This window comes from Citrus clementina, unplaced genomic scaffold (assembly GCF_000493195.1).
Source record: "Citrus clementina cultivar Clemenules unplaced genomic scaffold, Citrus_clementina_v1.0 scaffold_5, whole genome shotgun sequence".
NCBI classification, from domain to species: Eukaryota; Viridiplantae; Streptophyta; class Magnoliopsida; order Sapindales; family Rutaceae; genus Citrus; species Citrus x clementina.
The window spans coordinates 26,102,377-26,246,555 of record NW_006262201.1 but is presented as its reverse complement, the minus strand read 5'-3'; the positions used below and the strand labels follow the sequence as shown (position 1 = coordinate 26,246,555).

Below are 144,179 nucleotides of genomic sequence, written 5' to 3'. Positions count from 1 at the left end.
TAAATTAAATACAAGTTAAAAGTAACTTACTAAATAAGATTTTGATATAAGTAGAAAATTTGGATTATAATAAGAAATTCAATTCTATCTAAACTCATATGAAAATAGGGACTATTAGTCCTACGAATTTTGGACAAAGATTTGGACAAATTTATCAGTCTTGACAGCCAAACCGAACTTTGGATTTTTTTTTTTAATTTTTCAAATTAGTCTAATCTCACCTTTTACCCAACATCCAAGCAAAACGTTAAAGACAAAGGTTGACACGACAGTAACTTATGTTTTATTCTAAATCATATAATTATACTTCTTAACTGTTCTTCCTCTTTTTTTTTAATATTTTAATGCACGAGTTAGACTAAGTATTAGAAATTATAAAAGACCTAAGTGGTAAAAAAAAAATGATTCTGAAAGACAATAGTATCATTCTTCTTTAATTAATCAAACTACTCATATAATGTCGTTTAGTTTGTGTAATTGTATCTTAAATTGATGTAATATATAACATTCCAATTACTAATAGATAAATTTTAATTTCATATTAGTGATGTACTAATAGATATTTCTATTTAACTATTATACACATATAGACAAATGTTGAGTGTTCAATGTGCATTGCTCATCTATAGTAAGTTCTTAACATGTTTGTCATGTAACCCATTTATGAAAATGTCATACGCATATATTAAATGCAACTCCGTATCATTATGTGGAAGCAGTCCAAAGTCCCTCGTATGCATTTAATTTCCTAATCCTTCCGTAGTCAACTAGGCGTACCAAATTTTGATTTCGTCGGTGAATTCTTTAATACAGAATATTTTTCCATGAATTAATTTAGAAGAAGTTTGTAATGACACTTAAAATAAAAGGCAATTATCATCTAAATACTAAGGTTTTGGTTTAATTATAACCGGTTATATCAAAATCAAAAGGTCTCAGATAACTGCAGCAATTTTCCAAATGTGCATTTTAAGTTTGTTTTCTTTAACCTCGGCGTCTATGTAGTCAGAGAGATTTTGGTATCAAATGGGTGTACTTACAAAATTAAATAACATAGATAATAATCTAAAAGTGCAGGATGTACACAAAAAGTGAGATGAAGATATCCCACGGAACCCTTAAAGCTAAAATCTGAGTAGCTACAAAATGATGCCCTAATTGCAAGAGAATTGTTTTGCCGAATCAAAGCAATAATCAAGGTCTAACGAAAGTTTGCTTTATCTTTCATTTTACATATTACAATTTCAATCCCGTGATTAAGTTCAAACTATGTCCAACTGATTGTTAATAATTTATTATCACGCTTTATTTCTATATATATCTTTTCCAGTTTGTTGATATACTTTTGTATGGAAAGATATTCAGGATATTAATATGCACTCCATCCAGAATTTTCTGATCATTACATGCATGTTAAGTTAATTAACTTTTTCATCTTAAGAATGAGTATACGAGGTTTTTTTTTTCTTTTTAAACTCAAAGACTTATTTGACTTAATTTTTTATTAAGTCGAGTCATTAATTAAGTCTGTTTATTTTTTCAACTTAATCAAAGTTTTTAGTAGCTAAGCCATTAAAGTCAATTCTTTTAGTTGTTTACTTAATCTAAAAAGCCTAAATGATATTATTAAAAGACATTTTCTAAAATATTCATATCTAATTAACTTATTCCATCCGAACCTAAATAAAATTTATTAATTAGCATTATTAATTATCTCTAACTTGTGATAATATAGTAATAGATTATCATTACTTTTATCTTTTTATTTTCTTCAAACAAGCATTATTTATCTTTACAATTTTTTATGAATATTTTTCATATGTTCCATTATAAACTGCAATAAAATTGATTAAGATGTTCTAATTTAGAATAATAAAGGATTGAATTCACTTTAGCATGATTCGCGTTATGATCAAATACTCTCTTACTTATATTTGTTGAGATGTTTAACTATCTTATTTATGTTCATTGAGATATTTATGATTTATTTAATATTTAAAATTTGCAAGGGCACAAAATATGAGAGTACTGATTTTCAGACTTCTTAAATTGGGAAAAAAAAACTTAATACTTACTATCAAAGATTTAGACAAAAAAATAAATAGGTCATTCTCATTTAGACACTCAATTCTATTAAGAATTCAAACTAATTTAAGTTTATTTAGATTTCAGACAAAAAACAAAGGCCACAAAGACCACTTAAGTGAGGGAAGTTGTAGCACATTTCTCGTGCGTGTAATGTAAATAGAGTATTTGAAAACTATTCTAAGAGAAGTCCTACATATTTTTTGTCAATTTTTTTAAGCAACAGCGTTATAAAACATATATGCCACCTAGACTAGTAGCCGGCTGGTAACAACCCTCTCCCTCCTGTTTGAAGGGAGAGTTTTGAATCACACAGACGACTATTTTTTTCCAAATTATTTTTAAAGGTCTAAATATCTCTCAAATACTAGAGGAATGGATTTGGCCTCTTATGGGTCTAAATAATATATGCATATATATAGAAAAATTTAAATGAAAATTTTAGAAATTAGAGAACTTAGACGAAAAAATCCATACTAGGTTTTGTCTGGATTCGGTACAGGAAATTGAACTAACGAAGTTAATACATGCATATATGACAAACACAATACAAGTCAACGAGGAGAGAAGAATGGGAATAATATTAATAAAAACCAACAATTTCTTCTTATAAAATCACAGCAATTTCGGCATCGATCCTCTAGGTTGAAAAGAAAGAATGGGAAATCGAATCTGTTGTCTTGGAGGCAATCCACCACAAGCTGCGGCGTCCAGCGACGCCGGCGAATCATCACCGGAAGGTGGCAATGTAAGACATGTTAGAGGTCCTGTGAATCCTCCCACCACTATGGGTGTCATGGGACGTCAACATGCACAAAGAAATTAACGCTGCTAGGATTTCCACCAAAGAAGTCATGATGTTGAGGAGAACATTTCCAATATATTTGGGAATGATTCATTACTTTAATTTATTTAGCAAAAATTAAGAAATAATTCTTCGGGGGCTAGTCCAGTTGCTCCCAAACCTCCTCAAGGGTCACTTGATGATCGTTTCGTTTTGCTCGAGTCTCCACAAAAGACAAGACTTTACTCTGGTATGCTTAATTTCACTGGTAATTATAGACTTTCTTAATTTTTTTAATATTTTCCTAATTGTGCATATGTATAATCAACATTTTGATTGTGAATAATTCAAATGTAAATATTTCGATCCATATATATGTATTATGAACCAAATTCTATTATCTGTGAACAAAAAGCACATTTTTAAAAGAAAAAAAAATTGAATGTCATACCTCCTATTTTAATACAGGAGATACTATCTCAGGGATTATTTATTAATTCTTAACTTTAACTAGACGTACATATCTCCATATTTTTCTCTTGTAATCTGATAGCCGGATCTTGGGAAGTTCAATAATATCAATTAATTATATGATTTTTTTTTGGCTGTAATTAATTAGATGGTATTGATAACATTTAACAGTTTCAAGCAGTTCCAATAAGAAGAAATAAATGGGCTTGATGTCTAATTAGATGAAATTTCTTCCCAACATTTTCCTTTTCCGGTATCATGAATTGAAAGGGGTGACGAAAATGGCAGAAATTTACTTGTGGTGCAACCTACTACCGTGAAGGAATTTATATAATTTGGGATAGATTCCTTTTCACTGTTAGGGTTTGATACAAATGCTTGTTTGGTCCTCGGTACTCTTAAAAATTATTAAAGGATCATGCTGTTACTTGTGACAATGTTAGAAATTTTTTTTTTAATGTTTTTCTCATTTCTTTATACTATATAGGCTGGCGCTAAGTTACGTGAACGTAACTTGCGCCCCTCTCACAACTACAGTATCCGGCTCCACCAAGAGTACTGTAACTGTGAGAGGGCCATAAGTTACGTTCACGTAACTTAGACCCTCCCTACTATATAATGACTCTAGAAATATTGAATAAATTAACGCGGCATGTGGGTCCGAGTAGCATTAAGTTATGCATCTTGGGAAGAGTACAAATAAATAATAACCATAAATAAAATATTATGACAATTTACTCAGCACCAATTATCAATTTGTATATATTAACCGACCATTTTGTAGGTTACCTCATTTCAATCTGTTAAAGAATCTATTAAAAGGTTATCACACTCTTAGAACAGGCTAAATACATAAAAACATGATTTTACCCCTTGAAATGTAAAAACAGAAAAATAAAAACAATTATATATTTACCAAGTCAAACCTGTTTTGTAAGTGACAAGTTTTGGTTTGCAGAAATCGAAGTGCTCTTCCAAGTTACGTGCTGAAAATTTTCTTCCATATGAATTCTAAAATTAATGTTCAACTAGTGCTTAAAAAATAGATTAGTGCTTAGCATGTGATCAAGAATTAACATATATCATGGAAAATGGTAACCAAATCTAAAATTTAGAATATGAAAACTGCTCCAAGCCTTGTGTTAAACCAATATTTACCATCACGGGGTAAAAATTTAAATTAAAACAATAGAAGATGCCGTATTAGTACTTCAAAAATTAGTTGATGCAGTCTAGTTCGCGTGTAAGGAACAACTTCACTAGTTAAGACTCAGGTGCTGAGTTCAAGTCTTACTAATATACACATATTTTTTTTAATAACAATTCACCTTAAGTTTACAATGTTTATCATTGTTCCGCTTTTTTCTTAACATCATGAGAGAATTTAACAAAATATTTACGAGATAATTATTTTACTTTTAATTTAAAAAAATGAGACACTTTGGTTTTGTTTGCAATTTATATGTTAAATAATCAAAATTACAATAAATAAAACAAAATAATCAAAATTAAAACGAAAATGTTAAAAGAATTGAAACCCAAATCTTAACCCAAGCTCAACCCAATAACCAAATTAAAACTAAACAATAAACCAAAAAAAAAATTAAAAGAATTCAATCAAAGCAGCAGCAGAACTTCTAAAAATAAAAAAATAAAAAAAGCAACATCAGCAGCAAGACGCAAGCGCTAATTGTCAATCCTTGCCTCCAATTTTATTTTTTTTTTTGGTGATCGTCGGCCTCTTCTCTTTCTCCAACAAAAATTACAGTCTTATCTCTTCTCTCTAAAATAAAAATTGCAGCCTCTTATCTTACCTCTCATTCATTGCTGACTTCAGTCACGATCAGCCACTGTGGCAGCGCGCCACATCACTGGACGCTGCGGTCGATCAAATCCAACAGTCCCCTTCCTCACTCAAACGTGCCTGACCACACCACACCGGGATAACAAGCTGCCATTGGCCAACCATGCATTTTTTGTTATTATTTGATTATAAATTAAATAAAATTTAATTTTGATTTTGGCAGCTTGTGGCTGTTGAGTTAGGGCTAGGGCTGATCTTTTTTCTTTCAATTGAAACAAGGGATCTTGATTTTGATAATTTGTGGCATTGAATTTTGCATCACCGTCGTTTTTATCTGTTAAAATTAATTTTACTATTGTGAAGTCGGTGAATTTCTAACAGAGTTTAGACAGTAATGGGAGAAAAAAAAAACAATTTCTCACATTAGTCTTCCCTCTTTGATCAAAGTGTTGGAGTCTTCCCTCTTTGATCAAAGTGTTGGAGAAAAGCTTTTTAAATTTTTATAAAACATTTTAAAATCGCTCTCATATAATATATAAAAATTTGTAATCTATAAATCGTACCTTGAAAATTCGATTTGGTTTTTTTCTCTGAAGTGATTTAGGCTCTCAGATCACGATCCGTCACCACCACTCCTGTTAGATCACGATCCGTCACCACCACACTTGTTAGATCACGAACTGTCACCAATGATCTTTCAGGTTATGACTCAGGTTTGATCGGTACTTGATGTGTGGGCACCTTTATCACCACTAAAGCAACTAGCACGAGAAAATTTTTCTCTCAACAATGGAGATAAAATTTTTTTTCTCTGATCTGTATAAAGTGGCTGCTCTTTTTTTCTTTTTAGAAAATAAGCTTTTTTATATCTTCCTTTAGTGAAAACCCTACGCTCCAAATAATGAATAAAAGTCACGTTACTTGCTTTTTCCATAGGGGGCCCATATTGTAAAATAACATAAAGCCCCTTACACATTAGCATATTAAATGGAGCCTCCCACTAAATAATATATTTAGGCTTTTGACCCAAATAACTAGTTATCTTGCTTATTAATCCAGTAGTGGTGCAGTCAATTAAATGAACTAACCCGGGGATCATTTGGGAACATACAATAGTGGCTACAATAATTAGGCATGTAATTAAACTAGCCTAATTATTTAATTCCAAATCTACTCCACTAAAAGATTGGAACTGACTTCCATAATTATATGCTCGAATAATAATTCGTCTCAAGCCACATTGATTTCTTTACTGCACAATCCTTTGTACCACATCGTTAATTAAATTGATATCTCAATTGTCCAATCAATTTAATAGCATCTTGTTCCTTGATACTTACTGGTTTTCTCTAATGATCAATTTCAACATACTAAATATGTTGACACACTCTGGCTAGAGAATTCTATGATCAAGTGCCGAAAACCCATCAAGAGATGTGTTGTACAAATTCAATATTGTTAATCTATAACTCCAATACTCATAATTGCTCCCACCAAGATACCGGATAATCTTGCCATAATTATGTGTCGTGCCCATTGGTGACTCAAATGGAATAACAATTACAATCATGAAATCATAACTAACTCAAGATTAAGATTACAGTAAAATCAATGCCTATGAGATTTAATAAGTCTGACAGTCATTTCAAGGTTAATTAAATCTCATATGTGATCATGTTCAATGTAGTCGTACTACATCAATAAATTCATACATGATTAAGACAAATCATTCAATGAATTCATTACAGTCTATACCTAAATAAAGTGCCCAACTTTATTTATCAACTGCGAACTAAATTTATTTAATCATAAGATAACTTATATTTATGTCTTCTGTGAATCCACATGGTGATCACATAAATACATATAATATGATTAAATGGACTTTAATCAAAATATTAATGCAATTCAGATATTTGAATAAAATACCTCATTAATTTTATTAATCAGAAAAATGTTTATTACAATTAAATAAACACATGCTTTTAAAGAGCATATTTTCCCAACAATCTCCCACTAGCTCTCAAAGCATATTTGGCATCTCACGCATGCCCATGGATTCTAAGTGCAAGTTAAAAGGTTTCCCAGGTATGGCCTTAGTAAAAGGATCTGCCAAGTTTTGCTGAGACGCAATATGAGAAACCTCCACATCACTTCTTTGCACTATATCCCTTATAAGATGATACTTCCTCTCAATATGTTTTTGTTTCTTATGGTTCCTTAGTTCCTTAGATTGAGCTACCGCACCACTATTATCGCAAAATAGTTTAAGGGGTGCAGTTACAGCAGGTACCACCTCAAGATCTTGTAGGAACTTGCGGAGCCATACGGCTTCTTTTGCAGCTTCGGATGCAGCCACATATTCAGCTTCAGTTGTGGAGTCTGCGATACAAGATTGTTTCACACTCCTCCAACTAATAGCTCCACTTCCCAATGTAAACACATAGCCGGAAGTTGATTTTCTAGAATCCTTATCTGACATAAAGTCAGAATCAGTATAACCCACTGGAATGAGTTCATCACCAGAATACACAAGCATATAATTTTTAGTTCTTTTCAGATACTTCATTATATGCTTGACCGCAGTCTAGTGTTCAGGTCCCGGATTAGATTGATATCTGCTAACCATCCCTACCGCAAAACAGATGTCTGGTCTAGTGCAAAGTATGGCATACATGAGACTTCCCACAGCTTCTGCATAGGGAACTCGTCTCATTCTCTCTATCTCTTCAGATGTTTTAGGTAATTGATCCTTAGAGAATGCAATTCCATGTCTGAATGGTAATAAACCAGTCTTGGAATTTTTCATGCTAAATCTAGCCAATATCTTATCGATATAGATCGCTTGAGATAAGCCTAAAGTTTTATTCTTCCAGTCTTGTAGTAACTTGATACCAAGAATATAACTTGCCTCTCCCAAGTCTTTCATATCAAATTATTTTGCTAACCATCCCTTTATTGTAGTCAATACTCCTATATCGTTTCCAATTAGGAGAATATCGTCTACATAAAGAACTAGGAAGGCTACAGATTTTCCTTGAATTTTCTTGTACACACATGGTTCATCAATGTTTTGAATGAATCCAAACGATTTAATCGCTTGATCAAATCTGATGTTCCATGATCGGGATGCTTGCTTCAATCCATAAATGGATCTCTGCAACTTACATACCATGTGTTCTTGGCCTTTTTGTATGAATCCATCTGGTTGCTGCATGTAGATGTCTTCTTCAAGATACCCGTTAAGAAAGGCAATCTTGACATCCATTTGCCAAATTTCATAATCTAGCACTGCAGCAATGGAGAGCAGAATCTTGATGGATTTAAGCATAGCAACCAGAGAAAATGTTTCCTCATAATCAATTCCCTCTTTCTGAGTAAACCCTTTGGCTACTAATCTTGCTTTAAATGTTTCCACCCTTTCGTCTACTCCTCTTTTTCTCTTGTAGATCCACTTACACCCTATAGATTTTACCCAATTTGGTGTTGAAATATATGTGTGCAACCTAAGAGGGGGGTGAATTGGTATTTTAAAAAATATCCTAACAAAGCCACACAACAATCCAATCTAACGCCTTAATAAATTCGAAAGCAATAAGTTCAATAAAAGCACAATAACAAATGAGTAAGGGAGAAGAGAAACAAACACACGAATTTTTTACGTGGTTCGGTAATCCCCGCCTCCAAGCAATCCAAGCTTGAGGATTTCACTATCCGAGCATTTCCAAGGCTTCAAACGTTTACAATTGACTTCAAGGTGTCAATGAACCTTTACAACAAATAGATTATCTCCCAATCTCTTCACTCAAGTGTCTCACACACTCAAACACTTACAATTAAGATGAAGAAATGGAAATTACAACAAAACTCACTCAAAGAGTAGATATTCAAAATGAAGAACAAGTGATGATTCAATGTTTTATTATTTGCGAATTGAGAGCTCAAGATATCTCGTGTGCTTTTTGTTTATGCTTGCTAGAGAGCTTGAAAATGAATTGGATTTGAATTTATATAGTTTGAGCTTAAAAACTAGCCGTTATGCACATTTTGGTCATAATCGGCTTACCGTTTATGAAATCCGGTTAGCCGCTTTTATGTTACTGTTAAGGCAAAAATTTGAATTTCATAATATCTGGCATGCCGCTTTTCATATCCGGTTAGCCGCTTTTGAAATCCGGATAACGGCTTGGGAAATCCGGATAGTCGTTTATGCTCCAGAACCTTACTGCCCAAAATCCGGATTGCCGCTTACCATATCTAGTTAGCCGCTTGCTACAGTAACTACTACAGTGAAATATTTTCTAAATTTACCATTTGACCCCAAAACTTTATAAAACTGTATTATGGCCCAAAACATTATGAAAGCTTTCAAATATGTCCAATTTCAGAATTTCTAAATAATACTTTTTCAATCCCAAAACTTTCTGAAATTATGATTTCACCCAAACTATGTGAAATTATAAAATGACCTAAAATATTTAAATAGTTTCAAATAGGTCCAACTCCGAAATTTTAAAACAATATCAAGGGTTTTAAAATTCTTTCATTTTAGTCTAAAACACTTTAATTTCATAACATCATTTTCTTATTATAAAAGCATAATTCATAAATCTTTGTTTAATCAATACATGTGGTTTGTTATCATCAAAATCAATATCTATAGTCATATAGGCTAACAGTCTCCCCCTTTTTTATGATGACAAAACACATTATAAAAAATTAATCTAGCTATGAAAAGCTCCCCCTTAATCAAAGCAAGGTTAAAAAATTGATTTGAAAATTATTTAAAAAGACTCCCCCTGTATACATGTATACTCCCCCTGGATACATGCATATTTTTATAACACATTAAATTATTCTCCCCCTTCATCATCAAAAAGAATAAAAACTCCCCCTTTCAATCATCAAAGTCGCAATACAAGCACATTAGTTAAAAAAAAAAATATCCATGAGCATAAGGAAATCCATATAATCCATAACAAGCAATCAAAACAAATCTATATCATCCAAAACAAATACATAATCCAAAAGCATAATAACCATCCATATAGTCGAAAATAAAAGGACATAAAGCAGTAAATGATATGTAGGTGTGTCCAAATACAAGTATAAGAGACTACTGAGGTGGTGAGGATGGTGGTGATGGAGTAGGATACGGATATGGAATGCCAAAGTGCTAAAAAAGAAGGTGTTGTCCATGAATGAGTGATGCTGAAACTCAATCTGCCGCACAGAGAGTGTCCGCACCTCATCCATAAGCTGCTGAAGAGTAACCTCTTCAGAGGTAGGAGGCTGTGGAGGTGATGAAGCGGATGCAGAGGCACCAGGAGCTGAAGCAATCACATGAGGATCTCGGCGTCTACGCTGTCCCCGAAATGAGAGTGAGAAAACGGGTAGCTGATCGGCTGGAACCACAGCATTAAGTGGTTGATCATCACTTGGAGCAAGAAAGGTAAACTTGTTTTCAGTGAATTTGACCCAAGTGCCATTTTTCCACTCAAAGCCTAAACCAAATATAGCATCATCCCCGATACCCTTAGACGGTCTACACGGCGGTTCTTGAATCGGTACATCAAAATATTTAAGGATTCGGGTAATGAAGTGACTATATGGAAGGGAGCGGGTAATCAAGGCAGGTATGGTCAACATGGTTCGGATAATGGTATAGCCCAAGTTAACCGGACGACGTCTAAGAATACAATCAATCAAAGCAACGTCCATGTGAGAAACCTCATCCAAATGCCCTGATCTAGGAAGAACAATGGATTGAATAAAACGAAGTTAAATGCGAGTTTGAAGACAAAAACACTGAGTACGAAAATGAATGGTACAATCTTCATCAGAAAGATCATCACGCCGACAAATATTACGAACGGCGTCAATATGAACACAACTCTCAAGGTTAGGAGACTTCCTAGGCGAATAAATTTCTAGACCAAAATCGGATGATCCTAGGATAGAGTTTAACAGGGAAAAATCAAAATCAATCATAACTCCTCCAACATTGGTGATTACTCGAGTCTTGTTCTCTGCGGAAACGTCCATATTCGAGTAAAATACTTTCAACAAGTCGGGATAAAGATTCTCCTCAATCATGAGTGCATCAATCCAACCAACATCTCCCAACAATTGAAATAAGTTTCTATGACTAATATTGAGAGTATTAAGCCAATCCGGTAAAACATAAAACGTATTGAGTACCTCACGAGTCCTGAAGCTTTGTTGAAACCGTTTGACTAAATGTTTCTTGTTCTGAAAGTGAGTGGACTCAAAATTGGATTGATTGGACGTGCCCCCTGCTTGCCGTGACCGGTTGGTTTGTTGAACCGATTCTTTGCCTTTTCTTCGAACCAGCCGTGAGCTTGACATGTTGATTTGGAGTGATTTGAAGTGAAATGAGGCTATGAGAAGGGAGATAATGAGGATTGAAAGAGATTTTGAGAAGCAATTTGGATAAAAAAATGAGTTGAGAGAAAGACTTTTAGAGAGAGAAAAATTCGATTAAACCCTAGATTTGAATTCGGATCTAGTGGTTTTGAGGTTGAAAATGGATTTGAATGATGATTTTAGGCATAGGAACGGATGGGGATTAGGTTTTATGGATTGATTTGCATAAAAAATGAGTAGAAATGATGGATTTTGGAGTGAAAACGAGAGAGAAAGGAACCGGTTTTAGAGAGAACGAGATCTGAATTGCCAAAAGAGAGGAAGAAGATGAACAGTTAATAAAGCCACGAATCCGGCTTGCCGGTTGTGTGATTCGATTTTCGGGATAATTTCCAGAATGTGTCCCGAATTGATTCGGCTTACCGGTTTGAATAACCGGCTGGCCGGTTTTGAGGCAGAACATGGCTTCACGAATTCGGCTTTCTGGATTTGAAGAACCGGTTAACCGGTTGTGAGGCAGAACTATTCAAACCGTAACCGATTTTCCGGATTTGAAGAACTGGCTGTCCGGTTTTGAGGCAGAGAGGAAGCTTAGCAAATCCGGTTTTTCGGATTGAATAACAGGATGATCGATTTGCGTCCAGTGAGTTCCAGAATACATCCGGCTTACCGGTTTGATAAATCTGGTTATCCGAAATTTGTCCAGAAAGGAATCAATAAGAAAGTTGTTTTCCGGTTGAGAGGAAGTGGTATACCGGTTTAGACTAGGAAATCTTTTTGTCTCTAATTGAATTTTGGCAAGCTCTTATACTTGTATTATATACACCAATATATTTTTGGCTTAAAATTTGATTAATTTTAAATCATTTTGAGATTTAAAACTTTTCAATAAGCCACTCAATGCATGAACCATAAATGCATACAATAACAAACATATTAACTTAATCAACAAATCATAATTCAAAATGCAACATTTATCATTCCAAGCTCATGTCTTATCTTTATAAAATGCTCTTCACTAAGAGGTTTTGTAAAGATATCCGCAAGTTGATTTTCAGTAGAAACAAATTTAATCACAACATCTCTTTTTTTAACATGATCTCTAAGGAAGTGATGCCTAATTTCTATATACTTAGTCCTAGAATGTTGAATGGAATTCTTGGATAGATTTATAGCACTAGTATTGTCACACAAGATAGGTATTTGATCAAGTTTAATATCATAGTCTCTAAGGGTTTGTTTCATCCAAAGAATTTGTGCACAACAACTACCTGTGGCAATATATTCTGCCTCGGTGGTTGAAAGCGCAACCGAGTTTTGTTTCTTACTAAACCAAGAGACATGTGAATGGCCTAGGAAGTGACATGTTCCACTAGTACTTTTTCTATCAACCTTGTATCCGGCAAAATCGGCATCCGAATAGCAAGTTAAGTCAATATGAGTTCCCCTAGGATACCAAAGGCTAAGATTAATGGTGCCAATCAAATATCGAAAATTTTGTTTGACAACAAGCATGTGTGACTCTTTAGGACAAGATTGAAATCTAGCACACAAGTATACACTAAACATAATATCAGGCCTATTAGCAGTCAAATAGAGTAAGGATCCAATCATACCTCGATATGTCTTGATATCAACTTCCTTACCTTTCTCATCTTCGTCCAGCTTGATTGTAGTACTCATTGGAGTGCTTTTTGCAGTTCCATTATCATAGCCAAATCTTTTGAGTAGATCTTTACATACTTGGCTTGATTTATAAAAATTCCTTCCTCGTTTTGTTTGATTTGGAGTCCAAGGAAGTACTTCAACTCTCCCATCATACTCATCTCAAATTCTTTGCTCATACATGATGAAAATTCTTTACACAACAAATCATTAGTAGAACAAAAAATAATATCATCAACATAAATTTGAACAATAAGCATATCTTAGTTCTTATTCTTAACAAATAAAGTTGTGTCCGCTTTTCCCATCGAAAAATTGTTATCTAATAAGAAGTTTTTAAGCCTATCATACCAAGCTCTAGGTGCTTGTTTTAGTCCATACAAAGCCTTAGATAACTTATACACATGATCTGAAAATTTTTCATTTTCAAAATTAGGAGGTTGTTTCACATAAACTTCCTCCATAATATAACCATTTAAGAAAGCACTCTTGACATCCATTTGATATAAAATAAAATCCTTATAACATGCATATACTAACAACATCCTAATGGATTCTAACCTAGCTACAGGTGCAAATGTTTCATCAAAATCAATTCCTTCTTCTTGGTTGTAACCTTGAGCCACTAATCTAGCTTTATTTCTTACAACCACACCAGATTCATCCATTTTGTTTCTAAATACCCATTTAGTGCCTATAATGGATTGATGTTCTGGATTAGGAACTAATTCCCACGCATTATTTCTCTCAAATTAATTCAACTCCTCTTGCATTGTCATAATCCAAGATTCATCATTTTCCGCATCCGCAAAGGATTTTGGTTGTGTTCCTAAGAGATGATCTAGTTGTAACATCTCGTGAGAGATCTCCTAAAATTACATCCTTAGGGTAAGAAGAAACATACCTCCACTTCTTGGGGAGTGTTTGAGAAGTACCTTCATTTTGCTCTGCATTTGTTTCTTCATGATGTTCCTCTTGAATTCCATGTAATGCACCTTTTTGGTTGTCATTTGATGCTTCTTCTTGTTGTTCTTCTTCTGTGTTATCATCAACAACGACTTTCTCCGTAGATGAGAGGTTAGACTCATCAAATGTAACATGCATAGATTCTTCCAAAACCAGAGTTCTTTTATTATAAACTCTATAAACTTTGCTTGAGTTTGAATAACCAAGAAATATACCAACATCAGATTTTGGATCAAATTTACCAAGATTATCTTTTGTGTTCAAAACAAAACATTTGTATCCAAAGACTTTAAAATAGTCGATGTTGGGTTTTCTATCTTTCCAAAGCTCATATGGAGTTTTATTAAGATTAGGTCTAATCAACACACGATTCAAAACATAACAAGCGGTGTTGACGGCTTCGGCCCAAAAATACTTTGACAAAGAATTTTCATTCAACATGGTCCTAGCCATTTTTTGAATATGCCTATTCTTTCTCTCTACAACTCCATTTAGTTGTGGAGTCCTAGGTGATGAAAATTGATGCTCAATGCCAAAGTCATTACAAAAACTTTCAAATGCATGATTTTCAAATTCTCCACCATGATCACTTCTAATACAAGTAATAGAATAACCTTTTTTTTTCATTTTGAACCTTTTACCGAAAATTCGAAATGCATCAATGGCATCATCCTTATTAGCTAAGAACAATACCCATATGTATCTAGTATAATCATCTATAATTACAAATGTATAAAATTTGCCACTTAAACTAGCATATCTAGAAAGTCCAAACAAATCTATGTGAAGTAATTGAAGTGGTTTTAAAGTAGAGACATGATTCTTGCTTTTAAAGGAAGTTTTGATTTGTTTTCCAAATTGGCAAGCTTCACAAATTCTATCTTTTTGAAAATTGATTTTTGGAAGACCTTTAACCAAATCATTTTTCACGATTTTTGAAATCAAATCCATGCTTGCATGACCTAATCTTCTATGCCACAACCAACCATCATCATGCAATGCGGAGAAACATTTATCATTTGTCGGTGCACAATCTATATTAATGGTATAGACATTGACACATCTATTTCCTACAAACAAAATTTTTCCATCACATGAATTCTCAATAACACATTTTGATTCATCAAAGATAACTCTATATCCTTTATCATATAATTGACTAATAATAAGCAAGTTGTGTTTTAAGTTTTCAACTAAACACACATTTTCAATGAGGGTAGAGGATACATTACTAACATTTCCAATGCTAATGATTTTTCCTTTTGAATTATCTCCAAACGATACATCTCCACCATTTTCGATCTTAGTAAAACTTGAAAACCAAGAATAATTCCATGTCATGTGTCTTGAACAACCACTGTCCAAGTACCACTTATTCTTCTTCTTCTTCAAGCCCTATAGAGAAAATCTCAAGTTTTAGGTACCCAAACCTTTTTGGGTCCTTGAGAGTTAGCAATGGTTCCTTTCGGAACCCAAACACATTTCACACCATAATATGCATTTCTCTTCACTGCACATCTATTTTTCATATAATCATCTTGATTACAATAATGACATACAATTTGATTGTTAATAGATGTATTCTTCACAAAATAACTCTTGTAATATTTTTGTTTCAAATTTGGCTTATAACCAATGCCTCCTTTGTCAAATACACATTTTTGTGAGTTTAGCAAGTTATCCAACATCTTTTACCCATTTGTGAATTTTAGCACAATCTCATTTAGTTCATTGCTCTTCTTTCTAAGCATTTCATTTTCATTTTTCAAGTCATTCACGTGTAACTCTAAGTACTCATGTGGAGTGCTAGAATTATCAAATAATGCAACTCTATCATGCAATGTTTTATTCTCTAATTCTAGGCATGTAATCTTTGCACTAAATGATTCATTTTCATTTTTAAGCTCTATCATCTTCTTTTTAAGACATATATTCTTTTTACCAATCTTCATCAACTTATCATGCAAATCCTTAAAGGCATCATGTAATTCATCATATGTAGGAAGAACACTTACCTCTTCAAGTTCATCACATGATTATTCCTCAAAGGCCATGAGAGCTAAATTTGTCATTTCTTGTTGCTCTTCATCATCACTTGTTTCCTCATCGCTATCATCCCATGTGGCCACCATAGCTTTCTTCTTAAGTTTGTTGAGGAGAGGACATTCCAGTCGTATGTGTCCGGGCTTCTTGTATTCATAGCAAGTGATTGGCTCTTTTTTCTCCTTTTTATTCTTGTAGCCTCTGAACTTTCTCTGCTTATTATTCTTCTTGTAAAATTTTCTGAATCTTCTAGCCAACATTGCCAACTCCTCATCATCCATCTCGCTTTCCTCATCACTCTCACGTTTTGAAGCCTTGAGAGCAATATTTTTCTTCTTTTCCTCATGCCTTTTTTCTGCTGCCAAATCTTCTTCATATGAAATGAGAGAACTAATTAAATCATCAATGGGTAATACATTTAAATCTTTGGCTTCCTCAATGACAGTTCTTTTTTGTCTTCATTCCTTAGATAGTGACCTAATGATTTTCTTAACTTTCTCGCTATTTGAAAAGGTCTTTCCTAGGGCTCCTAGAGTGTTCACTATGTCCATCAATCTAGTATACATAGAGTACACACTCTCATTTTGCTCTATTTGGAACAATTCATATTGTCGAGTGTACCTACATAATTTAGATTCTTTCACTTGATTCGTGCCTTCATAAACAACTTCAAGTTTGTGTCAAATTTCATTAGCACTTTCGCAACTAGACACTCTATAAAACTCTTTCTTATCTAGTGCACAAAACAAAGCATTCATAGCCTTGGAATTTAGAGAAGCTTTTCTCTTTTCGAATTCATTCCATTCCCGTGAAGGTTTTGGAATATCTTCCCCGACTTCATTTTTAGTCAAAGGCATGAAAGGACCATCATTAATGATTTTCAAAATTTCGTAATCTAAAGCTTGCAAGTAAATTCTCATCCTAGTTTTCCAATAAGGGTAATCGTTTCCATCAAAATATGGTGGTCTAGTGGTGGACTGTCCTTTCTTAAATGTGGAATCATTTTGAGTTGCCATTGATCTTTAGCTCTAGACGGTTAAGTCTAAACAAGAGCACCTCGCTCTGATACCAAATGAAATATAAGTGTGCAACCCAAGAGGGGGGTGAATTGGTATTTAAAAAAAAATCCTAACAAAGCCACACAACAATCCAATCTAACGCCTTAATAAATTCGAAAGCAATAAGTTCAATTAAAGCACAATAACAAATGAGTAAGGGAGAAGAGAAATAAACACACGAATTTTTTACGTGGTTCGGTAATCCCCGCCTACGTCCACGCCTCCAAGCGATCCAAGCTTGAGGATTTCACTATCCGAGCATTTCCAAGGCTTCAAACGTTTACAATTGACTTCAAGGTGTCAATGAACCTTTACAACAAAGAGATTATCTCCCAATCTCTTCACTCAAGTGTCTCACACACTCAAACACTTACAATTAAGATGAAGAAATGGAAATTACAACAAAACTCACTCAAAGAGTAGATATTCAAAATGAAGAACAAGTGATGATTCAATGTTTTATGATTTGCGAATTGAGAGCTCAAGATATCTCGTGTGCTTTTTTTTTATGCTTGCTAGAGAGCTTGAAAATGAATTGGATTTGAGTTTATATAGTTTGAGCTTAAAAACTAGCCGTTATGCACATTTTGGTCATAACCGGCTTACCGTTTATAGAATCCGGTTAGTCGCTTTTATGTTACCGTTAAGGCAAAAATTCGAATTTCAGAATATCCAGCATGCCGCATTTCATATCCGGTTAGTCGCTTTTGAAATCCGGATAGCCGCTTGCGAAATCCGGATATCCGTTTATGCTCCAGAAGCTTACTGCCCAAAATCTGGATTGCTGCTTACCATATCCGGTTAGCCACTTGCTACAGTAACTGCTATAGTGAAATATTTTTCAAATTTACAGTTTGACCCCAAAACTTTATAAAACTATATTATGACCTAAAATGTTATTAAAGCTTTCAAATAGGTCTAATTTCAGAATTACTAAATAATACTTTGTCAATCCCAAAACTTTCTGAAATTATGATTTTACCCAAACTATGTGAAATTATAGAATAACCCAAAATATTCAAATAGTTTCAAATATGTCCAAATCTGAAATTTTAAAACAATATCAAAGGTTTTAAAATACTTTCATTTTAGTCCAAAACACTTTAATTCCATAACATCATTTTCTTATTATAAAAGCACAATTCATAAATCTTTGTTTAATCAACACATGTGGTTTGTTATCATCAAAATCAATATCTATAGCCATATAGGCTAACAAGTGCCTCTACAAGTTCTCAGACTTTATTGGAATACATAGATTTCATTTCTTGATTCATGGCTTTTTTTTAAAATTCAACATCTCTATCTATTAGAGCTTCGTTGTAGCTAGTGGGATCTTATACATGTTCATCTGAGATAGTCGTATAGGTTTCTCCCAATAACATGTATCTCGCAGGTAACCTAGTTACCCTCCCACTACGAGGTTCTAAAAGTGATGGCTGTTCAGGGATAATCCTGTGTTGATCAGTTAGTTGTTGTTGTTCTTCCTGTTCTGTAACAGGCGTTGAAAGCTGAGCATCAACCTGATCACCTGACAGTTCTTCAAGTATTACCGAGTTTTTTTTGTAAAGGTTTTAATGAGTCATATTCTTGCTAATGAACATCTAAGGGAGAGTATTATGAATTTATTAAAATAAATGTGGATGTTCATAACATATATCTCTTAGTCTCTCCACTATCTCCCACTATCAACTTTGGGCTTCTCTATAACTCTCATTATCTCACAAGGAATCATGATCCATAATGTTTCCATTAATTTCATGGAGTGATTATATAACTATAAAAAGAGAGATCATCTCTTTGTTTTGTGCACAGTTGGAATGAATAAAATCACTCTATAATATATTCCTCTCATTTTATTCTTTAACTTGTGTTGCTTCTTTATTTTTGTATTGCTGCCTAATAGTTTTTCTAACAAAATTTTTTAAAATGAATACAAATACAATGCTAGTATTAAAATAAAAATAAAATAATCTAAAAATAAATATAAATATAATTAACCAAATAATAAATATTTTATTCAAATTATTTTTAATATTAAGTTGTTATTAGTGTGACATACTTTATTAAGCCTAAAATCCATTAATCTAAAAATTAATTTTAAAATTATGCTAATGTAGACGTAATATAAAAAAATATACGAAATATTATAAAAAATATATTATAAATATTGTAAATTATTTTAAATTATTTTAAATTTTAAATACATTTAAATATTTTTTTATATTATTTAATCTGTGAAAGAAATGAAAATATACTTGGATGTTTACTAATACTAAAATAAATGTATTTAAAATTGAAAATAAATAAACAATTGTATTATATATTTTATTTATAATATTAAACAATCTAATAGATTAATATTAAAATATTTTTTAATAATATGTTTTCATATTATATATTTATTTTAGAATTTTATTTAAAGTCAATTTTTGGTTTATTATAATTGAAGGGTATATTTGCGAAACATAGGGTTTGCGTGAACAATTATAAAATTAAGAAAATTTATGTGACTATTTAAGAAAACTTTGGGGATGTTAGTGACTTTTTTCATTAGTTAAACAACTAATATCTTGCACTATTTTGAGTTGATAATTCTAGAGGTGGATACCATGCCCGAACCAATTGGTTCTATTGTGTATTATATAATTCAACAATTGGATTTGGAACTTTTGATGTTGTATGTTTTTTTTTATAGTATTAATAATGAGGTTGTTCTAGATCCTTAAATTTAAATATTTTAATTTCTACCATTAGTTTAATGAAATGAATAAATAATTAGTTAATTAATAAGCATAAGGTAATTTTTAAAATTAAGTTGATGAACTTAAATTAAATAGAAATAGTTACGAATTCGATGCAAAAAGAGAGAGGTTGTTATCTAGTACAATATCTCTAAGGAATTTATATCTTTTTGCTTATGCAAATATTTTACACTATTGTTCAAAATTTAAAGGTTTACATTTATTACATTATTGATTTCATAGAAAAAATAATAGTATCATAGAGAGACACTTGGATTTTGTTGAGTTGATAATCGCAGCGCTCGTGACTTCCAACCAAGATTGGAAAATGAAAAGAGATCTTGTTTACCTTTTGTATGATCTTTACTAAATACTAAAATAAATTTGATAATATAAAATTTAAAATAATTTTGATATGTAAAAAATATTTTAATACATTTTAAAGTAAATTTTATAATGAATAGAAACATGATAGTATAGTAGATATATAAAGATCTATATTATTTTGAATATTATATAAAGATCTATATTATTTTGAATATTATATAAAATAATTTTAATATTATTAATACGGGAGGTATGTTTTATTAATTATATATAAAAATTGTTTAATCCAAAAATTCATTTAAAATATTTATAATAAATACAAATATATTATTTACTTTATCTATATAAACATAATGATTTTCATTTTAAATATTATTTTAATTTTAATTAGTCTACTAGATAAATTAAATTATTTATATTATATTTGTATTTATTAAAAAATTAAAATCAATTTTTTTAACTATTATATTTAAAGGGTATTATAATAAAAAAAGAGACAACAAGTATTCCTTTCTTAAATTTGAGGATCTGCATAACTATTTTTCTAAATTTTGAAATGTAGCTCACATTTTTTAAATAAAATTTAATCTTTACATACATAATAAATTACTTAAAATAAAACTGTTATCCACACAAGATGAGTACAAAGAGTTAATATTTGAATTTGACAATCTCAATTACGTTACTCTCAACTATTCGGATAGATATTGACATGTTCATAATTTTCTTCGCATGGGTCCAAATGTCTCAATAATTATTCCCTAACATTTGTCGTGATGGGTTTCTTGGATTTACTAGTCAAAGTATGTGCGTATGAACCAGTCAAAAGGATACTGACATGTTCATAATTTTCTTCGAATCAGGTATATTAGTGCTGCCTATTTTCCATGTTGAAATAAGACGTCTTAGCCGTCAGTTTTGACAATCCAGTATGTGAGAAAATTATGATCCTGTCAAAGTTATATTATCGTATATTATCACTCGGTTGAGTACATTAGCGCTGCCTATTTTCCAAGTCAAAATATGAAGTTTTAGCGTCAATGATAATTTAGTATGTGAAAAAATTATTATATAGTAAATGTTACGTTACTCATTTTTTTTAATTTAAAATTTAAATAAATTTAAATTTAGTTGAAGTCTTGAATGATATATTTGTTTTTTTTTATTTTTCAACATCTGAAGAGAAAAATTTAAAAGCTGATAGTTTGACATAAATATCTTTTTATGTGATACATATATTTATTCCTCACAATTTATAATTTTCATTGGTAGCATTAAGAAAAAAAATATTATCATTGTTGATTTTAATTTAATTTTGTAATAAAAGATGTAATTATAACATTAACTTTTATTATAAAGTCAACATTGTTGTTTTATTTTTTATTCATCACAATGTATATAATTTGATTTGTTCAGTATTTCAGTGTAGTTAATGTTATCATGTCAACATATATTATCATATATTATCATTAGGTTAGGTACATTACTGCTGCCTATTTTCCAAGTCGAAATATGACATTTTATCCGTTAGGTTTGACAATTTAGAATGTGAAAAAATTATTATATAGTAAATGTTAGTTTAGTCTCTATATTTTAATTCAAATATTTATTTAGTTTTTATATTTTCAAAAATAGCTTAAGGTATTTTTACTTTTGAAAAAAATTACACTCTTATCCTTATTTTTCTTTGCTTTTACAATAATACTCTTATAATAATATTTTTTACATTAATTGTTAATCTATTAAAAATGTTTATTAACATATTAAACAATAATTATTTACTAGAAAATTAAGAAATAAATATAAATATGAAATAACCTGTACTTTTCATACCCTTACAACAATCTTGCAATTATTATTTATAAATAAATTAATAACTATCAATTATAAAGTAATATTTAATATTCTTGTAACAATCTTACTAATAATTTTTTGTAAAAGGTTATTTGAAATTAATCTTAAAAGTATAATAATAACAACTAATTTTTAATTTACTTTTAAGGCTAATTTGATAAAAAAAAAATTAATATCTCCAAGAGCATTGTTGCATTGATATTATTACATAAAAAAAGAAAAAATAAGGGTATAAATATAAGGACTAAATGAGAACTAAAATCAAAATATATGAATTAAACAAACATTCCCATGTGAGTTTGCAACTCTATTTTGCAACTCTAAGGCTAATTTGATAAAAAAAAAAAAATTAATATCTCCAAGAGCATTGTTGCATTGATATTATTACATAAGAAAAGAAAAAATAAGGGTATAAATATAATGACTAAATGAGAACTAAAATCAAAATATATGAATTAAACAAACATTCCCATGTGAGTTTGCAACTCTATTTTGTCCTTGTATACTTTCTAATTATAATAGGTAATTTGTTTAGCAACTGTCCGTTTAGTTCCTATATTTTAAAAAATACCTCCAGACACCCTTGATGCTGATAATTATATTATAATCCTATCCTTACTTTTTATTTTCTTGTATAATAATAACCTTACAATAATATTCTTAGAGATATAAATGGAAATAAAAAAACTATTAATTTATCAAATTATCCTTAAAAGTAAAATAAATTAGTTGTTATTATTTTTCTTTTAAATTAATTTGATAAATTAGTTTTTTAGCAAAAGAATTTTTAGTAAGGTTATTGCAAGGATATTAAACATTGTTTTAAATTAGCTTGTTTTAGTTTATAAGTAATAATTAGTAAGATTGTTGCAAGGTATAAAAGTACTAGTTGATTTATACTGATATTTATTTCTTAATTTACTAATTAGGTTTTATTACAGATTAAAAAATGAATGTCAAAAATATTGCTGCAGGGCTAATAATGTAAAAGCAATATATATATATCAAGGATAAGAGTGTAACGTATTCTTGAAATAAATTTTTAAAATACAAAGACCAGATAGATACTTAAGTTAAAATATAGAGATTAAACGAATATTTACCCATTCTAATAATATCACTTGTAAATGTAGTCAGCTTAGAATTTATCTATTGCCCCATTTTCTTCCACCTTAAGGCTTCATTTACTAGCCAGATTTAGTAATAGGAATCTGGAATCCAGAATTGGAATGAAATTCGTGTTTACTTGGCAAAATAAAAGAAGGAATGATATTTATTTTGGTGGGCCCCACAGTAGTTTGGGAATTAGAAATGGGAATATGATTCCCAAGGGGAGGCTTGGGAATCAGACTCCCAGTCTTAGAATTTCCCATTCTACCCCCATTAATTATTCATTATTTTGAAAATGCCCTCACTTCAAATAAAAAATATAAATAGCAAAAAATGATGAAAACTAAAAATCCTAAAACCTAAACTCTCTTGCACCCGACTCCCAGTCGAACGCCATTACAGGTGCTTCTATCACCATCACAGCCATAATCATCCACCATCTTTGTCGTCGCTGGTCTGTCGACTGTGGACCGCAACTGGTTGCCGGTTTCATATCTGTTAGGCTGTCTTGATTTTGTCTCCGTCTCAGTTTCATCCCCATCTCATTTCGTCTCTGTTTCGCCGTGATTTCATCTTCAATGCCCATGGTTCTGGTCCGATGATAATTTGTTGTTGCCGTTGTAGTTGGTGACGATGATGATTCTGATTTGAATATTATTGTTATTTTTTTTAATGGATTATTTTGTTGATGATGATGAATCCAATTATTATTATTTTTAAATGGATTATTATTTTGTTGATGATTTTATTATTATTATTATTATTATTATTATTATTATTAATGATAAATTATAATTAAGTAAACAGTAGCAATATATGAATATGATTAATTAATATAGTAACAATAATAATTATTATTATAAATTATTAACTGCATCATCATAGGAAGGACTTTTTTAGTAATTTGTTACCATCTAATTCATTTTGATTTTGATTCGAAGACAAAGTAAATGCATTAATGGAATCCAGCTCATTCCGATTCCGATTCCTACAGTTCAATTTACTTATTCAGATTCCTATTCTCCATTCTGATTCCAGTCCATTTCCATTCTTATCCATTCCGATTTCAGTCCATTCCGATTCCCGTTTAGTAAACGCAGCATAAGTTAAATACATTGGTTGTATGGTGCACGTGGAGTATTATTCTTTGTTAGGAGGCATGAGATCTGATCAATCGTTTGGATTTAATTCAATTTGTCAACTGAAAATTATTGACTCGCAAATTCTTCCAGGATTTGAGAACTTTATTGTTAAATCATGAATTTCTGAATAGTTTTTCAAGAATAAAAAATTGTTCGAAGATCAGAATGTGTAAAGGAAATATATAACGGGGATTTAACTCCATTTGTTCTACGTTAAACTTAGTTAGTTAGGAGCCAACGCGATGTGTTCTTCTGTTTAAATAAGGAACGCTAAGAGTAAATTTGATCTTGGCCATACATTTAATTATTGGGAAAATATGCTCTTTAAAAGCATATGTGTTTATTTAATTGTAATAAACTATTTTTCTGATTAATAAAATAAATGAGGTATTTTATTCAAATATCTTAATTGCATTAATACTTGTATTAAAGTCCATTTAATCATATTATATTATTTATGTGATCACCATGTGGATTCACAGAAGACATAAATACAAGTTATCTTATGATTAAATAAATTTAGTTCGCAGTTGATAAATAAAATTGGGCACTTTATTTAGGTATAGACTGTAATAAATTCATTGAATGATTTGTCTTAATCATGTATAAATTTATTGATGTAGTACGACTACATTGAACAGGATCACATATGAGATTTAATTAACTTTGTAATAACTGTCAGACTTATTAAATCTCATAGGCGTTGATTTTACTGTAATCTTAATCTTGAGTTAATTATGATTTCATGATTGTAATTGTTATTCCATTTGAGTTACCAATGGGCACGACACATCCTTGTGGTCAAGATTACCCGGTATCTTGGTGGGAGCAATTATGAGTATTGAAGTTATGGATTAACAATATAGAATTTGTACAACACATCTCTTGATGGGTTTTCGGCACTTGATCATAGAATTCTCTGGCCAGAGTGTGTCAACATATTTAGTATGTTGAAAATGATCATTAGAAAAAACCAGTAAAGATCAAGGAATAAGATGTTATTAAATTGATTGGACAGTTGAGATATCAATTTAATTAACGATGTGGTACAAAGGATTGTGCAGTAAAGAAATCAATGTGGCTTGGGACGAATTATTATTCGAGCATACAATTATGGAAGTCAGTTCCAATCGTTTAGTGGAGTAGATTTGGAATTAAATAATTGGGCTAGTTTAATTACAGGCCTAATTATTGTAGCCACTATTGTATGTTCCCAAATGATCCCCGGGTTAGCTCATTTAATTGACTGCACCACTACTGGACTAATAAGTAAGATAACTAGCTATTTGGGTCAAAAGCCTAAATATATCATTTAATGGGAGGCTCCATTTAATTAGCTTTTGTATAAGGGGCCTTATGTTATTTTACAAGGTGGGTCCCCTATTGAAAAAGAAAATAACGTGAGTTTTATTTAGGGCATTATTTGGAGCCTAGGGTTTTCACTAAAGGGTGATATAAAAGGCTTATTTTCTCTAAAGAAAAAAGCGAAGCCACTTTATACAGATCAGAGAATAAGATTTTTCTCTCTATTGTTGAGAGAAAAATTTTCTCGTGCTAGTTGCTTTGGTAGTGATAAAGGCGCTCACACGTCAAGTGCAGATCGAACCTGAGTCATAACCTGGAAGATCATTGGTGACAGTTCGTGATCTAACAAGCGTGGTGGTGACGGATCGTGATCTAACAGGAGTGGTGGTGGCGGATCGTGATCTAGGAGCCTAAATCACTTCAGCGGAAAAAGCCAACTCGAATTTTCAAGGTACGATTTCTAGAATACAAATTCTTATATATTATATGAGAGCGATCTTCAAAAGGTTTTATAAAAATTTAAAAACCTAATTTTTCCCCAACATTAATTACATGACATGTGTCAAGATCTTTTATAAACTTTAGGAAAATTTAGATTGGAAGAGGGTCAAATCCAATGAGGAGATAAATATGTGATTAGGAGAAAAAAGATTTTCACCCATTACATTTTTGTCAAATATCATATTTTATGTTTAGAATTAAATATTCAGTAACTTCAATTTCTTTAGCATTTTAGTTCTTAATATATGGTATGGACATGAACAAGTTGATATTGTAAATCACCCGAGAAATTTTAGCAGGTAGCAGCCATGGACTTTCTTGTTTCACGTCAAACTAGTGCTATAGCTGCAATTTTAATCACTCTCTTAATCATTCTATACACGTCGTTGTTAGTTTCAAGAAATTTGCTTAGCAAATACACAAGCAAGAAGAAGAGGGAAGCACCGGAGGCTGGGGGATCATGGCCTGTGATTGGCCATCTACGCCTCTTAGGAGGGCCAGAACCTCCTCACTGGGTATTAGGCAAATTGGCTGACGAGTATGGACCAATCTTCACAATCAAGATGGGCATAAATCGAGCTTTGGTTGTGAGTAATTGGGAGATGGCTAAAGAGTGTCTTACTACACACGATAAAGTCTTCGCTAGCCGTCCAAAAACTCTAGCCATGGAGATTTTAGGCTACAACTTTTCCATGTTTGGCTTCAGCCCATACGGCTCCTACTGGCGTGAGACACGCAAGATAGCCACACTTGAGCTTCTCTCGAACCATCGTCTTGGGAAGCTCAGGCATGTACGAGAGTATGAGCTGAAGACATCTTTGAAGGACTTATACGAGTTATGGGACAAGAACAAAAGCACTAATAAGATGTTGTTGGTAGAGATGAAGAGATGGTTCACTGACACAATCCGTAATGTCGTTTTAAGAATGATTGTCGGAAAGGGATGCGACTCAGTGGATGGTGAAGAATGGATAGAACTACTGACGAGATTTTCTGAAATGAGTGGTAAGTTTGTGGTGTCAGATGCTCTGCCGTTTCTTAGATGGTTGGATATAGGGGGTGATGAGAGGTCAATGAAGAAGATCGCCAAAGAATTAGACATTGTTGTTCAAGGATGGTTAGAAGAGCACAAGAGGAAGAGAGATTCTCAGGAGATTAAAGAAGAAGAATTAGATTTTATGAGTGTGATGCTCTCGATCCTGAGTGATACAAAGCAATATTCGGGTCGTGATGTTGATACAATCAATAAAGCTACTTGCCTGGTATGCCTCTCTTAAACGATTTTTTTCTTTTTTTTTTTTTTGGTTTTGATTTTGATTTTGTTTCATTTTAGTTACATTCTAAGTGCGACGCAATCCATCTCTGCGGAGTTCAAAATCTTATCCCGCCCCACCCCTTTTTTGTGTTTTATTAATTGTTTTTTTATTTTTATCAACGTACATACACTAATGAGGCTCGAATTCAGGTCTTTAAGTCTTAGGATAATTGCTCCTCACCAGTGAAACTAGACCTATTTCTTTTAACTCAAAAAGTTTTACTTGGCACTTATGTCTTAAAAGAATATTATATGCTTTTAAAACATATTACGCATATAATCATTCATAAAGTTGTTACATCACTCTTCAGGATGAGACTTGCAGACAAGAGCAATTAAATTTGTAGCGTGTGAATTGAGAGTATTTAATTATGGGTCTTGCTAAGTTACATCATATTTAACTCATAGCAAACGCAAAAGTAGTCACCCATGACCTCTCACTTATTTCACATACTACAATTTTTTGCGTTGGGTAACTTGTTTTGGGTTGCTGTATACATTTAATTATATTCTACTTTCTCCTAATCGGTTGATAGGGCAAAATGATTAATTAAAAAGTCGATGAAATCATCTTCCACTTATCATCACATTTGTTATTTGGGACCTACATTTTCAAACAAGTTTTTGATAATATATTTGTGGATTTAGGAAAAGTCTTGGGTGATTTAGGGATATTGCTCATTTTCCATTCATTTCTTACTATGTGTATGCTTCAAATAATCATGACAATATTGATACACACATAGAAGGCAATGAATGACTAAAGAACAATGCTCCAAGGGCACTAAAGACCTTCTCGTGAATTTGATATGATGCATTAAATCCAAATTCATCTTAATAGTCAAAAGATGAAAATGAAAATCTTTAAGTTGAATTTAATTAAGTTGGATTGTGAATGAGTGTAACATATGAAAGTACCAAAATAATACTTTTAGCCCTACCAATTTTGCAGGGTCTCGTCTTAGCAGCAACAGACACCACAACGATAACATTGACATGGGTTATCTCTTTGCTTCTCAACTACCGTGATATTTTAAATAAAGCTCAAAACGAACTAGATATTCTGGTGGGTGCGAAAAGGCAAGTGAATGAGTCAGATATAAAGAATTTAGTTTACTTGCAAGCCATTCTCAAAGAAGCAATGCGTTTGTATCCTGCTGCGCCACTCTTAATTCCACACGAGTCTATAGAAGAGTGCACAATTAGTGGTTATAATGTCCCTACCAGCACACAACTTATTATCAATGTTTGGAAGCTTCAACGTGATCCACATGTCTGGGAAGAGCCTTGTAAGTTTCAGCCAGAAAGATTTTTGACAAGGCACAAGGATATTGATGTCAGAGGACAAAATTTTGAATTGTTACCTTTTGGTAGTGGTAGAAGAATTTGTCCTGGAGTTTCATTTGCCCTCCAAGTTATGGAATTTACACTTGCTTCTTTACTTCATGGCTTTGATTTTGCAACCCCATCAAATGAACCGCCGGACATGGGAGAGGGAATAGGGTTGACTATCGAGAAAGCTAGACCACTTGAAGTACTCATTGCTCCACGTCTTTCTGCTTCTTTGTACGGCTAGATTGGTTCTCAATGCAATCAATCCAATAAACTTTTATAACAAGTATTCACGTATTTGTTTGCTTGTATACTCTTGCTTATTATGCCTTCTTTGTATTCATTATTAGACATGAATATCTATTGTTAAATAAAGTTTTATCATGGCTAAATTGTCAGGTGATGACTATCGGGGCATCCTATGGTGTTCAATCTGATGTGTTTGTCTAAAATCAATATATTAGGTAAGCAATCTTATCGGGACTCATTTTAATTAACAAAGAGCCCAAAACTAGTTATGTCAATTAGAGTGCTAAAAACTGCTGATCTAGTGTGCAACATCATTCACTGGATCAAAATCAATTAAATAAAATTGACTAGCCGCCACTTATGTTATGTAATAGCCTAGTGGTACCTTTCCTATTAACAAAAGTTAACGGATGTGTGTCAAGACGCTAGTTCGCTTTCCATAATTGGTAGGAGTGAATTTTCTCTCCTAGTAGTAATGGAGGTATACATCTGTATTATGTTATAATACAGTAGACGTACATTAAGCCCACTAGATGGTATATATTTCCTTGAAGTGGAGATAAAAAACTGAATTGTATTATGTAGAACTGACTTAGGTTAGTTGCTATTAGATTTTAGATTGTATAGTCCCAATAAAATATATATATTTCCTCGAAGTGGAGATAAAAAATCTATATTATTGTGTCATATATAACTGATTTAGGTTAGTTACTATTAAATTTCAGATTGCATAGTCCCGATTTGATCCAAGATCTTGAACTTTATTAAAGTTCAAGAAAACTATTAAGCCATGTGATTTAATAGAATTATGCCATTATACTATTAAACCTCACTGCTTCATAGCTTCCTCGTACTTTAACAAATTCAAGATTCTGAACTGAAATATTTCCATCATATTGTGTGTGTATGTTGTATAAAGTAAACTTCTAATTGTAAAGACATAGACGTTAAAAACATAAAACTAGCTGAATACATATAATTGGTGTCCTTAATGATCGTGATAGATAAAATTCTCTATACTATTATTTAAAAAAAAAAAAAAGGAAAAATCCACCCGTAGTCTCAAAATTTGCTTAAATAGTTACATAGACCTTCTTAGTTTTATAATTGGTCATACATCCCTTTGAACTATTATGTCTTTTGATTATAGCAACCAAAAATTAACTTTAAATAAATTTCTATAATAAATAAAAATAAGAAATTAAAAAACATAACACATAAAAACTAAAAAATTTATGAATTATTTTGAATATTAAAAAGTTATTTTAATATCATTACTCTATCATTTTTTTAATAATAATAAAATCTCTTTGATAGATTAATAATTTTAAGTTAATGATATTTAACATTCAAAAAATTGGAAAATATTTATTACGTTATTTACAATATTTTTTAACTATGTTTATATTACTATAAATCTTAATGTTAATTTTTGAATTAATAGATTTTGGAATTAGTAAAATCAATCGGGATAGACTGATAGTAGTTTAATATCAAAATAATTTTTATTATATATATATTTCGTTTTATTAATTATACTTATTATAATATTTTATTTGTATTATATGATATTTTACTTATTATTTTTATCTCATTATTATATATATTTGTATTTATTTTTATTATAATCAAAGGATATAATAATAAAAAGGGGTTATGTGGCCATTTATAAAACTATTGGAGTTTACAAAATTATTTAAACAAACCTTGAGAGTATAGACAGCTTTTTCTCTTTAAAATACCCCATTATTATAATATAAAAAAAAGACATGCACAATATCCTCGATTTGTCTTGAATGTGATTGCATATTAACCTCACCACTGCTGTACTTGGCAGAAGATTGCAACTTTCTTAAAAACATTATTTCGTGCATCAAATATATCATCTTTTTTTTCTTTTCGATACATAAGGACTTAGGTAAAACTAGCCAACAACTGAACGCGAGTACGCAGTCCCGGAGACATCAGGTAATAGCCACCCTTTAGTTCTAGTTAGAGGAATTGGAAAAAACAAATGGATCCCAAGAGGCAAAAAGAGAGTTTAGCTGGTGAGGTAATCAGCTACAAAATTGATTTCATGATAGCCAGCAACAGAGATACCTACTAATCCCTGTTGAGGAGTCCGTTAAGTCCCTCATTGGGATGACTTTTCTTCGTGGCCAAGATCTCAGTGATGCACTGAATATTAACTTCAACTTATAGTTGTCAAATCCCAATATTCCAAGCAAGTTGCAAACCTTGAAATAAACCCCAAGGCTCTGCTCCAGTAATAGTGCAATGGCCAATATTCATACCAAAACCATGAACCCATTCCCCACAGTAATTTCCAGTGACACTACAACAAATAGCTATGTTACCGACCATACATTTTCCAGGGTATCATTTACTCTTGGTAATAAGTAATTTTTACAAAGGTATTACCCAACCGTCAGATAAACATAGAAACTAGTAACTATTTTTCCGAGGGTAATTTACCCCTCGATGATAATGGATGTTTTGTCGGAAATGCATGTCGAGATAAGTCGAAATTACACTGATTTTTTTTAATGGACTGTTTTTTGTTTTGAAATAATAATCAATAAGAAACCCAAAAAAATTACTTTAGCAGACGAACGAAAGACAGTGACTACTATTTGAAACCATTGCCTATTTCAAATAATAATAATTAAGAAAAAAGTCGGTTACAAATAAAATCACAAATCAATGAAGTTTATTAAATTTACCGGTAAAAAAAAACCCTAGAAATTCTATCACAATTCCCGCCGTCAACGACGACCTCTCATTCACACCGGCACCAACCTCTCATTCATGGGGGAACCGATCTCTCATTCTGATATCAGTCTGTCAAAATTCCTTTTATTCGATTTGCAGATACGGTCTGAATCTTCTTATTGATTTTCAATTTCGGCTTAAAATTAGTCTGGTCATTTTCAGTTTGCCGGCAATTTCAGTCACGACGATGATGATTAAACCACAACTGTGGGCTACGGCGACTAAGACGTCGAGCTCAAGGCTCAACAATCGATTAAAGAACCAAATCATCGGTAGCCAGACGAAGAAGCTCTCGTTCCTCAAGGTTGATGTCGTTCTCGCCGTTTGCAGAAGCTGTATCGGCTGATATTACCGCCTAGCAGGTTCACTTGTGGCTTCGAAGCCATCCAAGCCATGCTAGACGCCGGCCTATTTCCTGATTTGTCTCTGATCTTTTCTCGTAGAGATGAACAGGTGAAATTTCAAATCTATAATCTTTCTCTTTTGGTTTTATTGTTGCATATTTTTTAAATTTTTAATCTTTTTATTACTGATTTGGGGAGCTTAGTGTTCAATTTGTACTATCACAGAAAAGGATCCTGTGATATTTATTTATCTAACATTTACATTTTAATGTTCATTACTGAGTAATGATCTATGTTTGAGTTTTGGATCATCATCTGCTAACTGATTGTTTCTTTTAATTTCATGAACCATAGATATAAAATTTCATAGCTCTTTAGTTAATGGCTAAGAGCAGAGCACATCTTATTTTGAGCCATATGTGATGCCACTTGTTATTTATTAATTAATAGCAAAGTTAATAAAATTTAAAAAAATAAAAAAAAATAATTGAAAGATAAGAAGTAACATTTGTTGTAGTACATTAGCTCTTGTTTAATGATTATATTTAGTTAATGGATTCATTCATTAGTTTGTTCAGAAATTGGAGTTGCTATATTTTGATCCAAATGAAAAATAAAAACTTATATTGAAGGATGGATGGGTGTCATTTTCCCTTATAGTTTTTATATTGCTTCATAGATGATTGTATTTATTTTTTATGCGATCAAGCCTCAATTCTTGTATCTTTTATGGCACCATTTTAATAGAACTTTTTCGGCCAAAAAACTTATAGGGCGGCATACAAATTTTGCAGAGGTTACTTCGTAGAGCCTAATTCAAGTTTTCTGTTTTCTTTGACTTTTGACATGCAATTCTTATTTTGACCATTAAATGGAAATTAATCATGCATTTTCTCTGTAGTGTGATGCTTAATGCTTTTGGGATTCATTTCACTCGTACTCACAATCAGGCATAGGTATACTTCTAAAATATTTCTACCTGCAAAGGTTGCAGACACTATGTTGCTGTGCAAGGCTGAGGCTGGTGGTATGCACATGAGACAGAGTAGTAAGTACTTTGTAGAAGATTTTAGCTCGTCTTAAGAATTATATATGGATTATTTTTGCTAAATGACATATTCTAACTAGTTTTATGTTTAATTGACAAAGTGTGGAGGTTCCAAATGGCAGTGATCATGATTATGATAGTGTGGTTCCTTTGGATCCTTCTAAAAATAGTCTGAACAATGAATGTGGTATAATCTATCTCTCACTGATCCTTGCTGAAATATTTTATGATCGTGTAGCCTGTGAAGTTTAATTTTATGGTTTGAAGAATATTTTTTAGTTTATTTATTATGATTGAGCTGCTATTGAACTATTTCTCATTATAAATAATGACAACCAATATCTACGGCTATTGTTACACTACAAATCCTTGGATTGAGATGCATATTTGTGTAAATGGTTAGGCATTGTAATCACTTCACTTCTCAATCAACATCAGTTATTGAACACAATGAAAGGTTTGTTAATCATTCATGCGTTTCAACATTTTGGATTAAAAGGTTTGGGTACTGTTGATATAAATGTTTCTGCTTTTGTATCGTATGGGTGTGGTTGCTTCATGTTTTCTGTAAGGTTGCCAAGAAAGGGAAAGATATGAAACAAGTTTCTAGTTTTGCTTTGTTTTCATTTTGCTTTCTAATTAACAAAGGGGAGTGAATTCTGTGGGCTAGTGCAAACTAAACCGCTAGAAACTCAAGTCAGTTTCTCTCACTTTTTCTTGCTTTGTACAGGATATTGTTTTACTAGATGAGATGAGGAAGAGGATAGAGAAATTGACTGTGAGGAAAATGTTTCAAAGAATGAAGATGGCTTTTCAGAGGATGATTGACATTTGATTGCAAGTGTACTAACATCTAGGATGCTTTTGTGCAAAAGAATATTATCAGAAGAGATTTGGTTGTATTTCCAATGATTCCAAGGATATGATTTCTTTAAAATATTCAATGAAACTGCAGAAATTGTATTTTGTAGTATAGTATATTGTTGGTTATGTTGAGCTTTTATTTTACTATTTTATGTTATATATTCTCAATAAATCCGATTCAAGTTATATTAATTTAAAAGAAACCAAGTAAATAAAATAAAACAATTACTGCAAATGAAAGATTAAATAAGAATAAATAAAGGAAATATTTGAAAAAAAACAATGAACATTTTCGACAGCTTTTTTGGTATTTCCAAGGGCAAGATGTAATGGAAAATATGTAATTTTTCAGTTTCATGGAAGTTATTTTTTAGGGCAACTGATGCCATTTCCAATGGTGTTGCCATTGAAAATATAATTTTTTCTCCGACAGCTCATCAGAGATTGTGTTTTTCGGATGCAACTTAATACGACGATGATCGACGGCGAAACTTTCTCGAAAATAATTTTTTCCGAGGACACTTGTGTATTTCCATGGGTATTTGCCCTCGAAAATAACCCTTTTTCTTGTAGTGTGAGGCCACCTGCACTTGCAAGGCCTGAAATCTTTCAGCACCATATGTATTTAATTTATAGAAAGGCCAACGTTGGGGCATCCATTTGAACCATTTGCTGATCCTTTTGTGGCCTGGTCTAACGAGATTCTCCATGGAAGATTAAATTTTAGCCGCACGATGCGTGATGTCAAGCATAATATTTGCAACACTAATGTTAGCAGAATTGTGAAGGACTTGTTTCTCCAATACCAAATCTTCCACAGAGCAACACCCAAAGATACAGGGTCATTTTTCATCTCTCTCAATCATCCCCATGTTCTTAAGATCGTATTAGATCCAGTTCTTTAACTCAAATTCAAAAAAATTATTCCATAAATTGTTAGGGACCAATTTAAGCGACACCTATCAAGCGACATCACAATCCCTCAACACATGAATGGTACGTTCAAGGTGGTGGCCACGTTGGTAGAAAATAGCATTTGAGGTAATGTATCTTCAATAGAGCTCAGACTTAGTTTTTAGCCTATTACTTATAACAAGCCACATCAAAGGTTTTGATACTTTGAGGTCCATTGCATTTCTAACCAAATTCTATAAAGAGTTGTTGGCCATATACTCGTGAATTGCTCTGTATTGGAGTAAGCCTAGTCACATTGATCCTCACCTCTATTAGTACAAGGAGCTTTAGCAAAGTTTAGTTCATGATTTGCGATAAAACAGTAACAAAAATTGATATAATCATTAAATATATTCCCATAAATAAATAAAAACAAGAAAATAAGATGAGAAATTGAGTTCTACTTAGTTTTTGTAATCTCTCTTTTTTCTCCTTGCATCCTCTGTTGCAACCTTCAAATCTCTCTTATTCTCTCTGTTTTCCTTTTTGTTTTCCTCTGTTATTTTTTTTTTGAATGACGGCCACCTCTTTTTTTTTCCCATTTGTGATATTTTTATATCTTGGAATTAGGGCAACCAAAAGCATGTGGTTGCTTGTCTCCCAATTTTGGAAATCTTGGATCTCAATTTTTCAATTAACACGCGCAAAATCTCATCTACAATTACTACATGATTGCGGTAACAACGACAACAATATCTTCTTTGTTCTAGACTTGTTAGCCAAGTTTTTTTGTCATCTCTGCAAGTTTGCTATAGCAACATTCCATCCATAAAAATTTAGCTTTTTTGATCCCCTGCAATCATGCACATAATTTGAGCACAAAGTGATCTAAAACAAAATTAATTTATCAAAATTAAATTTAAATAGATGGTCATGCAAAATGTAATTAAAAATGTAATAAAAACGTATCATTTACTCTCTAAGTAATATTAGTTTAAGTCTAAAAATGTCATGATAACTCTCATTTCATAGAGTTATCAATGACCAAGCCTTTTATGAAGCAAATCCACATTGACTGAATGAGAAGACACTATCATAGTACTTGAAGTATAAAACTCATTTTATTTAAAGAACTGAAATGTCCAAAATTAGAACAAGTTGACCCATAAACCAGACAAATAAGTAAGAAAATGCATTAGATTATAAAAATTTGAGTAAAACATAATAGTTGTGGATGAATGTTAAGTTGAGACAAATGTTTCAACAAACACATTATTATCAGTGCGTAACTTGGAAACACTTAATAGGTTTTTGGCTATATGAGGAACAAAAAGAATATTTGGCAGCATAATTGGATCATGAGTAAGTAGTAAGCATAATATATTTAGTATATGTAATTTGTAATCCACTATCATTAGCAACAAGCAATTGATCAGCACCAATGTAAGGTTATAAATGAAGTAAAATACTTGTCTTATTAGTAACATATGTAGAAGCTCCACTGTTAATATACTAAGAAAGATCTTCTATAGTCTAAGGTGGGGAAAGTGTAAGAGGAGAAGGTATGGCCTGCTTGGCTGCACTATCGAATGCACTATTGTAGTAATTGAAAGCAGCTAGATTGATAGTTAAAGAAGTAGCTCCAGGATTATAAAGACCACGAGTTAAGACATGATTTGAATTTGGATAAACCGTGTTGCTTTGATAGCCATACCTCTGTGATTATACTATTTATTAAAGCCTCCGATGAGATCAGTGAAAGGACTAGGAACAAATCCCCTGCCATGACCATAAGTAGGCCTAAAACCTCCTCTACCTCCTCTACTATATTGTCTTTGAAGTACAAATGTAGGATTAAACCTATTATTGTACTTATTTATCCCACATCCAGGGATAAACCAAACTTGGCAGATGATGGAGTCAAAGTTGCTGTCATTTTTATTAGACATGTCTCCATTAAATAAATCTAGGTTTCTATTGTTTTTCTAATTTCCAAAACCAAGCTTAGAGAAACCTTAATCTTTTTGGGCAAAATTAGTAGCTAAATTGGCATAACATCTGAACCGAGTTTTCCTCTCTTCTGTTCAAACCTCATTTTATGACTTAAGAATAAAGCACACAAGTTATCCAGATTCATACCTTTTTCCTCTAGCCAATAAATTTGTAATAAGTGATTCATGCTCTTGAGATTCTAATCTAGACAAAATATAAGTAAAAAGATTAGCATGTTAAACTAGTTTACCAGTAATAGTAAGTGCATCTGCCAATGTCTTCATCTTAGTAAAATAGGCACTCATAGTCACTGATCCTTTTTTAGTGGTTCTAATTGCATCTAATAGGCATTATATAAGCTTGATTTTGAGAAAGAAACATACGTGTCAAAGAATTCCACAGCTTTTGTGATGAAACAAAATGAATCATAAAGGAAAGCAAGTTCTCTTGAATTGAAGACATCATCTAACTGAAAAGCTGATCTGTTCTGATCCAAGCAAAGAAAGTATGATTATTATCTTGATCCAGATCCATTGTTTGAAGAGCCAACGTCATATATTTTGAATAAGATACTAATACAGACACTTAATTGCACTAATAATGAATCTTTCCAAGACATTACTTTTGATTGAAGCAGGAACTTGAGTTCTTCAAACAATGAAGTTGTTTTGATTGAGTTTTATTGGTTTTACAAAGTTATAAAAGGTGTTATTTTGATTAGAAGCATTAGCTAGCTGTGATATCATGTTTGAAATAAAGTAAAATTATGTTTGGGTACTGCGAGAATAAGCCAGAAAGTGAAAAAAATAAATTCAGAGTTTATTCATTTACATGAGCTTACAAAATAATTCTCACATATGGTATTTATACACACAATTACATATATGAATCAGTTATTGGATCCATCTAAAAATACTCATACGATCACACCAGCTAGGCGCAATTGAATCTTATTGTAACTAACTTGACATGTCAGCATAACGGAATTACTAGGCTACTGATTAAACTACCAAGCTTGTTATGCTCTGCATTTATCACGCTCTAAATCATCATCACTATATATTCTAACAAGGAGTAGCTAACAAAACCCATCAAAGTATTTCACCAATGTAAAGAACATGAGAAATATACATTATAAACCAAATAAATAAATCAATTAGCAAATATATCCGTTGATCAAATCAAAGACGCTGCTTGCTCTGCTTCTCTAGTTTTAAGCTTAGAATCAGGAAGAGGAGTGAAGATGAAATTTTCAACGGAGTTTGTAGAGAATGTGATTCTGAGGTTGATGGAGGACCCCAAAAAGAGGGACAGAAAGAACGATTCAGAGCAGATGCCTGGCAGAAGGGACCCTTATAACGATCTTCTTTAACACAGCTATGATGCCACTTCCATCTCTAATTGACTGCTAGAAAATCCAAAAAGCAACAGAAGAATGATTCAAGGTTTGTCAAAAAAGGATGGTGAACTAACAGAGTAGCATCATCGTCAACTATTGTTATTAGGCCAGTGCCCAGTAGCATCATCGTCAACTAACAGAGTAGATGTTAAAATAAAAAGAACAAGAAGTAAAAATATAGATGCCATAAAAGAACACAATCCTTAGCTAAAAAGTAAGAAACTATTTTCTGTAGTTTCAGGACCCTACAAATAAGACACATGCTAGCCGTGACTTTATACTTCAAAATTGAATTTCATTTGTTTAAAAATAGAGAAGATTGGGGGGTGGAATAGGGAAGGAAGATGGTTGATTATTAGATTCTTTATGATGTAAACTAGAAAATCAAAAGGATTGCATATACCTCATTAAAGTTAAAATCTTGACATATTAAGTTCCCTCTGTAAATATTTGTTTAAGGTACTCAAAAGGAGAAAATTAAACATTCATTTCAATGCCCTAAATGAGTGCTCAGAGTAATAATATTATATATGTGCATAATAAAGTGTCCTTAAAAATAATTTATGTCATGGATATTTTTGCAGTAAATTTTTTTATAGAAATATAAGTATTAAGAGTAATTTTTAGAGTACGTATAGCCCTACTAGGGATGGCAATGGAGGCAGATATGGATTGGATCTACTCTATTCCAAATTTAAATCTATAATGAAAATCAAGATCCGTATCTGCTCCAGATCCGTCATGAATCCATATTTCTTACTCCATATCCAAATCCAAAAAAGAAATAAATATCTATATCTGTTTTAAATCTGAAAAAAATAAAAATCCAAATCTGCTCTAGATTCATCATGAATTCTAAAACTCAGTAATAAAAAAATAATATTTTTTTAGAATGAAAATTGAAGGCTAAAATGTATTGATAACAAATAAATTATATAATTTTCTAAAAAATATAATGAATATTGTATCTTATACTTTTGCACCAAAATAACAAATAAGAAAGATAATAAACTATTATTCAAAAGTAATTGCAGGAGTAAGATCAATCTAATATTCTATTGTCTCCTTCATCAGTCTAATATCCACGACACAACCACCCTCATTCCTACAAAATTAAATAATGACATATAAATTAAATATAATTTATATTCAGTCCTTTATTATTTTTATTATGACCATATTTGACTAAATATATGAATAACTATATTCCTTAAAAATTACTTGGTCAATATAATAAAATAAATTTTCAGGTTGTATTACTTAGCTTGCAATTTGAGTATTGCATGTACATGCTTTGGGGCTGGCTGACCTTTAAATTTATAAAACTAACCTTTAAGTTTTAAGAGTTTAAATGAATGGTAAATACCACTAATATGCTATTAATAAAATTTATTATCATTATAATTCCACAATTGTTAAGAAACTTTTAAAATAAAATAAAATTAAAAGATGGGGTGGATATGGATATAGATTTAGATATTAAGATATATCCAAACCTGCTCCAGATTCATCTTAGATCCGCATATTGATATCCAAATTCGATCCAAATTTATTTTAAACAGACCCAAATCCAATCCGATTGGATTTGGATCACGTGGATCTTGGGTTAGATCCAATCCATTGCCATCCCTAAACCGTGCCCTTAAAAGAAATATATGGTAATATTTGATTTTAAAAAATAAAAAAGGATGCTGGGAATACAATACCGTTTTGCAAGGACATAAAGGGGCACACTAATTATTCTCACTCATCCCCCTTGCAACTTCTATTGGTAGCTCTAGATGAACAGATTTTAAGGGGACTGTAGATATAATTTGATTGGTTATGAGACACATTATTGTATTCATTTATTTATTTTTCCTAAGCTTTGCCTAATGAGATTCAAACCTTTCCCACTGACGTGACAGGCTCAATCAGGATCTCTTGAGTCTTGATCTATCGGTATCACTAAACGATTTTACTATTTTTTTTTATTAAAAAATTTTATTTAGTTGAAGGAAAAATCCCCTACACCGTCAAAATTTTGTTAAATGATTACATAGTCCTTTTGATTTCAAAATGATCGTATAGAATTTTTTTTCCTATTATATCCTTTAATAGTAGCCAAAATTTTAAAATGAATACAATTACAATACTAATATAAAAAATAAAAAAATAAATATAAATAATTACAAAAATAAACATAATAATGAAATAACATATATATTAATCTATGAAACAAACGCAAATACTCATGAATTTTATTAGTATTAAAATAAATGCATTTAAAATTGAAAATAAGTAATAAAATTTACTTATATACTTTATATATTTTATTTATAATATTAAACAATAGATTAATATTTAAAAAAATTTTAATAATATGTTTTTATGTTATTATATTTATTATAGAATTTTATTTAAAGTCAAATTTTGGATTATCATAATTGAAGAGTATATTTATAAAAAAGAGATTTACATGATCATTTATGAAACGAAGGGCTATTATTTTTTTTTTGACTTTATAACTTAATTGACTTAATTTCCATTTATTAAGTCATTAAATCTGTTTATTTTTTTTCATTTAGTTAAATTTTTAGTCGCTAAGTCATTAAGTTACTAAACCAATTTTTGTTTTTAGCTTTTTGCTTAATTTAAAAGTCTGAATGATATCATTAAAGTATATTCTCCAAAGCATCTCTATTTAATTAATTAATTTTCATTCTCACCTAAATAAAATTTGATAATTAGCATCATTACCCATCCCTATAACTCGTGAAAATATAGTGCATTGATAGACTATTATTTTTTATCTTTTTATTTTTTTATTTTTTTTGTCTTATTCACGAGGTATCCTGAGGAGGGCCCCAACTGTGGGAGGCACCTTTAAGCCCGTACCACAACTCAGACTAGAAGTCTCTGCTCAAACCGGGAGGCACAGGTTCTCCCAACAAAGGCGACTTCCCTGCGACTCGAACTGGGGAGCAAACCCAGTCAAGCCACTTAAGGGGACTCCATTGCCAGTGGAGCCAACACTTTGTTGGTATTTTTTATCTTTTTATTTTAATCAAATTAGCATTATTTATCTTGATTAACGTACACTATTTAGAATATTAAAGGATTGTACTCAATTGAACATAATTTATGTTATTATAAATATTATCTTATTTATGTTCTTTGAGATATTTATTATTTGTTTCACATTTATAATTTGGACGGACGCAAGCATAAAAATATTAGTTTCAGATTTTTAAGTTAAAATGTAAATAACTTAATATTTATTTTTAGCGATTCGGACAAAAGAATATTATTCAAATTCAAACATTTAGTTCTATTTTAAATTCAGACTAATTGAGATCTGTTTAGATTTTAGACAAGAAAACAAATTTTAAGAGAATTTATGTAACTATTTAAGAAAACTTTAATGGTGGGGTGGCTACTTTCATTAATTAAATTGCTAATATCTTGCATTTTTTTGAGTTGATAATAATAGAGGTGGGTACTGTGCCAGAACCAATTGGCTCTGTTGCGTATTATATAATTCAACAATTGGATTTTGTTGAGATGATAATAGCAGCACGCCGTGGCTTCCAACTAAGATTGTAAAAGAGAAATATCTTGGTTATCTTTTGTATAATCTTCACTAAATATTAAAAAATATTAAAATAAACATAATAATGTAAAAATTCAAAAACAATTCAATATTTAAAACATATTTTAATATTTTACAATTTATTAAACATATTTTATTATATTTAAAGTAAAATTTATAATAAATAGAGACATATTTTTAATAATTGTAAAATTTATTTATCCCAAAGATTTACTTAAAATCTTTATATTAGATACAAATATATTATTTACTTTTTCTAAATCAATAAATATAATAATTTACAATTTTAAAACTATTGTAACGTTTAAAAAATATTTTATTGTTATTAGTCTAAACAAAATGAATTATTTATATTATATTTGTTGTTGATGCGAATTCGGTGTCTGCTCATTCGCGACGAGAATCTCTCCTCAACGCTCAAGTTCGCAGTTAACTGGAGAAACTTCACTTTGCCCCTTCTAGACGAGCAAAGCTATGACGCTTGCTACTTTTCTTCGGCAGACTCCTGTGCACACAAAAACTGGTCAGAGCACGCCAGGAATTTTTTTAGCGTAAACCCTCCGACGCTCAAGTCAGAAATTTGGGCTTACTTTTGGAAAAACTCTGCCACTAATTTTGTGGCTCTATAATGGTTTCTAAGGCACTGAAAATCTCTATGAATTTTCCTGAGGTTCCAATTATAATGCCCTCTGGAATTTCTTTTAGTCCAATTTTTTAGTGTTTTTGTCCAACCCCTTTACCTTCTTTGATTGCCTCTTTTATAGCCTCCCTGAGAATTCGGCCCTCCTTGACTCACGTTCGCCACTTTGCCACAACCCCCGGAAATGGCTACGTGAATGTGGTGGTTGCAGCTGAGTGGGCTTCGTGCTTAGATTCTCGGATAATAGCGCATGTCTTGCTTAACTGTCGTGGACTGGGTCTGCTGATTTAGCCCCCAGCAAGAAGTGTTCTTGACGCCTAGCAAGGAACCTGCTCCTATTATGGTCCCAACAGAGGGTCTCCTCATAGACGCAGAGAAGACTCATGCACTCAGACGTCACATCGCTCCTCGCTTACGAGAGGGACGACTCCTCGTTTGGGTATGGCAGGTCACGCCATAATGTACCCCCAAACATCGGTCCCCCAGTTTTTGGTATTGGTAATGCAATGAATCAATACTAGAACTTAATAGTCCTGGCTTGCTCACGGTATATTTCGACCTCTTGATGTTGGGAGGAGGATCTGCTTACTTTCTACATTCACTCCCCTTTTCAGCTCCTAACAGTCGTTTTCCTGAAGAGTCACGTCATAATTGAATGCAGGTGAGGTGGCATGAATCTATCCATTCGTTCAAATTTCAAACCGACTGTTATGAAACCCTCTGAGTGCATGCCGTTAAATGCCAATAAACCAAAGGTTTTCGCGTCACTTGGGAACCCTAACTCTCAAAATAAAATTTCCTCTTTTAGTCTTCTTTTCACCCTCCAATGGCCAAGCGATCTTTTCCCACCGAAGTTGAAGTCACTTTTCTTACCTCTATTCCAGCATGCCACTGTTCCAGGCATTATTTTCTCTTCTCCAGTCTTGGATAATTGTTGTTTTTTCTTGGGTTGAATGGTGTTTGGTTGCATTGTTCTGGATATAGTTTAGGAAATGTCAAAAGGCAAGGAAAAGGCAATTGAGATTGATGATAACTAGATTTCCTGCCTAGTCTACTCGCCGAGCCTGCTTTTGACCCCAGGATCCCCTTAGAGCCGGTAGGACCTTCTAGTGTTATGAGTAGTACTAGGAGGATGTCTCCTGAAGTAACCACCTCACCTAGCAACAGTGATGACGAGGGATCTTTTGGCTAAGAGGAAACCATAAGTGGGCACCCAAGTGAAGAATCTGGTGAAGCATCCTCACTAGAAATAGCACGACCAGAGAAAAAGAGGAAGTTGAGTGGTAGAACTTTGGCCGAACATTACCCTATTGTGATGTCAAAGACACATTTGGCCAATTCTCTAATAAACTACTACCTAAGGTTAGTGGTAATTATGTTAAGGGGATGAGACTTCTGTTTATAACCAAAGACAAAATCATGGTAACCCTATCTATGGAATTAAAGATCCCATGAAGTAATTTCATAAGAGTAATAAAAAGTCACTTGTTGTTTTGTGGTCTTATTGTTGAGTGTTAGAAAGTATATATTTATAAAGAAGAAAATTGTCATTTTACACTCGAAGTTTCACTAACATCCCTACTTTTATGTATTTAAGTCTCTTGTGATTTAATTATTTTTGTTGTATTATAATTAAGTATTTTAGGGGTATCATGGTCATTTCATAATGAAGGAGAGATCAGACAGTAAAACGGACATCACTTTTGAACTCAGGACAGTCGAAAACCTTAGGAGGAGCATAAAAGGAAAAATGGCACTATTCACATGTACGGTATTGTCCATGTAACTGTTCACGACACTGTTCATATATACGGAACGATGACGTAGCATTGACCAATGACGTGGCATTGACCAATGACGTGACATTGACTAATGAAGTGTCACAATCCTATTGGACTAAAATTCTTATGTATTGTTGATCGGTGACGTAGCAGCATGTGAGTAGACTAAAAATCATGCGTAATGTACATGCATATACACGGAATTATTTATAACCAAACGGCATCACTATTCAAGCCGCCTCACTGTTCATACTGCATCACTATGCAAACCGCGTGTTCAAACCGCATATTGTTGACACGTGGCGCAATCCTGAGCATCCAAATTGTTTTTAATCCGATGACCATGATTTACTCAGTGTATCTATAAAAAGGGGGCTATTCTACAATAGAAAATTGATTCTACACTCGTCACTATTGATCTATTCTACAATAGATTCGTATACTTGTGAGTTCAATAAAATTTGCACAACACCTATCAATCTATTTATTTGAGTCCTCCCTATTGTGAGATAGTTGCCTATAGGCAGTGATTTAGGTTGAGCAATTGAGCTCTTAACGAACTCCATAGCCCAGATTTTGTGTATGGTGGTGTGTCAAAATTGTATGACACACTTGATGGAAATTCACCTATATGAGTGCGGAATTGGGTCGATTCCTATAAGAGTTATACAGGCTTCTCTAGAGCACTCGAATGTAGGGGCATAGGGCCATTAAAGTGCCAGACCACAAAACAATAAAAGACTAAAAGAGTTTAATATGAGCTTCTAGTCCTCTACTTTACCTAAAAGACATATTAATTCATAGAAACTACAAGTTTCACCAAGTTCTTGTGAGACACGATTAGTTGTTCAATGGCTAGTTCATAGCCCAAAAGGCACTAGTTCACATGCATTAAGACTTTATGATGAATAAAATTGAAGTATTTCAAAATATGTGGAGGATTGTCAGAATTTTATTGATATTTCAAAATACTAATTTCCCATATTGGAGAGAAGTGAGAGCAATCAATTTTATGTTTGATTTGAAATTAGTCATGTGTTTAATTTAATTATAAATTAGAATTGAATAAGTCAAATTTAGACGAGATTTGCATTATTCAAATTGAATTAAATTATGAGACACATGAATGACTAATTCAAATTGAATTAGGAAAAGGATTATAGGGAGTTTTTCTATATAAAGAAGACATAAAAGGCTTTAAAGAACAACTTCTATGACCTCTCCATCTATCTTATGTTGCCTTCATAATTTTTTTCTTTTGGTGTTCTACACTGTTGTTTGGAGTGCAACCTCACAACAATAGTATCATTGAATCCTAGAGATCAATCTGCATTATTTGTGTCCTTATTACATTGGGAAATCTTTCTAGAGGACCAGAAATTAGTCTTAAGGACAGTGCATTGCGCACGCCTTGATGAACTTATGACTGCTATCAAATGAATAGTAGTGCCATAAATAGTGCCGCGTTAACAATATCGGAGTACCTGTGAACAGTACATGAACAGTATCCACAAAAAAAAAAAAGATGTGTATCCGAATGGTGGTAATATCTACAATGGATATGGGCAGATATTCTGAATATCGGATCCGTAAAAATTAAAATTCAATAATTTAATATATACTTTTAAAATTTAATAATTTACCTAATAATATGAAATAAAATACAATCATAATTCAACAATTAATAATTCAACATGAATAACATACAATAATCTCATAAATCAACAAATAAATTTTAATTTTTTAATTTTTATTTCATTTTTAATTTAATTTTTAATTTAAAATAAAATTCAATAATTTACTTAATAATATCAAATACGATTCAATCATAATCCAACAATTAACAATTCAACATGAATAATATACATCATAAATCCACAAATCAAATTTATTTTTTAATTTTCATTTAATTTTTAATATATTTTCAATTTAATTTTTAATTTTAAAAAAAATCAATAATTTACCTAATAATATCAAATAAAATTCAATTATAAGCCAACAATTAATAATTCAACATGAATAATATACATCTTAAATCCACAAAAAAATTATTTTTATTTTTTAATATATATTTTTAATTTAATTTTTAATTAAAATAAAATTTATCTGGATCTGATTTTTTGGATGCACTTGCATCTAGATTCGGATCCGAATCCGTGCGGATCCCAAATTTCCATATCCAGATCCGCATTTTTTAATATAGGGATCCAAATTTTTTTGAACACAGATCCAGATTTAATTGTCATCCCTAGGGTGTGACCCCATGGATGTCGGAATTTAAACTCTATACCACATAAAAATCCTCCTCTGTTCTTTATTTTTTCTGCACTTTTAATATCCTTGTTACAGCTATTTAATTAATATATAGGGAGATTTTCAGTTTCCACTCACTTAAGTCAATAAATACTATTTACCCTCTTACTATTTTTATAATACTTAATAACCTTCTAGCAGTACAATTTTACATTATTACACTTATTTTTAAATATACTTTTATTAATATTTATTATTAATTAAATAAATCATATAAATGAAAATTAAACAAAAATTTAAGTATTAAAAATAAGAAATATATATTAATGTGAATTATTATTAATAATAACATATTTTTCTTATACTTTTTATTATTTTTAAATATTTTTATAATAAATACATATTTCATATTCTCAAGAAAAATTATCAAGGAAATTATTCATTTACCCATCTTTCTTTTAAATTTTTTGTTTCAGAAGATGTTTTGGATATATCAAAACAATAAATAAGTGGTATACATTAATTTCAGTAGGAGAAAATTAACAATCAACCTAAATATTTAATCAAAGTTTTTTTCGGCCTATTAAACCATCTGGTATCCGAAGACCACATTAGGCTCCAACTAATCTAGATTCGAGTTTGGTAGGACCACTGATGCGGCAAAACTCTCCCAATAATTATTTAACGCAACTGTATTTTTAATACCTCGAACCGAGGACCTTGATTAAATATTTAATCAAAGTTGATATAACTATCAAATTCAATCATTCAAACTTGTATAAAATAAAGAAATTAACAAGATGATAAATTCTTTTAAAAATAAAAATCATCGAAGTTTTTAAATACCGAAAATTATCAACTATATATATCTGAAATATTTTGTCAACGCAATCTATGAAGGGCGAGTCTCACGTTTTCCATTTTCAAGATTATTAACTTAAAAATGATACCGGATGCATTCTCGACTTTTAAAAATAAATTTAAAAGTACTGTTTTTATTTTCATTTTTATTTTATGAAAAATGAAAGCACCAATTAAAAAACAATATGAACGCCCTGCACGATATTCCATTTCTAGTTGATTAAAAAAAAATCCCGTCAAGACAAATTACGAATATATAAGGATTTTAATCTTGATATGCTCATTCAAACAAAGAGTTAAAAAAATAGTAGGTGGTCCAATCTTTAGAACAAATTGTTAATTATTACAGAATATTTTTTTTAAAGGATCATTATTACGATTTAATATGACAATATGTGGTCCACTCGGAGCTAATTTCGCAAAAGCTAGGCGCGTGTAAAATGTAAATAATAAACTGCAATTGGTAATAAATCAAAAAAAGTGAATTTACTTTTTATACGAGGAGCTCACGTAATCTACTTTGGTTTAGTTGTTGAGCACACAAAAAAAAATTATATAAAAATTGACTTACAATCAATTTAGTAATGTTGTAATTTTTAAAATAATTATTGTTAGTTGTGATATAGAAATAATCAATAGTAAAAAGAATCAATTAAAGATTTGATAAAAATTTATAAAGCACTATCAATTTTAAAAACATTAATGTGTTTTCAGTAAATGTATAAATAAATTTTATTCAACATTATATCCATTTTATTCAACATTAAAAACATTAATATGTTTTCAGTAAATCTTACTGTTAAATTATTGTAAAAATATAAATGATTAAAATGGATATAATGTTGAATAAAATTTATTTATACATTTATCAACATGTATATATAATATCTTTTTACTATGTATATATAATAATTGATAACTAAAATAATTTTTTATTTTATTAATTTTATTTTTAATTTTTTTATCTCAATATTATTATTATTATTATTATTATTATAATAATAATAATAATAATAATAATAATAATAATAATAATAATAATAATCTCTTTAAGTCAAGAATTTTATTTCTTAATTAAATAAGGATAATTTTGGATTTTAATAATATATGTGAGGATAAATATGGAATTGTATTAAATATAAAACTATTTCTCAAAATCTTATTTAATTTTGAAAAGTTACTCCTCTCATACTTTTTTCAAAATTTGTTGTAGAATGAGATGAATTTCTCAAAAATGTTTTTTAAAAAAATTTACCAAACACTAAAATTAACTTTTATCTTTTCAAAATCACTTTTAAAACTCTGAAAAACAATTCTAAAGGGCGTTTAATGTCTTTTGGTTTAATGGTTGAGTGCCCAAAAGGTTTACTGTGTACTGCTTGAATCATTTTCATTTTTTTATGTTAGGCTAGTTGTTCAGTTAATATGTTGATATCCTCAAATACATATTCTATAATTTAATGCAAGTTTTGGTGAGAAATTTAGCCCTTACGACATTATAATAAAAGTTGACTAGAAAAAACTGTCATGATTATGAAGGGGTGGATAAGATTATTGGTAAAAAGTCATTTGGAGTGAAAATATTGGATTGCAATTCTCATACAACATATAGAATTACCATAATTTAAAAATTTTACCTTTGTTTTTTCATCGAAGTAATTTAGGCTCTCAAATCTTGATCAATCACCACGAATTTAATTTATTAGATCACAATTCATCTCCAACAATCTTTTAGATTATTATTCAAGTTTAATTTGCACTTGACAAGTGTTCTTCTGTGAAAGTATAAGCCTTTTTTATATGTTGTCGTTGAAACCTTAGGCTCCTCTATTTTAACTTTTTTTTTAATTCCATTAAATAAAAAATATTTGATTTAAATTAAAATATAAGATAAAGCCAAAAAGTGGCATATCACTTGTACTTGTTATAGGGGCCAACCTTGTAAATAACACAATGCCCCTTACACATAAACATATTAAGTGGAGCGTCCCACTAAAAATATATTTAGACTTTTGATATAAATAGCTATTTATCTTACTTATCAGTCCAATAGTGGTGCAATAAATTATGTAAGCTAACTCAGATTGGGTACATATAACTGTTGCTACAATAATTAGGCCTATAATTAAACTAGTCTGATTATTTAAGTCCAAACATACTCCACTAAAAGATTGAAACTGACATCTATAATTGTATGCTATCTATGATAGTATTCTCAAATAACAATTTGACCCATGCCACAATAATTTCTTCATTGAATAATCATTTGTACCACATCGTTAATTAAATTGATGTTTCAACTGTCCAATCAATTTAACTACATCTTATTCCTTGACACTTACTGGTTTTATCTAACAATAATTTTCAACATATTAATTATGTTGACTCACTCTAACTAGAGAATTTTGTGATTAAAATACCAAAAATCGGTCCAGAGTTGAGAAATTCTATTATATTGTTAATTTATAATATCACTGCTCATAATTGCTCTCACTAGCTAAGATAGCGGGTAATCCTAACTATAAATGTACGTCGCATCCATTTGTAACTCAAATGGAATAACAATAATAACCATGAAATTATAATTAACTCAAGATTAAGATTGTAACAAAATCAATGCCTATGATATTTAATAAATCTGACAGTCATTTCAAGGTTAATTAAATCTATGTAGTTCAATGTAGTTAAATTCTATTAGTAAATTCATACATAACTATGACAAATCATTCAATGAATTTGCTACAATTTAAACATAAATAGAGCGTCTAACTTTATTTATCAACAACAAACTCAATTTATTTAATCATAAAATAACTTATATTTATTTCTTCTGTAAATTCATATGGTGATAACATAAATACATATAAAAATATTACACGGATCTTGTATAAAATATTTATGCAATTAAGATGTCTGAAAAATATCTCAAATATTTTATTAATTAAAAAAATTATTTATTATAAATAAATAAATCAATATGCTTTAAAGAACACATAATCCCAACTGAGATTTGATGAACACAAGATGCTAAGTAGCAAGGGAGCTAATACGTAAAGGGATTTAAGTTTAAGAGGCACAAAAAGATTGGGTGACTGTTATAGAAGTGGAGTACATAAATAGACCATATATACGTATGGAGTAGAAAATAGAGTGGTGACAAGTGCTGTGAATAACGTCATAAAAAGTGCTGTCGCCAATTGCCATGGAGTTTTAATCTTCTGTCTTCTTCATCTTATAATATTCATAGACTTTCTTTGCTGATTAATCTCTTTAGGACAAGGAAGTGTTTGCAATAGTGAAGGGATTTCACCTGAACATTATCTACTACAAAGAATTACGAGTGGTACTTGCCATATAAATTCGACTACGTTGATTCAACACGCATGGTGGCAACAATCTGTAAGATAGTCTTAAATTTTTCAAATCTAATAAGTTGTAATATATATTTCTCTGTGCTACACTTAGTAAATTGATTAATTTCAGAAGGTGTGGCGTCATAAATGTAGAAAAAAATTTCTGAAACATGTAAAAGTCTTTTGTCTACTTTACTTTTGGTAATTTACAACTTCGTAAATTTAAATAATATTAGTTAGTATTCGGGCAGCCCATACAAATTTTGTGCGTTATACTATGCATGTTATCCTTCTTCAAAAAATTTCTAAATAAGTTTGCAACAGTCAATCCTAAATAATGCTATTTTGTATGTACGTTTGATATGCACAGGTTACATTAGATAATATTAAACTGAACAGCAAGACATCGGATTGAATTAATGTCTACATAGCAGTATGTACGTTCGTAGTTCCAATCTAATCCAGGATTTTGGGCTTTATTAAAATTCAGAAAAGTTATTAAATCGTACAATTTAATAGCATTATGAAATTATACTATCAAAATGCATTTCTCAATAACTTTTACAAACATTACACTATTAAATCTCGTGACTTAATAACTTTTCCGGACTTAGCCAAACCCAGGATTCTGGACTCGAACATTTCTCATTATGTTTGTTCCTGTATAAGTTGTGCTAAATTTTATGTGTCAGATTAATGTAATATGAAATTTTACTTAAAATTTGATATAAATCTAAATATAAATAGAAGCTCCTATGCATGTAATGCAAGGCTCAGGTCACGTCGTTCAATTATGTATGAGCACCCATATATGTATAAGACACTTCCTAAACTCAAACAAAAGTTCACCCAAAACGAGTGGTATTTTTGGGTGGATTTCAAAATACTTAGTTCCTCAATCATTTTCTATTACATATTTTCTCGTACACTTTAGATTTAATTTACACTCGGTTGATATAACAAATGAGAATCTAAAGTCACTTTTTATGGTGATTAAGCTGTGTGTCTGCTAATTAGATGAGGTTTCCCTAAAAAATCTTTTTATTTTGCCTTTAAAAATTTGAATGAGTAATTTTCAATCAGTTTTATTTCATTAGTAATTTATGTTCGAATTCTATAAAAATAGAAGCTAAAAAAATCTAATTGCTATGAACTTTACCCAGTCCTTTACCTTTTGAAATAATACTAAAAAAAAGTAGACAAATTTGACCAAATGAAAAGGCTTGGGTTGCAAAATGCACTTGCTCCCAATAAGACTTTCAGCATATGATTAGAGAAACTTTTTGAAACCTATATATTCTTTGAAATTTGCCAAACAAAATAAACAAACTAAGACATTGGATGTCATGTATTAACTATTAAGCATCAGAGTGTACCTTGAATATAGATCTAAAATTTCACATCTCCAATACCTTGAAATTTTGAAATAGTAGTAATAATAATAACAGTGACGACAACAATAGTAAATTATACGTCTTTATATTAATTGTCTTTCAACTTAAGATATTCAAACGAAGGAGACTGCTCAAGGGTTGGTTGCTTTAACACTTTCAAAGCTGTACCGATGCTGTGAAGTAAAGCACAAGTAGAACAACGAAGACGGAAATTAACTTTCAACAGGCGGAACGTTTAAGACATGTTTTCACAATTCGCAGAAAAATAGCTCTTATTTCCTGATGCTGCGCACCCAGAGAAGTGACCTGATCAATTCTTAATTCATAACTTCGAGCAGCAAATTCTGTAATCATAGAGCGCAACATTGAGCAGGAAGTACAGAAAAACATTAATTATTCACTGCAATTTTTTATTTTTTTGATAAGCTGACCAGACAAGACAAGCTCAAATTATTGTTAATTTCGGTCGTTTTTTCATATGGTTTAAGAATTGATATGGCACAACCGTGGAACAAAAAATATCAAAAGTTTCGTCCAAATTAAGGCATTCAATGATGCAAAATATGAACGCAAAGCCCAGAACGAAACATTAAAACTTCATTTCAAACATTTACTCGAAAAAGAAAGCTTTTTAAACATATAGTCTTCCGATGCCCTTTTTTCTAATGAGATATATAAATTAATATTAGAGAAATTTGAAGTTGTATATGAAATAAAATAAAGATTTCCACACCTTTTGGCTTTTGCTAGGGATGGCAATTGGACTATGCATATTGGATGTCTAGAATATTCATCAATATTGGATTGCATAATATCCATCCAAAATTATATGGTTATGGATATAGATATTATAAGATAATATCCAAAAAAATATGGGTGGATTTAGGTAATTATTTTTATCCGATGGATACGCTGATGCTCATATCTAAGTTAGCAAGAAAGAGTAAAAGGAGACAAAATTTTGCCATTATTTTATGAATGGTTAAGAAACTAATTATTTCCCTTCATGTAGATAAAACATATGAAGGGAAAATTGGTATAATTATTATAAAACTATTATTAGTTTTATCTATAAAATAATTAGATAAAACTAATTATTTTATAGATAAAACATTTGGAACTTTTAACTATAAGGAGGACAATGGGGTGAGCCAAAAAACCATTATCCCTAGAAAATTGTTTCTATTTGGCTTTTAAAATTGAAAAAATATCAATCGACTTTAAAATTGAAAAAATATCAATTGATATCAATCGACTTATATGATAAAAAAAAAGCCAAAAGAAAATTAAAAAATATGAAAGAAATTACAGTTTAAAACTAAAAAAACCAAAACGAATAATTCGGTTCAGCTCGATTCGAATTATTATTTCTAAAAAAATCAGTAGTTCAAATTTTACATTAATTTGAAATCGAATTGAACCGAGCCGCTGTCCGCTCCTAGGGGATAGTAACGGATGAAAATGGCAAAAAAGCTTGGGTCTGGTCCGACTCCACGTGCAAGAGTTCAGGCGAGGGCTTCGAGTGTGCAGGCCCCTATGAGGCTGCGCACGCACCTGAGCTTCCATCAAAAGCCCAGGCTGGGCCCAGAAACCCAACAAAGTTTTAAAAATGTAATTTCTTTATGCACCCAAAGGTGTAAAAGGATTGATTCAGTTCCATTACATTTATTACAGCCCGTCCATTTTCAGGCCACTAAGACAGCATTAAATTCATCAGGAGCTGGTCGTAGTTCTATGCGTCCACAAAAGAGTAGTCACACGAGACTACCACGCGCGTGACAACAACAGTTTCGTATTCAAAATATCCTGAACGTACGAACTTTTTAAAACACACTTTAAGATATCCGGTACGCCCCAGAGATAGCGCGTGTAACACACGGCCGCACGAGCTCACATGCGTCTATAGTGTAAGGGCCATCATTATTTGATTTATCATCAGTCATCACGAAACACAGAGCAATTTGTAAAGTGAAAAGAACCGCGGGCCCCACATAACTTCTTTCGTTTCAGGGCACTTCTAGCTGTTGTTTTCACCATATCGTCAAACTTTTTGGCTCACCAGATTTTATTTATTTTGCAGCGAAATTTTTATTTTTAGTTTCTATTATTAATAGATTATAGATATTTGAAGCTGATTGATTTGTCATCGGATTCAGTTTAATTTTGTCCCTTACTCAGGTAAATTCTTTCTCTCACTCACTCTCTTTTAGCTTTAATCTCTCTATAAAGTCCAAAGCTTTATTCAAAAAAGGGGTTTTAAAAAAAGACATTTTCTTTTGATGCCCTTTTACTAATGTAAGCGGTAAAGTGGGTGGGGTTTTGAGTATGTTTCTTTGTTTGAATTAGTCTTGGATTTATTATTATTATTATTACTATTTTGATTTTTTTTTCTTAACCATTTGTTTGACTCTGATTTGTTCAATGTTGGTTTGGACTGTCATAAATGGCAGTTTTGGTGTTATGCTGAGGGTTGTTAAGTGGTTTAAAGATTGAAACTAATGTAATTTACAAGTGGGGTTGCATGATTTTTTACGGTGGATTAGCTGACAAGCAGATAGGTTTGAATTTTCTTACATGGAGGTTGTGCAATTTGTGTTTGGATTGATTTTTTCCTCTATTTGACTCTGATTTCATCAGATTTGGTAATGGGATTTGTGTAATTTTGCTAATATAAATATGATGTCATCTTTTACTTTGAATGATTGAATTTGATGAGTTTCTAGATTAATTCTTTTAATTTTGAAGGCATTCAAAGGATGCGGCAGCAGCTTGAGGACCACTTCTGCTTTTGATTGCTAAGTCTACATCGTGGGAAGTTCTTAGAGCACATAGTTGAACTTTCATTGGGATGATCCTATCTTGATCAATATGGGTGGAATTTAACTAGTTCAGAGTTTGATTCTATATTTGAAGACATAGTGGTTGTTATTGTGGATGATGGAGCAAAAGGGGGGAGAGAGCTGGAAGGAGTTGGTGAGAAAGATGCTTCCACCGGGAGCTCCTCTCCCGGAAGAAATGTCTGAGCTTGATTACTCGATAGCCATGGAGTACAAAGGTCCCCCAGTTTCTCATGATGTCCCTAGAGTAGAACCTCTTGACGTAAATTCTCGTGCCATTCCAACTGCAGAGCCCCTTTCAGAATCGCAAAGATCAGTTGCTAATGTAGGTGCCCCGGTGATCGAACCGATTCCTTTGCCAGTGTCGCGTATTGCTGATGGTGTCACTGATTCCCCTACTCAGAGTCCAAGGTTATCAGCAAGCTCTGAGTCTGTAGTGTCGGTCTTGCAGAACCCTGATTTTTCTTCAGCATCACCTTCAGCATCTCCAGGTTCCATCCAGAATCGTCCAAGTAATCCTCCAAAACCAGTGAATGAAGGAAGGAGAGTGCCTGTTGTCACATTTAATACTGTTGACAGTACTGTTGACAGATCGGAGAGGAAAGAGGTGGATGTGGAGACACCAACTTATCCCAAGTATGTAGGGGTCTCAAAAGAAAAGAAGAGGAGGAAAAGTAGAGTTTGTTATAGGTGTGGTAAAGGGAAGTGGGAAACGAAGGAGTCATGCCTGGTTTGTGATGCCAAGTATTGCAGCAATTGTGTGCTTAGGGCAATGGGATCCATGCCTGAAGGGCGTAAGTGCGTGACGTGCATCAGTGAGCCTATTGATGAATCAAAACGCTTAAAATTGGGTAAACATTCTAGGGTTTTATCCAGATTACTGAGCCCATTGGAAGTAAAGCAGATAATGAAAGCAGAGAAAGAATGCCCTGCTAATCAGCTCCGGCCAGAGCAGCTCATTGTTAATGGTTTCCCTCTGAAGCCTGAAGAGATGGCAGAGTTACTTGGATGTCCTTTACCTCCACGAAAGTTGAAGCCTGGTAAATATTGGTATGACAAGGAATCTGGTCTATGGGGAAAGGTGGGTTCATGTATATTTTGATGCCTCAACTGAGATCTTTTCAACTTGGCATTCTGTAGTTGCACATACGAGAAGCAGGAAATCATTTGATTATCTGTGCTTCTTGATTTGACAGGAGGGTGAAAAACCAGACAGAATTATTAGTTCGAACTTAAATTTCTCAGGAAAATTAAGCCCTGATGCAAGCAATGGGAACACACAAGTTTTCATCAATGGCCGAGAAATTACAAAACTAGAAAGGAGGGTGCTAAAGGTGAGGCCTTTCATCGTGTAAACTAATATGCAATATCTTTGATTCTTGTTAGCGTACGTATGAATAACATCCACTTTATTCAAGATTGTTCTTCATTCCTTGCGTTGGTATGTTGTTTTACGCTGTACCTGATGTTTGAGCCTTTAATAAATTTGTCATAGGTTTTTCTGGTTATTTTCTTTGTACATATTCTTGGATTTGTTAACATATAGGGATGCATCTTTTTTACTCAATCAAAGTGGTCTCAGTTTTAGCAACCCAGCAGACAGTTTGGTGACATGAATTTATTGTAATGTGCTAACTATTTGTTTTCCTTCTAAAATAATGTATCCATACAGTATGACACGAGTAAAGTTCTATATCTTTGCTCATTGGGCATTTTCAATGCACCCTGAATGTTTGAAAACCTTTGCAGGAGACTTGCTCACACCAAATCAGCTCCTGACCCACATATTCACTTTCCTGATGCACAGTCATACGCAAAGCATATTCCAGTGATACTATTTCCATAGTATTGGACAAACATCTAAGATAGTGTAGATAAAATAAAATTGGTTTCCCATGGTTGTATGACAGTCACTTATTTTCAATTAGTAGGGCATTGCGTTCAAACTATTTCCAATGTGCTTGCACATAAAATAATCCCTTAACTTGGAGTTGGAATATTTGTCTTGATAAGTGTTTAGCCCTGTTAATGCTACAAATTTTGCTCTTAACTTGTCTAATTATGCCAATGGATTTATTGCCTATTTCATTTACAATTTCAGCTGGCAAATGTACAATGCCCACGTGACACTCACTTTTGGGTTTATGATGATGGTCGTTATGAGGAAGAAGGTCAGAATAACATCAGGGGAAACATCTGGGAGAAGGTATGTACTGTCAAACTCTTTGTTATCACAAAATTTATATTGGATCATGGCTATCCTATGTGATGCATTTTGGATTTGCTATCTGCTAGACAGGCAACAACACGGTTTGTCTGTAGCTTGCTCTCTTTGCCTGTACTTCATGGTCAACCGCAGGGGCATAGAGATGAGGCTAGCAATTATACAACTGTACCAAATTATCTAGAGCAGAAGAAAGTTCAGAAGCTTCTTCTACTTGGTCTTCAAGGCGCTGGAACCAGTACTATCTTCAAGCAGGTTGGTATTTTTAAAATGATGCTTTTGATGGCTTGTGGTTTTGACAGTTTAGTAGTATTGCAACAATCTAAATGGAACTTTTATGACGTGCATTAATTAACTAACAGTATGAGAAGAAAAGCTGCACCATGCAGATTTTTTCTTGATTTAAAACTCCTCTACAAACTTTGTAGTTGTAGCTTGACAAACATTTCCGACAATTTCTCTGTCTGGTCTGTGGAATCCTCCATGGTTTTTCTTCACAGTGTTTATCAAAATTACGTTCTTTTACTGTTGTTAATTTGTAATGTTAAATAGGTGTAGCATATGCATGGCGGGTTATTTATTATTACTTCAGTATATTTAGCAATTAGATATCGTTAATTAATTCATCTAATTTTATCTGTTTGTGATGATGCTATGGCATGGCCAAACAGGGTTTTTGATTGGACCCCAAACAATTGGGCTAATGCTATTTTCTTCATCTGAAAGCATGTAAAATGCATTTTTTTTTTTTATTTTAGATTTACCATCCAGTATCTTGTAGGCTTTATCTAAAATAGAAACCATTGTGGATACTGGAACAATCCTAATGAAGAGAAACAATGCTAGACTTTAGTATTCAACTTTTATTGTAATTGGGTTAAGGTAGAATGAAATCCAATCCTAGACAATTGAGAAACTAAATTGTGTACCACAGACATTTTCTATTTGCTGAATAAAATCAAATCTGATTCTTGCTAGTTACAATTAGTATCCAGTATCTTCATGAACCAGATTATGGTGCACCACTTGCTTCAGAACTTTCCTTTAATTGATAACATTTGTTGCATAAACCTGATTCATTTGAGAGAATTTATGTTATAGTACTTTTACACTAAATAAAATATCTCCAGAAAGTAATACAGAATATCCCACTATACTGAAAGCATTGGAACCTCCTTTTAATTGAAACAGGATTTAACCGGCAATACAACCTTAAAAAGAGTGGGTGGCATCATGCCCTTCTATTATGAATGATATTGTACATCTTCATGCTACTCAGCCAGTAATGGGCTTGACACGATGCTGCTAGAGCCACAAAGGTTGATAGCTAGTGTCACATATTTCGATTGGGCTATGACAGACTAGGGTCACCAACAAAACTCTTCAGTTTCTACTTTAAATACTAGGTGAATAAAAGCAAGAAAAATAGATGGTGGAGGTATCAACTTTGAGAATTATCAGATAATTGTATAATTCTTGCAATCGAAGCTTACTTGTAAGCACCCTGAATCAGAATGTCTAATGGAGGGTTTTACTGGCTGAAACTGTTGTGTGCAATAAAAAGTAGCCCAAATCCCAGTTGTCTAGTGTATAAATTGAGTGCAGGTTGAAATCATTTTAACATATGCTACATTTACTTCCCTGCGATACATTGACTGAATTTTTGTTTGCTCTTGTGGGTGCAAAAATATATTTATTCACTTTTAGTATATTCATATTCATCTACTGTATCCTTCATTGATGATGCACCATCCTGAAATTGTTAGACTTCTGAATGAGCATTTACTCAACATTGCCCCACTATTAGAACTTTTTCCGAAATGATGTTGTGCACTATTTGACAGGCCAAATTTTTGTATGGGAACAAGTTCACTGCAGAAGAACTACAGGATATTAAGTTGATGATACAGAGCAATATGTACAGATATCTGAGCATTTTGCTTGATGGACGGGAGCGCTTTGAGGAGGAGGCCACTGCTAGGATGAACGCCCAGGGCTCCCACGATCAAAACTCTGAAGCAGGTAACATTTGCAGATATTATATGTTTTATATTTGAATGTTAAAATAATTATGTTTTCAGTAAAAATAGTTGTCTGCGTTTATGAATCAAAACTTGTTACTATCTGGCAAACCTGCTCAATATCTGTTTTTGGATACATGACATGACTGTCTTTTAAGTGATCAAATTATTGGGTTCAAATGTTGTATTTTAGAAATGTATTTCTTATAATAGGAAGTTTGTTGGCAACAGATAGAAAAATAAGTTTTCTCTTCCAAATGATATATATTGCTGATACTGTTAGATCTTGCATCTTAGTTGATGTATAATGATCGAGCACTCCATAAACAACATAGTGATCTGCAATTTATATGTACATAAGAGTACCAGAGTTACTAACCAATACTTCTAAAAGAACTTAATAGGCTAAACATGACAACTGAACTAAGCCATTACTTTCTGTATATCTAACCTTAATACAATAGGTTTTAGGCTCTGTGGCCATCAGAATCTTGATGGTGTTGGAGGCGAAGATGTTTGGTTTTCTTGGCTAATAAGTCACTTAAGTAACCTATCATGATTGTCATCAAATAGCTCAATGCATGGTCTTTTTGTATTCAGCTATTTGGATACATATTAAGCTTGCTTACAGTTAGTGAAAGCAGTTGACTCGAGACTAAACTATTAGGGAAATGGCCAACATTATTTTTATGTACAGTCTTGGAGGTCGGCTCACTTGGAATATGGATCCAATGATTACTGGGTGAGACTGCAATAAATGTGCATTGCATAAGACCAAGACCAGGATTTGATTTGATTGAGACAAGTTTTAAAATTGACTGAGATTGAGTGAGAATGTGGGGGTATAACACCTCAGCTTTTATGTCATGTTTGCGAAGCCACTTGATCAAAAGCTTAAACTTTGTGGTCTCGGTCCACTATCAGTTTTAACAGTGGCATTATTACATCACAAATTAGGAGCCCATTGTGAGTCTAAGTTGCAGGTATCTTGTGGCTCAATCTCGTAACTATAATTATGGACTAGAAACAAATCAGAGTTGTTCGCTTTGCAGATTGGAAAATATAGGGAACCACAATGAACCAAACTAGGTCGTGTGACATTATCAAAATACCAGATACATCTCTGCTGCTTGACACAGAAAAGTGGATTCTATATGTAATGTGTATCTGGAAATGCTTTTTCAGGTGGAGAGGCTGATCCCAGCGAAACTACTCAGTGTATCTATTCCATTAACCCAAGGTTGAAGCATTTCTCTGACTGGCTGCTGGACATTATAGCCACAGGAGATCTGGATGCATTTTTTCCTGCAGCAACACGTGAGTATGCTCCTTTAGTTGATGAGGTGTGGAAGGATCCTGCTATACAGGAAACTTATAAGCGAAAAGATGAGCTCCACTTCCTCCCTGATGTTGCAGAGTACTTCTTAAGCCGGGTATTTTTCTAGATCCTTGTAACATATCTGCTTATTTTACTCATATAAGCTTACTATTGCAGAGTTTCCTAGATCTGATGTTCAACTTAATATTACTTACCTTTGATGGGACAAGTTGTGCTCTTCCTATACTCCCGACCTCCCTTCTTTCTCCTTGGCCAATAATTCCCAGGCATCCAAGAATGCTAGAACATGGAGGCTCTTCCCCTAGCTCTAGCTTGTGATTAGATCATATGCCACTGGACCAATGGCACATCAGCCTTCATGGAAATCAATTTGCTCATCTGTTGCTGTTCCTAGTTGGGATATTAGTTTTATGTCTCTTGGGGTTTCATTAAGTTGTATGTTTCTTGGGGATTCACTAAGTTTATTTTGGGTTTTTGCCAGGGTTTCATTAAGTTAAGCTTAAGGTTTTGGTTTGAATTGTAGTAAGCTAGATATTGCCTATTATCATTCTTTCCTACAATTCTATTATCAACATACTTGTCTTGTAAAGCATTTCGGTGACTGAATGGTTATTCATGTCCAATTAAGTTGATGTTCACCAAGTTATTATCTTCTAAAAGCAAGTGGGGGCATTAGAGTCATTTAAATACAAGATGTTTAGCTGCTTTCAATGCTTCCCTAGGAAGCTTCTTCTGAATTTTGTGCTTTATTTACTTTGTGGTGCTCTTTAAATTATTAACATTGTGCTTCCATGTTGGATGTTGTTGCCCAAAATCATGATGTTAAGGTTGATATTTGTAAAATTGCATTCATTGAGTACACAAGATGTCCCATTTTTGGCACAAATGATATCCCCATTGTCTATATTTGAATCTAATATATGGCATCTTTCAACAGCCATTTGAACAAGGTGTTAGCCTTGATAAAACTTGAATTGTTCATTAATCTTGAATGGTATATCTTGTGATCTTGCTTGTTCCAGGCTGTTGAAGTGTCGAGCAATGAATATGAACCTTCCGATAGAGACATTCTTTATGCAGAAGGGGTTACTCAAGGAAATGGCTTGGCCTTCATAGAATTTTCCCTTGATGATCGTAGCCCAATGTCTGAAACCTACACAGACAATCTGGAAGTTCAACCTCAGCCTCTGACAAAGTGAGTTTTTGTATCATTTGATTATAGATGCGCAAAACTTCTGCTAATAAAAGGAGGCCCAAGCTGACATTTCATTTGAGTTGGGAATCAGTTAAAACCAGTCCTTTGATTAGTGTAGCTTCTGTATTGAACTAATGCTTATGGCTTCTGGCCCCTGTGGCCTGGTAAAAAGAGTCTTATTAGATATGAATCTTATTACAATTATGAATCATGCCTATATTAATTGCAGAAAAACATGCCCCACCTGTTCTTTACATTTTAGCATAACCATTTTGGCATTGCTTTGGTTTCAAAATATTTGTTATTGGATTTTAGGATTCTAAACAATTCCTGTATGGTATTTTTTTATAGATACCAACTTATAAGGGTCAATGCTAAGGGGATGAATGAGGGTTGCAAGTGGGTGGAAATGTTCGAAGATGTTCGGGTGGTAGTCTTCTGTGTTGCCCTTAGTGATTATGATCAAATGTGGATTTGTCCAGAGAGTAGTGGCAGTGGAACCCTACTTCAAAACAAGATGATACAAAGCAAGGAGCTCTTCGAGACGATGATCAGGCATCCTTGCTTCAAGGACACTCCTTTTGTGCTGATACTCAACAAGTATGATCTCTTCGAGGAGAAGGTCAATCGAGTGCATTTAAGTACTTGCGAATGGTTCAATGATTTCAGTCCAGTCCGGACGCACCATAACAACCAGTCGCTGGCCCACCAAGCCTACTACTATGTCGCCATGAAGTTCAAAGACCTATATGCTTCCCTTACTGGACGAAAGCTTTTCGTGTGGCAAGCCAGGGCAAGGGATCGAGTGACAGTTGATGAGGCATTCAAGTACATAAGAGAGGTCCTTAAGTGGGATGATGAGAAAGAAGACAACTACTACGGTGGAGCGGAGGATTCATTTTACAGCACAGACATGAGCTCATCGCCCTTTGTTAGGCAAGAATGATGTGCTTTTTGAGCCTTCTTTGTATTTTTTTACGCCAGAATCAATGATGGAAATTTCATGTATGCTAAAGGTGGCCAAATTTCATGTATGTCCTAAGTCTCCCTCACTCTGTATTGTGTGTGAAATTTGTGATTTTTATTAATATAATAAATTCTCAGTTTGTCTGGCTATAAGATTGCATTGCAGCTACAATGTATGAAGGAAATTCTAAGTTTATCTCTGAGGACCGACGCAAGGAATAGGTGCATGAGTATTTATTTGGATTTTGGAGGGATTAGACAAAAATATGCCAAATTTTTTTCTAGTTTCATCTTCATCCGTTTGAACAGAACCTTGAATCTTTTGTTTTCAATACAAAAGGTTTTACCATCAGAAAAGATTTTACCACCTTAAATAAATTGCCACAGAATAATAATAATAGTCTTTATATTTTAAGGGTTAATTTAGTAGTGAGGTTAAATAGATATTATAAGGTAAGTCTTAGGTAGCAGGTTTTTTTCTTTTATTTTTTTTTTAGTGGTCTGAAATCTAATTAGACTTGAATTATTTTGAGTTGTTAAAAATAAATATTAAGTTGTTTATTTTGTAACTTAAAAGAGGGTAAAACTAAGGTACAATTATGGTACCGTACTACAGCTGCACCCAACCATTAGATGCAGCCCACTGTTGTCACTATACCTAAATCTAATGGCTAGGTGCAGCTGTGGTACGATACCGCAGTTGCACCATAGCTGGACTCCTTAAAAGATCTAAAAATTATATTTTTTACATTTGTGCTTTTACAAATTATAAATGTTAAACAAATAATAAACATCCTAAAGAACTTAAATAAGATAATATATTATCATAGTATAAATCGTGTTCAATTGAATACAACTTTTTATATTCTAAATTAATATACGCTAATTAATTTTATTGTAGTTCATGATGTTTTTATATGGAAAAATTTTATAAAAAAGTTATGAAATAAAAATGCTAATTTGAAGAAAATAAAAAGATAAAATAATAATAATCTTCCACGATATTATCACAAGTTATAGAGATGAGTAATAATACTAATTATTAAATTTTTATTTAAGAATGAAAATGAATTAATTAGATATGGATATTTTGGAGAATATCTTTTAATGATATAACTTAAACTTTTTGGATTAAACAAAAAAGTTAAAAAATGATTTAATAACTTAATGACTGAAATTTTTTATTAAACTTGAAAAACAAAGAGACTTAATAACTTATCTTATTGAAATTAAATCAATTAAATTATTAAATAAAAAAACAGATAACCCTTTTAATGTAAGAATTTTTGCTTGAAAATAGATGAAAAACCCACGAAGGGCAAATAAATTTGGCTGAAATTGAGAAATTCCGAAGAAAAATTAATTGACTGAGCAAGGGCCGGGGGCAATATGTAGCTTCAGCATAAGATTGGGGATAACTTTTTTTTTTTGGGGGAAAAAAAATAATTGACGTGTAATCTAACACCAAATATAATTAATTTACTAAATTCAACAATTAATGCAATAATCAATAAAATAAAATAAATGAGTAGATTAAGAAGACCAGAAACTGCAAAGTGTTTGGGTATCGGCAACTTTTGACCTGTACATTCCACTGCTGTGGCTTGTGGCCAGAAAAAGATTATCAAATGAAACATGCTAAAGTGTTATGAATTTATTAAAATAAATGTGGATGTTCATAACATATATCTTTTAATCTCCTTATTATCTTTCACTAGTAATTTTTTATTTTTTTATAACTTTCACCATCTCACAATAAATTATGATCCATAATATTTTCATTAATTTTATAGAGTAATTATGTAACTATAAAAGGAGAACTTATCTCTTTATTTTATATATAATTAAAATAAATAAAATTATTCTATAATATACTACTCTCTCACTTTATTCTTTATTTTGTGTTGCTGGCTAATAACTTTTCTACTTTTCTAACACAGAATTTTTCTCTTTAGCATTTCTCTGTCTTTCTCTCATCTTTCTCATCTTTCTCATCTTTAGCATTACTCTTATCAAATTTATTAAACTTTTTTCAACCATTTGACGATATGCAGGCAGACAGATACAGTACCTTAAGTACCAAGCTGGGCCTACATTCCACGTAGTAGAGGCCCATTGGACCACACACAATGACACAATTGCTGCCGTCGCTGGGAATTAATGTAGATTTCACTTTCTCAATTTTGATTGTACGTAAAAAAATTCTCATATAAATAGTTCGATAATCACTTCAATTTTAAATAGTGAAAAGCCATTATCAATTTTCAAGTGGTCTAAAAAAGAAACTACCATAACAATGACACTAAATTGAAGGAAAGCACATGAGCTGTTCCTTTCAGAAAAAAAATGATTCACGAAAAAGGGGTAAAGCAACAATTAAAGGATTTGCATACAAAGTTGGCTCTGAGTGACCTAGTAATTTCAAACTACCGTCTCTACCTCCTCTTTGCCGCCATTGTCATGTTTTCATTTCGTTTTCTCAAAAGACATTGTTACAAGGAGCAGAAAGGAAAACACAGAAGGAAAAAAAAATAAAAATAAATCATGATGCAACAAGATCGGGTGTTTCAGCTTCGATGGATAACAAAGCAGTATGTACTTTGCCCAACCAACTGTCCAGCCGATCACGCAAGGATTTGATCTGGGGGATTCCCAAAACTCTTGGTTGCACCCAGGACACATGTACCGTGCCCTCAACTTGATCAATTATACCCTCTATGAGGTGAACCTGCGGCAACATTATCCCATTCTTTAAATCATTGAATGCACAAACTTCAAAGACAATAGATTGCACATAAAGAATTTCTATTTATTTTTATAAAAAAAACTAATGGCAAAATTTTCCCAGTATTTAAACCATTTAATATATAAGCTTTGAATAGATTTTTAAGATATATACACGACATGTCTAGAATAGGCAATATAATTAATTACCAAGTTTATTCTCACGCGGCACATCAAATAAGAAGTTCTATAACTACATACCAATAGCAAACTTGGGAAAAATTATAATCCCTTCATAAATGAGTCAAAAGTACAATCATTAATTCGAGTGTTGCTCAAATTCTTCAGACAAGATAAGTCATTACCCTAATTGTAACTGAACTTGATATTGATAGATCTTATAAGTGCAAAATAGCAGTAATCAAGTTGCTAATGAGGAATTATAAGACAACTTAAAATATGATATGTTTTACACGGGCTTAAACTGAGCATTTTAAAATCTGGTGTCATGTCAGATGAATTCGTCACCAACAGATCATTTCTCATTAACCTATAAATAATATTAAATGGAAATCATAATCATAGGCCACATCAAGACGAACAAGGAGTTCAAGGTACTTTAGTTGCCAATCAAAGAGGGTGCTTCTCCAAAGACTAGAATAATTGTATGCATGTAAAAAATAAAGGGACTTACAGAGAGAGACTTCATGAGAAGATGCTCAACATCCTCAATAGAAAGTTTTGTGCGCTCTGCAATGATGCTTAATGGAATAGTTCGGTCCTCAGAAGGCCGGCTAGAAGGAAAGGCATGTCGATTCAGGTCAGTAACAAAGCATACTGAAATTATTAAATATACCAAAAAAAGCTAAAATGATAAATACCTAAAGATGATTTCCATCAGGCAGAGAATGTTAATCTTTTCCAATAGCTTCTTCTCGTTCTCAACTAGTGCTGGTTGAGCTCTCAGAGCAGCATTGTGTACACGGCATAATTCTTGATAGCGAACTAAGTCACCAGAGTTGAATGCCTGGAGAATATAGTAAAGCCACTCGACCTTTGTTCCTGTAAGACTATTTATCTGTAAAAACAGTTGAAAGCGTCATCTCAAGCACAACAATAAAGATTATGGAAATCACCCCAAAGCACCACAAAATGATTATCAGAAATGTAAAGTAATTCCGTGATAACAATTCTCTTTTTCTTGTGCAGCTGCGTTAACAAATTTTGGCAATGTTGTCTCTAGACAATCATAAAAGCACTAGCCACTAGGCCTCAAACAACCCCCCAAACCCCCCCCCCCCCTGCCCCCGGGCGCAAAGTAAAAAAAAAAAAAAGAAAAAAGTACCCACAATGAAACAAATAGGACAACCAATCAGCCCAGAAACAGGACATCGTAAGAACTATATTTACCAATCTGTACCTATATAATAATGTGTACATATATATCGTGGTTCACATTTATGAGTATAAAACTTAAAAAACACATCGACATCAGTCATACTGTGTGTGCAAGTTGACAACCAACAATGGCATTACAGCAACTTTTTAAAATTTCAAATAAATAAAATAAACTGCTGAGAAGTTTGAGAATGCACAAGCAACATTACGTGAAGTGATCGTTCAATGCCATCTACTTACGTTGGTTGAGAGACCAAAATTGCAGCCGAATATGATTCTCATCTAAGTAAAACAGTAACAAATGAAAAGGAAAACTGCACGAAAAACCAACATCTTTAGAGAAGGTATTCTTACAATAGGGTGTGCGAGCAGTTCCCCAAAGTTGTAGATGTTATCTCCCAGCAGTGCAGAAAGGGAGAGATCAAATGCCAAATCCTAAAATAAGTTATAATAGCATTAAAATGTTAAAATTGCATGATGATGAATAAAGCAAAGTACCGTGTAACCATTAATATCAGTGATTACAAAACAAACAATGCCAAAAAGGTTGTTGTTCAGAAAATACAATTGAAACACAATTACATTTTGCATTTATTGCTACCATATGATCAACTAAATATTCATTCATGTTCAAACTTTTTGTATTCTCTGAAAGACTACATTGAAAATAAAATAAAATAAAATAACTCCATTATGTTTAGCAGTTTTTCAAAGTAAATTCTGCTATAAGTCTATAACCATCCATACAATAGTCAAAATACAAGAAATTTTAATAACTGAAGCAATTCCTCTTTTGAAATTAAACATACCCTCGTTATTTTCCAGTGTAACAAGCTGAACCATGCTTGCCTAACAACAACTACTCTGAGCAGGAAATAGTCATTCCTGCTCTTTCAACTGGTTATGTCTCGAGGGTTTGAACTCTAAGCTAATGAAGTGCCAATCATGTAGACAGGTTATTGCAGAGTACTCCTCCCTCAGCCTCTATATTATTTTTCTTTAGCCATACTATGGGCTCCAATCAAATCTTTCTATTTATTAGCATTCTAAATCTCAATTCTCCAGCATAAAAACTCACCAGTATCATCATTGAAAAGGGATGTGGAACCTGAAGTATAGCATGCTAAATCACCCATCTGAATTGGGCACCACTTCCATCAAATTAGCCCCTTAAAGAAGAAAATCCTATAAAACTGCTACCAGTTTGGTTTGAAGATTTCAAGGACTTAAAAAAAAGAAAAAGAAGAAGGATTGAAGCACCTACAGATCCTACTTTACACATCTCCTGTTTCACCAATTATCATCCTAGGGTTTAAGACAACTAGGTGATGTCATTCTAACATCTTCCTCCTGGTCAGCATCAAAAGTAACACTTTTTTTCTTTTTAGTAAGAAACTGTAAATTGTGTTAACAATGAACACTCTTAACCACATAAGAACTAATACCATGACTCCTTAATGGCATAAACTGAAAACAATTTTCAAACTCCTACGCAATTTTAAACTTAGGCCTATATGTCTTCTCCTAACTTCACCAACTTCAACAATTGAAGGTGAAAAGTTTGAATTCCTAAAGAAGTCTAAAACAAGGCAAGGGCTGCTATCATCATCTGATGTTACAAACTAATTGAACCAAGTTCTTCCTAATCATAATCATTTGTGTTAGCATGGAGAATACTGAATCAGTAATTTGGCAGAGCTAGCAGAAAACATTTTATTGCTCAGAGTAAATGTCATTTCAGAAATCAAAAGAATAAATAGAGAAAGGATTATAGAAACAAGAAAGGCAAAATCTTGAACAAACTAATAACGCTCAAAATCAGGAAATAACAGCATGCAATATCACAACAAGAAATTCAACATGACCAGACAAAGTGAATTGTAACAACGCTCAACAGAAATAAAAGTATTAAAGAAGGCATCGCGCTTCTCTAGCAACACTCAACAGAAATAAAAGCACATACCAGCTTGAATGAATCTGAGAGAGACTCCACAGATGTGTATGCCAGATAAAGAAGAGCACATTTGTAGAACTCTGCAAATTCCTGGTGAAATTTATGGTACTGAGATGACACCCAATAATAGTTGGCATACACAGATGGATCAATGTCAGTCATGCTGTCAAGTGTACTCTTTCCATCTTCGAGAAGTTTTTTGCACTCCTTTCTATCTCCTTGCTCAAGTTTGAACATGGCTATTTGCATCTTAATGTAAAGGATTGGCTCTTCTTTACGCTGCTCATTAGTTGCTCGGAGTTTTTCAATCACACCCTCAAGATAACTAATTGCAGCTTGCTTCTCAGGATACTGCCGAGAAACTATAACAGCAAAATGTGCAAGCTTGAGAAGATTGATCTTTGTCTCAAAATCAGTTATGAAGTTGTGGTACAACTGAATCAGAGCATCACCAGCCTGAAACTTAAAACGAAAACATATCACCAAAAACGCTAATTGCCTATCAAAAATTGCCAAATGAAATTAAAATGAAGTAAAATGAAGGGAACAGAGCAAAGCAAACCAATAGATCACATCACAATCCAAGTAAAAGACGAATCACACAAATAAACACACAAATGTTCAGCATCAGATCATGACACTTGATAGACATGAAACAGAAAATTAATAAGTGGTCCATGTATAAATTGATTTCAACAAAAGATCTGAGAGATATAGCAGTCCCACATTTTTGGATGAAGTGACCAGGGTATATAAATCATAAAGTGCAGTCCAAGAATACTAAAATGCATATGAAAACTTGGAGATCTGTAATAGATCAGATGCTCCAAAAAGCGCCACCTATGGTAGTTTCCCTGCATTGGCTACTAGAGTCCAAATAAGCCAATCATATGATCTCCAGTACATGGTCCCATTATCAGAACCAAAAGAATAAATGGTTATGTCACCTGTAGTATATTTCCTGAGCTAGAAAAAAGGAAATTAGCCTCATTTGATTTGAATTTTGACGCCTACGTCATTCAGATAAAAGGGCTCCAATTATGTCATTGTCATGTTTGCATAGATTAGTTTCCATATATCTTGCACTAAATATCATTGATATTATAATCAACCAGAAAAATAAAATAAAATTCTGTACAAAAAGTTATAACTCCCTTAATGAAACTGGAAAAAGCTGAATTATTAAATTTAGTTATTTAAACGAAATAACTCCTCCTTTACGAATTACACTAGGACTATAAGTAGCTTAATCCAAGGAGAACAACCTCACTCATTTAATATCTTACTCTATACAAAACTCAACATCAAGAAAAATTTTCAAAACTTATTGTCGCATTTATATAAACAAAACATCCATTGGACCAAAACCTGACCCAAGACAATTTCACACTCAAGCCAGGTATCCTTCAACTGCATAAAGTTGAATTAAATCTTCATTTTCTGAAGAACCTAATAGCCTTAAAACTTGAATACACATTTAACAATCAGTCAACCTTTATTTATCATCTGTAGACCCAAAATTCAGTGGCCACAAACACTTAAGCAATTTGAATTTGTTCCGTATGCTCTGAAATACTAAAGTTCAAAACCACCAAGCAGCTCTTTATAAGACATACAATCTAATAGGTTCCTTAGAATATCAAACCATATTATATTTCCCCTAAATTCAACTTGAGAAAGCCCTAGAACTCACATAAATTGTAGTTATAATTTAAGAATTTGAAAAACCCCAAATGCCCAATTAAAAACCCTAACCGAAAATTGGACATAAAACTCAACAACCGCCTCAAGATCTAGGAAACCAAAATTGGAGAAAATAGAAGTTGTGACCTGAAAGACGGCGTGAGCGACGAACTGTTCGAGCTTGAGGGTGAGCTGGTGCCACAGCTTCTTCTGGTACAGATCTGCCAAAGCATTGTACCACTCGCCCAGCTCCGGATGGTCGTTTCGCAAAGATTCCAAGTACTGAAGAGCTGCCATGGCGAAGCGACAGTGCAAGATTTAGAGAAAAATATGATTTTTTTCTCTTTATTTATTATAATATCAGAGCAATCTCAAAAACCCTTCTCTCTCAGTTTCTCGTTGTGCCTTTTTTATGTCGCTTTTCTTGAACCAAAAGAAAAGAATTTTATGTAATTTTGAATAAAATTAAAATTCAGAACCCGAACCCATCCTAAATGGGTATGCTTCCGCCGTTATGTCCAGCCCCGGTTTAAAAGTTGGTCATAGGCTTAGGCTCAAACCCGATTCTGTTCATTTCTTGGGCTTTGCCAGTTCCCCGTGGCCTCATACACATAAAAATGCAAGAGTCAGACTACTGGCTCTAGAGGTGGTAACGTGGGTCTGAAATGATTACATGATACGGATACACATAACTTTTTGAATTCGTATTGACATAAACAAACACCAGTAATAAACAGACATATGTCGTATCCATGCTGAACCACTTCAATACATTTATCTATTTTTGATACGATTATCTTTTAATATGTGGTAATATTATTAAAAGAAACAACTAATGTATATACTTAATACTAATTAAATATTTGTGTCATATTCGTAGCACCATAAAGTTATTTATGTTAGAAAACCAATTTTTAACTTATTTAATAATAATATTGACATATTTGCCATATTTTAAATTATATTTTTATTTTTTAATTGTATTGAATGTGTTAAATGAGTAAATACGATTTGACACGATTAATAAATAGATTAACCTTTGCTTTGATATCTCAAGACATTAATTAATGAGTTTGTATTCATATTAGCTTAAATTTGACACGACACAATATCACAAATTACCAACTCTAATTGGCACTCTTTAAATCTTCTCATAAAACGCCTATTTCGATTATTCTTACTTATCGGAATAAATTGAAATCAAAATGAACCGAAATTAGAATGAGGAATAAGATATAAAATAAGTTGTTAACTTAAACTGAAGGAATCAGAATTGATATGAGCTGTATTATCATTAATGTATTTACTTTCTTTTATAATTACAATGTATTGTTACAGGTTACTAAAATGCCCTTAGTTATTTGTACACTAACAAAATAAAAAGTAAATATTCTTATTATAAATATGATTACCATTATTATCATTATTAATATGAATAAACTAATTATAATATTGCTATTACTATTATGATTATTTTAGTCATATCTATAGCGATTATGTTTTAAAATTTTAATGAGGCAAAAAAGGAATTTTTGATTTTGTTTAAAGATAAAAATGTCAATTTATTTTTCATTTTCATGCTCACCTTCCTTATTGGAATGTGATTCTCAATTTTCATTCTCAAATTTGTGGATCCCACCTAAAATTCTTTCTCATTCTATTATACTTTTGGTAAGTAAACACTAACAATGAGGAATGAAATTCATTCCTATTTCCTGAAACAAGAATTAAATATACCATAATTTAAAAAATGTCCTTTAAAAAATAAATCACTCTTCTATTTTTAACTTAATTTTTTTATCGTTAAAATTCAAAGTAGTACTCTATTTTTTTTCTCTCTTTTCTTTTACAATCTTATTGTTACCCTACCCAAAAATTAATTTTTTTTTGGTTAATTAATTTTTTAATATCAATCATTGAGTTAAATTAAACTAGGGATGGCAATGGATTGGATTTGATCCAAGATCCATGTGATCCAAATCCAATCGGATCGGATTTGGATCAGTTTAAAATGAATTTGGATCGGATTTGGATATTGATGTGCGGATCTAAGACGGATCTGGAGCAGATATGGATCTATCTTAATATCTAAATCCATATCCATATCCACTCATCTTTTAATTTTATTTTATTTTAAAAGTTTCTTAATAATTGTAGAATGATAATGATAATAAATTTTATTCATAGCATATTAGTAGTATTTACCATGTATTTAAACTCTTAAAACTTAAAGGTTAGTTTTGTAAATTTAAAGGTCAGCCAGCCTCAAAGCATGTACATGCAATATTCAAATTACAATCCAAGTAATATAACCTGATAATTTATTTTATCATATTGGCCAAATAATTTTTAAGGAATATAGTTATTCATATATTTAGTCAAATATGGTCATAATAAAAATAATAAAGGACTGAATATAAATCATATTTAATTTATATGTCATTATCTAATGTTGTAGGAATGAGGGTAGGTGTATCGTGGATATTAGAATGATGAATGAGACATTAGAATATTAGATTGATCTTACTCCTGCAATTACTTCTTAATGATATTTTATTATCTTTCTTATTTGTTGTTTTGGTGTAGAAGTATAAGCTACAATATTTATTATATTTTTGAGAAAAATTATATAATTTATTTATTATCAATACATTTTAGCCTTCAATTTTCAATCTAAAAAATTATTACTTTTTTATTACGGAATTTTAGAATTCATGACGGATCTAGAGCAGATTTGGATTTTAATTTTTTTTCGGATTTGGAGCAGATATAGATATTTATTTCTTTTTTGGATCTGGATATGGAGCGAAAAATATGGATTCATAACGGATATGGAGCAGATACGGATCTTGATTTTTATTATGGATTTGGATCTGGAGCAGAGTAGATCCAACCCATATCTGCCCCATTGCCATCCATAAATTAAACATACTTTAAATAATAATTTAAAAGTAATCTTAAGTAAAAAAAGTTTAATCAGTAAGAATAGGAAAAGAATTATAGATTATTATAAATAGGTGCAATTTAATTTTGGTTAGATAGGAAGAGACGGGTAAAGAAAAAAATGGATTGATTATTAATGCAAATAATTTGCAAGGAAAAAAACTAAGAATGTTTAATTAGATTAATATTTATTCTTAAATGTAATTTTATCTAAGTGAGGTTTCATAAGGATTATAAAGGGGTGTCAATAGTTTCACTCAAAATGTAAATCACCTCTTGTTTGAGTGGTGGTCACCTCCTTCCCTTATTCTTAAAGTTGAGGAGTTGAGTGCTCAAGTAAGTGTTTTGGAAGTTGATTTTCTTCTAAATATTTAGACATAGATCTAGCTAATTTTTTGGGCCTAAAAATCCAGAATGCGCCATCACAAATATGATTTAAAAGGTTCCAGTAGACTAATGATTGTAAACTCAATAAATTCTAACATAATTACAATAATGATAATAATTATTATAAGACCCTTGTGATAATTAATGGACAACCATATCAATTATCAATCCCTTAATTTATTTTGTTATGACTTTTGTATGTGAGTGTACAGCTCTTACATTATTAATCACATATCCCATTTAAGTAGTAGGCCTAAGCAATCATTACTTAAAAAGCATGTTAATTTTATACCTTATAATATATTTTGCCCGTATGGTCATGTATTTGAATCTTTCATATGCCAACCCCACCAACAAAACCAAAGCCACCAAAACATTGCAGTATCACTACTCCACATGGAATTGGGGTGGGTGGTGGAAAAATCATTCCCTTGTGACTTCCAAGCAAAGCAAAGTTAAAAAGTTCACTCTACATGACTTTTTTAGTTTATATATCAACTCATTGTTGTCCACACTACACGGAATAGCACAACTCCAAAGCTTCTCATAATGAAGGCCTTGTTTTATCCATTTCTTGCTCTTATCTCCCTCATTCTCATCTCCTCCATAACAGTTCATCATTCTGAAGCAGCTGCTGCAGTGGTTGGAGTTCGTGCAGTCGCTGGAGCAAACCATGTCTGGCAGCACAAACCACAGATGAATCACGGCAGCTTTCGGGGGCCTCGGAAACACCTTGTTGATCCCACAGCAGCAGAAGAGCACCCATTTGAAGTTCCCAAGTTGCCAGTGTAGATAGATAAATAGCCCTTTCATTTTCATATGTTAATAAGTAATTGTGATGTTTCTGTGTGCCTCTCATTATATTCATTGAAATAACTACAACTTTCTTTAGTCTCTTGGAATTTTGATTATATCTGTGTGTCTCTCATACTATTTGTTGAAACAACAACAAACTTGATCTTATACTCCACCATCCAGGTCATTTTCATCACCAAAATTTTCAGGTTCTGAACTTTCACATTCAAATTTGTTAGGTTACACAGCATCTGCTATCACATCGCTTAATCCTATCCAGTTTCATTAGAAAATATGACAAGAATGTCCAGTCATGTAAATTCTTAACTCACACAATCAGTTACCACAATGATCTTGACAAGAAAGTGCTTAGAAATAATAACAGCAATTGCCGGCCCAACCACACTGATCAAATTTCAAGGAAGCTGTGATTTGATTTATTACATATTACATATATATACGCTTTTACTATGATTGATCAAAAACTTTATAAATCCAAATGAGTGAGTATACACAACGGGAAAATAAGAGAAAAAGAACACGAAGAGTATGTAATGATGAATTCCATGCTGAATCAGTAACAAGTTTCAGATCCCAGAAGCATTACATTCTTCGAGTAGCTTTAGTAAATTGTGTTCAGGAGCGCTAAGAGATGGTAGAATCAAGCGATTAGGTCTATTTGGGGGTGGTTTTGTACCCACAGCTTCAGATTCAAGGGCTCCTCCTTCTTTCATAACTGGTAAGTCGGCTCTCCTTCTCATGCCTGCTGATACTCGCTCCTTCCATATTCTTCCATCCTATTAAAATAAAATCTCATTATCAGAATCATAAATTTAACGGTTATCACCCAAAAGAACAATAGATGTGAGAACAGAAAGAAGTAAGCCCTCTATGAACACAGTCCCATCCACAACAAAATGCGTAGAAAACCCACTCCACTTGTAAGCAAGCATCATGTACGACTGGTTACCAAACGTATCTCATCCGACTGTTGAGTTTCAACAAAAGCCATATTCTCTGGTCCATCCAAAGTAATTTAGTATTCAAACAGTATGATTTACATACCCCTTTCCACTATTGTAACATTGATAATTTTGTTCATACCATATTTCCAACTTGCATTCCGCTTTTGCAGCCAAAAAGAGAACTTATCAAACAGTAATACCAGTGTGGTCTATTTCAACTTTTAATCAATCCAAATACACACACACACACACTTATCATGCAGTGATTTCATTGCCAACAAAAAAGGGGTGACCTCTAACATGACAAAGCTTCATCAAATACAGCATCATCAATCATACATACTCTGACCCAGTTATTTACATCTCATAGACTGCTAAGGGAGGGACAGAGGTATGGTGAAGAAACTTAAGTAGACAAATACACAATCAGCCATTTGGGATTTGTCATCAACTAAAATCACTTCACATCATCATTGAACCATAAGCAGCAGTGAAAATGCAATTTGATATCTGATGATCTGAATAATTGGGACTCTCTTCCTACAAGAAAGTTAATATGTAGAAAATCCCTATTATGCCATGGTAACCAGATAAAATCACTTATCAACAAATTTTGTATCACATACATGGAGAGAAGGATAATAGAATCATATGATTCTTACCCATTTAGGTTATAAAGCTGAAGAGACATTCTTGCAATTCAGCTTCTTAATAGATAGACATAGGAATGGAAGTCAATAAGCATCTTTGGCTTCATGAGCCTATCCTTTTAAGAAGCAAACTATGTATAATGGAAATGACAATCTTAGATTGTCATAGTTAACCACAATAATATCTCTGACTGCTCCATGTTGAAATTAATCTGTTCTCTCATATTGGCAATACCTTGTCTGGTGTGCTTAAGTTCCACACAGACAACCAGGGATCTGCAGTGATTGACATCATGAATCACAGACCCTACCCTAAGAAGTTGCAATTAAGAAGTTGAAATAGCTCATGAGAGAGAGCTATTTCAGATTAAACAGCACAAGATATAAGCCATAGAGACATGTGAAAACCTGATGGCTGTACAAGTTATATCCCTATATGCTGACAACATTCCAATCTGTGTCCTTTCCTTTCTTTTCAGTTTAGAGCAATCATCACTATTCAAAATTTTTCATTTTTCTTTATCCTCTAAAATTTGTATTATATAAAAAGTCAGTAAAACTAATCTGAACCCAACTGGCCCAATCCCGGTTCATGTTAAAGGATAGAATATGACACAAAATACTGTGAACCATCCAGAGTACTTTGCTGAATTCATGCTAATGATATCAACTATTAGAAACGAATCTACACAAGTCTGAAACCTCTATAATCTGGCACCTATCTGAGTAAACGATGAAATGGCCATTTTGAAAGATCAAATTACATCCATTTTGAAAGATCAAATTTCTTCTCAAAAACAGCTTTGGAAATTACAAAATGATTACTATTCTGTAAACCCAACAGGCAAAAGCTCTTATTATGCTTTACTCTCAAATCAGAACGGATTCAATTCAAGTAACATTGAAAATTCTATCATGCTAAAGAATAGTGGAAAGGATAAACAGGAAAATCAGGTTTGAGCATAAATAATCCAATGATGATAGCTGAACGCACAAAACACGGCATACAGATGAAACATCATGGGTCCAGGTACGCCATACAAGTTAGCTTCAGTCGTAGACAGACCAAGAAAAGAATAAAGAAAGATTGGTTTACATTGTGTATCAATGGTTATTATCACAATTGACCACACAATGTTTGACATTTAAATACACACAAGACGTTTGCAGATCCATTGAGAAAATAAATCACATATGAACACACGGTTATAGAATCTCGAAAGAACAAACAAGATTCTTCAAACTTACATTGAGAATAGAGGGTTCTGGAAGAGGGCATTGAATTGGGAGATCATTATCAAGAGGTTCAATAGGGTGTTCAACTGGCTTAAACTCCACTGCTGCTTGAATCCCATGAGCACCTGCAGCTGCAGCTGTTGTTGCAGTCCCAGGAACTGCACCTGTAACCGCAGGATTTGGTGGCAACACTTCTCTTTCATCCTACATATTGCACAAATAAAAAATAGACTTAACTCTCAATCTTATTGAAAAAAAAAAGAATAATAAAAAGACAGAGAGAGACAGAGTCTGTGTGCTTACAAGGGCACTTTGAGTTCGTCGATGGCCAGCTCTCCCCACAGAGAATCTTGAGAAAATACCCACCATGTTGTCTCCTCTGTCACTGATCCTTAATAACTTTAAAAACTCCTTTGACTCTCTCACTACTGTATTTGTATCTGTATCGAAAAAGTCTTCTTCATATTATTTTGATCGTCCAATAAACGTCTGTCACGTCCAAGATGATAAGGGCAGAGACAGGGGAAGCTGTAATCTAAAGCGGTGGCTTCTCTTGCTTGGCGTATTGGGTTTTGCCTGCATACAGATTCTGTCAATTTTTTAATATATCTTTCATGGTGTTATCATCTGGTCCCCGTGGTTTCGTAGCATTACATGTAAAGATATATTTTGTAATATTTTTCATGAGGATTTCTACCGTCATATTCTATTCAAATTCAGTTAATTTGAGATTTTTTTTTTCCAAAAATTTTAAGGATAATATTTAAATAATTGATTTTCTTGGAAGTGTCAATGTTCGAGACGAATAAGACACTATTTAGCAAGTCTAAATTGAACTAAAATGATACGATTAATCATATCAAATTTTTTTCACTTATTTATTTTTAGATTTAGAGTTCTCGACATCCAAACTAGTATATTATACAATTAATTTTTTATTTTTATATTGTGTTGATTCATTCTTATGTTTGTTATATATTTGAAATTTATTGGTGTAGAGTACTATAAATATTTTAGAAAATATATTAAAAACGTGCTAAACATGATAAATTTTAGAAAATTATAAAGATTTATGTTAAATAAGTAAAATAAATATGACACAATTAATAAATAGATAAATTAGTATTTGAAGTTCTTATCGTAATCAATAAATGGATCGAATCTTTATGTCAATTTAAATGTAATAAAACACAAATAAGACATGACATTTTAACTCAAATTATCACCTCTATTTTAACATATTTTTAGTGAAATCTAACCGTAGATAACTACATATAAACTAACATTGTGTATTTAATTGTGCTTTTGTAAAAATTTAGGGATTGGAAAGTTATTATCCAAAAATATTTTTTGAAATTGGTTGATCACTTAAGCCCTGTATTCGATTATTTAATAAAATATAAAAAGTTAGTAGATGTAGATGATCATATCCAATTATTAATAAAAAATTAATTACATGTTGTAGTTACTTATAATTGAATTATAATTAGACTTTTGAAGTGAACAGTGAAATGACTTTAACGAGAAGAAAAGGACCGGTTGAGTGTTGACAAAAATCCACTAACGAAGAGATGAATTAGTTTAATTATAGAAACAAATCTAAGAGTGAGCAAGTTGCAAGATGAAAACTAATAAACAAAGTGAAGCCAATTAATTGGTTGCTTAAGGTAAAAGGCCAAAAGTCGGCTTCAAAGCTGGTGGCTTCGGTTGATCGATGACATGTGTTGGTTTGAGAGGTTGGACGCACGTGTCATGTTTGCCGTCAATGGGGATGGGTGGGCCCCACCTCCACCAGCCGTTTTGTTAGGTAACTGTTTGATGAACTTCATTAACAAAAACAACTACGTCTGTGCATTTTTCGCTTGTTCATTAATTTAAATTTATATTATTAATTGTCGAATTTAATATTTATCATTTTGTAAATAAATTTTTATTTTAATCTTGTATTAAATATTAGTGTAAATAAATCATTAAATTAAAATTTTGATATTTAATATAATATAAAATCTTAGTTTAAATAAATTACAAAATTAATTTTTTATTTATATGAATATTAGTTTAAATAAAAATGAAAAGAGTGATAAAAGAGATTTTACCCTACTTAAACCCAAGTTGAAATAAGAATTAATTGTCCCATTTCTTTTGGATAAAATTTTTTGGACTAATTAACTAGTCCTGACAATCAAACTTGCTTAAGATTGGAATAAATTTATATGAATTTAATATTTTTGCAAGATCAAAATATTGGATGTAATTAATAATTATCATGCATCAGCATGTATTTGAATCCTCATCTCTTTTTTCCTTTAGTGGTAATAATTGTTGATGTCGAAAAAACCACCTCTATAGTTGAATTTGAAAAGGAAAGGGTAAAATGCGTTCGGCAATCCTTATTTTTCTTCCATTTTCAACTCACCGACAAAATCGCTTTATATTTTCTTTTTTTTTTTTTAAAAGGAAAGTTAAACATTCTACTAACTCAACGAAGCAAATAAGTACATCAGTTCAGAAGGGTATAAACCCATCCATTACCCATCGATACAACATTCTTGCATCTCTCCAAAGCTAGCTTAGTTTTGAAAGTGAGCAATTGCATAATAGGATCTAGGTATATACTGGATTTTAATTTGATTGAAACCCTTCATGAAGTTATGAATTTCTTACACAACCCAAACGATTTCTCTCATGTTGCTCTACTTGTTATTAACAAAATTTGCCACCTCGCGGGAATCTGTCTCAACAATCAAACGTGATAGCCCTGCATCTCCAGCAACTTGTAGACCGCATTCCATAGCTTCTGCCTCCACCTGGGCTACATCTCCCAAAAAAAAAAAAAAAATTGAAACTTTAATTGCAGCTACTATAACATTTCCTATAACATCTCTAATAACAACCCCAAAACTTGAAATTTTTTTATCCAAGTTGGTGGCTGCATCCACATTCAACTTGAAACATCCATATGGTTGGGGCTTCCAACTCTGTTGCGTGACCTTTCCTTAATTATCCATATGTTTGTATGCTGATAATTGAGTTCTTTTGTAAGCATGAATAATAGCTTCAACCTTGGCCAGCACTATATGTGGATCTTCCTTCTTTTTTTTTAAACATCAGACGATTTCTTGCGTTTTAAATCCCCCAATAAATAGCCACTAACATTTCAACATCAACTTTACTTATGGCACTCATCCTCCCCTACAGCAAGCTTATTATATCTTGGCCATTTGTTCCATTTAGCTCCTCTACAAATTAAGTTAGCTTCTATATTTTCATAGCTCTCTTTTGTGTTACCAGTGCAGGAAAAATATTCTCCTTCTCATTTCTACAAATTTGACAGATGAGTTCTTGAGCTACCTTCCTTTTCCAAAGATTTTTAGCAGAGGGGAGAAGGTTTTTGGCCGCTCTCCATATAAAGATACTCAGCTTTTTAGGTATCACAATAGTCCAAATAATTTTCCATTGACTACTAGAATTTTCATAGCTTGTTGGGAGTGTACGAAATTTCAACCTTAAAGTAACTTGGGATCCACATTTAACACTGTAGTGTCCTGTTTTCTCACAATGCCAACAGAGTTGGTCCTTCCTTGGTTACCGAGGTAGTGGAATGCTAATAATTTTATCTACATCCTCATATTAAAATGGATATAGATTTTATTTACATCCCACTAATTCTCTTCATTAATCAAACTTGAAACACAAGAGTCCATTGGTAAAGTTGGTTGCGAGATAGGTCTGAAAGTCAAAGGCATGGGGATCCGTTTTGCCTTATATATTTGTATCTCATCACCCTGCCCAATCCTCCATCTTGAGCCAGCAGAAATAACTTGTCTTCCCTAAAGAATGCCTCTCCATATAAAGCTAGGAATGGACCCCAGTTTTGCTTTTAGAAAATCATTTTGCCTGAAATACTTGGCCTCTAATACTTTAGCTACTAAAGAGTTTGGGAATTGTAGCACTCTCCATCTTTATTTAGCCACCAAAGCTTGGTTGAAACTAGAAAAGTCTCTAAATCCCAGCCCTTCTCAACTCTTTGCCTGACTTAACCTTTCCCACCTTGCCCAGTGTATGCCCCTCTTTTCTTTTTTTGATCCCTACCAAAAATTGGCAATTACTTTCTAAATATCATCACAAATTCTCAATGGAATTTTTAATACGCTCATAGCATAGGCTAGAATAACTTGAACCACTGTTTTAATCAACGCCTCCTTATCCCCACAAGAGAAGAACTTATGTTGCCAATTTGAGATCTTACCTATCACTTTAAGTTTTACATCATTGAAGAAGCTACTCATTTTCCTCCTAATCATTGACGGCAATCCGAAGTACTTTTCATGCCTTGAGACTAATTTGAGCTAGAATATATTCTTGATGGCTTAAGCATATCCCTCTTGAATGTTTTTGTTGAAGAACATTGCTGATTTTTCAAAATAAAATAGCTGACCTGATGCAGCAACACAATAATAAAAGATTCTATTCAGATTCTGACAATTTAAAAGAGAGGCTCTGGTGAAGATAAGGTTGTCATCTAGAAAAAAATAGATGGGAAATCTTCACATCTTTGTCAAAAGATAGGCTATGAATGAGTTTTTTCTGTTTCGCCTACACTAGTAAAGAAGAAAAAGCTTCTGCACACATAATAAATAAATATGGGGATAGTGGGCATCCCTGTCTAAGCCTTCTCTAAGGTTGGATTGGACCTCTTGGTACTTCAGTAATGATCACGGCAAAAGAGATTGTAGTAATGCATATCATCATTAGATTCACCCACTTTTGGAAAAAGCCTAGACTGATCATTGTTTGTTCTAAAAACCTTCACTCTACTCTATCATAAGCTTTACTAATGTCAAGTTTTTAAAGCTACCAAACCATTTCTTTTCCCCTTGCTATGTCTAATTTTGCGTAAGCACTCATAACCTATAATGATATTATTTATTATAATTCTAGTAGGAGTGAATGCACTTTGTGTTAGGGAGATTACTTAGTGGAGGAATTGTTTAAGCCTATTTTCTATGGTTTTGGCCAATTTTATAAATTATATTACACCAACTTATTAGTCTATAATCTATAATTTTTCTAGGATTTTCAATCTTAAGGATCAATGCAATGTAAGTATGGTTTAGAGAAGCTATAGTACCTTACTTGTTGACGATATGCATGTAAGTTGTGACGACCCCTATTTTCACCATTCTCCAGTGCTTTTGGTAAAAAATTACTGGCAGCCCATCAGATCCTGGTGCTTTTGTTGGACACATTTGAAACAAAGCTTCAAAGACTTTTTCCACAATAAAAGATTGCTCATTTATGGCTTCCATGACTCTTGGATTTATCCTTTTTAAGGTTGCTGTTATTTGTTCCTGACTTGGTTTAAATGTGGTGAAAAGCTTTGTAAATAATCACAAAACTCATGCTCCACCTCCTCAGCCTTTTCTGTCCAGTGTTGAGTGTTAGAAAATGCATATTTATAAAGGAGAAAACTGTCATTTGACATTTCAAGTCTTACTAACAACCCTTACTTTTATGTATTTAACATTCTTGTGATTTAATTACATGTGTTTTATTTTAATTAAGTATTTTATGTATTTTAGGGGCATTATAGTCATTTCACAATAAAGGAGAGATCAGACGGCAAAACGGACATCACTTTTGAACTCAGGACGGTCGAAAACCTTAGGAGGAGCATAAAAGGAAAAATGGCACTATTCACGTGTACGGGACTGTCTACGTTACTGTTCACGACACTGTTCACATAGACGGACCGATGATGTGGCATTGACTGATGAGGTGTCACGATCCTGTTGGGCTAAAATTCTTATGTACTGTTGATGGTGACGTGACAGCATATTAGTGGACGAAAAATCTCGCGTACGGTACATGCATCACACAAGATTATTTTCAACCAAACCGCGTTACTGTTCATCCGGGTCAAACCGTGTTACTGTTCATCCGCGTGGTCAAACCGCGTACTGGTGACTGATGACGTGGCGTAATCCTGAGCGTCCAAACTGTTTTTAATCCGATGGCCATGATTTACTCCATGTATCTATAAAAAGGGGGCCTCTCCCCCCTAATTTGATAGCTCTGAATCCATTTTTGGGATCCATTTTCTGTAATTCCTTTTCCATCTTGTATTTTCTACGTATTTTAATAAATTTCCATTTTGCCCCTAGTTCAATTATGAGTGGCTAATTTTCTTTCAAGTTTGGGTTAAATGTGAAGTCTCAACATGTGTCATGGACTTAATTTGGTAAATTTATTTTCGCTTCCCCTCTAGTTTTTGTGGATGTTTTGACTTCTCGTCGACAAATAATAATAATCTTGTCTAGATACCGCCTTGGTTACACCGGCTCTCTAGTATAAGGTTATTATTATTTGGCACGATAAGCCCTTAGCATCATATTGATTAGAGTGTGGTTCATGAGGTGTGGATTCCCCCCTCATGATTTAATTGGTATTAATAAAGAATATTTAGCCCATGGTGCATGTTGATACGGATCCGAATACCCAAGTACGTCATTTCAATAGAATTATTTTCAATTTATTCTCGCCATTGCAATTCCAATTTTAGAATTTATTATCGTCATTTCAATTCCAATTTTAGGATAATTTAAATCACTTCCACCATAATTCCAACCACCCATTTACAAAATTAATTCTACATATAATTAAAATCCACCTCCTCGTGGGATCGACACTCGTCACCATTAGTCTATTCTACAATAGATTCGTGTGCATGCGAGTACATTAAAATTTGCATAACATCTAGCTGCCCGTTCCATCTTCAATTCCTCAAATTCAATTTTTCCTTTTCCTGATTGAGGCTTTATAATGGAAAAATTTGTGTATTTGTCCCATTCTTTCAGCCAATCCACCCGTGATCTAAAAGATTTTTTTATCAGCAAGTATATTATGAATTTGTCTTTCCACTCGCTTTATTTCATCCATATATTCATACTGCACACAACTATGTCTCAACCTCTATAGATGTTTCGTTGATTCCTCCAACTTTTTTCTCTTCTTTCAAATTCTTCCTTACTCTACCAGTTTAGCCTTGCCATTGATGCTTTTATGACTTTCTAAAATAAAGCTATGAGTTTGCTTTCGTTCCAGCTTCCACGGAAACTCCACTCCCTCTTAATTATTTTTTTACAAGCTTCATATGAACTTCTCATATTCTCGTAATGAATTCCCATGGATCTTTTTTCTCTCCATCGTAATCCATTGCCTCTTTTGTGAACCTCCATCGGTACCGGACAATGATCTGAGGTCCACATTGGAATGTGAATGGCTCCACAATCATAAAATGTATCACTCAACTTCTCATTGCACAAAACCTGTCCAACCGTTCCTCAATAAATTGTGACCTATACCTTCTATTAGCCCAAGTAAACAGATATCATCTATACCTTACATCTACTAGATTGTAATCTTGTAGAGCTTCTCTAAATTCACTAATCATGCTTAACTCATATTATCTTCTATTTTTTCATAAGGGTGTAATACCTCATTAAAATCGCCAAATGAAGAGGATAAATCTGCTAAGTGCCTTAACAGCATCTATGTATGCTTTCATTGCTCCATTTAGGGTGACCATAAACACCCATGCATCTTAGGTGCTTCCTATTTTCATTTTGCACCTCAGCATTAATATAATGTTTACTGAAAGATTTGATTTGCACTTCAATATTTGAGGTCCATTACATCGCTACGCCACCTCCTTTACGACTTCTATCCACCCCAAAGCAATTCTTAAACTTTAACTTCCTACTTATTTGGTTCATTTGCACATGCATAAGTTTTGTCTCACGTAAAAATAAGAGTTGAGGTCTGTGCAATTGAAATTTTTTTTGTAGTGCTAGAAACGTTTGGGTATTCCTTAAATCCTGAAGATTATAGCTAATGATTTTTATAGCTTTCGGCGGGCTAGTTATCAGCCTCCGCCGATATCTTTGTTGCAGTTAAAGCTATCAGCTCCACTTCCTCCATTGCCAATGATTCCTAGTTTAACTTGAGTTTACTGATGGAAAATGTTGTTGCTTATGCTCTATTGCTGGTTTTAAAGGGTTAGATAGCTTTGCTCTCTTATGCCTTGGGCTTGGTTCAACTGGATCATTTCTAGTTTATTTGAAAGCAATTGGGCAAATTTATAGATTCCTTTAGTATTAATAACACGGGTTTGCAGCTTCCACTTTCTTTTATTGGGCCGTGAGTGGTTTGTGCACAAGCTTTTGTCCACTTCTTCTTTGTTTATACCTTCGACTTTGGTTTGATTTCCCTCTTGGGTTTGATAGTCAAGGCCGACTTCCCCTTTATAAACTTCAATTATTGCAGCCTCCTTATTTTCTCTTTTCTCTATATTTTCTTTTCCTGCTTGATTGCTTGGATATCCAAAAACTTTCCATTGCCAGCTATTGTCGCTTGTTGCTTGCTTTGGCCTTGCCTTGCTTCTTTTTTGGTTCTCCCACTGCTTGCATTAAATGATCCTCACACATAACCGCTCCACTTCAGCATCGCCTACTTGTTTTGCTACTTGACCCACCATCTCATTAACGAGTTTTGACCTTGTTACAATACTCGAGTTCATTTCAACATGCCCTTGCTGAGAAGCTTCGTGATCGTCCCGCTGCACTAAGCTTGATAGTTTATTTTCCACTCTTCCAAAATTTCTGCTCCACCACTCATTTTTTTCGATTATGTTTGGCTTTTTCACCTACTTTGAATGTCTTCATCCAAATACCATATGACAGCTCTTCTTTTGGTTGTCCCTTATACTCACCACATTCCTAAAAGTTATGCCCAATGTGTCCACAGCAAAAGCAAAAATCCGGTATTGGGTTTTTTTTCACCATCTTCTTGTTTGAGAAAAATCATTTTAGTAAGCGGCTGTGTTATATCAATAGATATATGTATTCTCGTGATTTCCCCAATGCATTCTCCATTCTCATCTGTCTCTACTTCCTCCATCGTCTCAATCTGCTCTCCTAGATCTTGAGTGTATTTCTTTCCATACATATAATGGATGTATTCCTGAGCTACACCCAAAATGATGTATGTGTGCAAGCTTGTCTTGTAATCTCACCGATACCTTTTGGCTCTGTGAGAAAAATCGATGCTCTGTTAAAACTTAAAATGCCATGGACCTTCTGACATTATTCTTATTTTATTTGGTTCTAGAGTGAACTTGAACATAAAAATATTGTTTCATAGGCCATCAATCCTTACTTCTTTAACTGTTCTCCACACTAGTTGTAGCTGCTCTTTAATCATTTACACTTCTTGTGTGAAGTATTTTGTTCACCAAACAATCAACCACCACTTCTCTCCCTTTATTTTTCACGCTTCCTTAAAAAATTACTGCATTTTCTTTGTCTTCCCCTAAATTGCAGATTAGTTATTGGGAAAATATCCATCGTCCACCTAATTTTGTCCACTTTTTTAAAAATACACAAATCTTAATTTTTTTAGCTGCACTCCACCTGAACTTAATTTTTTTTTCACATTTCCACCTTCGTCTGCAAACCGTCAAGACGTTGCTGACGTCATAAGGATAAAATGATAATTTCACTTGGGCTTAAAAAACAACGTCGTTTAAGATCTGTAATAAGGAAAAAAAAAGGAAAAGGAGGTATAGTGGTTCACTATACAGCAAGCAACGAAAACAACCATAGTTTATTCCCCACCACATGCACGAAGAAGCAACAAAATCCCGCCATTTTTCCTATAGTTTCCATGCATTTTCATCAAGGAACCACGCTTAAGTTTCAAATATTTTGTTAAATCGAAGATTCAGAGGCATTGACGAAAGCAGTGAGCTGTTACGAAGTCGCGACATTTTGCTTTTTTAGGGGTTTGAAGCTACAATTAAGTAAGTTTTGTTTTATTTACTTATTTTCAGTTAATTTTTCACATGAAACAATGTTTTTGAAACAATGTCTGGTGATTGCTGTTAACACATTTATTCGCTGTTACTAGAAACCCTAGAATATATATTAGTTTGATTTGTAACATATTTGTTGGGGGTAATGATAAATTAGGGAGTAATATGGTGTTTTCGGCTGTTGAGATGCAAATTTATGAAAGATTATGCTACTATAGTTGAATGCATGTTTATCCCCTGTCTAGTTATGTATCTTTATCTGTGGTTTACATATAAAATTTGGGGGTTTTGAAAATATTTGGTTGGTGATGTATGGGTCATGGTTTTTTGAAATATTTTAACCACTGGCTATATGTGTATCTATATCCCTCAACCCCGCGAGGAAGATTTGGTTGTTGCATGTAAAATTAGAATGTTTAAAAAGCTAGCTACATGCATCCATATCCAGCTAGATGTTTGTTTACATGCCTTTTCTTTAAGTTTCTGACCTGCAATATTAATAATGCATTAATAGGAAGATAGTAGAGTTACCAACAAAACTCAAGAACTGTAAACCAGTGCTGAATGTTTTTTTTTTAATTTTTTTGGGCATTCAGGATGCGACAAGTAGAGTTAGTGATATCCTTTCGAGGCATGAAAAAGAATTTAGTGTTGCTTCAACCTGATTGTACAGTTGTGAAGATTAAGGATGCTGTTGTAAGCATTACGAGTCCATATGGGTTAGATTGTGCTTCAAAAGTCATGTTATACGTTACAAATCCGGAGAATCAGGCTAAGATTGCACTGGATTCAGATTTTGGGCTAGACGTTTTGCTTAAAATTCATCAGGTTTTGGGTGTGAAGACTTTCACAATTGAAGTTGCACCAGTACTGTATCCTCAGTTTCAAGATTCTGCCTTACTGCAGGCATTATTGACTAACATAGGAGTTGTGTTGCCTAATGAACTGATTAATCAGTTGAATGATTCTGTCGGCGAAAATGCCTCTGTTGGGGGACAAGCTACTGTTAGAAAGGATGATGTTGTTGAGGGATAAGCTACTATTGGGGGTGGTGAATCTGACGAAGATACATTACTATCTGACTACTCGGACAGAAATGATTGTAGCGATGATGATGTTAATGCACAAGTCATGCAAGCTGAAGTTGATGGTGCTGCAGTTGATGGTGCTGCTGTAGGTACTGTTGTTGATGAGGACAGTGAAGGCACTACTGAAACTGATGTTGATTATGATTCAGATAGTAGTTTATCTGGTGATAATAAGGAGGTAAAAGGGGTCGTTGATTCTTCTGATGATGATATTGAGCTTAGGACTGTCAAATTAACCAATTACATAAAACAACATAAGTATAGAGTGGGTGCTGATGGGAAAAATAGGCTAAACTTAGGACATGTGTTTAGAGATGTTGCTCATTTTAGAGAGATATTGCATGAAGTGATGATTAGGAAAAGGTTTGCCATTAAAACAGTTTACAGTGAGCCAAGAAGATTTGTGGGTACTTGTAAAGAGGCTGGATGTCCATGGTATGTGGCTGGTGCAAAACTAAACGATGGAACTGGTTTTATATTGCGACAGTACAATAAGAAGCATAAGTGCAGACTTACCAGCAAGACAATGAAAGTGTCTTCTTCTTGGGTAGCCAGTAAAATAAAAGGTCAAGTTGCCATTGACCTGAATGTGAAAATTGATCTTTTGAAGAATTTTATGCAAGAGACGTATGGTTTGAAGATTGAAAATTTGACATTGTATCGGGCTAGAGCAAAGGCAAGAACAGAGGTTTTTTGGGATCATTTGAAGGGATATCAGAAACTGTTTGAGTATGCTGCAGCTATTCACAAAGCTGATCCGGGAACAATATGTAAGGTGTTGTGTGATGGTGTTTCTATACCTGATAAGGTATTATTCCAAAGATTTTTTGTTTAATTTCTAGCACAAAAAAATACATTTCTTAATGGCTGTAGGCCTTTTATTGGGGTAGATGGATGTCACTTAAAGGGTAAATATGGGGGAGTACTGTTAGCCGCTGTTGGCATGAATGGTAATAATGGGATTGTCCCATTGGCAATATGTGTTTGTGAGATTGAGAATACGGAGACATGGGGATGATTTATGGAGCACTTGCATAGTTATCTAGAGGATGAGAGGCAGGTGACTTTTGTTAGTGGCAGACAAAAAGAGCTGATTAATGCAATTTCAAACACATGGCCTACTGCTTATCATAGGGCATGTTCTAGGCATGTGTATGCTAATTTTTCTAAGTCATTTGCTGGTGCACAGTTGAAACAATTGTTTTGGAAAGCTACTAAGAGCTGTAACAAGCATGACTTTGAGGAGGCAATGGCAAAGATAAAAGCTGTAAAAGAGGCTGCATTTGAATGGCTGGAAAGAGAGCTAACTGGTTATAGTTGGTCGATGCACACATGACAGAAATTGCATGGTAGACCGGACTGACAACAATTCGTCAGAGTGCTTCAACAGCTGGATATTACCTTACCGAGACAGACGTTGCTTGAAAATGCTTGAAGAAATCAGATGTCGGCTTATGAAACAGTTTACAAAGAGGAGACACGAGGCAGCCACTTGGAAGGGACAACTGACACCTAAAGTTGTAAGAGAGTTGGACAAAAAAAGAAAGCTTGCACAGAAAATGATTGTACAAGCTTCTGGTGAGCTGAATTTTCAAGTCATGGATGCAGCCTATAGTCCACCTAGAAGGTTTGTGGTGAAGTTGGAGTCTAGAACATGTGATTGCTGCTATTGGGAAATTGCCGGCCTCCCTTGTCAACGTGCGATGGCTGCCATTGGATATGCAAGACATGCAATTAAGGAGTATGTTCCAGCATGGTTTGCTACACAGACTTACCTCAACACATATTCAGTGATGTTTAGCCCTCTTCCGGATCAATGTACGTGGGAGTGTACAGGAAGACCATTGATTGATCCACCAATTGTGCAGAAAATGGTTGGAAGGCCTAAAAAATCCAGGAAAAGAGCACAAAATGAGCCTAATAAAGAGAAAATAAAATTCTTTGTTATTTGCTCATTCTATGGTGGCTCCAACCATAATCTGAGGTCCTGTCCATTAAGACCATTAGTTGTAAGGGCAAATAGAGCTAAAAATCATAACTCTCAGGTACGAACAATATACTACTATTAATTTTTAATAGTTTATTATTATACATCATATGTAGCTGTTATTATTTATTATATGCAGCCTATATATACTGTCATTAAATAACAAACATCATGTTTTGTAGGCATCAGCTACCTCAATTTAGCCGTTAAATGCTTTACAACAAGCAACAAGAAGAAGAAAACAGGTGCTGGCTTGTTTTATTTTATTTTTTTGTGGCTGTCCAATTTGTTTTATGCATAACATAAGATTCATTTATGCTTGAACATAGGCATCACAGACAACAAACGGCAGCAAAGTCAATTGATTCAGAAGTTGCTACATCACAGACAACAAGAAAGGTGTTTTTTTTTTTTTTTCTGTTTAAGTTCTTTTTATTTTTTTTCTTGTTTAAGTTCTTAAACTAACGTACAATATATTTAGATACCAAGTGGTCCAGGTCAAAGTTCCAATACTAGAGGGAGGAAAAGAAGGGCTCAAGTTGGCTCTGGAGTTGTTGGAACAAGAGGTGAACAATCAAGTCAGGGACTGTCACAATCTGAAAATCCATCTCAAGCTTTAAATGTGACAGGTTCTTTGTAATGATGAATGCGAGAACAAACTAAAAATGTTTAAACTTGCTATATCTGTTGTTATTTTGGAATATTGCTGGCTATTTTGGAATATTGCTGGTTATTTCGGAATATTGCTAGTTATGGAAGTTAACTGTTACTTGGGCTGTATTTTGATGACATGTTTAATTGTTATTTCTGCTGTTTTTTGGATAATTAGATATGGTTGTATTTAGCTCATTTTACTTGGGCTGTATTTTTTATTTATTATGGTTGAAGTTATATTGTTTACAATGTATTTAAGTTGACTGGCTCTAGGACAAATAGAACATAATTAATCTCATTTTATTCATGCATATTTTGTAGGATATATTACATTTTAGTAAACACAATAGCACAGACAAATACTAGCATAGTTATTATACATTTAAGCCTCCCTTCAATGACCTTTAGCCTTTTCTTTATCTTTGCTACATCATCAGCTCGAAAGTGGACTGCATCCATCTCTAAATTTTGATTATCTGCTGTCTGGTCACTATTGCTATGGTATATGAGAGTTTCAGCTGTAAACCATTGCCAAAACTTGCATTTATTGAACCTGCATGACCAAAACATTGCATTACGATTCTGTGGTGTAGTGGAAACCATAGCACATGCTTGCACACAACACCAGCAGTGAATTGGAGTGCATTTAACTTTTCTATGTTGCTGTCCACTGGCTGCAGAACTTGAATTATAACTTGATGCCATTTTTTAATTGATTGTGTGGATGATGTGTTTGAAAGAATGGTTAAGCAAGTGATATTTGGCGATGGTTGAGCAGTTGTCTTTGATTGAATAAAATTTGAGTGGTTATGATGTTTAAATGTGTAGATAATGAGTTTCAATGAATGGTACAATTGTTGGTTTGAATGTGTAGATGATGGGTTGTGTATGAGTAGGTTTACTTGAACAAATGATTGTCAGCTGCGGCTGGTTTGTGAGCAGCTGTATATTTGCTTGAATGTGTAGATGATGGGTTGTGTATGAGTAGGTTTATTTGAACAAATGATTGTCAGCTGTGGCTGGTTTGTGAGCAGCTGTATATTTGCTTGAATGTGTAGATGATTGGTTATGTATGAGTAGGTTTATTTGAACAAATGATTGTCAGCTGTGGCTGGTTTGTGAGCAGCTGTATATTTGCTTGAATGGTAGGGCTTTCATGCATTGCATATGTAACGGTTCATGGGTTTAAATACCCAAAATTGTAACCGTTGGGAGGCAACGGCTACAATACTCACAAAGCTAATATTTTGGCATTTATTTAGGGTAAATATGTAATTTTTTATTTTCGAGGTTAAAAAGTAATTTGGACAAAATTCCATTAGTTTTATTGACGGTTTGTAGACGGACGTGGAAATGTGAAAAAAATTATAAGTTCAGGTGGAGCACAACTAAAAAAATTAAAATTTGTATATTTTTTAAAAAATAGACAAAATCAAATAGACGGTGGATATTTTTCCTTAGTTCTTTTGTGTCCATAGTTACAAGAACTCTTTTAAGGGCTAAAAAAGTCATTCTACTCACCTAACAATTTACTCCCAGTGTTCAAACCCTTCACCAACTCTGTCTCCCAAGTTGTAAGACTAAACTAACTACTATTTTTGCCTTCATGTTTCCCCCGTAATGACTTTGTCCTCTTCTTCCTCTTCCAGCGTTATAGCACTACATTTTCTTATTAGTTCCTCTGTTTCCATGGCTAAAAGAATACTGCTTACCTTGAAAGCTGTAACAAAGAGCTCACCAACCCCTCACTTCTCTTCCTCTCTTCACTTTAAGAGTTATGCCTAAAAAAGATTGATAAAAGATTGAAGGGGAACTTATGAAGATTGATAAAATATAAGTTCTCTTCCTCTCTTCACCACCCGACCGGTGAGTTAACCTAAAAAGTCATGAAGACCCCTTTACTCTTCCATTCGTAGTTCTCTCTAAGAGAGTAAGAGAGAGAGAACTTACGAAGGAGACCCGTTAGTACAAAATCACTTTATTAAAAACATTCCGGGCACTTATTTTATTTTCCCCATTATAAAAATAGAAAAGGTATTTCAAAATTCAAATAGAATAAAAAAATTAAAAAAAAAAGAAAATTTGTCTGGCCGCAACCCTACGTTAACCGCGAAGAAGGCGCACTCGAAATTCGAAAAGCACTGCAATTTCACCCGAGGGGGAGAAGAAGAAGAAGAAAAGAAAGAAAAAGAAAAGGAAAATAAAAAAATAAAATTAAAATGAGCGGAGAAAATATGGAAGTATGGGACGATGATTTCTTAGAGGAACTGAATCAAGTAGAACAGTTGGCTCTCTCTTCTTCTTCAACTGCTTTCTTCTCGCAACCTCCTCCTCTCATTTCCAGTGCCATGAATAATAATAATAACAATAGTAATCCAATAATCAGTTACTCGCCTCCAAGAAACCTCTCTCAGAGAACCACCGCCGCCGCCCCCGCCTCCGCCGTTGACGCCAAGGATCTTGAAATTCAGCATCTCAAGGTTAGGTTTTTACTTTCATCTCCTTTTCTAAATCAAGAATGCGATTCCTTAATCGTAATACTCTTTTATGAAATGTCTTTTTTTTTTTTTTTTCCCTTAATTGTGATTTACAGAGGGAGCTCGGACTTGTATCCAAGCAGCTCTCAGAAATGGTATGGATTCTGAATTTTTTTGAAATTTATTTATTTATTTATTTATTTTTAGTTGGGCGTGCATTGATTTTTTTTTTTAAATGCGATTTCTCAGGAACACGAATGCTTGGAACTTAAGAAGGACAAAAATGAGAAAGAGAAGCTGATTGCTAATATTCATCACTCCAAGTGTCAAAAACTGTTAGTAAAATTGTTTTCTTTTTTGCATGTCATTTTCTCAGTCTTTTTTAATTTTAATTTTTTTAATTGTTCCATTTCTGGTGGAATTTATCTATTTGAAGGTTTTAATTAAGCTAATGGTTGATCTTTTTTCATAATGAACTATCCAAGATTTTTTCTTTTTTCCTTTTTCATATAAGCTCGTATATGATTGAGATGGTCCATATGAGAGATCCTCCATTGCTAGTGGGGGAGTTCCTGAGCTAGTATATGTGATCTATTTTTAAATTAGTTAAATTTATCAGAAAATCTTTAATGTTTGCCTTGCGTAACAAGAAACAGAGAAGGACAAAAACTCCTTCAGAATGTGGGGAAACAGCGGAATCAAAATTAAAAGCAATACAAAGCACACTGGCGTAGGTAAAAATGGCTTTAAAAATTGTCAATGGTGAGAACATTTTTTAAGACTAAGTCACCCTTAATATTGCCTAAATTAATCACCCTAATTAGCCTTATTTTGAAACCAAAGAATTATCATGGTAAAACTTTCAGCGCTAAGATGATGGCACCTTAATATTACTGACTTGCTAACTCTAGACAATACCACTTAAGATATTAAGCTTTGTATATGTTCTTTTCCAGGGTAATTTGGCTTTGGATTGGTTGAAGTTTAGCTAATTCTGAAGATTTTCTAAATTTAGTGTTTTGTTGTACACTAGGCTAGGAGTACTGTTTTGAAGTTTAATATTGGTGTGTACCGTCTCATACACTAGAGGATTTGTATTGCAATTGGTTAATGGACATGTGGCATATACCACATTTTATAATGAGAACTTGTACCGAAGGATATCTGAAACTGAAGTGCCTCCAAGCAGTTATAACTCCTTATGTTCATGTTTTAGCACATATAATCTATTTTTTCATTGGAATATGTAATTGTAAATTTAAGATAAAATTAGAAGCGCCTCTGAGCCGCTATAACTTCTTATGTTCATGTTTTAACACATAGAATCTATTGTTTCAATGGAATATGTAATTGTAAATTTAAGATAAATTTAGGTAATTGGCATTTCCATATGTATATATTGCCTTTGGTTGTAGTGTAAAAAAAAAAAGAAATTGTGAATGATATTGGCTGTCGTAACAGGAAAAATGGAGTTCCTGCAGTGGATCATCATGAGGTTTTCCAACAATTTCAAAAGGCAAAAGATTCAGATCAGGTTGGCAATCAAATTAATTCAGGTAAGAAATGAGTTGGAGGCAAGAATGTGTTGATTTTTTTCTTTTTAGCTAGTTTTTTTTGATATTTCAGTGCTTTTTCCTTGTTGTATGTTAGCCAGCTCAAGCTGTAAGGCTATAGGAATCCAAGTGGATCAAGCTTCCCATTCTGATCATCTGCAAAAGTTGCGGGCCATATGGGGCTCCCCAGGAGACCAAGAATTGGGAAAAACTATGATATCCAAGTTGTTTGTGGATTGTTCACAAGAGTTTCATGCCCTTTTTGGTTGTATGAACATGAATACATCATCGATAATGAAAGTCTCTCTGCCAGTTAAAAGTTCAGTTGGAGCTTCGAAGTACCACCATGCAGACACTGATCCTAGTTCTGAAGCTGTAAATATAAGTCATCTCTATTCTGTGTTGACAAAGGTACTTCTCACTGATGCTGTTTTATATACTCGTTAAGACAAAACATGTTTGAAGACCGTGTTCTTCCATCTGCAGCGCTAGTTTACATGGCAAGTGACAGCAATTTGGAAAAGTTCGGGAGGATTCGTCGACGTTGATAAATATTTATTTTCCACCACCAATTTTCCATTAGTACACTTTTGAAATGCATTGAATATTGACCCTTGGTTGGTTAATTTTTTTTTTCTTTTTTTTGTTTCCACTTGCATTTCCCTTGTACTATATGCCTGTGGAGGTTAGGACATGGAAGCAGAACCATGGATTAGATTATTGCTGTGCCCTGTTTCCTTTTCACAGTTTCTTGTTTTCTCTTTGAGTTATAAAAGGGAAATATCAGTGCTTTCAATTGCATTTCTAGTATAGTACCAGATGACCTTTGCCCATTCAGAATTCAATAGCAGCAAATGATTAGTCTTTATTAACATCATATTAATATATATCAATATCATATGACAATATCAATTTTCCTCTGCGGTTTTTTATTTTTAGTTCTACTGTAATGATGCCAACTATCAAACTTCCCGGTGCATTTTGGTGATTCCTATAGCATTTGACCCACATTTGTTTAACCATTCTCTATAAACTATATTATCGATTGGGATTGCTATGGACAATAATATTTAAATGTTTGGGTCTATGTGATACAATATTACTATTTATGCATTATTCTTATTTCTTGCACTTTAGTACTTGTGCCACCGATTTAGTAACTCTCTAAAGAGTGGCCAAGTTTGTTATATATAGTAACTCAAGTAGCATCAATCACTGTTACCTATCATCTTCAGCCTAATCTGATTGGTACCCTGATGTTTTTACCTGCAATCCTAAACTGATTAATACTAGTAATATTGATTTTTTTTAGTTTGATTCATTCCTAAATTCAGATTGGTAACGGAGTAATGCAGTTGGAGACTTTGCTTGAACCCTTACTTGGTCTTTGCAATGTTAATAATGTGAGTAGTGTTTTTTTTTGGTTTGCTATTAGTATGCTTACTTCCCATAAATGCGTTATTACTTTTTATTTGGATAATGTAGATAGGAAGGGGAAATATCTATTTTTGTTTTATGATGTTTATATGGATTGGGTGCTCACTGAATTATTTATTTATTTATAACATATGAGCAACACAATGTGATTAAATTAAAAAGTAATGTCTATCTCCAACATTACTGTTTGTATGATTAGATCTCAAATATGTATTCTCTATTTTGCTGATAATAGATGAGGAAAGGGACATATCTATTTTTGTTTTATGATGTTAATTGTGCTTTTGAAGAAGAAGAATGAATCAACAACTACAATGTAAGAAGCTCTAGCTCGGCATTTGGCACTCGCTGAAAATTTCTTTTTTCTTGTTTCTTTGAGCATATGAAATAACACAATATGGTTAAATAAAAAAGTAATTTCTGTCTTTGATCCTAAATTTGCTAGAGTAAAATCACTTGGAATGTATTGATGTCCACGAGAATCTCTTCTATAAATGGTACCAAGGATTACTTATCTGCCAAGCCCTAAACTCTTGGCTAGAGAATCTGCACGTGCACTATGGAAATTCACTATTGGATCAATATTTTACTCTGTGATATTCAGTTATGTAAGCCTATCCATAAATGTTTTGCCGCAAGTATGTTTATCTTGAACTTTTGAATGTTCTTAAATCTCTCTCGCTCTTTCCAGTTTCCATAATTTTTCACGAGTTTTGGTGATTTCCATTTTTTTTCAGAAAATCTGTGTTGTCCATGCTGAGGAATTTGTTCCTTTTGTAGGTGGTGGTTGTTAGCAACTCTTTGCGTGTACTAAAAGTGTTCTTGAAGCATCTTTTGACTTTGAAAAATAAAGCTGGAGAAAGGTATTGCTTCATTGGCATGCCATACACACTTGTAGACTTGTGCTCTTATTTTCATTGTTTTAGGTTGATCACATACTTTGAAGTTATGGGATTTTTGGTTATTGAGTTCAGGGTTTCATTTATTCGTTACCTTTAATTGTGCCATGATCATATGTATTCTTTTTTGCTCCTTGGTAATGGTTTATTACAGCTGAAGTACTCCTACTGAGCTGTTGTTTAAGCTTCTAGGTTAATGGTAACCTTGGTAGGTTATTAGAGTTGAGATGACCATGTGGTCATGTGTCAAATCCTCTAATTTTATTTTAGTTGTACTATTGTTATGTCATGTTTGCATTTATTGGTATCCTATAGATGTGTTCGTGCTTGATGGACGTGCTTTGCATGTGGCTACAATTGTTACATTTGACAATATCTAGTGATTTAAAAAGGTGGTTGTTAGCAACCGGGGAGCTACTTTTAATTAAAGGTGTCAAAAGGGTGGGCAATGTCCAAATGTTGAAGCCCATTTGAGGTTCTGGGCTAGGCCTAGCTTGGGCCCACTAATGTAAGGCTAGGCATTACCCGCTTGCTGGCTTGGCTTATCAAATCGGCTAAATTTAGATTTACCATTTTCTGATATGAAACAAGTTAAAATTCTTCAAATAAACTGAGTAATAAATGAGGCATGGAAATACGACTATGATTCCTTTCCTTATGTTTTCTGTCATTATCAACTGAGATAATGAACAAAGTATTACAACAATAATGGGTCCACTTCAAGTTTACTCCTAGTGATAATGACTTGTGTTGGTCGATAATTGCAAGAAAATGTTGATGGTAGAAGTTCCATACCTGATGAATTGTTTAGATTTAGAATTGATTTAGCAAATATTTTAACTAGACAACAATCAGAACCATTAGACTTATTGAATTAGTGGAAACAACCTTTGAAGACCTTCACTATTTTTTGTGCAATGGCTTGTGACAATATAACTTCTCATGCCAACAGTAATTTGTGGTTAGCTGGTAATTTAGGTGCCTAGATATTGGTTGATTGAATACTCGAATGCCTCATGTCATAATAAATGCGATTTTATAGCTGATAAAACACAAGATGATGGTGATGATGTGATTGAGAAAATCCAAAGATAAATGGTTTTTACCAATGTACTTCATTTGTTTTATTTTTGTATTTAGAGTGGAGCATTGCATGTGATTGACGTTGAAGTGGGTGCCAACGTAATTTGGTTTGCTAAAACTATAGTGATGCAGTTTTTACTCCTTATAGGTTTGTAATTAATGTGTATTTGTATCTTAATTTTCTTATTATTTTTTAATTAATAGAAATAAAGAACTTTATTTTAAATTTATGGTGCTATATTCATTCCAATGATCTAATTATAAATGCAAAGAAACTTGAAGAACTTTAATTTTTTATATTAAAAAAAAAAAGATAGATATAAGCAGGCTTTGGTGGGCCTAGAATTGGCCTGGAGCACAAGCTAGCATGACCTGCAACCTTTTGGGCAGTCCCACCTGCTTGCCACCTCAGTTGTCCTCAATTGAATTCCTCATTGTAAGGTCCCAAGGAGGATTTTACCTAGGATATCATGGATACAGAATTTAGTTATTATTCCCTTTAGAGCAATGATGATACACCTACAAACTCCTTTGTACAAAATAATATATACAAACTGATGTGGTATAACATGAGTGGTTGAATGAAAACATCACTTGGCCCACTTTTTTTTTTTTAATTTTATATTTTCATTCAACCAATCATCTAATGCCATGTCAGTTTGTACAAGAGTTTGTAGCTGTAATATTACTCTTTCCCTTTATTAACTTCATTTTGGGAGTAGACTAGTTAATATCCTTTTCATTCACCAGTTGCCTGATAGCTCGTGCTCAGTAATGTTATGCTTCTATCTTTTATATTTGCGCGCTTATGAACTTTGATTTGATCTTTCCAGTGCACTCTACTCAGGGAAAATGTCATGGTCGAGGGAGTTCTTTCTAGGGACAACGTCCGAGATCTTCATGGATCCTACACTGCAGAAAATAGACTGTTTTATTTAAGACGGGATGAGGCTTCTTCAGGCTGTAATCCTTTTGGAACAAGATTTTCTGATGCAGAAACTCTACACAAAAAGGGAATCTGGAGTCCTGTCATGGCAACTTCTCTTTCTCGTGTAAATTGGGTTTCTCTCTTTGAACTGATGCATCAAACAACTATGAGGGTTACTGATGAACATGTAAGATCAGAGGCAATTTCTATCATGAATATGATTTTGATGAGCAGTTATTCTTACATGGAGAGAGAAAAGTAAGTTAACAGTATTCTTCTTGTTAAATGTTTTAACATGACATGGTGCCCTTTTCTAAAAGAATTTCATCATTGAAATCCTGCTTAAACCAGATTTGGCCAGAAGCTGGTATTTGAAAATATTTCACAGCTGCTAAATAAAGAAGCTGGTGTACAAGTGCAAAAGGAAGCTGTGCACCTTCTGTATCTGCTGCTGAACTGTAAGCCCGCATCATTTTGTTCTCCCATTATTATCATTATTATGGGTGTTAGTAAATTGAATCACACGCAGTTACCGTTTTAGCCACTCATCTGTTTTTGTATTGACTACAGGTTTGCTCTTCTTTTGTTTTAGTCTAGTTAGCTTCAATATTTTGTTAGATTATCTTGTACATAGTTCAAACATGTTTTTCATAGCATTATCAGAAAGTTTTGTCAACCTAAGCGGCCAAATCAAAGTAAGGGCAAGAAGAAGAACTAGATGTCCAAACCTCGTATCAGATTAACCACTCTAAGTTTCTGTCCATACATGATGCAATATAGAACCAGTTCCAACCCTTTTAAGTGGTAGTTTTCAGACAAGAACTCTAATTAGTGCTCTCTAATACTTTGAGCTGTTGTTTTTTTTTTTTTATTTTACTTTTTAATTTCAAGCTGACTAGCAGAGCACTTTGAGTGATCTTAAAACTTACTGCTACTCTCATCTCCTCTCTGATAACCCCATTCATTCGTATGTTTGAGATTTAAAGTTGGCATGTATAGATTTGCTCATAGTTGCAACACTTTCCTAACAATTTTTTATTTCTTGATTGGATAAAAGGTCCGAAAATATTTCGTAGATTCTGCTCTGGTTATAAAGAGGAGAATGCTGGTGTTGCAGATGACAGTCATGTAAATCTTTCACCTTCAATCTTGGAGGGCTTGGCAGACTGTATAGGTTGTTGTGGAACCAGTGTACAGGTAGCACGCTATTAGATGAATTTCAAATTTCAAATTTTCATTTATTTGATATAGTATCACTATTATCATCATTGCATTGAGTTATTGTGTCTCTAGCTGCTTGATTTTATGCCCCTGCTTATGAGTTTACTTTATAATAACAAACTATTATTAGATGTAAACCTTTGTTTGTGTTAGTTGCATAACTATTCATCCCAAAAACTTTAAATTTGTAGGGATGCGCTATAATATTTTAAAACAATCCACAGATGTTGATGGAAATTTAATTAATTGACATTGCAAGGATTTTAATGGAGGGTCAAGTTTCTCTGTGCTATCATTTAACTAACATAATAGCAGATTCAAACACAACACCACTTTGGTAAGATAGACTTAGATACATGTGGAGGCACCATTAAACCTAAAAAATTTTAAGCTAGTAGTGTGGGCCTAACAAAAGTAGTGGAGCTCTTAGTATTTATCCCATGGCATTACTTGGTGCTTGTCAACAAGCTATCACTCTCATTAGGCATTGTAAGTTAAGAGCCTCCTCTCTTTCAACTCAACCTCTTGTTTCAAGTTGTCTATCAGCAGTTTTGATATGCTAAAATGATGAAAGTTTTGTGAAATATCAGTAATGTGCGCATCATTGCAGGTTAAATATGATCTAAAGGCATTACTCCTGTTTTTTAAATTCTCTTTTCTTGTTTGATACGTATATGCTCTTATTTATGTTTTTCATTTTTAGCATTTCAACCTATTTTCTGTTCTCTATGCACTCTATGTTCTTTCTTTCCCTCTTGAAATCTGCTTCTTCTTCTGTATGAAAGTTTCATTTTGCATCTGAAACCTAGAGCAGATAAAGATGTCACTGAAAAGTTTAGGACCTAGTGTATGTTATTGTATAAATATTACCTTTACTAGATGTTTAACTCGTTTCCTGGATCTAAACAATTGTGAGCACGTAACTTGTCTGTACAGTTGTCTCCACTTAAGGGTTTTATCTGTGGCCACTGTCAATTGTTGGTCCATCAAACTCTCAGTTGAATAATCTTCAACCTGGAAATGGATCAAAAAGTTGTTGCCTTTTGTCTTTTCTGAGTTAACTGATTCTGTCTTAAATCCTATTTTTCTCAGTAATACCTGCCATAAAATTATGTCTGTTATACTATCTAAAATAAATGGACTTTCAGGACTTGGAACTTCGGAGAAATGCTATTATTCTGTTAGCTTTGATAGTATCATATGGGAGACCTGGTGTTGAAATTCTGGTGAGTCAAAAGCTACCTAGAGAGGCAAACTTCCTGATGCTGATTTTGCAAGTATTAGTAGCGGAGATAGACACAGAATCATCAGCTTATACCATGCCCGCAGACTTGTTTAGAGCAAGGTAATTGATAGCAAAGGGGTGCCTAGCTTCACCATAATCTTTGTGTGTTCATAGCTGCTTATACCACGAGCACTTTTGTATGTAGGACATTGCTGATACGGGAAACTCTTATATTACTCAATCGGCTTGTGTCAAATCCTTCATACTCTTCTATTGTCTTGCAAGTATTAACAAGCAGCAGAGATATGGCCAGTTTGACTGTTGATGTTGCGACTAGGTTGTCAAGGAAAGAAGAAAGACGGGGCCAATCTGACAGCATAAGTAGGCAGATGAGGGAATCTGAAATTTTGGACTTAGGTCGGAAATTCAAAAAAAGGGTTTTTGCTTATTTAGGCGATAGCATATCATAGACTAGTACTACATAATATAGTTCAAATGATCTGTAAATTTTGTGCGGTGTATGATGCCACTATTGTATAATGACTGGAAGTAGTGCGGAAGATTGGGTATAGGAGAGGCTATCTCCATTTTGGTGGAAAATTACCCTTTAACTGGCAGGACAGAAGTCGACATTTTGACACTGCATTCGTCTCAAGCGATATACAACATTCGGCAAAGATAAAAAATTTCAACAACTGTAGAATTTTATCATGACCTTGCCTTGTAATAACCCTAAAGAAGTATTAACCATTTTTGTTATCAAACTTATAAGAACAACTGTGCTAACAGTATTTCGTCATATGAGGTGTGAGTTGAATGATGATCACCACTCTTGCATATCTTTGCTAGAACTTCTTCTTTGAGATATGTCGAGGCAATTTCCATGATTTTTCTTGGAACTTTTCCTTGATAGTTCTCTTGCCGAAGCCACACGCATTGCCATGAGTGCGTCAACGGATGACCATTGCTGGACTTTCAAATTGTTCAAGGGGTTTTGTTGCTGATTTGGAAAAATCTGATTTTGTTGTTTGTCAATTAGTCCTAGGATTACAATAATGTTCATCATCTGATTTGTTGTTTATCAATAAGGCCGGATATTTTGTTTTGCATTTTAAATTTGCAGTTTGAATGAACTCAGCGCAGTGCACAATATTTGAAGGGAAGAAACGCACGCTTTTGTTGATCAAATCACAATGCTCCAAGATCATGCATTACATAGAAAATGTGATTTCTATGCAAGGAAACAAATCCAAAGAAAAGTAGGCTAAGAAACGAAGGTCACTGACAGCAAAATAGAGCCACGAGTAAGCTTTATGTAGCTGCAGTTTCCGGGGGTTTTCATAACCAAATCTAACGGAATCGTATTTTGTCTGTTATACACGTCAGCACACTTATTGTAAATATTTTCACAATGACCTAGAACTTTTACCAATTTCCAAATAAGTCCAAGAACTTTTGCAGATCAGCCCATTAACATCATTGCTATAGTCTTATAAATATTTGTATGTCATCATTTGCCATTCTTATCGAGATCATAGAAAAACATCACGTAGGGTAACAAAAGGATATGGTATACTAATATAGACCTACCTTTTTGTCAGCATATCATTTCCCTTTCTATGTGTCATGAATGATCGTGAAGGATTCAAAGGATTACTCTTGGCCTTTCGAGAAAGTTTGTGCTTCTGATGAAGCTAAGTTGACAAAAGTATACATGTTCTTATAATTATTTGTACATCTTGCTTAAGCTTGTCTACAAGTAAGTTATTGTTGAAGATTGTGATGTGGAATCTCTGCTTATGCTTCACTTTGTTTATGCTTCGATAATGACCAATTATTCACCTGTTGAATTGTCTCTTGCTGCCCTTCTTCTTCTCCTCTTTAGTCTTACTTGGCTTCTTTGGACTTGACAATTGGCTTCATTCTAGTTTAATTATTGGCTTCATTCTTGCTTATTTTAACTTCAGTTTGTCTTGGCTTCATAATTTTGTCTTGGCTTCATAAAGATCCCATCCTTTTTTTGGCTCTTGGCTGCCTCTTTTGCTTTGCTTAATTCTTTTATGGATTCCTCTTGTAACTTCATTTGTACTACTTTTGTTTTCTGCACTCGTCGTGCTTAATTTCTTAGTCCTGCACCCTTTTTATAGTGAGATTTTATATTCTTTTAATATTAAGCTTTAACTACTGTCTATTCATGTGTATTGCATATTTCTCTAAGTAATTTTATTATCTAATTACTATGTGGTATATTCTTGATTTCTTATTCTTATATAGCATCAATACTTTCCCAAAACCCTGATTAATTATGACGAGAGAGAAAAAAAAGAGGCAAACGACTTCATCCTAACTATGAATTGCTTGATCAAAACAATGAACCGCAACCTTGAAGAGAAAATTTATCCTTCAATGTTAAATGGCATCAAGATTGTCGTATCTAATATCATGCTTGGCATAGGGTAGCAATTGATTACTGAAAAAAGGGTTCGTGTTGGCTGACCATTGTGTAGATGATTCCAGTGTCTTTAAAAGAAGGCAAAAAACCTTTATTCTGACTGAAATATGATGGTTAAAAAGTCAAGATTGATGAAAGAAAAACTAAAAAATAAACGTATAAATTCTATACTGTTAGTTTATTGCTATAATTCCATTTCAATATATAAGTTGAAATTTTAATTCTACACTAGCAACTCATTAAAAAAAAAAAGTTGCCAGCTTATAAGATTGTGCTGGGTATATTGCTCTATAGAGAATTGATTTATCTTTATTTGACCCTTCTCGAGGGGAAGAAGGGGAAGAGATACTTACCATCACCTTAGAAATTTTTTCTCAGCATATAACTTCTTTTACTTGAAATCCTACATGGCATTTATTTTAATGATATGAGAGAGAAGTTGGTCAGCTTCTGCCTCATGTTACTACCTCTTATTGGAAAGATTTTCTTACTTAAAAGGGAAAGGAAAAGCAAGGGTTCTTCAGGACTGTGTAGTCTTGACTATTTTTTGGGTCTTGTGGAATGAAAGAAACTTGACATCACCAAACATAATTTAAGAGTATATAAATGATAATAAGAGAATTTAAGATTATACAAGTGATAATTTTCCTTTCCTTGAATTTAAGTTTCAAGGGTAAAAACGTCAATTCGTTATAATTTCGTTAACTTTCAAACGGTAGCTAATGATTTAGTGGTCGGTAGATAACTTTTGTCAATTTTAAGTGGATGATTGATACACCTTAAAAGTATTGTAATATTTTTAATAATAGAATAAATATAGGATATACGAATAATAATTCTCTTTGTTAAATGCTTTGCATGCAGGGACAATTGTTACCTCTGCAATGTTTAGTGATTGGATCACTACATCACTGTTCCCTGAGGTGCTGTACTGTTGGAGAGGGACGGGGATGACCCAAAAGCTGGAGATGAGCTGGCGCCCGAATGTGGGAGTTGATGTCGACGCAAATATGGAAGGTGTTGCAGACGAAGTTGATCCAAAAGGGTTAGCTGAAGATGATACAGCAAAAGGAGAAGAACCAAACGCAGAAGTTGAAGTGGAAGTTCCAAAACTTGAACTAGTGAAGGTTGAAGTTTTGGGAGCAAACAAATTAGATGTTGAGGAAAATGGACTGGCAGATGATTGCCCAAATGATGGTGGAGGAGGAAATGGACCACCTGAAATTTGACATCGAAATAAAGAGAACAATTGAATCAGTCAGTCTCATTTTAAAGGAACAAGCATCACCAAAATTTCCAGATTTCAACGAATTACCTTTGTCTCCCAACTGATAATCCTCCCATCTTAGCTCCTCATGACTTTTATCTTTGTAAGCAGGCATGGCAGATATTGAATCCAACTTTCCAGCAGGCTGTGAAGCACTGCCAGTCTCTGCCTCAGTCGTAGGAGCAAAAGCAGCTATTCGACTTCCACCACGTTGACCCCCAAACGTTGATTGGCCAAAGCCAGTGCTTCCAAATGTTGGTGTTGTACCCTGGCCTCCTGTGTGATAGCACATAACAGCACAGGAATTTTTATTTCTTTTTCTTAATAATTTTGGAAATTAATGACTGCAGTGCAACTTAATAAAGATTATAAAGCTAATAAGGTTGCTTTTATTCAAGACACAGAATGCTTATTTAAAGCATATGTTCTGTAACAGCAAATAAACAAGCATATCCATTCACGAAGCTTACCAAAAGGAGAACTCTGAGCTCCAAAGGGTGATGCAGAGGTTCCAAATGGGCTGCTACTAAATGCCCAAGTTAACTGGCCGAAAGCTGGAGAGGATCCAAAACTGAACAATCCAGTACTGGATGCCCCAAAAGCAGGAGTATTTGAAGCTCCAAAGGCCAAAGTGCTTGATGATCCAAAAAGAGGAGTGCTAGAAGCCCCAAACACTTCACCAGATCCAAAAGCTGGAGTACCGGAAGCACCAAAGGCACTTCCTGTGGTGCCGAAGGTTGGGGTGCTGGTAGCACCAAAGGCTGAGGTACTGCTAGCTCCAAAAGGTGGTGCGTTGGTAGCTCCAAAGGGAGGGGCGCTGGTAACCCTAAAATCAGGAGAACTAGTAGCATCAAAAGCAGGGGCGCTGGTAAGACCAAAGGCTGAGGTGCTGCTAGCTCCAAAAGGTGGTGTGCTGGTAGCTCCAAAGGGATGGGTGTTGGTAGCCCCAAAAGCAGGTGAACTAGTAGCACCAAAAGCAGGAGTGTTGGTAGCACCAAAGGCTGAGGTGCTGCTAGATCCAAAAGGTGGTGTGCTAGTAGTTCCAAAGGGAGGAGTGTTGGTAGCCCCAAAAGCAGGTGAACTAGTAGCCCCAAAAGCAGGTAAACTAGTAGCACCAAAAGCAGAGGTGCTGGTAGCACCAAAGGTTGAGGTGCTGCTAGCTCCAAAAGGTGGTGTGTTGGTAGCTCTAAAGGGAGGGGTGCTGGTAGCCCCAAAAATAGGTGAACTAGTAGCCCCAAAAGCAGGTGAACTAGTAGCACCAAAAGCAGAGGTGCTGGTAGCACCAATGGCTGAGGTGCTGCTCCCAAAAGCAGGTGAACTAGTAGCCCCAAAAGCAGGTGAACTAGTAGCACCAAAAGCAGGAGTGCTGGTAGCACCAAAGGCTGAGGTGCTGCTAGATCCAAAAGGTGGTGTGCTAGTAGCTCCAAAGGGAGGGGTGTTGGTAGCCCCAAAAGCAGGTGAACTAGTAGCCCCAAAAGCAGAGGTGCTAGTAGCACCAAAGGCTGAGGTACTGCTAGATCCAAAAGGTGGTGTGCTGGTAGCTCCAAAGGGAGGGGTGCTGGTAGCCCCAAAAGCAGGTGAACTAGTAGCACCAAAAGCAGAGGTGCTGGTAGCACCAAAGGCTGAGGTGCTGCTCCCAAAAGCAGGTGAACGAGTAGCACGAAAAGCAGGAGTGCTGGTAGCACCAAAGGCTGAGGTGCTGCTAGATCCAAAAGGTGGTGTGCTAGTAGCTCCAAAGGGAGGGGTGTTGGTAGCCCCAAAAGCAGGTGAACTAGTAGCCCCAAAGGCAGGTAAACTAGTAGCACCAAAAGCAGGCTGACTTGATGCTTCAAAAGGTGTTGAGGAGCTAAATAAACTGCTTCCAAATGCAGGCTGAGATTGCTGAGTCGTGCTTCCAAAAGGGCTTGCTTGAGTAGAAGTGGACCCAAATCCAAAAGCAGGCTTCTGGCTAAAGATAGAAGACCCTGGAGATATATGCATACAGTTAGAGAGCAAGATTTAATGTGAGTTCTCATGAAAAGGAACCAGAAAAAAAAAAGAATAATAAAATATGTTAAATAATTTTAGGATATAACACAAATACAGTAAAAGATGAAAATTACTCCTCAAATTTAGTTTATTTTTCTTTCGGGAAAAAAATCCCACTTAAATCAAAAGGGCTTATCAACGCATACTGACCCTTAAGTTAGAGAGGATCAAGGCACACCAGTGCAAGAGAAAATAAAATATAAAACAGAAAAAAAGATAAACCAAATAAGATACTATAGAAGGATGATAAAGCAAATACATAGCATCTATCAAATGGGTTAACTCTGGTTGACATACTGTGTTTCTCTATCATCTAAATGAAGTTATATATAGTGGGAAGAGAAAAGAAGAAAAAAAAAAGAACAACATTACTCATTCCAATTACCCTTATCGTAAAAAAATTATCTGGTGGACATAAACAAAATAAAAGATACATGAGCATCAAAAACCTAAGAGAAAATATGTGAGCTATACATAGAAGAAGAATCTCGGTCATCATAAGCAAAAACTTAAAAGCCATTAAGTTGGCATCCACCTCAGCTGAATTTCTCACATATGGACACCGGCAATAAATTCTATTCATAAGCCATGCATTATTGCCAGAATAACATTAGGACACTAAGCACATTTAGTGCCCCGAAACACCTATTGACCTAGAATCATAACCATCTATCTCAAAAGTTAAAATCAAAAGTAATAACAAGTCAGGCAAAGAGTGGAGGAGAAACAAAACTTAACAAAAAATAATAATAATTAAACTAATGATACTTCATGGACATACTCACCACCGAATGATGACGTTGAACTACCAAAAGATGGAGTAGAAGATGCTCCAAAGGTAGGAACTGAGATTGCAAACGCGGGAGATGATGAGGCGCCAAAAGTTGTGGTTGATGAAAATGGGGAAGATGATTGGGGTTGGACCAAACACCCCAGTTGACGTGCCTCCAAATACGGAACTCCCTGTTGAACCAAAAGGTGTTGTTGTACCCAATGGTTTGGGAGCAAATGGATTGTTACTTGCATTATTGTTCTGCCCGAAGACTGATTGAGATTCAAATGGACTACTAGAAGACTGCCCAAATGCTGTCCAACCAAAAAAAAAAAAAAAAAAACTTAGCAAATGCAAGTCGCACAGCATGCTTGACCAGTCCAAGAATTCTGAGAAGAAAACGAGTTCATATTCTAAGTAGTTGCAATCCCGCCACAAATGTCTGAGACATAAAAATAGCATCAGGTAACTAGAAAACTTAATTTAACTCAACTATAACCGATAAAGTAGGGGCAAATGACACAACTCGCGAACAATTAGAAGAAAAAAAAAAAAGAGTTAAAATATCAATACCGAAAAGATAATGTACAAAGCTTTAAAAAATTAAAAGAGCAAATAAGATTAAACTGCTGAAAAAAGAATAATTTACTGCAAAAGATAAAGGTAAAAGAAAACACTTGCGATTAGTTGAACCGAACATTGTCACTTATTACTATTTCTTCTCTTCACTTCAAAATACTTACACAGAGTCTTGATTAGATTCCAACCTGAAACAAATGTCAAATACAAATCAAGGAACAAGAGAATCGGTCATTAGTTAAAAAAAAAAAAAAAAAAAAGAGAAACAGAAACATAGAAAGAAAATGTTTACTAGGATCAAATTAAACGACATAGTTTCAATCACTATCACTTTGCATAGACACAAATAAAATCAGAATAAGGAACCTTCGAAACAAAATTGAAGATGATCAGGCTAAAAATGAAATGCCAATAAAATCAGCATAGTTTCATTGAGAAGAACGAACCACAAATCGTAAAAAAGAAATTAAAATAAAACCGTAGCAGCAACCAAGCCATTACGTACATGAATTAGGACTAACCAAATACTCACCGTCGATCTGAATGGACGCTTACACTCTGGGCACAGAGATCGAAGGGTTTACACTTTCCATGCACAAAAACAATTAACAAAAGCCCGCTCATTAACGTGAAAGATCACTTTATATTTGGGATTTGGCACTCCATCAGCAGCGTAGCGTTGTTTTTAAGTCCGCAACAAATACACAGCGTAGGCTAAGCATTGCTTAGTAAGCAAGTAAGCATAGCGTTGCTTTTAAGTCCGCTTTTTTATTATTTTATTATTATTATGATTTAGGATGGTACTATTTACTCTCTAAATTATATTATGGAAAAATAATTTTAAAATTTTAATTTTCACTCCACACAATTTTTCAAATACTAAAATAGTCCTTAATAAAATTATATGCAATAAATATTTTATTTTTCTCTCTGTATTTATAAAATTATTTACCGAACTTAAATCATTATGCATATTTATATAATTAAACTTTTACATGGCTGGAAACAAATTAATGGTGTAGGAGTATTTTTGACATATAAAGTTAAATAATTTATTCAACATTCGTCATTACGATAGCATATGTTTGAATGATATGTTTGTTTTTTTAGTTTTTGTTGTCTAATGGTAATTGGCAAGTTGTTCTTTTTTTACAATCTTAAAAAATCTTAAATCTAGTTTTTTCAAACTTAGGTCTTTGAAGTGTTATATATAATTGAAAGTTTAAATATTTATATATTTACATTGTTATCTAGTATGGTAATACTTACATGTTATAAATATTTATAAGGTAAGTATTTAACACATAAATAAAAATAAATTCTGAAAAATAATTTTAATAACATTATTTTTAAAAATTTGACATAATACTTTTACATTAAAAATTTGTTCTATAATAATAAATGAATTCATGTAAAATTGAATAGTGTATTTGATCTTTATTGAACCAAGTAAAAATTAAGAGCAAGAGAAATTTTAATATGACATGTAAATTATGTTCTAGTTTAATTAAAAAAATTGTTTTGGTTACAGAAAAAAATCAAAGGGTTATTAGGTTTTATACATAAGGAAATAAATATATTTAAGGAGGGGTATTTTTTAGAATAAAAAATTAATTTTTCATTCAAACATTTGATCATTTAGATGAAAGTTAGGAAAATTTTTTTTCTATTCATATGAAAATGTTTTACAGTAATACTTTAGATACAAAAATAAAAAAAATCTTAAAATAAGTTAAATTAAGAATTCATGTATCAAAACAAACAAGTTAGTGTTATATTAACCTTTTAAACTTTATTCAGAAATATTTAATAATTTTTCAGTGTTTAATTGGAAGACAAACACAACTAGAACAATTAAACGCTAAAACTCAAGGGATATTTAATAGATTTTTAGTTTTAAATTAAAATTTCCACAATAATCTTAGTATTTTAATAAAAAAAGCAGCTTAGTATTTGATAAATTATATTTTACAATTACTGTGAGTTGAAAAATAGAATACCTGGTTTGGTAAATTTTACTACCATAGTGTTGTTTTATTATATAATAACTAAAATAGACATGAGTTGAAATTGCCTTTCATGTATATGTGTTAGGGTTTATGAAAAATAAAACATACTTTTCTTTTTATTAAAATATCAAGGTTATCATGGGAACTTTAAAAAAGTACGGTACCTTAACTAATAAGCCATTTATAAAAAGTAATTCCTACATGTTCTTAATGACTACTATCAAAATGAAGAAACCTATGAAATAAGTAACTTTTTTTAAAATTTACCAAACATCTTTTTTTTTTCTAAACTTATGAAATAAGTTGATTATCGTGTTTCAATCCCAAATACGTTTTTATCAATTTCAATAATTAGTCAAAAAATAAAAAACCCATTACTTTGTAGGTGGTTTGTTTATTTTTAAATACAATCAACAAAACAAATGTTCAAATTATTTCTTTCACAAAAAATTATTGGGGAATAGAGGAGGCCTTCTCACTAATTTGGGAATATTGTATTTAATACAAAATTCTCAAACGCCTTTGTTTAACTTCACTTAACAAAAATTTTCTCTCAGAAAATGTGAGCACATATACCTTTCAAGTAAACATAAGTAAATGAATACAATTAAAATTTTCATCGTATTGAGTTGCATCTTTTATCAAATAAACATAAGGAAACAAAGTTACAAATCATGAATATAGCAAGAAAGTCAATTTGCGTGACAGATATTAATATATAATATATATGTCAAAATTTTTTTTTCATAAGATTAATAATTTACAGATAGTAACTAACATGCCAAAATAATATATGAATCATGTCTCCTTAGAGAGATCAAGCTAACAGGGATAACCAAGTGAACGATGTCTCATTACATTTGTTAACTAATTATTAATTATTTTCACAATCAGCTAGCTGGGTTGAATTACTAAATAATTAATAGAATGACGAGCTACAACTTGCCGTGTGTACAGAAAAGGACTTTGAGATTTTCCCCTCTTGATAATTCTCGATGCAAAATGGCGCACAATATTTCATCCTCACTCAGATACAAAGTCGATGCGTTCACTATACTCGCAATACTTGTGCTTTGCTCTGTGTGTGTGTGTGTATGGTAGGTTCAAGAGACATTTTTAAATATAAGTTTAAACATAATTTTTCAACCATCAGTTTAGATTGAAATAAAGAGTTAAAATTAGATGATATGAGTTTTTAATTTTATTAATATCTTTCTTCTCATCTCTTTAATGTTTAATTCTCTTTCTTCTTTTATTTAACACTTTCTTTTTTCTCTCAAGTATCCTATAAATGATTGTAAATAGAATAATGAAAACAATCAAAATTAATTTATGTAGCTTACATAATCTTTTTTTAACTATAAACAGGCCCGTTTTAATTACCCAGAAGCACTTGTCCTTCTTCTATATGCAGTACTTTTTCTTCAATTAGTGGCCGTGCTGATGAAGATTCCCTTTTTCTCAATCTTCTTCAACTGCATCATTATTTATTTATGTATGCTTCATGATGAAATTATCAGATTCATAACAATGTTTATTTTTATTTTTTTGGCATCATATGATTTATTTTTTTTTTGCTTTGTGTTTGTGTATAAACTTTTACTTATTCCACTTACAAATTATATAAGTAAATTAATTTAAAATATAATGGAAAAGAACAATGTTGTTTGATAGGAAATGATCGTCATTTTTTATTAAAACCTTTTACGAAGTTTATTGATGAAGGTTGTGCATATACGGCTTACTTGTAGTGTTGGCTCTGAAACTACAGATCGAAAATTGTATAAGTTTGTTCCATATATTGCTACTTTATTTCACTGTTTGTAAGTAAATTAATTTTGATGGATTATGTAAGTAAATTAATTTTGATGGTTTTAATTATTCCATTTAAAAATTTATAGGAGAGAGAAAAGAGAAAATCTTAAATAAAAATAAGAAAGAGAATTAAACATTAAAGAGAGGAGGGAGAAATATATTAATGAAATTATAAACTTAGTCACCTAATCTCACCCCTTCATTTCGATCTAATCCAATGGTTAAAAAATTACGTTTAAACTTGCATTTAAAAATGTGTCTCTTGAACCTACCCCATATATATATATATATATATATATATATAGGATTGAGTCCGGGATTGTGAATATAATAGATGCGTATAATCACTAATGCTAGCGATGGTGAAATTAGTACTTATATTACTTCAATAAACAAATTCTAAGCAAACCCGGTGAGACTTGAAAAAAATGCAGCATTACCCAGCTTGGCCCTGAGCATGCTTCTTTAAATATAAACCGGTTTCCAAGAAAAAATAAATAAATTAAATAATAATAAAAATTCCAAAATGGTTTCTTTTAAAGGATTTTATTTTTTATTTTTTGCTTACTAAAATTGGACTGGTAGTGAAAATTGTTTCATTGGAAGCAACGTCGCTTGATGGGCAACATTGTTCCATTGTTTCCAAATGGTTGATCCCCATTAAGCAATGTTGTTTCCAACAAAACAATTGAGTTTGCTTTAATTATCAGAGGCCAATGCAATTACAATAAGAAAATCCAAAATGCTCAATCAGCAGGATCTGCTGCTACAATTGCGTATGATGACTGAAAAATTGGCCTATTGAATTTCAGTAAATCAAAAAGATAATCCTCCAAAAGAAGGGTGTGTTTTAAGTTACGTTAAATGGAACTTACATTCAATAAAATAGTTGCACCCAATAACTCAAGACATATTGACAACCAAATAACTCTTGAAATTTTTAGTACCACTCTTGGGTAGTTGTAAGTAGCATGACCCTTAATTTTAGATTATTAACTTTTTTTTGTGTATTTAATTAGTGCTGCTGCCATAGGTCTGTGAAGGTGCATGAGACATTTGTTTCTTTGGAAACTGGCAAACTGGTTTATATCTACAGAAGCACGCTGAGGAGCAGGTTGGGAAATGTTGCATTTTCACTGCTTATTCTATTAATTAAGGGTCCGTTTGGAATAGTTACGCTGCCACAGTGCAGCTACTCCACCCCCATATTCTAGGATATTCTAGGAGTTGAGCTGTGGCGGCGTATCTGCCTCAAACGGACCCTAAGAAGAGATTTCCTTGATATTTGTTTATCGTGGTAATATTGGTGTTACTTTCACCATTGGTAGCATTGGTTATTATATATATAATTACATATATACATACACTGACAATTCCAGACTCATTTTCATGAGGCATATTCCAGACCCGATCCCTTAACGCATGAACGCATCATCTAAAATTAATCAGCAGATAATTGATTAATTTCTCAATTGTACATAATTCCTTTTTAAGTTAAAAGAAAAATATATTAAATTCATTTTTACAAGAATTTACAAGAATGAAGAGCCATATTGACATTATCCCAGTTAGTCCCAGCGTGCAACTTTACCCACACCACACACTAATTTATTTGATTATATATAGGAAATGTTTATGATAAGACTTCAAAATAAATAAACGATAGATCTCAAAAATTTTAAAAAGTTAACGCAAAAAAAAAAAAAAAAATTTCATATCACATTATTTTAAATTCATTTTTACTTGAATATTGTTCAATATTCATTCATTGTTGTAGCTAATTTCACCAACTTTGATTTGTCGATATCACAAACCAGTAAGAAATTAATATGCAATCACATATATTTAGTAGAAGGATGATCCGCAAAATCCTGTATAGAAGAATAAAGAATATAACTTCAGTACCAAATCAGAATTGAAAAAGAGCAAAAATAAAATATTGAAATTATTTGAACTCATTTCAGAATACACTTGGACATCAAAATAGTGGGGCTATCTCATAACGGTTATAAGTGTGAGGAAAATCCTTACCTTTTTAGCTAACTTTTAAGGCTGCGAGGGGCCCAAGATCGCTCCAAAAACAAATCAAAATAACCTAGCACATTGACAGCAGTCAGTAGTTTCAAAATAATCGAGAAAAAAGATCTAAAATCTAGTAAAAAACTTAAAACAGAAATTGTTTTCGGAAAACTCTTGAACGAAAATAAATGAAAACGCTTCTCCAAAAGCATTGACAGCCGTTGTAAAATAATCAGAGGGAAAAAAAATTCAAAATCTAGAAGAAAACTGAAAACGAAAATTATTTTTCGACAACGTTGTTGGAAATTCGGCAGTGCATCAAACATCTAACTAAAGTGAAATTGAGAAATAATGATTATATAGGGACACCAGAATTTACATAGTTTGGCTTTTAGCCTACATCCACAGGCGAAGACAAAAGGAAATATTTTACTAATGAAAAGGAGTTATAAGTATTGTAGTATTTTGTCTCACAACTCAAAACCCCAAAACACCCAAACTCTCAAAACACTAGAACTGGAACTCAAAGCTCTCAACACGCTCAACTTACACCTCTTGGCACCCTCACTTGAATTAGAGAAAATGGGATGAATGGAGAGGACAAATGAGGCCTCTATTTATAGGCCAAGCCATGCCCAAAAATCAACAATAGTGGGCACTAAAATAATATAAATTTCTATTTAACTTTTCCATTTTGGTGCCAAAGTCAAAAGTTGATTCCTCCCACTTACCTTTATTTCCCACTTACTTAACAACTTTATGCCAAGAGTCAAAAAGTTGCATGCTAGCCACATGCAATTGTTTGCCGCATGCATGCACATGTTCAACAATTCTCCCACTTGGAGGCTTGATTGAGAACCAATCATGTCTCCACACCATCATTTCTTCTTTGCCATTGTTATATTGCTTACGTCTCTGCTAGGCCACAAGAGGATCTACCCCATACAAGCCAATCAATGCTAACAAGTTTGTATGGGGTAGATCCTCTTGTGGCCTAGCAGAGACGTAAGCAATATAACAATGGCAAAGAATTACTTCTCGAACGAAGTGGTATTGTACCCCTATGTGCTTTGTCCTGGAATGAAATGTTGGATTCCTTGCAATGTGCAAGGCGCTCTGACTGTCACAAAATACAGGAATTTTCCCTTGTCTGTGCCCGAGCTCCTCTAATAACCTTTGTTTCCAAATAGCTTCTTTGTAAGCTTGTGTACTTGCCATGTATTCTGCTTCTGTCGTAGATAAAGCCACAATAATCTACAGTTTTGAAACCCAGCTTACAGCTCCTCCTGCAAGTGTAAACTTATAGCTAGTAGTGGATTTCCTTTTATCAAGGTCTCCTGCAAAATCTGAATCCACGTAGCCCCTGACAGTAAACTTTGATCCTCCATAACATAATGCAACATCCGAGGATCCTCTAATGTATATCAGAATCCTCTTCACAGTTTTCCAATGCTCTCCACCAGGATTCGCCATATACCTACTGACCACTCTCACTGCTTGTGTAATATCTGGTCTAGTGCATATCATAGCGAACATCAAACTTCTTATTGCTGATGCATACGGTACTCGAGACATCTCTTTCCTCTCTACTTCATTGTTAGGACACATACTTAATGATAACTTGAAATTAACAGGAAGTGGGGTAGAGATTGGCTTACAACCTTGCATGTTGAAGCGTCGCAAGATTTTCTTCAAGTAATTCTTCTCAGAAAGACAAATCTTTCTATTATTTCTGTCTCAGTGAATTTGCATCCCTAGAATCTTGTCTGCTGGTCCCAAGTCCTTCATTTCAAACTCCCTAGCCAATTGTGCCTTTAATTATTGGACTCAATCTTTGTTGGGGTTTGTTACCAACATGTCATCCACATACAACAGCAAAATGATAAAATCAATATCCTCCAACCTCTTGTAGTATGCACAATGGTCTGAATTGAGTATGTTATATCCAAGGCTCATGATGAAGGAATCAAATCTCTTATACCAACACCTTGGTGCCTGTTTCAGACCGTATAGAGATTTGTTCAACATGCAAACCAAGTTCTCCTTGCCTGTTTCAGCAAAACCTTTAGGTTGGAGCATATAAATCCCTTCTTCAAGTTCTCCATGAAGAAATGCAGTTTTCACATCTAACTGCTCCAGAAATATGTCAAATATAGCACACATTGCCATGACTATTCTGATTGTCGTGAGTTGAACTACCGGAGAAAATATCTCGTTGAAGTCAATCTTGCTCGATACCTCTCTACTTGATCATTGCCATCACATATGATCTTGTAGACCCATTTGTTGCCATCACATATGATCTTGTAGACCCATTTGTTACCAATGGCTTTTCTACCATATGGTAGTGGTACAAGTTCCCATGTCTTATTCTTATGTAGAGATTCAATTTCTTCTTGCATTGCTATCATCCACAAAGACCCATCTGAGCTGTTTAAAGCTTCATGAAAAATTGATGGCTCTCTATCCTCTGTTAAAAGACAGTATGCAATAATAATCTCTGTAACATACTCCGAGTGCCACACTGGTGGTCGTCTTTCTCAAGTTGATCGACAAACTTCCGTAGCCTCGGACTCGACTGTTTCTTATTCCACATATATTGGTACAGTCTCTGACTTTTCTTTCACAATGCTATCATCCCCATCTTTCCTTTGTAGTTGATCTTTTACAAAGATAACATCCCTGCTGATGACAATCTTGTGAGCAATGGGATCCCACAGACGATACCCCTTTACTTCATCAGCATACCCCAAGAAGATATATCTCCTACATTTTAGATCCAACTTTGTTCTTTCTTGGACATTGTACATCACGTACACAAGACATCCAAATGCATGTAAATGAGAGTAATCAGCTGGCTTCCTAGTCCACATCTCTATTGATGTCTTCAACCTAATTGCAGTAGATGCCGACCGATTCACTACATAACAAGCGGTGCTGGCTGTTTCTACCCAAAATGAGTTTGGTAGACTAGCAGTCCTCAACATGCTTCTTATTTTTTCTGTAAGAGTTCTGTTCATCCGCTCTGCCACTCCATTTATTGAGTGTATGTCACCATGAACTGCCTCTGAATACCTTTTTGTTTACAATATGTAAGAAACTCGCCGTCTGTATACTCTCCACCATTATTTGTCCTCAAACACTTGATCATTTTTTCAGATTCAAGTTCTACCTGCGCTTTGTACTCCTTGAATACTAGAAATGCATCTAACTTTTTCTTGATTGAATACACCCAACATCTCCTGGAATAATCATCAATGAAAGTCACAATGTACTTGGTACCTCCCAATGACTTATCCAGTGATTCTCAAATATCAGAATGAACTAAGACTCGAATGCATTTACTTATGGCGTCAGATCTACTGAACTTCAATCTATGCTGTTTACTTGTAACACAGTACTCATAAAACGGTAAGTTCACTGATTTGAGCCCCGGAAGCAATTTTCGCCTAGAGAGAATTTTCAAACATTGTTCCGACATGTGGCCAAGTTTGAGATGCCATATCATCGTCGATTCTTCTCCATTTAACGTGACACACACATCAGCTTCCTACTGTGTTTCCCCTTTAAGCGTGAATATATTTGCACTGATCTTTTCCGCCTTCATCAATACAAGCGCACCTTTGACAATCTTCTTGATCTTATTTTCCACATGAATCTTACAGCCAAGACTTATCTATTTGTCCTAAAGATAATAAATTTTTCTTCAAGCCTTTAAGATGTCGTACCTCCTGAATAGTGCGAACTGTACCATCAAACATTTTTATTTTGACAGTACCAACACCAGCGATCTCCAAGGCATAATCATCACCCATATATACAGATCCTCCTGAGATAGGTTCATATTTGTGGAACCATTCTCTTCAAGAGGTCATGTATTAAGTAGCTCCTGAGTCTATAAGCTAGACGTCATATAGTTATTTTTTGCTTTCTGTAACCATTGCTGCCTCACTGTATAAAACGTCACCATCATCTGAGGTACTTGCTACACACCCCTGAGCATTTGATGACTTGGGATCTTAACCCCCTCTTTTCTTTTGGTTGTTCTAACACTCTTTCTTGACATGCCTCATTTTGCTACATTTGTAGCATATGATCTTCTTCTTACTTCTTGACTTTGATCTACCATGATTGTGACTCCCACTGGGACCACGTTTTGCTGATCTCCCTCTCACCATCATTAGCACTTCCTCTTGCTACGAACTTGCTTACCTGTCTTTCTTATTCTTCCGCCTACTTTTTTCTTCTAATACAAAGGCTGCAACATTATTGAAGACTAGGTACTCCGTGAGCATATTGTTCGTCAAGTTGATGATGAGTTGATCATACGAGTTAGGTAGACTTTGAAGTAGAAGTTCTGCACATTCAATTTCCTCTATTTTATGCCCTAACATTGTAAGTTGTAAAAATAGAGTTTTCAGAGTGCTGATATGGTTAGTCATCGTTGTGGTTTCCGCCATTTGAAGAGTATATAGTCTCCTCTTCAAGAAGATATTGTTATGTAGTGACTTGGCCTTGTACAATTTTGTTAAAGTATCCCAAATACCCTTTGTTCTCTTTTCTTCCGCCACACTGGATAACACCCATTCTGCAAGTGTCAGATGTAGATCAGCAATTACATTGCCGTCTATCTCATTCCACTTATCATCAGTGATTTCTGCATGCCTTTCTCCAATTGCTTTTAAACAATTATTCTTCCTCAAGATTGCCCGCATCTTTATTTTCCACAACGAGAAATTGCTTCTGTTGAACTTTTCAATCTCAAACTTTGCTGCCATTTTGTAAATACCGTACACAAGTTAGTGTACCCCCTTGAATAGCTAAGAGTAATCACACGTGTGAAAATGCTCTCCAGGAAAGTTCATAGGAAAGACTAGAGGGGTCACAGTGGTCCCATTTAAAATCCAAACTCCTTAGGCTCTTATCGCCTTTGTGACAGAACTTTCCGAAACATGTACAAGCCCACACAATTACTTCCACTCACACCACTATTCCCTGCCTTGCACCGTAGAATTCTTGGATCGCTCTCACCATTTCACGTGAATAGTATGCAACAATATTTTAGGTCAATATTGCAGTGAGATGAGGACTGAAGGTTAAGGTTTACAGAGAGGATAAGAATTTTGGGGAGATGAGGATAAGATTGCGATTTTCACCACTAATTTTATTTATGTTATCCTTAAACGGCAGCGTTTGAACCAAGTAAAAATAAATTTTGACGAATGAGTTTTCATTTAGGTTGTTTTTTCCTATGCTTAAATGAAACCTAATTCTTTAAAATTATTTTAATATATAATTAACTCAATAATACAACATTAGTCATTTATAAATAATTAGTAACACAACCTATTTATCAATTATAAGAATACGTTATAGTAAATTTATTTTAGTTTAATTAAAAATGTAACTACATTCAAAAAGTTAAAAAAAGTACCATAATGATTATTTTAGATCAAGAAATTCTTTTGGTGAAAACCATCGCCTACAATTCAAGAGCATTCATGTTGTATCACCAAGAATCAATAACTAATTTTGTGGATATCCATAATGCTTAATTCCTCTCTAGAGTTGTGTGGTTGGCCTTCTAGATGAACATATTCTCCTATAGAATCCTTTAATTTTCTCTGTGCTCTCTCTCTCTCTCTCTCTCTCTCTCTCTCTAATGATGGGATGTTTGAAAGAATAGAAAAAATATGCGTGACCTAAGGACCATGACCACTTATATTAACAATTTTTCTTGTTATCTTCAGGTATATCTATTTCAACCCATTATAAAAATAGAAATTACCCTTAAGTTTCGACACATTAAAAGCTCACACTCTATCAGATACATTAAAGCTTATATTATCTAAAACTTTAATAGATCACTTTTAATTGGACCTAACCCTATATGACAGTCCACAATACATAATTATTCACATATAAGCTGAACGTTGGATTAAGAATCCAACAATGCTAGATTAAAACTCCAACAATCTCCCACTTAGGTTATATGTATAACCTTATAATTATACTTTGCAAAAGTAACCGTATGATCTCAATCTTACTGTCATTACTAAAATGTATCGATAACCAATCCGGTCAATCATACCAACGTAAGATCAAAATAGCCTTCATTACAACTATCATAACTCGACCCATCAATGGTCACTATACCAATACAACTGAATGACATGGATCATGATGTGTAAGTGTAGCATGGAAATTTCATGCAATGTGATCTTGACATGCCTATGTCCAACAGGTCTACCTTAAACCTTCGTTAGATCAAACCATAGTAAAATCAAAGTGTGAATAAACCAAAACTTTATTCTATAGAAAATAATCTTAAATATTCGTAAACCGAAATAACTAAAAAAATGTCTATATTATAAGAGTATATAAAATCACAAAACTTCCACTAAAACTGAATTCCTTTAATGACATGATACCCATACGAGCAGTGTGCTCATGAAACATTTTAAGTAGCAATCCCTTAATAAGTGGATCCACAATCAAGAAGTTTGTGCTAATGTGCTCTATAGACAATTGTCCACTTTGAACTCCTTCTTTAACAACTAGGAACATGATGTCTCAATACTTTGACTTCGCTAAGCTCCAGTTGTTATTGGAATATAGCACTATTGTTGTCATAAAATAATTTAAGTGATCTATCAACACCATATACTATATACAGCCTCGTGACAAAAATCCGTAGTCATATTCTGTGATCATATGCCTCATAACATTCTATTAACTCTGCTGCCATCATAAAAGAGGCTATAAGAGATTGTTTAGTACTTTTCTAGGAGACAACACCCCTAACTACCAGATATATGTAACCCAAAGTAGATTTTATATATCTGGTCATGTAAAAAAATCAGAGCCAGTATACCCAACGATCTCAAACTAATTCAACCTCCGATATGTGAGCATGTAGCCTTTTATTCTCTACAAACATCGTAAGAATTGTTTGGTTGCTTTCCAATGGTCGACTCCCGAATTACTTAAATATCTGCCCAACATCCCAGTAATGTACGCAAATATCCGATCACGTACAAACTTCAATATATATCAGACTTCCTACTGCTGATGCATAGAGAATCTTCTGTATTTCTTTATTCTCAAAATCATTCTTGAGAAACTGATTAAGACTAAACTTGTCTCTCGTAGCAATAGGGGCATCACTTGATTTACAATTTTGCATGCCATATCTCTTGAGAACCGTTTCGATATAGTTCTTTTGTGATAATCCAAGAATACCTTGGGAGCAATCCCAGTATATATGTATGCCTAATAAAAAAAGGGCATAACTAATTAAAGTATTTCTTTTTAAAATTCCTAGTTAGAAATCTCTTAATGCCATGCAATTAGCTTATATCATTGTTGGCAAGCAAAATTTCATCGACATATAAAACCAGAAAAATATATTTGCTCCCACAGAACTTATGGTATATACAATCATCAAGCAAATTCATCTCAAAACCGAATGAGATGATCACTTGATGAAATTTGAAATACCATTGTCGAGATGCTTGCTTGAGCCTATAAATGAATTTCTTAAGTCTACAAACTATATTCTTTAGGTCTCCAGACATAAAGTTTTCAAGCTGCACTAGATGGATCGTCTCATCCATGTCACTATTGAGAAACGTTGTCTTAACATCCATATGATGTAACTTAAGATAAAAATGCGCCACCAATGCCATTATAATCCTGAAAGAGTCTTTCAAAGAAACCAGAGAGAAGTCTCTTTATAGTCGATGTCTTCTTTTTGTGTAAAGCCCTTTACGATAAGATGTGTCTTGTACCTCTCCACATTGTCTTTCTAATCCCTTTTAGTTTTAAATATCCATTTGCAACTAATAAATATCATACCTTCTAGCAATGGGACAATATCCCATATGTCATTATCTTTTATGGACTTCATCTTTTCACTTATTGCATCAATCCACCTCTTAGAGTTAGAAATTTTCAAGGTTTGACTGAAATTGATTGGATCATCTTCCATTACACCGACGTCTACCTTATGTTCTTGGAGAAATATAATGAAGTCATTTAACACTGCATTTCTCCTTTATTTAGTGGATCTCTTTAATAATATAGGTTCTTGAGGTGGTAGAATTTGTTCTTCTAGAACAACTTCTTATGTAGAGGGATCTTTAACATTGTCTTGATTTGTATTTTCTTGAATAAAGTCAGGAATGAGACTATGATCAATACCAATAATAGCTATGAGAATATCAATATTCATCTTCAAAGACAAAGTCCCTAACCATATATCCCCCTGTAAAATTGTCATCCACAAAGAACCGAGCATTTCCTAACTAAAAAATTGACTTAGTTGTGGGATCATAAAACTTATGCTCCCTGGATCTTTCAGAGTATCCAATAAAATAGCAATCACCATTCTTGAGTCTAGTTTTTTTTTTTCTCATTAGGTCTATAAGGCCTTTCCTCAGCAAGAAATCCTCATAAATACAAGTGTTTTAGACTAGGCTTCTTACATGTCCAAAGTTTTTAAGGGGTTTTGGCAGTCGCTTTAGTTGGAACCCCTATTAAGAATATACGCTACAATATTAAATGCTTCTCCTTAGAGTGATTTTAATAAGGCAGAATGACAAATCATACTCCTCACCATGTCCTTAAGTATCATGTTTCATCTTTTAGCAAAACCATCTATAGTGGGCGAATCTCATAGTGTACTGTAGGACGATACCGCATTCCTCTAGGAACTTAATAAACAATGCTAGATGTTATTCACTTGAATCGTCATATTTGCTATAATATTCACCATTAGGGTCATATCTGACACTTTTGGTTCTTTTACTGAGTTAGTTTTCAACTTCAGCCTTAAAAGTTTTAAACATATCGAAGGACTGTGACTTTTCATGGAGAAGATATATATAGCCATATCTAGAAAAGTCGTCTATGAACATCATAAAATATTGTTGACCGTTCCAAGCAGTCACAGGGAATAACCCATAAATATCCATATATATGAGTTTTAAGACATCCAAAGTCTTATTAGCTTCAAATATGCTTTTATTGGTTTGTTTTCCCTTGATACAGTTAACACAAATATCAAAATCTATAAAACCTAAAGGGTCGAGAATTTCATCTGACACGAGTCTCTCTATTTTCTGTCTTGAGATATGACCCAATCTCCTGTACCATAACGTAGTTGATTCTCATTGGTTAATTTTCTCTTTAAACTTCATAAACTTAATTGCAGAGATTAATTAAATAAAGCAATCGTATCAAGCATATAAAGATTATCATCGCCTAACAAATAACCGGAACCAACCAATTTTGAATCATGGAACAAATTGAATTCTCTGTTTCTAAATGAACAAGAGTAACCAGATTTGTCCAAAGTGGAAATGAAAATCAAATTTCTTCTACAAGATGGAACAACAAATGTTTCATCAAGATCCAAATAAAATTTACTTTTAAATAATGATCTAAATTTTCCAATTACTTCAACTTAAACCTTCTTGCCATCACCCACATAGATTTATCTTTCACCATCATTGGGCTTTTTGCAATTCAAGTAACCTTGTATAAACACACTGATGTGAGATGTTACACCAGAATCTATCCACAACGTGTGTCTTGGTACCAAATTTAAGTTATCCATAAAACGAACTAAACATGCCCTTTACTTTCGCAAAAGAAACAACTAATACTTTATCGGATCATCCGATATCTTTTGTTGTTTCTTTTAAGGTGCTGTATCCGCAGCTTTCTTATCTCTTTCTTTTACTTGCCCTTGTCCTTCCCCTTATATCTTATTAAAATTAGATTTATCAAAAGCGTACTAATTTTTTCCTTTTCATTATTGACAAACCTCTTTTCAATTTCTGCAAAGAACTCTTTAGTCATAGTTATCTCTTCAAACATAGAGTCCCTGAATGCTTTTGGAATGACCTTCTTCATGATTATGATACACATGTGATTTGATCTCTCTCACATTTTTATTTCCTTTTTATTATCAAGGGTACTCTCATTCATAAGAGGTGGGGGAGAATTAACCCTTAACGCAAGGTCAAGATCCATGACTGCGAGAACTATTAAGAGGTTTTCTTGTCATTACTTGAAGTTAGTGTCATTTAGCATAGGAATAGAATTAATATTCGCAGTAATATTAGCAGCAGACATAACTGAAGAGAGAACAACAAACAAACAAAACAAGCTCTTATTAGTTCCAAAACAAAATAAATTCAAATAATGGTAAACCCCATCTTAAGGTACCTGACACTCCATTAATATTCTATTTTTGGATAAAATATTAACTTGTAAGTGATATCTTGGTGTAATAATCAAACACTAATAATAAAAACATATCAAACAATAAATATTTCTTCAAGCCGAATTATTGCTCACATGTAAAACTAAATAATCATCACCCATTTATTATCACAGGTGCACATGCAATTCTATTAAATACGGACCTTCCTTTGGGTCGATTGATATTCATAAAAATTATATACACACAATCATTTATATTTCAAATACAATAATTTCTGCAAGAGAGGTCATTTTGATGACATGTTGATTCAATTAATTGATCTCAAATAATCCTAAAAAATATAATTCTTAAAAAATAAAAAAATTAGGTCAAAGTTCAGTCAATGGTCAACCATTGATCGGTTTAGGATTGGACCGGTTTGGGTTTGACCCGAATCGAATCCTAAACCAGCCCACAAATCAAATCCTAACCCTTATTTATTTATTTTTATCTTCATGGGCTAAATCTTAACTATACATTTTAATTTCGGAAGCCCATTCTCTATTGGATCCAAAACTAAGTTTCATTAAGCGGAAACAAATTTAGGACTTAAATGAGAAACTACTTAATCATTTAGTCTAAAAAGAATTTGTTTTAGTACCTCAGGGACCTCTAAGATATAAACCATGAAGCCCTAATTCTATCTTTTTCTTTTCTCCTTGTTTTATGCAGCAACCATTGCGCCGCTCTTTCTTCCCCATGGGCACCGCTTTTAGTTGTGTGCTGCGGCATGTTTACTAGCGTGGCCTAACAGTCGCGCCTAGGTCATTCCTTTTTTTTTCCTTTATTTCTCTTTTTTTGTTTTACTTGATGGCCGCCGCTTTTCCACATACTGTCGCAGCATGGTGGTCGTGGTGACGCGACCCAGCCAGCAACCTCAGTGCCGATGGCTGTCATTGCTGTCGACCAGAAAACCTTGAATCCATATTTTTTTAAAATTTAATCTGTAAATTTGAATTTTCAATAAAAGAAAAAATTCTTAAATTCCAGAAAAATAACAACGATTTGTTCTCAAATTCAATAATTTTAATAATTTTGGTATTATTAAATTTAAAAACACCAAAGATTTAATCATTAATCTAAAATAAATTCAATTCTCAATGATTCAACATGAAGAGGCTGTGATACCAGTTGTTAGAAAAAAAAAAATTCTTTTGGTGAAAACCATTAACTATAATTCAGAAACATTCATGTTGCATCACCAAGAATTAATAACTAATTACACAGCAACGTACTTGAATCCATAATGCTAAATTCCTCTCTAGAGTTGTGTGATTGATCATCCACATCAATATGTTTTCCAAGAGAATCTTTTAATTTTTTTTTATGCCCTCTCTCTCTCGTGATGGGATGTCAGAACGAATAGAAAGATATGTGTGACCTGGGGACCATGACTACTTATATAGATAACTTTTCATGTTGTCTTTAGATATTTATATTTCAGCCCATCATAGAAATAGAAATTACTTTTAAGTCTCTACACATTAAAGGCCCACATCATATCAGATACATTAAAGCGCATATTACCGAAAACTTTAATAGGTTACTTTTAATTAGGCTTAATTCTATGTGACAGTATGCAATATATAATTATTCACATATAAGCCGAACGGTGAATTAAGGATCCAACAATGCTAGATTAAAAATCCAACAAATTAAAATGTACAAATCATAAATTCTTTTAAATTAACTAGTTACAATATCATTGTAATAATTTAAATTTGATAGTAGTAATAATAATGTTAGGAAATATGTCTTAATTTTCAAAAAAGGATTTCCTGAGATATTTTCTTTTTTTTTGTAGGATTCCTATTTAAAAAATAAGTAATTTCTTTTTTGGAACTTGACTTTTTCAAGGAGGAATATTACTAATATAAGAAAATGATTACTTCTTCTACAAGAAATAATCACTATATATAGGGAGGTTGAGTTTACTTATTTCTATAACATAACAATCAGTTTTCTGCAAATAGACAATTTCTAGTGTGAGAGAAACAATATGTTTATTGAGAGATTCTGTGTTATTAGGGTTTTGAGTGTGAGGAAAAATACTAGAGTGATTATAATAATTTCTCACATATTTGATTTTTCTCTCGTTGTCCTTGGCGGCTGTTGTTTTTCTCTAGTAGATGAGTTTTTCACGTAAATTCTTGTGTTATGTGATTGGTTTTATTCTTCATCTATTTTTCTGTATGTTATTTGTTTGATATATTTTTGCTTACAAGATCTTGGTGGATTAAAATTCCCTAGCAAATAATAATAGTTACATTGTTAAAAGAACGTAGTACAATAAAAAATAACGTCATATATAAACCACTTATACATTCTCATAGTGAAATGTCTAATATTCATAATAAGTGTCATAACTTAAACTTAGTTCAGTCTCATCAAATTAATATTGGTTAACAATGATGGTCATTAGCAATATAAAAAATAATGTTATAACATCACTAATCAAATACCACTAATAGCAATAGTTAAAAAATTAACCATGTATATGTAAATGTCCATTAGAAGTATTTACAGAGATTGCTATGACTTTAAAATAGTGAATAAATGTAACTACAAAATTAATGCAACACAAAATAATAAATAAAATAATTAATTTCACACAAGTTTTATGAATTAGTTTACATAAAGAGATTGTTCATGAATATTATTTAAAAAGTATCATACATTAGGTGCTTTATATTTATGATGCATGTTAGATTATGTGATGGAATTAACAGCTCGTTTCATGCCATTTCTCTCTCTTCTAATGTTCCATCATGCCCTTTTTCAAACTTCACCGATTTCTCTCTCTTCTAGCTACTTACTTGAGATCTGAAGGTTCATGCTTATTGATATCGATGTCTCGATGAAGTGAAAACCCTCTGCATGATCATGGTCTGAAACTTTCTTCACGAGGCAACTGAAAATAAGTTGTTTATCATTTGGCTCAAAGATCACACCAGATGGTAACGTCTCATTTTCTGGTGCAAAACCATTGGCAGATGATGAAGGCATTAAAAGAGCCAGATAATTATTAAGACGGCTTTTTTATGAAGATTGCTTATGAATAGTACTGATTCGCTTGCTTTGATGATCATTTTATACGTAACATTCGTCAATTAGAAATGAATTGCAATAAACACTTTCAATATGATTATAAAAGTGATTTCTCTTCTTTTCCATGTCCAATTATACTGTCATAACCATGAACCCATTTTGATTCTAGATATAAGTCACGCTACCACTACCACACCCGTTTTGATTGCTTATGGATATTGATTTTGATAATTGTTCTACACGTACATTCGTCAATTAGAAATGAATTGCAATAAACACTTTGAATATGCTTATTATTAGAACTTTTAATCTCAACCGAACGTTAGATATAATTAAAGGCTGAGATCGCTTTACTGTTCACAAACAATAATTGACAACTTACAGGTGGAATCCATTTTTCTCACTTTCCTTCATGCATGCATGTTAGATTATGTGATGGAATTAACCGTTCGTTTCATACCATTTCCCTCTCTTCTAATGTTCCATCATGCCCTTTTTCAAACTTCACCGATTTCTCTCTCCTTTATTTCATTTATCTGCGTTGCATTAAAAAAAGAGAGGCTGATTAAAATCCATTTGGTCATTTGGATTCAGTTTTCGCTGAAATTTTGAAATTTTTAATGCATGATATCTTAAACGCCAAATGCCCAACAACATTTTCATACAGCTCAAACTAAAATCAAATTTTTACATTTTAAAGTTTCTAACGGTTGAAACCGAAAGTTGGGATAATAAGTATACTTTTTAATTGGTAGGAGCGGCAAATATTAAAAGTATTAATTGAATACCATATATTAAAGCGATCGCAGCCTTTAATTATATCTAACGTTTGGTTGAGATTAAAAATTCTAATAATAAGCTTATTCAAAGTGTTTATTGCAATTCATTTCTAATTGACGAATGTACATACAGAATGATTATCAAAATCAATATTCATAAGCAATCGAAATCTGTGGTAGTGGTAGCGTGACTTATATCTAGAATCAAAATGGGTTCATGGTTGTGACAATATAATTCGAATTAGGACATGGTAAAAAAAAAAAAAAGCAATCACTGTTATAATCATATTCAAAGTGTTTATTGCAATTCATTTCTAATTGACCAATGTACGTCTAGAATGATTATCAAAATCGGTATTCATAAGCAATCAAAAGGGGTGGTAGTGATATTGTTACTTATATCTAGAATCAAAATGGTTTCATGGTTATGATAGTATAATTAAACATGGTAAAGAAGAGCAATAACTTTTATAATCATATCGAAAGTGTTAATTGCAATTCATTTCTAATTGAGGAATGTTACGTATAAAATGATCATCAAAGCAAGCGAATGAGTACTATTCATAAGCAATCTTCATAAAAAAGCAGTATTGATAATTATCTGGCTCTTTTAATGGCTTCATCATCTGCCAATACTTTTGCACCAGAAAATGAGCGTTACCACCTGGTGTGATCTTTGAGCCAATTGGTCAACAACTTGTTTTCAGTTGCCTCATGAGGAAAGTTTCAGGCCATACTCATGCAGAGGGTTTTCACTTCATCAGCGACATCGATATCAATAAGCATGAACCTTCAGAGATCTCAAGTAAGTAGCTAGAACTATACATTCTTTTTGGTATTTTTGTTTTCTGATGAAGACTTTACCTATGTACAGAGTTAGCTCAATACTCCGGTCACAAGAATATGTACTTCTTCACACCCTTTCACCAAAAAGGAGAGAATGCTGAGAGCAAGTCCCAGGTGGATTTGGGAAGAAAATTGGGAATATTGATTATTTCGGAGGTGAAGATGGAAAGCTGGTTGCTAAAAAAGACATCACTGGCTTATTAGAAGAAGGATCCAACATCTGAATCTGCAGTGAAGGGTCAATGGCTAATGAAAGAGTATATGACTCTTGAGAGTGTCAAGATGCTGGGTTAATTATATGGTCCATATAATTATATGATGTCTTTTTAGATGACTATAACTTGTCTCATGCACGATTATTATTAATTTGCTTTCTACTGCAGTTAACTCCAAGAAAGCTCTGCGTTATCTACCCCACGCCTCGTATGCAATAGGAAAATTGAAACCAGAAATACAATCTGCAAGGATGACGACATCAAGGAAGAAGAGAGTAAACCCAAAAAACAAAAACACATCCTCGCATCTCTTTTTACTCATGGCATTGATTCGTCATAGATTAGAGATGTCAATTAGTGAATAAGTGATTCTTTTCCTTTCTATCGTTTAAGTGATACACGTCTTATGTTATTACTTCGGATTTTTGAAGTGCCAAATTTGATAGAAGTTAGATTTCTGCCAATGTTTGTAATGGATCATGATTCTCTTCTAATGTGATCATGTACTAAGCAAATAACTCAATTGTTGATTAATAGTTAATAAAAAAAAAGTTAAATCTTATCCATACACAACTATTAAAATACATATGGTAGAAGATCTTTAAAAGCTCAGTAGAATTCATATCAGAAGATGATCCAATTCCGTTTGTAATCTCCCCATTTTGATAATTGACCAGTCTCCCTTTCGTCTCTCATTTGTATACTAGTTATAATTTTCTATCTTAAGACTAATTGATTAGCTTTGTTAATTATAAAGATCAGAAATTTTTACAAGCGCAAAAAAAAAAAAAAAAATTAGTTCACTAATTTAATACAAATACAAAAAGAACTTGGGTGACTAAAAATTAACCAACGTTGAGAGCCAGCTGCCAAGCCAGTCTGTTTCTACTACGTTACATTCTACATACCGCCTTCCAATTCATATTCCTTTCCAAATCCATGTCAAAATGTTCTCCACATGTAGTTAGCTAAGCTAATAATTATAATTAGCCTAATCATTTTCCTACATTTTTCTTTAGCTAATTCATATATACTAGTTTGAAGTACAATTCAATCGATTGCTTCTAACGAAACACAAGTTAACAACACTAAAAACTAGTTAATCAACTGCTAAACAACAGCCATAATTGAATACAAGTGATTCAGGACTAACAAAAGTCAAGCCAAAAGTGATAAACCATTAGCAAAAAAAAGAAACACTATCTAAATGTTCGATAAATTAATTAGAGTCGGACTATTAGCACTCCTCCAAAATCCTACTCAAACCCATTTGTCAATTATATTCCATTTAATGCCAGAAATTCCCCTTTTTTTTTCTAAATGAACACTCTTTTCATTTATGAATTTTTCAGTTTATAATATTTTTCTTACTCTTTATTCTTAATATTTGTATTCCTCTCTTCAAACTTTCTATATTAATTAATTTTTAAAGAAAAAATCTATAAAAAAAAAGAGAAAAACATTATAATTAGAAAATAATGAAATTTTATGTGTCTAATACAATTTTATTCCACCTATAAAATTTTTGTTTAGCAATTAATTTGAGAATTCTTAAAAAATTATTTGCAGTTGGATAAAATTTTATTTAGCTTGTTTTTCCACTGTATTGTATCTTAATTAAGTTGTTATGTTTATTACAAGAATTTTGTTTTGGCTTAGAGGATTACTTCTTAAATTCATATCATTTTAATGATAATAAAAGATATTTATATTGTGCAAGCAAAATAAAAGAAGAGAAAAAAAAATATAAATGGCTTAATTCTATTTATAGTTGTCCTTAAATGTAATTATAATATAACAGGGGTTTTATAAGTTTAATGAAGGGGTGCCAATAGTCCAACTCAATTAATAATCTTGATTACATAATAAAATCCTAGGGTTCCAACTTAAGCAAGTGTAAAAAATTTCGCAAAATGCATGGAATAATAATTTTTTAAAGAAAAGGACACATACGCCTCCAAGGTTTAGGGAAATAATCATGTAGATCTCTAAGTTTTTAATAAGAGATACCAAGCCCCCTTTTAACTATAATACTCTTTGTAGATAGCAATTAAAAAAATGGATTTTAAATTTTTTTAAGTGGTCTACATCACTATTTTCCCAAACCTTAGGGGTGTAGGTGTTCTTTTTTCTTTTTTTCTTTTTTAATTCTTCAAGGCCCATGAAAATAAAACTTATTAATTAATCAAATAAAAAAATAATAACCAATATATAAAATTCATAACATTAAGGATTTTTTTATAACAATTTAAATTATCTGAATTCAACTCTTTATAAAATATGCGCCTAAATTTTTTTCTTTGTTGCTAAATTAAATTCAGTCTCATCCTTAATTTTTTGCAGGGCATGCATTACATTTAATATATTTTTCTCATATTGTAGAAAGTAGTTATTTAAGGTTATTATTGCTTGAGAGGCCTCTTTTGTCGAAACATTTGGTAAATAGAAACGTTATGTATTATGATCGTGATCAATAGAGGTATCCATTACCCCTTGAATAATCCTTGGAGGAGACACTATTAATTTGAAAATGCATGATTTGTCTTTTTTTATAAATGTACCAACAAAACTCTTTTTAAAACAAAAAATCTCTTTCTAAATTAATTAATATTCAGTTATCAATAAATTATTTGTTTATTGATAAGTAAATAGCTTTGCTAAGATTTTTTTTTTTAGTCCTAAAAACATTATTTTATAGAGGTTTTACGGTAGTTATTAGACTTAGTGCCTCTTTAATATGACTAATTTTATGGTCATAAGTGTTTATTTAATCCTATAATCTCTTATAAAAATTTTTATTATTGTTTGTTTTTTTTTTTATAGAGCTTTTGGAGATTAAATGAACTATTTTGTCTCCACTAGTAAAAGTAAAATTTTGGGCTTTTAGGAGTAGAGGTTGAAAAGTTTTTTTTTAAATATTAAAATGTTTAAAATATCTTTTACTTATTTGACAATTCTATATCATTTTTTATAACATAACTTTAAAAATCTTATCTATTAAAATTAGAGCCGGCAAAATTTGACACGACCCGATTACTCGACACGAACACGACATAAATAAATGGGTATGAGTCGTCAAATTTAACACGGTTATTAAATGGGTCGAGTCTGGGTCGACACGATTTTTTTCCGTGTCGGGTTAGAGTTAAAATTCTTGACCCATTTACCCGATCAATGACCCGATTATATTTTCTATTTTAAAATAATTTACAGGTTCTTGTCATCAAAACTCAAATATTAGAGATGATTTTCTCTTTTATTTTTATTCTTTAAAAGGATGAATATAAACATAGTGTTTTATTTATAAAATTTTAAATACATTTAGAGATTCAATAATGTAAATGCGTAAAATATTGGTAGACATGTATATTTTATAATATTGATATATAATATTATTTACATATATATAATTAAAACCTCAATAGTGTAAATGTGTAATATTTTGGTAGATATGTATATTTTATAATATCGATAAATTATGTATGTATGTATGTATGTATGTATGTACGTATGTATGACAGTGTGTAAATATTTGATGTAACTTTTGTTTAATATATAGATATTAAGTGGGTTATTGGGTAACCCGATTATGTTTTGTTCATTCCGACACAGTATTACAACTTGTGGTTAAATAGAGCTATATATCTCTTGAAGGGCAGTCAAGCTAACGACTATAAAACAAGTGCTTCTTGGGAGGCAACCCAAGCTTTTTAAACTTTATCATCATCATCATCATCATTACTATTATTATTATGATTATTATTAATTTTTTATTTTCCTATATTTTCTTTTGTTAGCCTTTTCTTTTATTTGTTTTATTTTGTATTGTCTAGGTTCTTGCACAAGTTTGAGGGTCGACGAACATCAACTTTTCACATGCCTTTCAACTATTTAACTACAAATTCACATCTTCAAGTGCAAAACCTGGGAAATTTCTCTTTTCTCTTTCTTTTATTTACATTGAGGAAAATGTTAATTTCAAGTTTGGGGGTATTGAAATATTTGCTTTCATTTAAAAAACAAACAAATGAAAAAAATTTAAAAAAATTGTGTTGTTTTACATGTTGTTTTTATGCCGATGATGAGTATATGGTTGAAAATGAATACGATTCTTAAAAAGGGGATTATTATTGTCTCACTTTATACTTGATTCTTGTGTTAATTTTGTCTTGATCATGATTCTTTATATATCTTGAGCATTTACATAAATTCTTTTAAAATTTTTACTTGAGATTTGAGATTGACACAACCTGAGTTGAGAATTTTAAATTGATTAAGTGCCTGTTTGGTATGGCTTATTTAAGAGCCATAAGTGCTTATTTAATCGCATAAGCACTTTTTAAAATTTTTTATGGTGTTTGGTTATTTTTTTAGTAGAGTTTTTTAGTTTAAATAAGCTAATTTACCTCTACTAGCAAAAGCCCAAAATTTGAGCTTTTGGGAGTAGAGGTTAGAGAGCTTTTCCAAAAAATATATAATATAAAAAATATCACACATTTTAATGGTTTAAAAGTGCTTTTTTTATTGACAACCAAACACCCAATGACTTTTTATCCAAAAGCTCTATTGGTATAAGCACTACTGCTATAAGCTCTACTATTATAAGCTCTATTTAATAAGCTGTACCAAACGGAGCCTAAATGAATATTTACCTTCATTCTATATTATTTAAATTACACAAGTACCATTGTTAAAAATGACTACCTATAACCCATAAGAATAAAGTTATCATTGATTAATTTGGGTCTATGTACCATCAGTACGTATATAACATACAATAAGAAGAATGTTACCTTAAGTAATAAAGTGAAAGCTCTTGACTATAGATATTCAAAAAGTAAAAAAAAAAAAAGCATGTGCTTTAAGAAACATTAAAAGAAAATGCAAATTTATGCATATGGATATTTTTTTTTTTAAAAAAAAAGATGATAAGATTGGTTAGACTTATTCTGTTATTATTCAATACAAATGCTATTGATATTAAAGATTTTGAAATGATTGTGAGATTAGGCTAACTATTAAACTAAAGTTAGAACTTTGCCAACTATATATATATATATATGGGGGCGGATCAAGAACCCTCTAAAACTACACTTAATTTTACACTAATTTTAAGCCTTTGGATTTAAAACATACCAATGGTGAGGATTTAGTAGATTAAATGACATTAATCTTTTTACTTTTTATCATTAATGCATACTTTCTCTCTCCTCTCATACATCTTCTTCCCCAACGCTTTCTCCCTTCTCATCCATCTGAATAAAAAAAATTTGGAAGGAGTTTATAAAGTAATTTTTTTTTATCGATAAACAAAGGAAATTTTAAATTCAAGGAATTTCACTCGAACAAGGTAGCATTGTTGTATATTGATTTGACATCATGGGGCTATCCCCCAACCTCTAACGAAGTAAAACAAATTTATAAAATTGAAAACTTGTGTACATGTTCATAGAAAGCAACAAAAAATCTTTTATTTAAGGAAAAATAATAATAATCAATCAAGGATTTGAAGATACAGTTCTTTGCACGGTGTAGTCTCAACTACAAAATTATTCCTCGAACAAACTATGAATAGTGCTTTCTTCATTCAAGATTACATAAAGCAATAAATTGGTATGTTCCTACCGTGTACATTACAATTGACAAAATTTTGTTCTTGATATTACTTGCCACTATACTAGTGTCTGATATTGGGCAATAGAACGGTGGAAAAAGCTCATAGCTCTCAAACTTCTTCAACCCACAATAGAGAAATTAAGGGTTTAGTGAGCAACGAATTCTCCATGAATCTTTAAATCGAAAACTAAGTTTGACAGATTGAACATTTAGTTGTTTTCTTGAGTTTAATTGAGAATTCAAATGACCTGGGGGAGACTCATTAATTTGAGAATAGCTTTGAATGACAGGAGAGAAAGCATTGGGGAAGAAGATGGATGAGAGGAGAGAGAAAGCATGCATTAATGATAAAAAGTAAAATTATTAATGTTATTTAATCTATTAAATCCTCACCATTGATATGTTTTAAATCCAAAGGCTTAAAAATAATGTAAAATTAAATGTAATTTTAGAGGGCTCTTGATCTGCCCTATATATATATATATATATATGCAACCTTTGAGGCGTTTTTGGTGATGTTCGTAGTATCATCACTAGAAACTCTCACGAGCTATATCTTGTCCACTAGGGTTACCTAGAGGTTTAAAGGTTTATTGCATATGCTAAATGCAATTGGGATCACCTACAAAAGTGATTTACTTAGGATTTTCTTTTTGCAGTCTTTAGTTTAATTTTTGCTTGAGTACTAGCAAAATGTCAAGTTTGGAGTTTTTTTTTTTTGTGTTTATAATTTATATATATTATTTTAATACTTTCCTAACTTAATTTTTTGTTAAATTATATTTTACTGTGTTAATTTTTTCTTAATTTTTATATTTTGTTGTTATAGGTATATTTTAAGAAAAAAGAGGAAAAGCAATTGCAGTGAAATAAATCTTAAGATACCAATTTTAACTAGTAAATGGAAGACAAAAGGGACTAGATTGTTTTGAATTAAATCAATTTAACATCGTGTGCTTCACCTGCGTGCAACATGCTTAAAGTTGGCTGCTTGGTTTGGCTTTGTTTTAATCCTTTTGAGTTAAGGATTTAGAAAAAAAAAAAAAAAACAAGAGAGGGAGGGAGGGAGAGAGAGAGAAGTTGCCGCAAAATTTACAAAAGTAGTACGTAAATTTTAATGTACTCGCAAGCGCACAGGTCTATTAACGTATAGACATGGGATAATGAGGTCAAATCTATAGATACTGTCAATTTTTAGGAAAGCTAAATTTAAACTAACCTAATCATAATTCTACCCTAATTGAAGAGAAAATAATTTGTTTGAGAAAATTAAAGCTAAAGATGCAATTAAAATTAAAACGAGTAAATAAACATAAGAATTCAAGAGATTGAGTATACAAAGGTTTCAGAAACCACCATAGTGCAACTGAACAATTAACTAGTTACCAACTAGTTCTCAATTTTAGAGTTACTGCTCCAAATCAATCTACATCTATTCATGAATATAATAATTAAGCCAAATTAAAATTAATCTTATGTAGGTTCTTTTTCTGCTTCCTAGTATGATATCTAAGCATCCATATAAATATATTAAATAATAAAGATTCAACATTTTCCTAAGCACTCTGTGTAAATAATTTAATTAAAGTAACAGAATCAAAGACAATCATATATAAACTTTATAGATCCAAATATAAATTTAGTCAAATATTAATCCTAACAATCAATAATACATGACAGAATTAATAAAAAGATTTAACTATATTTAACCAAACAAATGAAAAAAAATCATAAACGTTAAAACACACGTATAGGAAATTAATTAAATAAAAAATAATTTATTTTATTGAACATGACTTCATCCTTAACCCTAGCACAAAATATTTAGTTATACATAATTGAATTGGGAATGAAAAATAAGAGAAAACCAGTCACCTAGATTAATCCATGCGCCTGGCTCTTCTCCAAAACCGCGGCTGCTGCTTTGCTTCAATTCCTTTTGGTCGCTTCCCTTCTGTATTCGTCTCCCTCGTGAAAGCCAAAAACGTGGCTTATATAATGGCCAAGCCAATTAAAGCAACCGACTACATCAAATTTGGAAGCCAAATCCTAAGAAAAAAGCACTTCACAAATTTAAAAGCCCATAATCTTCTTTCCTTAGATTTGTTTCACCTTCTAATTACTTGCGCGCGTAATTCTTTTAACGGCATCATGGCTTCGGCTTTATGTTTAATTTCTCTTCTTTGTTATGCGGCTTTGAATCTCCGTGTTTAATCTCTTTAACTTCTAATTTTCTACCGTTTGATTCCTTTAAGTATTGTTTATTTCTTAATCTTCAATTTATTACCTGTTTAATAAAATAATGTAATTTGTTAGAGAAAAATCAATTTTTTTTTTATAAAAATTAATGGGACCGATTTCATACAATACATAGGAATTCATAATCTAGAAAATCATACATTGACAATCCGATTTAGCTTTTTCGTTGAATTAATCTAGGCTCCCAGATCACGATCTGTCACCACCACTCCTGTTAGATCACGATTCGTCACTACTAATCTTGTTAAATCACGATTCGTCACCAATGATCTTCCAGGTTATGATTTAAGTTTGATTTGCACTTGACGTGTGGATGTCTTTATCACCACTAAAACCAACTAGTAAGAGAAAATATTCCTCTCAAAATTAGAGAGAAAAAATCATTTTCTCTAATCTGTATGTTGTGGCTCTTCCTTTTCTTTTTGAGAAAACAAGCTTTTTTATATTTCTATTTAGTGGAAACCCTAGGCTTCATATTTATATATATTTTTTAATTCTATTAAATCATATCTGATTTAAATTAAAAAGCAATAAAATCAAAAGTGGCGTTACTTGTTCTTGTTTTATAGGGGCACACCATGTAAAATAAAACAAGGCCCCTTACACACAAGCATATTAAATGGAGCCCCCCACTAAATAATATATTAAGGCTTTTAATCCAAATAGCTAGTTATCTTGTTTAAATGAGCTAACCTGGAGATCATATGGGTACATACAATAGTGGCTATAATAATTAGGCATGTAATTAAACTAGCCCAATTATTTAATTCCAAATTTACTTCACTAAAAGATTGGAATTGACCTCCATAATTGTATGCTATCTACGATAGTATTTTTGAATAATAATTCGACCCATGCCACATTGATTTCTTTACTGCATAATCGTTTGTACCACATTGTTAATTAAATCGATATCTCAACTATCCAATCAATTTAATTACATCTTTTTCCTTGATACTTACTGGTTTTCTCTAATGATCATTTTCAACATACTAAATATGTTGACACACTCTGACCAGAGAATTCTATAATCAAGTACCGAAACCCCATCAAGAGATGTGTTGTACAAATTCTATATTGTTAATTTATAACTTCAATACTCATAATTTCTCCCACCAAGATACTGGGTAATCTTGACTACAAGTGTGTGCCGTGCCCATTGGTAACTCAAATGGAATAACAATTACAATCATGAAATCATAATTAACTCAAGATTAAGATTACAGTAAAATCAATGCATGAGATTTAATAAGTCTGACAGTTATTCCAAAGTTAATTAAATCTCATATGTGATCCTGTTCAATGTAGTCGTACTACATTAATAAATTTATACATGATTAAGACAAATCATTCAATGAATTTATTACAGTCTATACTTAAACAAAATGATCAACTTTATTTATCAACTGCGAACATAATTTATTTAATCATAAGATAACTTGTATTTATGTCTTCTGTGAATCCACATGGTGATCACATAAATACATATAATATGATTAAATGGACTTTACTCAAAATATTAATGCAATTAAGATACTTGAATAAAATACCTTATTTATTTTATTAATCAGAAAAATTGTTTATTACAATTAAATAAACACATTTGCTTTTAAAGAGCATATTTTCCTAACAATCTCCCACTAGCTCTCAAAGCATATTTAGCATCTCACGCATGCCCATGGATTTTAAGTGCAAGTTAAAAGGTTTCCTAGGTATGGCCTTAGGAAAAGGATCTGCCAAGTTTTGCTGTAACGCAATCTAAGTAACCTCCACATCACCTCTCTGCACTATATCCCTTATAAGATGATACTTCCTGTCAATATGTTTTTGTTTCTTGTAGTTCTTTGGTTCCTTAGATTGAGCTACCTCACCATTATTATCACAAAATAGTTTAAGGGGTGCAGTTACAGCAGGTACGACCTCAAGATCTTGTAGGAACTTGTGGAGCCATACAACTTCTTTTGCAGCTTCAGATGCAGCCACATATTCAGCTTCAGTTGTGGAGTTTGCGATATAAAATTGTTTCACACTCCTCCAACTAATAGCTCTACTTCCTAATGTAAACACATAGTCGGAAGTTGATTTTCTGGAATCATTATCTGACATAAAGTCAGAATCAGTATAACCCATTGGAACGAGTTCATCACTAGAATACACAAGTATATAATTTTTAGTTCTTTTCAGATACTTCATTATATGCTTGACTGCAGTCCAATATTCAGGTCTAGGATTAGATTGATATCTGCTAACCATCCCTACCGCAAAACAGATGTCTGGCTTAGTGCAAAGCATGGCATACATGAGACTTCCCACAGCTTCTGCATAGAGAACTTGTCTCATTCTCTCTATCTCTTCATATGTTTTAGGTGATTGATCCTTAAAGAATACAATTCCATGTCTGAATGGTAATAAATCAGTCTTGAAATTTTCTATGCTAAATCTAACCAATATCTTATAGATATAGATCACTTGAGACAAGGCTAAAGTTTTATTCTTCCGATATCGTAGTAATTTGATACCAATAATATAACTTGCCTCTCCCAGATCTTTCATATCAAATTATTTTACTAACCAACTCTTTACTGTAGTCAATACTCCTATATCATTTCTAATTAGGAGATATCATCTACATAAAGAACCAGGAAGGTTACAGATTTTCCTTGAATTTTCTTGTACACACATGGTTCATCAATGTTCTAAATGAATCCAAATGATTTAGTCGCTTGATCAAATCTGATGTTCCATGACCGGGATGCTTGCTTCAATCGATAAATGGATTTTTGTCTGAATCCATATGGTTGCTGTATGTAGATGTCTTCTTCAAGATGCCCGTTAAGAAAGGCAGTCTTGATATCCATTTACCAAATTTCATAATTTAGCACTGCAGCAATGGAGAGCAAAATCCTAATGGATTTAAGCATAGCAACCGGAGAAATTTTTCTTCATAATCGATTCCCTCTTTCTAAGTAAACCCTTTGGCTACTAATCTTACTTTAAATGTTTCCACCCTTCCGTCTACTCCTCTTTTTCTCTTGTAGATCCACTTGCACCTTATGAGTTTTACCACATTTGGTGCCTTTATAAGTTCCCAGACTTTATTGGAATATATAGATTGCATTTCTTGATTCATGACCTTTTTCCAAAATTCAACATCTCTGTCTATTAGAGCTTCGTTGTAGCTAGTGGGATTTTGTATATGTTCATCTGAGATAGTCGTATAGGTTTCTCCCAATAACATGTATCTTGCAGGTAACCTAGTTACCCTCCCACTACGACGAGGTTCTAAAAATGATGGTTGTTCAGGGATAATCCTGTGTTGATTAGCTGGTTGTTGCTGTTTTTCCTGTTCTATAATAGGTGTTGAAAGTTGAGCATCAACCTGATCATCTGACAGTACTTCAAGTATTACCTTACTCTTAAGTTTGAAGTTATTTATATAGTCTTCTTCGAGGGAAGTGAAATGCGTGCTCACGATCACTTTCTTATCTTGAGAACTATAAAATAAACCTCCCCTTGTTCCTTTGGGATACCCCACAAACATACAAACCTCAGAAAGTGAATTCATTTTGTCTGCCTTTGGTTTCAGCACATGTGCTAGTGATCCCCAAATACGGACATGTCGTAAACTTGGTTTGTGACCTGACCATAGTTCTATTGGGGTTTTAGGCACTGACTTAGATGGAACTAAGTGGTGTTACTTTTTATATCTCTATTTGGTGGAAACCCTAGGCTCTATATATATATATATATATATTTTTTTTTTTTTAATTCTATTAAATCATATTTGATTTAAATTAAAAAACAATAAAACCAAAAGTAGCGTTACTTGTTCTTGTGTTATAGGGGCACACCTAGTAAAATAACACAAGGCCCCTTACACACAAGCATATTAAATGGAGCCTCCTACTAAATAATATATTTAGGCTTTTAACCCAAATAACTAGTTATCTTGCTTATTAATCCAATAGCGGCGCAGTCAATTAAATGAGCTAACCCGGGGATCATATGGGTACATACAATAGTGGCTACAATAATTAGGCTTGTAATTAAACTAGCCCAATTATTTAATTCCAAATCTATTCCATTAAAAGATTGGATTTGACCTCCATAATTGTATGCTATCTACGATAGTATTTTCGAATAATAATTCGACCCATGCCACATTAATTTCTTTACTGCAAATCCTTTGTACCACATCGTTAATTAAATCGATATCTCAACTGTCCAATCAATTTAATTATATATTTTTCCTTAATACTTACTGGTTTTCTCTAATGATCATTTTCAACATACTAAATATGTTGACACACTCTGGCCAGATAATTCTATGATCAAGTACCGAAAACCCATCAAGAGATGTTTTGTACAAATTCTATATTATTAATCTATAACTCCAATACTCATAATTGCTCCCACCAAGATACCGGGTAATCTTGACTACAAGTGTGTGTCGTGCCCATTGGTAACTCAAATGGAATAACAATTACAATAATGAAATCATAACTAACTCAAGATTAAGATTACAGTAAAATCAATGCTTATGAGATTTAATAAGTCTGGCAGTTATTCCAAAGTTAATTAAATCTCATATGTGATCATGTTCAATGTAGTTGTACTACATCAATAAATTCATACATGATTAAAACAAATAATTCAATGAATTTATTACAGTCTATACCTAAATAAAGTGCCCAACTTTATTTATCAACTGCGAACATAATTTATTTAATTATAAGATAACTTGTATTTATGTCTTTTGTGAATCCACATGGTAATCACATAAATACATATAATATGATTAAATTGACTTTACTCAAAATATTAATGCAATTAAGATACTTGAATAAACTACCTCATTTATTTTGTTAATAAAAAAAATTGTTTACTACAAGTAAATAAACACATATGCTTTTAAAGAGCACATTTTCCTAACACAATTAACTAAAGTTATCCAAAAAAAAAAATAGCAAATATAAAACAAAGGGTAATATATTTTTAATTAGTTCCTTGCTTACACTGGGATTTTTCATAGGACTAGGGTTCTCCATTTATTTACTAACCAACACCGGTATTCTAATTCCCCTTGTCCTTAGATAAAATTGAATTGAACCACCATTTTTTCATATAGCTCTCTTGTCCCTATTTACATGAAAATACAATATTAGAATAGTCAATTGAAAGAAATCATTATTTCTTGTGAGACACCAGAGTATCACTTTGCTATGTACGACCCTTTTCAATTCGAAATAGCGGCGGCTCTCGTATTGAAAAAAAGCAATATCTATTCTCTCCTATAAATGAACTTTTCTCATAAAATCAAGAGAGTGTGTGTATGTATAATATGCTCATCAAGAAGTCGAGAGGAAGAGAAGTAGCAGCCGCAAGAGATCCGAGAGAAACTAAGATTAATTCATGAGTTTTTTTTTCCTTTTCTATATTGCTTTGCTTAAATGTTCACAATTAAATTTATACATTCTCTTTATATTCCCATAAACTAATTTATTTTGCTACGGCTATGATGTAGCCTAACTATGAAGATCTAGTTTCATAAATCTGTATTATTTTTAGTTTATTATTCCATGATTAAATGTTCCTTATTGTGCTTAATGCTTTTAAATATGGGGCCCATATTTGAATGATTTGAGGATACATGATGAGATCAAGAGAAGATTTATGTATTTTTTCTCTATGTTATGGATGTCATGAATTATATGGGAGATACAGATGGACTAACTTTATTCGTGCAGTTAATCTAAGAACACCATAAAAGTTAATGAGTTTTCATATATTATATTGAACATAGAGATATAGTGTATGAGTAAATGGGAATATGTGAGAAAGGGTATCTAAGGAATTAGGGTTATTCAACTGTCAACATGGATAATAATTAATCTTCAATAGCATAGATAAAAGATTAAATTAAATTGATTATGGTGAAGTCGGATGTCTTATTATCTTAATCTCTTGGTGATTTCTGTTATTGGTGGCATCTGTATTTAATTTTTAGTTGCTTTATTTCATTTTATTTTTTAATCTAAATTCATTTATTCAATTGTTCAAATAAATTTGGGTTAGAATAATTTTGGTAGCTAATTAGATATACAAATACAATCTCTGTGAACAATACTTTACTCTT

At 32.7% G+C, this 144,179-nt stretch overlaps 7 protein-coding genes and 1 long non-coding RNA gene across 13 annotated transcripts; 5 read left to right on the top strand and 3 right to left on the bottom strand.

The window, feature by feature from the left end:
• The first annotated feature begins 26,422 nt into the window (after positions 1 to 26,422).
• Positions 26,423 to 29,137, top strand: LOC18042868 (cytochrome P450 CYP82D47). The gene is made up of 2 exons (XM_006432606.2): positions 26,423 to 27,508; positions 28,514 to 29,137. The coding sequence occupies exons 1-2, from the start codon at positions 26,555 to 26,557 to the stop codon at positions 29,135 to 29,137; spliced, it is 1,578 nt and encodes a 525-aa protein (XP_006432669.1). The 5' UTR covers positions 26,423 to 26,554.
• A 2,698-nt stretch (positions 29,138 to 31,835) lies between these two features.
• LOC18041104 lies at positions 31,836 to 34,220 on the top strand. The gene is made up of 3 exons (XR_002905200.1): positions 31,836 to 32,367; positions 33,209 to 33,306; positions 34,037 to 34,220. It is a non-coding gene; the product is annotated as an uncharacterized LOC18041104 (long non-coding RNA).
• A 20,060-nt stretch (positions 34,221 to 54,280) lies between these two features.
• Positions 54,281 to 63,051, top strand: LOC18041103 (extra-large guanine nucleotide-binding protein 3). Of its 4 annotated transcripts, XM_024183960.1 has the most exons (10): positions 54,281 to 54,507; positions 54,780 to 54,971; positions 55,075 to 56,247; positions 56,363 to 56,500; positions 57,268 to 57,372; positions 57,466 to 57,645; positions 59,235 to 59,412; positions 60,597 to 60,844; positions 61,773 to 61,945; positions 62,297 to 63,051. In XM_024183960.1, exons 3-10 carry the CDS (start codon positions 55,264 to 55,266, stop codon positions 62,889 to 62,891), a joined length of 2,601 nt encoding a protein of 866 aa, XP_024039728.1. In that variant the 5' UTR covers positions 54,281 to 54,507; positions 54,780 to 54,971; positions 55,075 to 55,263; the 3' UTR covers positions 62,892 to 63,051. The 4 variants fall into 4 exon arrangements, with proteins under 4 accessions (XP_024039728.1, XP_006432665.1, XP_006432666.1 ...); XM_006432602.2 differs by lacking the exon at positions 54,780 to 54,971 and having other exon boundaries at positions 59,259 to 59,412; XM_006432603.2 differs by lacking the exon at positions 54,780 to 54,971.
• A 2,101-nt stretch (positions 63,052 to 65,152) lies between these two features.
• LOC18042532 (26S proteasome non-ATPase regulatory subunit 13 homolog B) lies at positions 65,153 to 71,129 on the bottom strand. Its single transcript, XM_006432599.2, has 6 exons — positions 70,818 to 71,129; positions 68,997 to 69,443; positions 67,388 to 67,468; positions 66,517 to 66,713; positions 66,330 to 66,429; positions 65,153 to 65,639 (listed from the first exon to the last, which is right to left on the bottom strand). The coding sequence occupies exons 1-6, from the start codon at positions 70,965 to 70,967 to the stop codon at positions 65,454 to 65,456; spliced, it is 1,161 nt and encodes a 386-aa protein (XP_006432662.1). The 5' UTR covers positions 70,968 to 71,129; the 3' UTR covers positions 65,153 to 65,453.
• Positions 71,130 to 75,152: 4,023 nt separating this feature from the next.
• Positions 75,153 to 78,256, bottom strand: LOC18042530. The gene is made up of 3 exons (XM_006432597.2): positions 77,950 to 78,256; positions 77,659 to 77,850; positions 75,153 to 75,592 (listed from the first exon to the last, which is right to left on the bottom strand). Exons 1-3 carry the CDS (start codon positions 78,013 to 78,015, stop codon positions 75,383 to 75,385), a joined length of 468 nt encoding a protein of 155 aa, XP_006432660.1. The 5' UTR covers positions 78,016 to 78,256; the 3' UTR covers positions 75,153 to 75,382.
• An 11,695-nt stretch (positions 78,257 to 89,951) lies between these two features.
• On the top strand, positions 89,952 to 91,232 carry LOC112098087. The gene is made up of 2 exons (XM_024183694.1): positions 89,952 to 90,650; positions 91,074 to 91,232. The coding sequence occupies exons 1-2, from the start codon at positions 89,952 to 89,954 to the stop codon at positions 91,230 to 91,232; spliced, it is 858 nt and encodes a 285-aa protein (XP_024039462.1).
• A 2,065-nt stretch (positions 91,233 to 93,297) lies between these two features.
• On the top strand, positions 93,298 to 103,234 carry LOC18040947. Of its 3 annotated transcripts, XM_006432596.2 has the most exons (12): positions 93,298 to 93,726; positions 93,840 to 93,878; positions 93,973 to 94,058; positions 95,185 to 95,279; positions 95,374 to 95,687; positions 96,611 to 96,679; positions 97,494 to 97,576; positions 99,543 to 99,881; positions 99,975 to 100,081; positions 100,681 to 100,820; positions 101,993 to 102,189; positions 102,275 to 103,234. In XM_006432596.2, the coding sequence occupies exons 1-12, from the start codon at positions 93,466 to 93,468 to the stop codon at positions 102,537 to 102,539; spliced, it is 1,995 nt and encodes a 664-aa protein (XP_006432659.2). In that variant the 5' UTR covers positions 93,298 to 93,465; the 3' UTR covers positions 102,540 to 103,234. The 3 variants fall into 3 exon arrangements, with proteins under 3 accessions (XP_006432659.2, XP_024039843.1, XP_024039844.1); XM_024184075.1 differs by lacking the exons at positions 93,298 to 93,726; positions 93,840 to 93,878 and adding an exon at positions 94,380 to 94,485 and having other exon boundaries at positions 93,974 to 94,058; XM_024184076.1 differs by lacking the exons at positions 93,298 to 93,726; positions 93,840 to 93,878 and adding an exon at positions 94,374 to 94,485 and having other exon boundaries at positions 94,001 to 94,058.
• A 2,014-nt stretch (positions 103,235 to 105,248) lies between these two features.
• Positions 105,249 to 119,788, bottom strand: LOC18042574 (nuclear pore complex protein NUP98A). The gene is given in 14 exon segments (XM_006432593.2): positions 105,249 to 105,739; positions 105,837 to 106,064; positions 106,259 to 107,752; positions 108,602 to 108,737; positions 108,739 to 108,902; positions 109,332 to 109,355; positions 109,700 to 109,717; positions 115,950 to 116,004; positions 116,145 to 116,264; positions 116,992 to 117,058; positions 117,249 to 117,480; positions 118,183 to 118,252; positions 118,739 to 118,839; positions 119,557 to 119,788. Coding segments are annotated over 14 exon segments (3,360 nt in total). The 3' UTR covers positions 105,249 to 105,320.
• Positions 119,789 to 144,179: the final 24,391 nt, after the last annotated feature.

What these genes read in the sequence shown, in the direction of transcription:
- LOC18040947 (XM_006432596.2), top strand. Translation starts at nt 93,466, where the DNA reads ATGAGCGGAGAAAATATGGAAGTATGGGACGATGATTTCTTAGAGGAA. An exon ending in TCTTACATGGAGAGAGAAAA is followed by an intron (nt 99,882 to 99,974) that starts GTAAGTTAACAG and finishes TGCTTAAACCAG; the next exon opens with ATTTGGCCAGAAGCTGGTAT. An exon ending in TCTGTATCTGCTGCTGAACT is followed by an intron (nt 100,082 to 100,680) that starts GTAAGCCCGCAT and finishes ATTGGATAAAAG; the next exon opens with GTCCGAAAATATTTCGTAGA.
- LOC18042868 (XM_006432606.2), top strand. Translation starts at nt 26,555, where the DNA reads ATGGACTTTCTTGTTTCACGTCAAACTAGTGCTATAGCTGCAATTTTA. An exon ending in TCAATAAAGCTACTTGCCTG is followed by an intron (nt 27,509 to 28,513) that starts GTATGCCTCTCT and finishes CCAATTTTGCAG; the next exon opens with GGTCTCGTCTTAGCAGCAAC.
- LOC18042532 (XM_006432599.2), bottom strand. Translation starts at nt 70,967, where the DNA reads ATGGCAGCTCTTCAGTACTTGGAATCTTTGCGAAACGACCATCCGGAG. An exon ending in TCGCTCACGCCGTCTTTCAG is followed by an intron (nt 69,444 to 70,817) that starts GTCACAACTTCT and finishes TTTAAGTTTCAG; the next exon opens with GCTGGTGATGCTCTGATTCA. An exon ending in AACTGCTCGCACACCCTATT is followed by an intron (nt 66,714 to 67,387) that starts GTAAGAATACCT and finishes CTGTTTTTACAG; the next exon opens with ATAAATAGTCTTACAGGAAC.
- LOC18042530 (XM_006432597.2), bottom strand. Translation starts at nt 78,015, where the DNA reads ATGGTGGGTATTTTCTCAAGATTCTCTGTGGGGAGAGCTGGCCATCGA. An exon ending in GACGAACTCAAAGTGCCCTT is followed by an intron (nt 77,851 to 77,949) that starts GTAAGCACACAG and finishes TGCAATATGTAG; the next exon opens with GATGAAAGAGAAGTGTTGCC. An exon ending in CAGAACCCTCTATTCTCAAT is followed by an intron (nt 75,593 to 77,658) that starts GTAAGTTTGAAG and finishes TTATTTTAATAG; the next exon opens with GATGGAAGAATATGGAAGGA.
- LOC112098087 (XM_024183694.1), top strand. Translation starts at nt 89,952, where the DNA reads ATGGTAGACCGGACTGACAACAATTCGTCAGAGTGCTTCAACAGCTGG. An exon ending in CTAAAAATCATAACTCTCAG is followed by an intron (nt 90,651 to 91,073) that starts GTACGAACAATA and finishes CAATATATTTAG; the next exon opens with ATACCAAGTGGTCCAGGTCA.
- LOC18041103 (XM_006432603.2), top strand. Translation starts at nt 55,264, where the DNA reads ATGATGGAGCAAAAGGGGGGAGAGAGCTGGAAGGAGTTGGTGAGAAAG. An exon ending in AATCTGGTCTATGGGGAAAG is followed by an intron (nt 56,248 to 56,362) that starts GTGGGTTCATGT and finishes TTGATTTGACAG; the next exon opens with GAGGGTGAAAAACCAGACAG. An exon ending in GGGGAAACATCTGGGAGAAG is followed by an intron (nt 57,373 to 57,465) that starts GTATGTACTGTC and finishes TCTGCTAGACAG; the next exon opens with GCAACAACACGGTTTGTCTG.